The 144,179-nt window shown below is 42.0% G+C and overlaps 2 protein-coding genes across 4 annotated transcripts in view; one reads left to right on the top strand and one right to left on the bottom strand.

The window, feature by feature from the left end:
• The first annotated feature begins 49,469 nt into the window (after positions 1-49,469).
• On the top strand, positions 49,470-111,824 carry LOC148026657 (syntaxin-32-like). Its single transcript, XM_087691131.1, has 5 exons — positions 49,470-49,942; positions 89,399-89,649; positions 89,735-89,904; positions 111,263-111,460; positions 111,563-111,824. The coding sequence occupies exons 1-5, from the start codon at positions 49,702-49,704 to the stop codon at positions 111,720-111,722; spliced, it is 1,020 nt and encodes a 339-aa protein (XP_087547257.1). The 5' UTR covers positions 49,470-49,701; the 3' UTR covers positions 111,723-111,824.
• A 29,729-nt stretch (positions 111,825-141,553) lies between these two features.
• The window catches only part of LOC148026658 (uncharacterized), a 3,865-nt gene continuing 1,239 nt past the window's right edge, over positions 141,554-144,179 (bottom strand). Inside the window, exons 3-6 of one of the 3 annotated variants that reach the window (XM_087691134.1) lie at positions 143,264-143,624; positions 142,870-142,979; positions 142,736-142,777; positions 141,554-142,184 (exon numbers count right to left, since the gene is read on the bottom strand). In XM_087691134.1, the coding sequence (XP_087547260.1) occupies positions 142,751-142,777; positions 142,870-142,979; positions 143,264-143,624 (498 nt within the window). In that variant the 3' untranslated portion in view covers positions 141,554-142,184; positions 142,736-142,750. Of the gene's footprint in view, positions 142,778-142,869; positions 142,980-143,263; positions 143,625-144,179 lie in introns of all 3 variants that reach the window. The other 2 variants (XR_015692862.1, XM_087691132.1) reach the window with 2 other exon arrangements.

Below are 144,179 nucleotides of genomic sequence, written 5' to 3' on the forward strand. Positions count from 1 at the left end.
CCAAGGAAAACCCCCAAATCAATTTATATCATTGAGGATCTCAATGTAGAAATCGAACAAGACCTTATTGATCTACTAAAGGAGTATCATGATATGTTTGCTCTGAACTACTCGGACCTCAAGAGTATACCACCCTAAGTGATAACACACACAATCCCTCTAATGTAGACTCCAAGCCCATCCAACAACAACCCTGCCCCATGAATCCTTGCTACGTGCATCATGTTTGAGAAAAGATAAAAAAGTTGCAAAATTCATTTACAAGATTGAGCATATAGATTATTTCTTCCATTAACTTCTCTAACTTTTGAGACATGTGCACATTGTATATATGGGGATAAAGCCAAAGTGTCACATAAGAAAAATCTTAGTGTGAAGAAATTCAAACCATTGGAATTAGTTCAAAGTGATGTGTGTGGAACTATGCATACAATGTCATTGGGAGTAGCATCATACTTTTCTACTTTCATTGATCATAGTACATGAAACATATGGATTTATGCCATTCACAAATGAGTGGTACCCTTGATGCATTTCAAAAGTTATTGACATATGCAAAACAAAAAAAAGTCAAGCAAGTAACTTAAGTGCTTAATAATGGAGGGGAGTGTCGTTCTCATGTCTCTTTGAACTTTTGTTAAATGCAAGGTATCAAGAGGGAGTTAACTACTCTCGAAAACCCTACTTAAAATGGGGTTGCAGATAGATGAATAGGACCATACAAGAAAAGTTTGGAGCATGATATGTAATATAGGTCTTATGTAAGGTTTTAGGGCCGAATCTCTTAGAACAGTAGTTCATTTATTGATAGATCACCTAATAACCCATTGGAAGGAAAGTTTCCAAAAGAGATGTGATCTAGAAAGAAACCCTTGTATGAGCACTTATTTATATTTGGCTATGAGGCATATATGCAAATTTTCAATTACAAGAGGAACAAGCTTGGTCCTAAGTCACATAAATACATTTTTGTCGGATATGGAGATTTAAGAGAGATGGGATATTGATTGTGGGATTGAAATGCCAAAAAGATAATATACAATAATAATGTAATAGCCAATGAGGAGAAGATGCATAAACAACCCCTAAAGTTCATTGAGATAAGGAGGGTAGTATTTTAATACGATAGATAGCCACCATATGAGCAACATGCATACCTTGTTCCATGATACAAGGCTAGGACAACCAAGAAATGTTGAGTAGATGTGCCATAGCTATGTAGGCAACCTCACGTTCAATAGGATCAACAGTTGGGATAGAAAAATGCTCAAGTTGAGTGGGTATTGAGACTTTCTATGAGAGTTTCAAGACCTCTCAAGATACATTCCATCTCTAGATTATATCATGGTGACATCAAAGAGCTTGCATGTTATGAGGATGCTATATCCATGAATGATAGTCATAAGTCGAAGAAGAATATGCAATCGAATATGGATTCGTTGATTAAGGATGCCACTTGGGAGTTGGTTCCATTAATGATGTTAGATAAGAGATGATGTTAGATTAGAGTGCATATGCCAAAACAATGAAGTTAGGACATGAATGTTGTTAAGCCTCAAACAATAAGGTGGAAAAGCCGGAAAATCTAAAGTAGAAGATAAGGCCAAGGAAAAAGTGAAACAGAAGACGAAGGCACACCAAGAAGAATCTCGAAACACAAGAAGTGCAGAAAAGTCCTAAATCAAGAAAAAAGGCACACAAGAAAAAGTGCAAGTCTATATTTTTGTAAAAAAGCGCAAGGCACACCATGATTTATTTTAAGAGTGCCGGGCTCTCACCCACGCAATTTGTAAAGATGGTTGGGCAATAAGAAGGAAGCTAGGAAGATAGAAGAAGAATGGGACAAAGGTCCTAGGCAACGACCGGCCATGTAAAAAAGGGAATAAGGGGATGATCGCCCAAAAGGGATTTAGGGTTTTGTATATAAAGTTGAAAAGTGAATGAGAAGCTCATTCTTGTGTGTGGCAAAAAGCTTCTTCTTCTTCTTCTCTTCTTCTTGCCTTCTTGCTTGTGCTTGAGAGAAGGAGTGAGTGAGTGTGAGGGAGTGAGGGAGTGAGTGTGTGAGAGTGAGGGATCGAGGAGAAGAAGCTCTCCATCTTCTCTCTTCATCTTCTTCTCGTCTCTACTCTTCTCTTGTCTCGCACGGCTATGGAAGATGGAGCTTCTTGGAGAGGTTGCTTGAGCTTGCCTCAAGGATCGTGGAGCTGTCGGCGTGCATGAGAGAGGAGGGTACTCGATCGGGCATCAAGGTAAGCTCACTACACCCCATAGGTAGGGAGGGCACATCGGCCATGTGAGAAGTAGCCATGGCCGCTCGGCTTGAAACGCTTGACCAATAAGCGGTCCATAAGTCTCAGGGGTTGAGCTTGTAGCTTCCTTCATTTTGGTTCCATTGCCGAGACCAACGGAATCGAGTCTTGAGTGCCACACGCTTCAAATCGAGCATAGAGATAGGGTTTTCAGCCGGAACCAGTGCTTGAGATAGATAGGAGATTTAGGTGGTTTGATCTTCGGAACAAGTAAGTATTTTGGTTTGTTGTTGAGTAGACAAGTAGTTAAATCAACCTCAGCCCCACTGTTTTTTATTTTTGTTGCACTTGGATAGGATTAGGACCAAGGAAATAGGGAAAACATAAGGGTTTGCTGAAAACAAGCTGAAATTTGGGGGAAAGGGACATAAAATCTAAATCTTGAGTAGATGGGTACAAGAGGGGCAACCATAAGGTTGAAGGAGACTTGAGCAGGGCAATAAGAGGCTCAAAAGGTCAGAGGAGGCCTCATTTTGGATTCAGACATTGAGAGAGAGAGAGAGAGAGAGAGAGAGAGAGAGAGAGAGCTTGAAAGAGAGAGTGTGAGTGCAGGTACAAAAGGGATTCGATCCAGTTCTTTTGCTGTCACCCAGCCATTCCAGGTATTGCTTGACCTTCTCTAAGTTATGCTTGTTTGATCTGGAAGGTTGGAGCTTGTACCAAGACCCCCACGCATAGCATTCATCACTCGTGTCCTCCCAATTGCACCGCGGCAAACGCAGTTGGACCAAGCTGTAGGTATCCGAGTCCCAGAATCGGACACTTGGACCACCTGTGATCCGATCGGACCACTCGTCCAATCGAACACACCACCTTAGACTCAGACCGCTGTTGAGATATCGAGCTCCACTCGTGATATGCCAGGGTGACCATTGTGCATTTATGTCATCGACTTGTTAGCTGTAGATGCGGTTGGTACACCGCCCATGAATAATAGCTAGATGACAGCTATCCTTATCTACTCTAGTTCGTGGCTCAGTTAGTATGCCACCTTAGTTAGTTAAGTTTGGTTTTGAGACCCATATATAGGGTTCTTCTATTTCTATGTACTAGAGTTCTTTTTGGCTTACACAACTAAGAAGAGGAAAACTATTTTCAGCCTCCACCTGTGTGTGTATTCCCCCATTGTGCAAGCAAGAAAGCTACAAGTGAGACTCCTTCCTTCTCTCCCACAATCTTGACATGGTATCAGAGCCTTGTTTGTGGTAAGGAGCTCAAAAAAGCAAACCAAGTTCACGATGTTCTGGTAAGAGGACAAGTGTTGCTCTCATTTTTTTATTTTGGGAGCAAGTCTCTGTAGGTAGCACATTTATTTGAGGCCATTTCGGAGCCTGTTTTGGAGGCGAAATTTTTCTGCACGCACTCAGGAAAAGGCCCTGTTTTATGCTATGCGACCACTGTTCTACAGGTCGGTGAAAAGTTACTGTAGAAATTGCATCATATGCCTGTGCGCGGAGACATTGGGAGTTACAGAATCATCTTTGTTGTCTGTTGATGCAAAATCGTCACTAGGAAGTGACTGTGTGGTCAAATACCACTTTCTTTAGTTTTGCAGATTTGCCCTTGTGAGGCTGAAGCTGTGTTCTTTGCAGTGACAGAATTTTTTGCAGTGTTCTGTAATGGCGTCTGATTCTCTTTCATAGATTATCACTAAAAAGCTTGACAAGAACAACTTCCAAGCATGGAAGTTCAAAATGACGAATTTCCTTATGGAAAAAGGATATTGGGAATTCGTTGCAGGAAATGAAGAAGAACCAGTTCTTCCTGATGTTCCCAATCAGCAGCAAATGCAAGCATTTAAAGCATGGCATGAGAGAGCCAGGAAAGTTATGTACTGGCTGTCTATCAGCATTTCAGACTCTATGATTGTGCATATTCAAGATGCAAGTACGCCAAAGGAGGCATGGGATACTTTGTCAAAAATGTATAGCACAAATACACAAGCTAGGAAAATGCAACTCAAGCAAGAGTTGCACAATGTGCAAAGAGAAAGTGTGAGCATCAATGACTACCACATGAAGATGAAGAAGATTGCAGATGCACTTGCTTCCATTGGGTCGCCAGTGGAAGATGATGATTTAGTTTCTGTGACCTTGAATGGTCTAGGAAAGGATTATGCACAGTTCTAAACATCCATTTCCATCCGTGAAAGATTTCCTGATTTTGAGGAGTTGATTGCTCTTCTAATTTCTGAGGAACAGAGAAATGGTGGTGCATCTTCTTCAGGAGGAACTTCAAAAGAAGCTGTCTTCTACTCAAATGCTGGAAGAGGTAGAGGCAGAGGTAGAGGAGGCCGATCTGGAGGCCGTGGTAGAAATTAGAATATACAGCAAACTCAAGAAAACCAGTCCTATGGAGGAGGACGTGGTAACTCTAGAGGCAGGGGGAGCCAAAGAGGTCGTGGTGGATGGCAAAGAGGCCAAAATGCAAATATCAATGTTGAATGCTACTACTGTGGTAAAATGGGTCATATGGCTAAAGACTGCTATAAAAAGCAGAATGACATCATGAATGGAAAATTACAACAAGGGAATTATGTATCTTCTAGTAGACAGGGTGATGACAGAAATGAGCATTTGTTTATGGTGCAGCACATGAATAATTCTGTGATAAGAGCAGAAGAAAGCAACGATGTATGGTATGTTAACTCAGGTGCATCAAACCACATGACAGGTCATGCAGAATGGATGGAGGATGCAAGAAAAATGGAAAAACAGGATTTGTGGAGACTGGTGATGATACTGCACATCCTATTGTGCAGATTGGAAAAATTCCTTTGTCTATGCAGGATGGGAAAAAGAAATACCTGTCGGATGTATTTCATGTCCCGAATATCACCAAGAACCTAGTTTTTGTTGGTCAAATGGTTGAGCAGGGCTTGCAGGTCAGATTTAATCCTCATGGATGCTTTGTTGAGGATATGAAAAATAAAGGTCGCTTGATAGCAAAAGGAAATAAGAAGGGCAGAATGTTTACGTTGGATGCAGACATGCCTGAATTGAGTGCAGCAATGTTTGCACATGGGATATCTGGCATAAACGCATTGGTCATGTTAATGTATAGTGACTTAAATCAATGCAAGCCCAAAATATTGTTGCAGGATTTGCCTAAATTCAAGGTTGCAGAAATGCATAAGGTATGTGAAGCCTGTCAATTTGGAAAACAAGCAAGGAAACCATTTCCTAGACATGTTCAAGAGAGTAAGAAGCCATTGGAATTAATCCACTCTGATGTGTGGACTACTAAAGATGCATCTCTTGGAGGCTGTCATTATTTTGTAACTCTTATTGATGACTATAGCAGAAAAGTTTGGGTGTATTTTATGAAAAAGAAAAGTGAAGTTTTTGGGCATTTCAAAACTCTTAAAGCTATGGTTGAAAAAGAAACAGGCCTGCAAATACCTAAGGTCAGATTGAGGGGGAGAGTACCTCTCAAATGAGTTTGCAAGGTTCCTGCAGGAGCATGGCATAAAGCAGCAATATTCATGCAGTCATACCCCACAACAAAATGGAATTGCAAAAAGGAAAAACAGGCATATTGGAGAGGTATCTCGTGCCATGCTCAATGAAAAAGACCTGCCAGATTTTTATTGGGATGAGGCAATTGCTACAGCAGTCTACATAATGAACAAGACTCCCATTGCAGCAATACATGGGATGACTCCAGAGGAGAGGTATACTGGTAGGAAACCAGATATTTCTCATTTGAAAATTTTTGGTTGCATTGCCTATGTTCATGTGCCAGATGAGTTGAGATCCAAGTTGGATCCAAAAGCTGAGAAGTGCATCTTTATTGGTTACTCTTTGCAGCAGAAAGGGTATAGACGCTATAACCCTTCTACTCGTAAGTTTACAGTGAGCAGAGATGTTGTTTTTGATGAGATGAGTAGGTGGTATAAACCATAAATGTGATTGACAATGTAGATGCACAAAATGGTAATGCTACACAGAATTCACAGCAGCAGTCACAAGATATTAGTGGACCTAGAGCGTCCTCTAGCAATGGTTCACATTCTTCGCCATGGACAGGCAGATTGAGATCAGGAGAATCTTCTCAAAGCAATGCAGATAGTGGTATGCAGGTATCACGAAAAGGAAAAGAGAAGGTAGATCAGCCCATGTTTGATGTGAATGCAGGTCACTCTTATGTGGATGGTAAATCCAGTGGCTCAAAACAGAGCATTGATGATGAGTTGGGTATTCCTTCTATTGTTACACCTGGAGTAAGGAAGACCAGGGATGTTTTAAGAGCACCTGGGAGTGAACCTACTTTGCGCAGGTCTACCAGAGCTAGGTATCCTGTGGATAGGCTGAAATATGATGGATATGCATATATGGTCAAAGTGATACAGGAACAAGAACCCACTTCTTTTGAGCAAGCCATGGGAAAATAAAAATGGGAGAAAGCCACGGATGAAGAAATGGATGCCTTGGAAGCAAATGCTACATGGGAATTGGTACCTTTCCCTAAAGGTAAGAATGCAATTGGCTGTAAGTGGGTTTATAAGGTGAAGCACAATGCAGATGGTTCTGTGAACAGATACAAAGCAAGATTAGTAGTCAAGGGGTATGCACAAACATATGGCATTGACTATGAAGAAATATTCAGTCCGGTTGCAAGGATGGCAATCGTAAGAGCAGTCATTGCTATGGCTGCATCAAAGGGATGGTCTTTACATCAGATGGATGTAAAGAATGCCTTCTTGCATGGTGATTTGCAAGAAGAGGTCTATATGGAGCAGCCACCAAGTTATGTGCATGTTGTTCATCCTGAGTTTGTTTGCAGGTTGAAGAAAGCCTTGTATGGCTTGAAGCAAGCACCTAGAGCATGGTCTGACAAGATAGGGCAGTATCTTATCACTATTGGCTTTCAGATTTCCAAGGCAGATTTCTCACTTTATGTGAGAAAAACAGAGAAAGGTATTATGCTGCTTGTCATTTATGTTGATGATTTGATTATGACAGGTGACAGTGATGAAGATATCCTTCATGTGAAAATACTATTGAAGCAAAAGTTTGAGATGAAGGATTTGGGAGAGCTGCGTTATTTCTTGGGCATTGAGGTGATTAGATCACCAAGTGGGATACAGCTCTTGCAGAGGCAGTATGGATTGGACATGCTGTCCAAATATGGGATGACAGGCTGTAAGCCTATTTCAGTTCCTTTGGAGCAGAATGTGAAGCTGAGCGCAGATGCAGGTGAGCTTCTGGAAGACCCTACTATGTACAGACGCATAGTAGGAAGTTTGATTTATATGACTATTACCAGACCAAATTTGAGCTATGTTGTTGGATTGGTAAGTCAGTTTATGCAGGCTCCAAGGAAATCGCATTTGGATGCGGCTAGACGCATACTCAGGTATGTGAAGTCCACATTGCAGTATGGACTATTTTATGAGACTGGGGTTCAGATACAGCTGCATGGATACACTGATGCTGATTGGGCTGGTAGTATTTCTGATAGACGATCTACCAATGGATATGTGTTCTCTTTTGGGAGTGCTTCAGTCACTTGGAGCAGCAAGAAACAGCCTACAGTTGCCTTGTCGAGCACAGAGGCTGAGTACAGGGGTGCAACAATGGCTGCATGTGAGGTAGCTTGGTTGCATAAGCTACTTTATGATATGCATCAGCCTACAGATGGGCCAGTTGTCATTTATTGTGACAACATGAGCAGTATACACTTGGCAAATAACCCAGTCTATCATGCTAGAACAAAGCACATTGAGGTGCATTATCACTATGTGCGGGAGAGGGTTTTACTAGGTCTTATTGATCTAGTTTATGTTAGCACAGAGGATCAGGTAGCTGACATATTTACGAAGGCATTGGGTGCAGAGAAGCTGCGCAAGTTCAGAGACCTGCTTGGTGTGCAAGAATTGGGATTGAGCTTGAGGGGGAGTGTTGAGATATCGAGCTCCACTCGTGATATGCCAGGGTGACCGTTGTGCATTTATGTCACCGACTTGTTAACTGTAGATGCGGTTGGTACACCGCCCATGAATAATAGCTAGATGATAGCTATCCTTATCTACTCTAGTTTGTGGCTCAGTTAGTATGCCACCTTAGTTAGTTGAGTTTGGTTTTGAGACCCATATATAGGGTTCTTCTATTTCTATGTACTAGAGTTCTTTTTTGCTTACACAACTAAGAAGAGGAAAACTGTTTTCAGCCTCCACCTGTGTGTGTATTCCCCCATTGTGCAAGCAAGAAAGCTACAAGTGAGACTCCTTCCTTCTCTCCCACAATCTTGACAACCGCCTGGTCCAATCGGACCAACTACGCGATCGGACCGTCCGACTCTGCCAGTCAAACACTGCCATGTGACAGTATGACCCATTTTTAGACTTGAATGACCCACCCGTCAGATCAGACCGCCATCAAAAAGTTTGACCAACTCCAATCGGACCATGACTTGGATAGTCAGACCACCCAAAATCGAACCGCCAGGGTAGAATATTTTAAACTGGTAACTGAGCCACCTCCTCAGGCCAAGGCCACTATAAATGCATCCCCAAACACCCCTAAGTACTTGACTCAGCTCTCAAAAGCCAAAAATTGGAGAAATCACACCTGGGAAGCCTAGAGTCAACCTCTAGTAGCAAGCCATAGAACAAACGAGACTTAGAGTTGAAACTGACCCTCAGATTCCAATCTGGCTTTGACGGAGTGTAGAGCGTGCAGTATAGACCCTAGACAATACAAGAGGACAGCTAGGAAATGCGCTTAGAGCCACATTAGGCTACGAACAAAAGGGGAAAAATCGGGAACTACATTGTTCATTTTGCATTCGCACCCCACGTTGATTTCATCATTTAAAGTGCACTAAAAGGGAGAAAGGCTGATTTGGCACTGTGCACTGGAAAGCACTAAGTACTGAAAATCACTAAGCACAAGTGTGAATAAAATTGACAGCTACTTTCAATAACAAGAAACTCACATAGAATCATAATAATTCAAAGAACCCACTAGTAGAAGCAAACCCTGAGACGTAGCTAGGTGCCACAGAGCCCCGTTAGTAGAACCCTGAAGACCCCGAAGAGTTTGAAGATGATAGGATTGAGGGCAAGTCGTTGCCCAAGCTGATTGGACTAATCAACAACCTGGTGAAGCAAGAGACTGCAAAAATGTCAGGAGCATGCGCAAACCGAGAGGATGACCACCTGGACTTATGGTCAACCAATACGACCAGCTAACAAGGACCGTGATCCACGGCAAACCGATCGAGGAAGTAGTTACGAGCCTTGAGGAAGAGAGGAAGGCAGCTAGGAAAGCGCTGTGGAGCATCACAGTGTGTAATCATTAGCAAAGGATGAGGAAATTGCAACAAGTCTTAGAGGTGCACGAGACACAACACATTCTAGCCTTAGCTGGTAAGGCCACGACATGGCTGAATGTAGAGAGGGAGAGGGAGCTAGAGGCAGACCTAGCACTGAGCGAGCTTGTCACCAAGTGGCTCATAGACAACACAGCTGCAGAACAGAGTGCAACTGCGCTAGCCACCTCTTTGCTCACAGGCTTAGGAGTCACACAGGGGGCGAGGAGCCACAACAAGATCCCTGCAATGGCCAAGCAGCTGGACAAGTACCAACCTAGCAACAACCCCTATAGCTTTCTGGACTAGTTCGAGCAGGTTTGCGAAGCCAACAGTCTCACGGACCTCACCCAATGCTCACATGCTTTCGGGCTTTGCATGGGTGATAAGGGAAGGACGTGGTACACCAGCCTAGATGCAGAAGAGCAAACAAACTTCAATCGCCTGAAGGATCTCTTCATCAGGAGATTTTCAGAGACAGGGTATTCGAAGAACCTCATAGTTCGATTGATGAATGTCCATTAGAAGGACAAAGAGGACATTAGAGACTACGTCACTCATGTACATAGCCTATTTAAGTGAATCCCTACCAATGAATGACCAAACGAGAGAGCGGTCTCTACCATTTTTATAAACGGAATCCACAGTGAGAAACTTTACAAGGCACTAGCAAGCAACTTGAGCTTGTAGAGAGACGTGCTAGCTAGGGTTTTTGATGATGCAATAAGGGTAGATGACCAGCTTAGGGAGAAAAGTGCTAGAAGCTCAAATCGAGATGGCTCTAGTCAAAGAACCACAAAGAAAGCCACAACCTATAGCGAGAGATCAGCCCCTAACATGTAGGATAAGGGCAAGAGCATGGCACAAGACCAAGAGCTAGCCGAAGTCAGGATGGAGTTAGCATGGTTGCAAGAGTTGGTAAAGAGACCCACTAGACCGCATGTCCAATGTGTGCACTGTGGAGGCAACCACATCCCTACCAAGTGCTAGGATCCAAGATCCAGACCTTGTGTAAATTGCGGAAGGTTTGGCCACGATGCAATGTATTGTTGATTGCCAAGAAGGTTTACCTACGTACAGCGGTACAACTCGCCATACTACAGAAATAGGCCGCCTAACTTATTCGGAAGAGGAGCCCCATTGGCCCTTCTAGCACCTAATGATGCAAAATTGTCCATTCTCAGATTAGAGATTAATCCCACAGGCATTGTTAACCCCAAATTGAGATGGCCCCAAGTCGAGGATGCGAAAAAAGGAAGAAAAAAAAAGCAGAAAAAACATGTAAAAAGAGCAAAGACACACAGGCGACTTCCAAAAAGCGCAATTTTAAATGAAGGGCGCCTCAAAAAACTCGAAAAACTTGTAAAAGAGTGCCAGGCTCCCTCCTGTGCCATTTCTAAAATACTAGATGGGTGTAGGCTAGAGGCATAAGACTAGAAGAGGGAAATGGAAAAAAGACCTTGCCACAAGCGCCAATCATGTAAAAAAAGGGGATGGGTGCCCATGGGATTTTAGGGTTTGTATACATAAAGTTCAAAAAGTGAATGAGAGCTCATTCTTTGGTGTGTGGCAACAAGAGTCTTCTTCTTCTTCTCTTCTCCTCATCTTCTTGCTTGTGTGTGCTCTTGAGAGAGGGAGTGTGAGAGTGTGAGGAAGTGAGTGTGTGAGAGTGAGGGATCAAGAGGGTGAAGCTCTTCACCATCTCCTCTTCTCTTCTCTTCTCTTTACTTGCGTGCATGGCTATGGAGGATGGAGCTTGGAGATGGAGGAGGCTTGAGGATGCTTGAGCTCGCATCTAGGATCGTGGAGCTATCGGGGTGTGTGAGAGAGGAGGCAACTTGTATCGGCATCAAGGTAAGCTCACTACACTCATAGGATCGATATCACGTCGGCTAGGTGAGAGATAGCTATTAGAGCTTGCTTGAAACGCTTGAAGCAATAAGCGGTCCGTGGATCTTGGCGGTCGAGCGAAGGCTCCCACATTTTGGTTTCGTTGCCGGGACCAACGGATTCAAGCTTGAGCACTTGCGTGCCTCATATCGAGCATCGAAGTAAGGGATTCATCCCCGAACGGAGCTTGAGATAGTAGGAAGTTTGGGTGTTTTTGATCTTCAAAAAAAGTAAGTATTCTGGTATATTTTGTTTGTTGATGATTGGAAAACATGGAGAAAGTACTTCAGTTCTTTGGTTTCGATTCTTGTTGCATTTAGAGTAGGTTAGGATTAGGAAATCGCATCGGAAAAGGGTAGGGTTTACTGTTGCAAAGCAGGGCAAAACAGGGCAAAAATCGTGCAAAAATTGGCAAAAAGCTCGCTTGTGATGCCTAAGATCGGCAAGTGAGTGATGGAGGGCATCAACACCATACCCGGGAAGGGGCATAAGAGCCAAGAGGCCAAGATAGAGCTCATTTGTGACCATTTCAGTGAGAGAGAGAGAGAGAGCTACCGCCCGATTCGATCCGATCGCACCATTGACGAGCTCACCGCTCTATCCAGATATATGAATCCCTTCCCCTATCCCCCTAGATAGGATCTGGAGGTTTGTGCTTGATACGATTGAGTAAATCGCAAGAAACGATCGAAATCAAACTCTCGCTAAGTCGACGTGCGCCGCGCTCGGCCTGTCCGAATGGTCACTTCTAGGCCAAGTCCCAGAATCGACCGTCGGCCCTATTTTGCTCGGCCCACTCGGCCCAAAGCCCTAATCGGCCCTCGGACAGACCTACTCGGCCCATCCGAGTCGACCATTCGGACCATCGACCAATTCGGCCTTCTGCCACATGTCAAACTCAACCCTCGGCCCAATTGCCTCGGCCGTCCGAGTGACCCTATCCGAGCCAATCTGTCCGAGCACCTTCGTCCGAGTTTGCCCTGTCCAAGTCCCCAATTCGGCCCTCGGCCCATGCGCTTCGGCCCGTCCGAGTGAACCACTCAGACCTTGCAATTTGGACTAGCAGGGCCGAGTGAAAATTTCTATCAAATTCTCAAAAATTTGACCTGACTCGGCTGAAGCTCAACAGTGCAAACTATCTAAAGCCCTTCAGACACTCAAAAGTCAATTTTGGCACTTGGAATAGATGAAATCGTAGGGAGCAGCTGCTTGGCAGCTTGAAGTAGGCAGCAGTGAGGCCCAGAGACCTAGACGCAAAGCATTGAACAGTTAAAACCTGATTGGCCAAGAATAAACAAGGCAACATATTAGAGAAACCCTGAACCCTGTCAAGGCGGCCAGAAAATTGACCAACAAGCCTATCAAGCCCAGAACTAGCGAGAGTGCGTAAGACACTTCGAGATGCTTGCTGCACTCACCTTGAATTTCCGCACTTGAATGCACTAAAAGAAATTGAAAGCCTAGTTGAGCACAAGTGCACTAAGGGCGACACGCACGCTGAGTGACCATAAATTGAGGATTGTATTCAATAATAACTGAAAGAACTCACTGAAATAAACCACTCAAGGAACCCACCAGTAGGAGAGAACCCAAGATGTAGACAAACCATCAACACGCGAGGTAGGACCAAGCAGGTGGCATCAACAACGTGGGTCTGACAAATCCACTCACCCTAATCAACAGCTTGGCGGAACACGACAACGCGACTATGGTAGAAGAAGGCTCAGACCATAGGTCTAATGAGGAACTCGACTTGAACGTCTTCCCGAAGGCTATTCAGCAATTAGTCAGTGGCTACGATGCACTCGCCCGGTACGAGCACCACGGCAAGACCGCAGACGCTATTATTGCATACCTAGAAGAAGAGAGGAAACTAACCCGCAAGGCTTTGCAAAGCATAGTTGAATACAATAGGAACCAACAGGCTAGGAGCCAAAGGCAAAGCACGGAGCTGCGTGAGGTGCAGTGAGTGTTGAACCTAGCAGGAAGAAACCGAACAGATCACGAGAGAGCCCTAGAGGGAGACTTGACGTTGAGTGAGCTTCTCATGAAGCGGCTGCTAGATAACATGGCAGCAGAGTGCTGCAGCACTAGTGACATCTCTGCTCGCATGACTAGGAGCAAACCAAGGCTCAAAGAGCCAGTCTAAAATCCCTATCGTTGCCAAGCAGCTCGACAAATACCAACCCCACGATGATCCATACAGCTTTGTAGAGCAGTTTGAACAAGTCTGCGAAGCCAACGGCCTCAACAACCTGACTCAACACTGTCAAGCGTTCGGGCTCTGCTTAGGTGACAAGGGAAGGACTTGGTATACAAGCCTAGATGCCGCAGAACGAGCTAACTTCAGTGGCCTCAAGGATCTCTTCATTAAGAGATTTGTCGAGCCTGGATACTCCAACAACCTGCTAGTGCGCTTGATGAACGTCAAGCAGAAAGAGAAGGAGGACATTCGCAACTATGTAACCCATGTAAGGAGTCTCTTTAAGAGAATCCCTATGGGCGAGCGATCGACTGAGAGAGAAGTTTCGACTGTATTCATTAGCAAAATCCGAGATGAGGAGTTATACAAGGCTTTGGCAAGCAATTCGAGCTTGCAGCGAGACGCGCTAGCTAGAGTGTTTGAGGAAGCCATCAAAGTCGATGATTAGCTGAAGGAGCGGAGCTCCAGGAGCGCGAACCTAGAAGAGACTAACTCCCGAAGCTCAAAGAGAGCATCAGCCTCTAGTGAGCGATTGGTTCCATCATCCCAAGATAAGGGGAAGGCCACCGAGACGATTGGCTGATGTAAAGATGGAGTTAGCCAGGTTGCAAGACATGTTGAGATGACCAACGCGCCCACACGTCCAATGCGTGTATTGTGGCGGAAACCACTTGCCAGCTGAGTATCAAGACCCTAGGTCAAGACCTTGTGCTAATTGCGGTAGGTTCGGTCATAACATCGCGCATTGTAGATTACCAAGAAGACTTCCGTATTCGCAACCCTACGGCCAGCCTTACCTAGCAACCAGGCCGCAGCCATTCTTCGGAAGGGGAGCCCCATTAGCCCTTCCTGCGCCTAACGACGTTAAGCCAGCTGTTCCTAGGATGGACATAAACCCTACTGGCATACCTAGACCACCTGGTCCTTACATGACCCATCCACCAAGCGATGCTCAAGTCCACTATGTGGAGGAACCAAATGAGGAAGAAGCTTACATATGCCCTTACGTCTCGCATGATGATGAGGGCAATGCTGTCCTCATGGATTATCGCCCCGTGCTGGTGATGGCGTTAGGAAGAGGATGAGGTAGAGGCCTAGGAGGGCAGACGCAGGATCCAATCACCTATTGGACTTGTGGTCACCCTGGTCATGTCTCATCACGCTGCCTCGAAAGGGAGTAGCAGAACAAAGATAAGGCTGACCAAAGATGTGCTGAGTGCGGAATCACCCATCTCTTCATCGATTTCCCAAAGTGAAATCCGTCCTCTATCTCAGCCAACGTACCATCTGTTCCATTGGGGCTGTTTGGAGTCGAGGACCTCGATGGGGAGGCAACACCTATTCCGCTATGGGTCATGACACATGCCCAGACAAAGCAAGCCGGCATATCACTGCCAGGACTGAGCAACCTTGACGCAGCTTTAATAGGGAAGAAAATCGCACTATAAACGGAGGGTGCTACAACTCTGCCTACTGGAAAGAAAGTCTCTGATGCAGAGGCAGAGACTTCAGCCCCTAAGACGACCGAAAAGGAAAGTGATAAGGTAGGGGAATACCCGCATTCGAAGCGACAGTTAGAGGCCATAGAAAAAGTGAAGGAATGGGTGAAGGAGGCTCAAGAGCATCTAAAAGATGCTGAGCCCATCCTAGAGGACGAAATCGATGACCTCTCCAGCATAAGCACGCCAACCTCACCTCCTCAACCAAAATCGTGAGAAGCAACTGCACCACAAGCAGTGCCGCTAAGTCCAAGCCTTGGTACTATGGGGCCGCGGTTCAATCACGGCAACTGGTCAAGATGATCCAGGTTAGGAGAGAGACGAGCACCCAACGATCTCATGACCACATTGGTGACTACCCCAATAACACTTAGCCTGGGAGATCTGCTTAGGCAGCATCCCACCCTATGGCAAGATCTTAAGCAGTGGGTTGAAGGGTCAAGAGAGCAAGTCACGACAAACCCTCATGACCAGGATACAGAGACGCAAATACCGAGTTTGACGCTACACTCTATGCCTAAATCCTTACACGTCAATGCCTTCTGGGAAGGTTTCGAGATGCATGCAGTCTTACCGGTTTTAGCCCTAGGTGATACAACAAGAAAGGGAATCGTGGACACGGGAGCTAGGGTTAGTGTGCTTAGCCATGCGGTGCTTCAGACTTGGGGAAACCTGTCTGTCGAAACTGTTAGGTTTAATATCACATTAGCAAACGGTATGAGAGTCAAGCCATTCGGGGTACTTAAGAATTGGCCAGTGAAGATCGCAGGTGTCCAATTCTCTGTGGACTTTATAGTCATGAAGGGAGTGGACTACGATATCCTATTAGGCCGACCCTAGATGACAACGCTAGAGTCATCAAAGATTGGGATAACGGCTTGATCTTCCTTGGCAATAGAACGAATGCCATGAGAATAGAGATGGACACTTGGGAGACCTCACCAATCAACTTAGATGCCATCTCTGCTATGGGGTTAAGAAGCCCTATGGACCCTTGACCAAGTATATCCCATGCCCAGAGGACGAGCGGGATTGGATGCACGTTCTCACTACAATCGACCTGCCGTTCTCTGATCATGAGGCGTATGAGCAAGCCATCAAAACAATCGGCAAGCCTAACGACACACCCTCCACACCAGTCTGCATGATGGCAGGAGCCCTTCGGAGGAAACCTAAACCTGTCAGCTTCCAAATCCCAACCAACAAAAGGGAACTCCAAGAGATACTGGAACACTTAATGGACAAACTAGCTGGCAATCCAGCAGTCAACTTCAAACCACTCCAGGATCTCCTGGGTGAATCCAAGTGGCAATGGACCAGGGTGCCTGACTTAAACCTCATGTATAACTGGGCCCTAGTTCCTGACCAACGACAAGAGATATACCAAGCCCTAGGAGACAACGAGCAGTCTGACAGAGAGGACTCTCACAACGAATATGAAGACTGTCAATCCTTCAATGACGAAAGCGAGGGCGAGGTAGACACCATGGAATACAACACTGAGGGGTAGGAAATAGAGCAAATACGAGCAAACTCCAAGCCACAGAAAAAGAGCATCTTCAGGATAGAGCAAGGAGCCATGCGCATGGAATGCGACCGTGCCTGGTTGGAACATGTAGGGGCCATAGATCTTGAGCAAGCAGGCCTAGCCCAGCCAGGAACGATATCAGTGCTTAGGATAGAGTCGTCGTCCGAACTGCGCCCACCAGGGGAGACCACCTCTTCTAGCAACTGCGGGGAGTTCAACTCTGTGTTGGAGATTAGTTTGGATAGTAATCCAGAAATCCATAGGCCGCCTACGGCTAGACACACCAAGGGGGATCTACCCATCCACCTGAGGCGCAGACGATTAAGGCAAAAAAGGGCAAAACAACCCAGGGATACGCAAACGAAAGAACAACGAAAACCACAGGACCTCCCTAAATGATTTACAAAATTCAAAAAAGGGGATAGGGTAGTAGTTCTATTAGGTGCCAAGCATCAAGGGCAAACGAGCGAACCAATTGAGGGACTAGCCAAGGTCAAGGAGATGAATCTAGCCCAGGAAGGGGAGACACCCCAACCAATATTCATTGCCAATGACTTGACTGGGGAAGAAGAAATGAGTCTCGTCACTCTCTTGCAAGAGTACATAAACGTGCTCGCCTGGTCCTTAGACAAGCTTAAGGGGGTAGATCCGAGTGTCATGACTCACAACATACCTATGACGCCAGACGCAACGGCGATCAAGCAGCGACTGTACCCTATGAATCCAAAACACGCTCATGCTGTTAAAGAGGAGATTGATAAGCTAATGAAAGCGGGATTCATTTACGAAATTGAACACATAGACTGGGTGTCACCCATAGTCATTGTGATGAAGAAGAATGGAAAAATCCGAGTGTGCATTAATTACAAGAAGGTGAACACTACTACTAAGAGGGACAACTATCCATTGCCATACACCGAGCACATGCTTGAGAGAGTGGCGGGCAAGGAAGCCTACAGTTTTCTGGATGGCTTCTTAGGGTACAACCAGGTGCAAGTGCATCCTGCAAACAGGCACAAGACTGCCTTCGCCACTGAGTGGGGCGTCTTTGCTTACATAGTCATGCCCTTCAGCTTGATGAATGCTCCTACCACCTTCCAACGTCTCATGTGCACCATCTTTAAAGACATGCTCCGCAAGGAGTTGGAAGTCTTTGTCGATGACCTCTGTGTTCACTCGACCTGGACCGAACACTTAGATAAACTCCGGGCAGTCTTTGAGTGGTGTCACTTATATCATCTCTCCTTGAACCCTTAAAGTGCCAGTTTTGGGTAAAGCATGGATGCATCTTAGGGCATGTGGTGTCAAAGAATGGCATTGCCCCACTGACTTTTCAAAAGTCAGGGTTATTCTTGGTCTTCCACCCCCAATCAACTACAAGGGAGTTCAATGCTTCCTAGGCCATACGGGGTACTATCGGCGGTTTGTACTGAACTATGCATTGATCGCAAGACCCTTGTACAAGCTGCTGATCGTCTTCGAATGGACCGAGGCATGCCAGGCGAGCATATGAAGAATTGAAAAAGGCTCTAACCACAGCACCAATTCTACGAGCCCCAGATTGAACCATCACTTTCCATGTGCATATCGATGCTTCTAAATTTGCCGTGGGGGCAGTATTGTGCCAACCTTGCGAACACAACTTAGACTATCCCCGAGAGCTTTGCTAACAGACAACTCACTGAGACGGAGATGAACTACTCGACGACAGAAAGAGAAGGGTTAGCCATGGTGTTTGCTGTGAAGAAATTCCGACACTATCTATTGGCCACACCTTTTACCTTCTTTGTGGACCATCAAGCCCTGCTCTATTTAGTAATTAAACCTTGCGCTAAAGGATGCATAGCTCGGTGGCTCCTTCTGCTCTTGGAATTCGACTTCTCCGTGGTTGTACGAAAAGGAAAACAGCACTATATGACTGACCATATGTCGCGCATTTCCACACAGGGGAGGCCGTTGGACAAGGCATTATTGACGAATTACCCGACACCCATCTCTTTACCTTGTCCAGCGAGAGAGAATTATTCAAGGATGATCTAATGCTATATTGGGCGGATGATATAGTCCAAGTGCTGGAACACAGACTACCTGATCGATCGATAGAAAAAGCCCGACTTAGGCGATTAATCCTGAAGATCCAGCAATATCAACTGATCGCAGGCCAACTCTATAGGCTGGGACAAGACGGATTGCTGCGCAGATGCATATGTGAATATGAGATGCACAATGTGCTCCCAGAAGCACATGGCGACATTGCTGGAGGGCACTTTAGTGGAGACACGCCAGCATGAAAAGTGTTACAATCTCAACTATGGTGGCCCACGCTTTTCCATGATGCAGCCCGATTCGTCAAGCATTGCGACGAGTACCAATGGACAAAAGTCCTGATTCACAAGGACCAGATGGAATTGACCCCTGTTATCGCAAGACAATCCTTCGAAAAATGGGGAATCCGTCCTATTGCCCAGTATTCACAGGCCAAGTACATCATTGTGGCCATGGACTACCTCACAAAAGCAAAGGCAAGAGCGACACGAAAAAATGATGCTAGGACAACCGCCAAGTTCTTATGGGAGTAGGTGATCTCACAATTCGGCTGCCCCATCGAACTGGTCAATGGTTCAAGGCACGCACTTCATCAACGAAGTGATAGCGCATCTCCTGTCCAACTTTCTCATCATCCATCGCAAATCCTCGCCATACTACCCCCAGGCAAACGGCCAGGCAAAATCCATGAATAAGATTCTTATCAATGTCCTGACCAAGGTGGTCTCGGCCTCACACAGCGACTGGGACAACAAGTTGATGGCAGATCTGTGGGCTTACCTCACAGCTTATAAAACGGCTATCGGTCAAACCCCCTTCAGGCTGACCTATGGAACTGAAGCGGTTCTACCATTAGAATTCTTCGTTCCTAGCCTGAGGATAGCGCTTCAAGAATGATGGGAAGGGAAGGAGGCATGGACACAACGCCTGGTCGAACTCGAGCGCCTCTCAGAGACTCGCCTTCTAGCCACCCATGCGCTTATATGTGATAAGGCCCGACGCAAAATTTGGTTTGACAAGCATGTCAAGCAGCGCGACTTCGAACATGGCGACTTAGTGCTCCTCTACTCAGTTAAGGGGCACAAGCAGAAAATGAAATTTAGAGGTATTGGACCTTTCAAGGTTCATACGATTAGCCGCACAGGCAATGTCGAGCTAGAGACCTTAGATGGTGAGGGCATAGGCTTCTTCAAAGGCAGTCGTATCAAGAAGTACTACCCTCCCACCCATCCTTTGCACAAGCCCCCGTTGCTAGAACTGCCTGTCAAGATACGAGTGGCCACGATCACGGAGGTTGATGATGAGGATGAGGAAGCCGTAGAATCCGCATACCTCCATATTACGGTCAGGCAAAACAAACATGTGCTTTCAACGCCTTGATCGACGAGGGAGCAAACTTCAATGTCTTAACTCACGATCATTGGACTCAACTTGGCAGACCACAACTTCAACCCACTAATGCGAAATTAAGCTCATATGGCATCCATTCCTACACACTTCTTGGCAACTGCAGAGCCGCCGTTTCTATCGAGTCTAAGACTGTTCCAATGATTTTTTACGTGTTGCCAAATGCTAACAACGTAGGCACGAAGTCGCTGCTGGGGCGAACTTTCAAAAAGTAGACTCACTGCAATGTTGATTATGAGTCGCAGCGCATCCACCTCACAATAGGCAACGTTCTCATTGTCACAACTTTGAGCAAGGGCTATGCGACCTCATCACTGTCTGCCACATCACTGGTAGAAATATCCGTAACCAAGTCCAAGGAGGGGAGTAGTGCGCGGCCGCCAGCTCCCAGATTCCATGAATCACAGCCCACAACAGCAAAACCTAAGGCCCAACAGCCTAGATTTCAATGGCAACCTAAGCAGCCACAACCGCCGCCTAGGAGTCGATGCTCCTATCCTCATAAAACCAAAAACTCTAAACCTAGCAGGCCAAGATGCAGTCATAGAAAGCACCGCACGAGCAAGAAAAGATGGATCCCTAAAACCCTCTTGCACGCTCAAGGCTACTATATGGGCAACACCTGGCTGTGGATCCCTAAGGCCTACACGGCCAAAGGCGCTACTCGTATGCCGCCCTCAAGCTTGATCAATCGAAGTCCATTAAGCCCTCCAAACCATTCGCCGCGTGCCCTCCAAAACCACAGCCATCCGACCCATCCATGCCTAAACCCCAGGAAGTAACACAAGCCTATCGGCCCAAACAACAGACTCTGTCACATGAGTCATCACCCGACCAAGTCAACCCGACTCCTCCAATCCACCCTGAATGCAGCAGCCCGTCCATCGTGGTTGCCCCTAATCTACCCATAATCCGAGCAGCTCAATCCTAGACTCAAACACACACCCAACCGCAACTCATCGTTGCCCCACCAGCGCTAGTTCTAGCAAACCGCGACCACCCATTGGCCTTACGCCCTCCTATGAACGCAAATCCTTTTTAGCACTGGCCGCCGACCTCGTGGAGGACACCGGGGATGACATGGTGAAATGCATTAAATGACTAGATGCCACCTTCATGTCGTTAGCCCTAAGCTACGACCGCTTGGACTTAGGATTATTGGAGGAACCCTTTGCAACTGAAGTTAAAACCATGCCCTGCTCCTGGGAAACCTTTGAATTAGCATTCGCAAACGCTTCTCGCTCCGCCCTGCTGAATTGCTCAACAACGAGATACCCAAGGAGCAAGCCATCAAGCAGCGCCTCATCACGTCATACAATCAGCGAACCACTTTGACGATCAACTGAGCAAGAAACCATAGTGTTATCAAAGCTCGTTGATACCGACTCCCCATTCTTGAAGCATTGGTACACTCTTAGGCTGCAATGGAAAGTCGAAGGGTGCCGCGTAATGACCAACGCTGAACAGTGCCGCGCTATCAAAACGGTGGAATATGACCCCACATATGTCGCACCAACCTCATATCAAGTGTTAACCACTTTTCGGGGCCGTCCCATGGAAGAACACATCAAAGGACACCCCTACCTCGACCGCTTCTTGACCGAGGAAGAGTTACACATTGCTAGCCGAGTCAACTCAAGTGACTTCCTAACAGATGTTCTCACATACATCACACAAGTGGGGATTAAACCCTCTGATCTGGACCGCGACGCTCACTTAGAGTACAACCCCCAATTCTATGATTGGCTCCTTCACAAGTAAATCCTACGCCGCCATGCCAAACGCCCTCACCTTTCTGACTCTAAATCCTAGGAAGGATTCTTCTTAAGCTGGAAGGGGAGGGAAAATTAGTGAAACACATAAACATATATTATGAAAAATAGGCAAAAAGTTAAAGGCTGAAAAGGAAAATCTACAATGGTTCTTAATGAATTCATTCAAAAAGCATAGATTTTCTCTTTTTCAGTAGTCAGCAAATTACTGTGTGGAAAGTACTAATGAAAATTTTGATTTATGACAGGAACGAAAAATGTCGCAGCAAGACCGAGCCCACTGGCTCCCATTCACGGAAGAGGAGAGAACGCAGTACAGCATCACCTTGGAGAGCCATGCTTACAACCAATTGAAATTCCGAACTATTCATAATGTAGAAGGATTAGTGACCAAGGAAGAGGCGGCCAGGAGAGTCGTGGAAAGCTGCAACTTCAAGAAGTACCTGGAAAGATTCGCACAAGAACCCGACCACACGAGCTGTGTGGAATTTCTCAGGTCCTACGACCTCGACAATGAATGCGGCACCGTCACAGTGGGAAGAGGACAGAATGCCAAGCAAGTATTGGTTTGCCTAATCCCAGCCTTGGTGGAGAAGGCACTGGGGCTGGAACCAAATGTGGAAAAGAAGCAGAAGAGGGATGTATATGCCATGTTGGGGATGAGAAAGGAGGACGTGCTGGCAAATGACGGCATAAGCATCTAAGACATCCCCAATGCAGAGACCAGGTTGCAGGCGAAACTCATACATGCACTCTTTTCCAGCCAGCGCTACAACGCATTGATGCACCTGATCAGTGTGCCAATACTGGAGAATGTGGCAGCCCATACCCTGCACGAAGTCGACTGGAACGGCTACATGCGCAAGACCATCGATCAGGCAACTAGAGCGCTAGTCTTAGGAAGCATGCCCGCAGGAGGAGAATCCCCAGCATCGAAGGCCGCAGAAAGAAAAAAGGCCTCCTCCAAAGCCTCGTTCATTGCCTACGGGAGCATCTTAACGATGCTTATCCAGGAGGCCGTGAAAGAAACGCAGGAGGCAGAAGAGGGGGAGGGGAAACACTTGACAGGTCACCCCCTCACTAACACCAGGAGAGGTCCAGTGATAGGACTGAGACCGAGGAAGAAGGGGAAGAACAGAAAAGCAAAAAGCAGGTCAAGGAAACCAAGAAAAAGGCAGCGCAAAAGAAAAAAAAACAGGATGAAGGCCGTAGGAAGGAGAAGGAAGACTTGGAGAAAGCGAAAAGACAATCCCTCAGGGAGGCCGAGGAGAGAGAAAGGAAGAGGAAGCAGGAAGAAGAAGAAACAATAGAGCAAGTCAGGAGGGCTAAAGAGGTGTCAAAGCAAGAGGCTGAAAGGAGAAGAAGAGAAGAGCAGGAGGAAAAAGAGAAGCTAGAGGAAGAATACAAAAAGGCCGAAAAGGAAAGAAAAAGAAGAGTCGCAGAGGAGAAAGAGGAGTTAAGAAGGAAAGAAGAGGAGGACTTGGCCAAGGCTACACCCCTGTCCATCGAGTAGCAATGCAGGGCGGATGATCCAGAAGCCTGGAACCAGCCAAGGGAAGAAGGGCCTAGCTCCAGCACGCAGGCACCAAAACCCGCGCCACCCGCAGTTCCAGAAGGAAAAGGCAAAGCACCCCTCCATCCTATCCCCACCCTCATGGCACCCCCCCATCGAACCCATTACACTCACCGCTAGCATCCCCACCAGCTTGGAAGTGTCCAACCTGATGGCCTGGATGCAATACTTCATCAGTAAAGAAATGGCCCAAGGGAAGAGCACGGAAACCATGACCACGGGGCCAAAAAGGCCAACTGCAGATGTAGAACCAGAAGCGTCCACGTGTGGAGGCCTCAACCACCCCCACCCATGCAACAATGATGCCACCAGCTAGTTACGATGAATACTGAGGTGCTCTCCCAACTGGAGAGGGCGAAGGAGGAGAAAAGAATGGCGGTGGCTGAGTTGGTGACAGAGAAAGAGTCAGTGGCAACCTTCCAACTAGAGAAAACCCGCGTCATCGCCATGCAACAACGCCAAATATTTGAACTCAAGCAAGAATTGAAAGCAAAAGAGGACACGGAAGAAAGCTACAAGCAATGACTGGAGGACGAGAATTAAGAACTTGTGCAAATGCAGCGGGAATACAAGCTCCTCCTAATGCAATATAAGGAACTAGAGGTAAAAACCGCCACCATTGAGCAAATGATGGAGGAACTAAACGCCAAAGAAGAGGAGAGAAGATAAGAGAGGGAGCAACAACAAAAAGAGCAAGAGAACATGAGCAAAGAACTCAGAGCCCAGGAGCAGGAGCTCATAACCCTGGCATAAAAGCAGGGGGAGAGCATGGAAGGAATGCGCAAAAGGCCGAGGAATGGGCTACGCAGAATGAAAAACAGGTGAAGGCACTGGCGCGGCGCTTCGCCTTGGTGGAGAAAGAAAAAATCTTGGCAGAAAGCAAAGCGGACACCGCCCAGATAGCCTTCACTGGCCCAGCAAGAGGCCTTCCTCAACACACTACTTGACACAACCCAACCTGAGGGAAAGGAGTCGTTGGAGGTGATACAGAAAAAACTGAGCATCGCATGCAGAGCCCTGCATGCGGGGCTAAAAATGCCACCCCAACCTGCAGAGGTTAGGCTGGTCTTAGAAGAACAGTGAAAGTACCTGCTATTGGCCGACCTAACCCCCCAAGAGGCGGATGCACTCGGCTTCAAGAAAGGGGCGCGGCTAGATGACTGGCAGGGGGAGGACACTGACATGGAATTCGTCATAAGAAGAACCAGCGAAGAGATAATCCCACAACCCCCCTCGCCACGTGATCAAGAACAGTAACAACTCGACCCACCCATGGACAAACAAGCCACGCTCAAGGAGTGACGGAGAAAACTGGTGGAAGAGGCCAAAAGGCAGCTGCAAGCCAAGCCAGTCATGGGGCCATCCACATCCCTCCCACCATGCCCCGATGACCTCCCAACGCAATTCCACGAGGAGCTAGTAATCTGGGAATGTCAGAAAATCGAAAAGAACCCTTTTCCGTTCAGTTTCCTTATGCCTAACAGTCTGAGAAGGGTCATGCCGATTAAAGTAATGGAGGAGGTGATCGCAACTGGCAGCCAACTGGGCCAAAAATGGCTGGAAGACAGGGCAAAGACCCCCACTCTGTGGGGCATGGAGGAAGCAAAGTTTTGGCAAGACAAAGTGTTCGAGGTGCCACACACTGTAAGGGGCTACAACTGCCAACCCCTCTGGAGAAGGCGAATATGTGATATTAACATGCTCGCCTGGATGGCATTTTGCAACACTCTCCCTACAAGAGGAATGACCCCACATTCATGGCATATCCTCGTAGGGTAGGCATGGATTTTGTCGCCACCCTCCATGGGCGGCATGACTTCCCCATTATCTACAATTCCAACGCCACCTCCTTCGATAATTCCCTCCTTTTTTATTTAGGAAGCCTAACCGACTCCATGACGTGCTTTCTCGCAGAATTCTCCTCCTGTCCCAATCTCGCTCTTATAACCACATGTAATTACCTTAGGCTTCTTAAGCTATTACTCAAGCAAGATCCGGCACCGTAGGAGAAGGGTTTGCCTCCCCTCTTCTTCGACCCTAACGCCATTGATAGCTGCGCCATGGCTCGTCTTATGATGAAGGCTAGTCTCCTCCCCTCCTTTTGCCTAGCTCTCCTAGAGGACATGAGAGACAACCAATTTACTAGGTGTAATCACCCCTTCTTCTCCACCACTTCTCTCCACGTCCACATGAACCTGAAAGGGTACATGCAAAGCCACCAATTTTTGCGCAAAATCATCAGCCCTCCTTCCCCCCCTCATTTAGATGAAGAGGATTAGGCCTGGCTGTCATTCATTCCACTACCAAAAAAAAAAGCGACTGGTCAACATCACCCACTTGTAGAAGCACTTACCACCACATAAAGCACGATCACTGCACCTAGGGGTTCTTAAGTTAGGCGTGTCCGGTGGCTTCGGTCGGCCGGCTCCACTCCCAACCCCCTAGCCCTTTTTGCTCCCCCACTTCACGCTTAGGGCACATCAAGGGCAGGACACCTAGGGAGGTAACACTCACCTATGGTTAGACCTGTCACCCTAAGCCACTGGCACCGCACCCCCCTTGGCACAAATGGGGTCCTCAAGTGTGGGACATCGCCCAGGCTCATCGCCTGTGGTTCGACCCACCTCCCCATTCCACTAGCACGAGCACAATGCACTAACACGCTGAGATAAACACTTCCCTTAGGAACAACACCACACCTTCTCCTTTCAAACATCAGAGAGTAACAAACCACCAACTTCGGAGGCCCCGTCAACCACGCAATGCCCGTTTGGCTCCTCCGACAAACAATGTCATAGCTCCTACAAGCACCTAAATCTCCACGTTGCCCTCACCATTTTCCCACTTGGCCAATTGCCTGCCAACCTACAGCAACACAGAAGTGCCATGGGACTGGCACCCGTCTAGGAGGGGGGTAATGTTAACCCCAAATCGAGATGGCCCCAAGTCGAGATGGCAGAAAAAGGAAGAAAAAAAAAGCAGGAAAAACATGGAAAAAGAGCAAAGACACACAGGCGACTTCCAAAAAGCGCAATTTTAAATGAAGAGTGCCTCAAAAAACTCGAAAAACTTGTAAAAGAGCGCCAGGCTCCCTCCTGTGCCATTTGTAAAATACTAGATGGGTGTAGGCTAGAGGCATAAGATTAGAAGAGGAAAATGGAAAAAAAACCTTGCCACAAGGACCGGTCATGTAAAAAAAGGGGATGGGTACCTATGGGATTTTAGGGTTTGTATACATAAAGTTCAAAAAGTGAATGAGAGCTCATTCTTTGGTATGTGGCAACAAGAGTCTTCTTCTTCTTCTCTTCTCCTCATCTTCTTGCTTGCGTGTGCTCTTAAGAGAGGGAGTGTGAGTGTAAGGGAGTGAGTGTGTGAGAGTGAGGGATCAAGAGGGTAAAGCTCTTCACCATCTCCTCTTCTCTTCTCTTCTCTTTACTTGCGCGCGTGGCTATGGAGGATGGAGATTGGAGATGGAGGAGGCTTGAGGATGCTTGAGCTCGCATCTAGAATCGTGGAGCTACTGGGGTGTGTGAGAGAGGAGGCAACTCATATCGGCATCAAGGCAAGCTCACTACACTCATAGGATTGACGGCGCGTCGGCTAGGTAAGAGATAGCCATTAGAGCTCGCCTAAAACGCTTGAAGCAATAAGCGGTCCGTGGGTCTTGGCGGTCGAGCGAAGGCTCCCACAGGCATACCCAGACCACCTAGACCCTTCGCAACACATCCACTGAGTGATGCTCCCATCCACTACATGGAAGAGCCCAATGATAAGGAGTCATATGTGAACCCTTACATCTTGTATGATGAAGAGGGTAATCCAGTTCTCATGGACTATCGACCATTTCCGGTGATGGTGTTAGGAAGGGGAAGAGGTAGAGGTTTTTCAAGGCCAAAACAAGACAAAGTCACATGCTAGATTTGTAGTCACCCGGGTCACATATCGACATGATGCCCAGAAAAAGAGCAGGCTAATAGGAAGAGAGCTGATCTCAGGTGTGCCGAGTACGGCATCACCCATCTCTTCAGGGAACACCCTAGACAAAGGCAGTCCTCGACCTCAGCCAATGTACCATCAATACCTTTGGAGTTGTTTGGCATTGAGACATTCGACAGCGAGGATACACCCATCCCGCTACATGTCATGACATGTCCACAAATGCGACAAGCTGGCATATCACTGCCTGGGCCTAGCAACCTAGACACTGCCTCAATAGGAAAGAAGAGTCATAGGCAGAGAAAGAAGAAAATCGACTCTAAGATCACTCTCAAAACTAACAGAGAGACGATGCTAGTGAGTGACAGGAAGGTAATTGATGCTGAGGATGAAACTACCGCTCCGAAAACAGCTGAGAAAGGGAGTGCTAAGGTAGGGGAGTATCCCTGCCCGAAGTTAGAAGCGATTGAAAAGGTTGAGGAGTGGGTAAAGGAAGCCCAAGAGAACCTGAAGGATGATGAGGCCATCATTGAAGACAGAACTGAGGACTTCTCTAGTGTGAGCACCCCAGTCTCACCCTCTCGACCAAGGTTAAGAGATGTGCTAATGCCATGGGCAACACCACCTAGGAGAAGCTTAGGAGCCACGGGCCAATAAAACACCCAAGTCCAATAGCCTAGAGGTGTGGGATGGAGGAGAGACAAATGACGAGTAACCTCCTCACGGCATTAGTAACCATCCAGTAACCCTGAGCCTAGGAGACCTGCTTAGGCATCATCCGACGCTTTGGCTGGAATTGAAGCACTGGGTGGAGGAACCAACTGAGCATATTGCTGTTGACCTGCATGAGCATGATGCAGTCGCACAGATACCGAGTTTGACGTTGCACTGGATGCCTAAAACTCTACATGTAAATGCTTTTTGGGAGGGCACTGAGATGCACGCTATGCTACCTATCCTAGCCCTAGGAGACATGACGCGGAAAGGAATCATAGACATGGGCGTAGGGGTTAGTGTCTTGAGCCATATAGTCTTGCAAGCCTGGGGAAACCCTCCCGTCGAGACTGCTAGGTTCAATGTCACACTAGTAAATGAAATGAAGGTAAGGCCATTCGGAGTTTTAAAGAATTGTCCAGTGAAGATTGCGGGTGCCCAATTCTCTATACACTTCATTGTTATGAAGGGAGTGGACTACAACATCCTGCTAGGCCGGCCTTGGATGAGGAATGTACGAGTCATTGAGGACTGGGGCAATAGTCTAATCTTCTTAGGGAATCGGAAGGAAGTAGTAAGGGTGGAGATGGATACCTGGAAGACAACACCTGTTGATCTAGATGCCATCTCAGTCACATTAAGGGGTGACACGCAACCAACCACATCGTATGGGCCGCTGACCAAGTATATCCCCTACCCTAAGGAGGAGCGAGATTGGATGCATGTCCTTGCAACCGTCGATCTCCCATTCTCAGATGATGAGGAGGAGTGTAAGCAAGCCGCAGAAGCCATGTGCACGCCAGATGAGGAACACTCAGTACTACCACTTTGCATGATGGCAAGGAGTGTGTGTGGTCGGCCCAAAACTATCACTTTCCATGTCCCAAATAATAAGCTAGAACTCCAGAAGACCCTAGAGTATTTGACAGGCAGATTGGAGGGCAATCCTTCCGCTAATCTCTTGCCCCTCAAAGACCTCCTGAGTGAGCACAAGTGGAAGTGAACCAAAGTTCACGACCTGAACTTGCTATACAATTGGACTTTAGTCACCAATGAGAAAGAGGCTAGAAAGGACGACCCAGGAGACAACGAGCAGTTCAGGGAGTGATGGTTCTGACAATGAATATGAGGATTGTTCCTCCATCAATGAGAAGAGCGAGGAGGAAATGGATATCGTGGAGTACGATACTGATGGAAGGGTGATAGAGAAAATAAGAGCAGACTCCAGGCACCGAGAAAGGAATGCATATGAGATCAAGAGAGGAGTTATGAGATTGGATTGTGATCGCTCTTGGTTGGAACGCATAGGGGTAGTGGATTATGAGTAGGCTAGAATTTCCCAACCACCAGTGGTACTTATGTTTAGGACAGACACACCTACTAAACTACGACCACCCAGGGAGACTCCTTCGGCCAGTGAGGGCTGTGAGTTCAACCCACCCAGGGAGACTCCTTCCTCTAGTGAGGGCTGTGAGTTCAACTCAGAGTCTAAAGTCAGTACAGAGAGCGACCATGAAATACCCATGCCATCCAAAACCAAACGCACCAAGGGGACTTGCTGGTTCACCTAAGGCGCAATCGGCTAAAGGAGGAAAGAAAGAAAACAAACAAAAAAGTCAGATGCAGAATAACAGAAGAAACCGCATGACCTACCCAAACGCTTCACTAAGTTCAAGAAGGGTGACAGTGTGGTGGTCCTGCTAGGAGAAAAGAGGCAGGGCCAAACCAGCAAGCCTATTGAAGGACCCGCCAATGTCAAGGAAGTCATCTGGCAAGGGAAGGTGAGAAGCTCGACCTGTATTCATAGCAGACGACCTGACCAAGGATGAGGAGGCTAGCCTTGTACCTTTTAGAGTGTGTGCCATCAATAGGACGGGCAACATCAAACTTGAAACACTGGAAGGTGAGGGCATAGGATTTTTCAATAGCAATCGCATGAAGAAGTACTATCCTTCCACACATCCTTTACATGAGCCCCCTATGATAGATGCCCCTGTCAATTTTTACATCACAACCATCATCGAGATAGAGGATGATGAGGAATTTGTTGCTCCAGCTTATTTACGAATCATGGCCACACCCCAAAAGACACATTCTTTTGATTCTTTGATCGATGAGGGAGCTGACTTCAATATCCCAACCCATGCTCATTGGACCCTCATTAGTCAACCTCAGTTGCAGCCAATTAACGCAAAACTTAGTCCATTTGGGGGTGAATCCTATGCACTCCTTGGGAAGTGCAAAGTCGTTGTCTGTATTGAGTCTGAAAGTTTGCCAATCATCTTCTATGTGTTGCCCAACATGAAGGAGGCAGGCAAGGTGTCGCTCTGCTAGGGCACACTTTCAAAAAACAAACCCATTGTTGCCATAGGAAATGTGCACGTCATGACAAATTTCAGCAAGGGCAGTGCAGGTCCCTCCAAGACCACCACTCCACCAATAGAGAAGACCATGCCTAAGGCTAAGGAGGGGGGTCGTGATATGTCACACCCCACTCAGCCCACAAAACACCACCCCACCAAACCCACTCCTAAGGTTAAGCAACCTACATTTCAATGGGTACCTAAACATCAAGGCAAGCCTTCCCACAATAAGCAAACGCGACCCCACAGACCTAGGAACTCTCATGCAAAGCCTAGAAAGCAGCCTAGACGCCAAAGCCGTAAACGCACCCTTAAGCCGCGATGGGTCCCCATAACCCTATTACGTGCTCAAGGATATTATGAGGGCAACAGCTAGATCTGGGTGCCCAAGACATCAATCCTTAAGAACAAACCCCTTACATAGCTTGCGGCCACACCTGCTTCAAGCAGCGTATTCACTAAACAACCAGCCATACCTGAGACCCAAGCTGTCAAATCTATGACAACCACAAAGGCCGAAGCTCCAAAACCTAAGCCCATCTATCAGCCAAAGCCGCAACCCACTGGCTCTAAACCAGCCACGATTGATGTCAGAGCAAAGTCTCTAGAGACTCGACTAGTTAGTCCCGTGCAGCCTGAACCTACTATGTCTCTCGAGATCTCACAAACCTATCAACTTACGCAGTAGCTAGATGTCCCACAATCATCTAATGTGATTGACTCTTGCATGCTCAAAGCAGCTCACGATGAAGGTTGCACATCTTCCAAGCCACATGACACCCAACTAACCTTCCAAACAAATGCATCATCCCAAGGAGCAATCTAGCGGAACATCATCACTAATGCATCCATCTAGTTCTGTTTCACCGCAGCCACCAGTAAGTCTAGGCCTTCATATGAGCGATGCTCATTTCTTGCTATAGCCAAGGACCTTGCTGCCAATTCAAGTGATGACTTGGTTACTTGCATTAAAATGCTGGACAGCACATTCACGACCTTCGCTCGAAGTTATGAGTGGCTAGACCTTGGCCTTCTTGATGAGCCACTTGCTTCTAAAGTCTGTTGTCGTAGCGTGTAGGGTTGAAGGTCACCACAAGGGTTTGGCAAGAGAAGAATGTATGGGGGTTCAAGATCTTAGACTCCAAAGATGGTAGAGATAAGAGAAGGGTTGAAGGTTTCAAGCCAAGTTCTTGAAGATAAGTGATAGCAAGGTGAAGGTAGATTCAAGGAGAGGAGTAGACGGAACAGAAGGGGTTCGAAGAGATTGAAGATGTAGAAGAATACTTCCAAAAAAAGAATTCGAAAATATAGAAGAATACTAACAGAGATGAAGCTTGTTAGTTTCTTTCAGCATTATGAGAAAATATAACTCTAATAGACAAAAACGTGTACAAAATAATACCTTCCTCTATGCTGCTTAGATCGCCAATCTGATGCTTCCGATGGCTCCAAAAGGGGGGTTAAATACTAGGAAACCTGGCCAGAATCCTACCAGATCACTACTTCTTCATCTCCCACTTTTGGAGTGCTGTTTACTGCCTAAAAATAGCAATCGCGTGTCGTGCGATTTTGCTAATCTCTCTTTTTACATAAAATCCTCTCAAATTAGCTGAAAGCTATATGCTTTCTTTTATATGTCATCCTAATCTAGAAGTTGTCTATAGTTTTATGGATTTTTACAAGAGATAATATCTAGAATATCAAAATTTGACTAAAATCTAATATTTTTGAACCATGGACACTAACATTAATGTCTAAAATGACATTGGCTCTCTAAATCTAAAAGGAAGCTACACTCTAGATTTTTTTACACGGTGTGCACGTAGCGGCATGACATCCACCCCCTCCTAACCTGCACATCCTCTGGCATGTGCCAAAGTCTTACGAATTTGCAGTGTCAGAAGAAGTATCTTCTGCCATATCAATGTCTTCATCTTCTTCCTCTATGTCTTTATGCTCTTGAATTATATTCAAGTCTTCTAGCTCATATGTTGAACTTTCTCTTCGTTTGAAGAGCTTGATTCTTTTTCTAGCTATGGGTATCTTCATGCTTGTTCCATCCAATTCAGCCAATGAATATGTGGCATTGTCATGAACGACCTTTACCACATATGGACCAAACCAACACTTCACCATCTTCCTAGAAGCATTGTATTGATTGTCTAAGCTGCTATCATGGACAAGCACCCAGTCATTTTCTTGAATTGCTCTTGGCCGAAGTCGATGTCGCTTATCAAATCTTATTTTGTTCTTTAGTCTTGTTGTCTTTAGCTTCTCAATAGTTGCTTGAACATCTTTAAGCCTTCTTTCTAGCTGCCATATGTGCAAAGTCAGCAACTCTTCTCTACTGATGCCTTCCTCCCAAGATAGAAGAATCCATGTGAGAATAGATTTTTCAGTTGGCATAATTGGTTATTGTCCATGCATAAGTTCAGTTGGCATATAGCCAGTCTCACTGAACCGTAAGTAGTCCGGTCAGCCCATAATGCAAAAGGTAGCATTTTAGGCCATTCTTTGAACTTTCCTCTACAATACTTTGCTAGAGCTTTGAGAATAGGTTGATGACCTCTCTCACTCTTTCCATTGTCTTCAAGGTTGTAGGCTGATGTTAAAGCCAACTTAATACCCAATTGAGCAAAAAAGTTGCGTGCCTCATTAGCATTCAACTCTCCTCTATTTGCAGTTACTTTTCCCACACAACCATATCTACAAAACACTTCTTCAAGCAAAAAACGACAAATAGCTTGAGTGGATTTGGTTGTTAAGGCTTTGCCTTCAACTTGATTGGTTAGATCCTCTCTTGCAAGCACTAAATACTGCATATTCCATATTCCTGTAGGCATGGTTACAAGATCAATAACCCATCTGTAATGTATAGACAAGGGACAAGTCGGTTGTAAACCATCTCAATGCTTAACCATAGAATACATTTGACACATATAATAGGTTTCAACAAAATGTGCTATGTCCCGATACATGTTTTGCCACCAATGTTTTTCTTTGACTTTTCTAAAGGTTCCCCATATGCCTCTACGGCCAGCCCACAAGCTTTCATGAAATTCCTTCATTACCTGTTATGTTTCATATACCAATCTATAAGTAGAATCTTAATAACCTAAACAAATCCATTACTCTAGCGCAAGTATATATTACCATCTTTCTTGCACACAATGCCTACTTCAAAGTTAGCCGTCTAGATCATTGGGACATTAATAGCTCTTGCATGAAAACTAGTAGGCTAGGATCCTGCCATCCTAGAAGCAACATGAAAGATTAGTAAAAGGCTAACAATTCATCTTAACTTAAGGTTGCTTATCATCTACAATAGTCAATATCATGATGTTTACTTGGCTAGAGGAAATCCCAACTTTATGCAATGGAGTGACAACCACCAACAGATTACCATTATATATGTTGTGGGATTTCTACCTGTAACTTACCTAGAGGAAGAATCCCCTAGTTTATGTAATGGAGTAATGCAATTTCTAAAAAACCACCATTGTACCTGTTGTGGCTATCTATAGAACCACACCCCCCACTCCAAAAAAATTATACATAGCCAAGAATATAGAATTTAGGTGCAATCTTTTGTTACCTAAAACTCAGACAAGTGCTCCTTTCTTCTTCTTTGCATGCTTCCATAGATGTCCTTCTTTAAGAAAAAAGCCATAAGCTTTCCTCTTGATATGCTTGAACTCCTCACCAGTCCAAGTCTCCTTCTTCTTCATTGTGCTCAAATATTGGTCAATCTTCAGCCAATCTTCTCCATAATCTTCTTCAAGGAAATGAACTAGAACTTGATCAATGCAATGAGCATGCTGGCTTCTAGTTGACCATCCTGCTGTTTTCAGCTTTGGACCAGTATATGCAGTAACTGAAAAGGTATTTTTAGCAGCCATGGAATGAAATTCAGCAAGTATAGATTCTTCAGCTTCATCTTCTTCCATCATCTCTTCTTCATTGTCATATCTTGCACGTGATAGCATGTCAGCAACTGGATTTGCCTTTCCTGCAATATGCTTTAATTCGGGGTTGAGAGACTTAATACATGCAATCCATCTTAGCATAGCAATGTCGGGTATAGAGCAGTTGGCAATCATGCCCGAGAGTGGAAGACAATCAGTTTCAACCACTACGGAAGCACTTGTAAAGCATTTACGATCACACTTTAATACTATTACAACTCCCCACAATTCTCTTTTTACTTGTGCATACCTTCTTTGATGTTCATTGAGAACTTTTGCTCCAAAACGAATTGCATACATGTTACCTTCAAGATTCTCTTGGCCAACAACCCATCCTATCCCAATGGGACTTGTATCCATAGTAAGGATGATGGGTTGACCATTTGAATAGTCAGCCCTTTTGAGAGTGGGGGCTAAAATTAACAGCTTCTTTAATTTGCGCATAATGAGAGTATGCTCTTTATTCCAAGAGAATCTTTGGCCTTTTCTTAATAATTGATAAATATTATCAGCTACATGAGCAAAATGTGGTATCCATATGATATAGAATACACATACGCCAAGAAATCTTCTCACCTCTGAAACATTTGTGCATTTTTCTTGCATTCTGCTAATGGCATCTATCTTGATTGGAGAAGGTTTGCGTCCATAGGGGCCATATAGATGACCAACCACTAGGACTTCTTCTGCTCCAAAAATCGACTTAGCTCCAGAAAGGGTAAGATGTACCTCTTCTAGCCTTGTCAAAATCCTGTCACAATTATGAATATGGTTAACTAAAAATATCCTGTAGCCATCTTCGTCAAGCTCCTCATTCTTTTCATTGACTTCACATCCCTTGATAGGTACATCATCAAGAAATGGAAGAGTAAGTTGTGGAATAAAGTCCCTTAAGACTTTATGCATAGCATTCATCATATGGGCTACGAAGTTTGTTGCACCTTGTGTTAGAGTGCACATGCGGACCAATCCAAGAGGTGTCTTCATTGTGGTAATGTCTCGGCTTTCTAATGAAAGCTGAAATTGGTCATATCCTGAATATAGGTCACCCATAGAATAAATTGCTCTACCTGCAAAATCTTCAGCAAACTCATCAACAATTGGTCCCGAACCAACATTTCGGATTGTGACACGATTAACAGGTTGTAGATCTTGAATGAATCATAAAGATCCATTTTTCTTGGGCACGGTAAACCATCGGTTTGAGTAGGGTGCTGAAGAAGGTTCTAAAATCTTCATTCTGATCTTTTCATTTAGAAGTTCCAGTAATTTGGGCAAATGCGCCCTTGGAACAAGAATAGGCTTGAGGTTCCAAGGCACATGTGGGACCGTAAAAATGACCATAGGAGCCACAATATTTGGATCCACACAGCCTATTTCACTTGGTGAAATACAAAAGCTTTTCCATGTTTCATTAGCATTTGCATAAAAGAGTGTTTTCAGCCGGCGAAATGAAAGAATTTTCACCTATTTTGAGCTCTTTTATACTTTCAGATGTGAAGTTGTGACCAATGTTGGAAGGATCACGAAGACTTGGCTGATTTGTTGCCCTATCAACCAGCCCTTCACTTCCAGGAGGCAATGAGACTGCCACAAGTTTGACTTTCTTATCCACCATCTTGTATTTTGTCTCCACTTGCGCTTCAACCTTGTTGAGTAAACCAATGTCTTCCTGCTTAACAAATTCTTGAATTGTTTGATAAAAATCCAATGTACATACTGCTATGGACTGATTTTCTGCCTGGTTTTGTGCATGAGCAGCTGATATATTTCAGCCAATGTGTCAGTAGTAATCAGTCCAAAAAAAAAGCCCGAAATCTCTTCATTTTCAGCCATTATGTCACAAGCTTTCAGCTCCCTTTTTACATGACATAAATATTTTCTTTCAGCCTTAGTCATGGCCGGAAGAGACTTACACAGCCCATACTATTGGCTATACATACATATAATTTTCCAAAGATACCGTTTCTGTTGCATGAGGAGGTTCAATCTTTTTACATGACGCACTAACATAGCCTCCTTTTATAGTAGTGCAGCCCGAAAACCCTCGAATTCTCGGGCATTAGGAGGCACAGGATAATCACGCAGTTGATCTCTATTTCAATGATGGTTAACACACACAGTAAGAAATTAGATAGCTCATTCATTATCCTTGCTTCGGATTCGAGCATAGGAAGAACCATCATCAAGAGCTTTTTTCCAAGTGGGCTTCAGAAATGTAAGGTTCCCCAAGAATGATAGGGTAACTACAAGAGTCTTGAACAAAAAAGTAAAAATTGTCTTTTATGTCTCCAATAGTTACCTGCACATTAGGACGTGCAGCATATAACTCTCTAGAAGAGTTGTTTGCAGCTCTCATTCGCCATCTTGGATCAACATCTATGGGCCATCCGCCACTTTCATAGAGACTCCTTGCCATGACGTTTATCTCCAAGCCATGGTCTAAGAGTGTAATACATGGTGTTTCTTTTTCTCCAATTTTGACGACTGTCTCCGTTGTTGCTCTTGCCCAATGCATACAGGAGTAGTGACTGCTTGGAATGAACGGAGCCTCTTCCTCCTCATGCATGTGCTGTAGACGACCTTCTTTTTGAGAGGTAGGCTGCCCAACTAGTTTGGACCAGCCGACCATTACATTTTCAGCTTTCACTCCTTTAATTTTTGCATTCATGTTTTCTTTATCTTCAGCTTCAATTGCTACAATTAATTCTTTAACTGCTTCAAGATGAATTCCTTGTGAAGTCAGCTTCTCTTCATCCTGCACAAAAACTCGAAGAACTTGCAAAAAAGCATACACTGTTTCTTCAGCTTCATCACCAACACATTGTCTTTTCCTTTTGATTACATTAATGATTACATCATGGAATTCACATTTGGAAATTCCAAGAATTTTGCCTAAGGTGAATTTGATTTTGCTTCCTAGAATTTGTTTTTCTAGGACTCGTTTGAGATTGGTTGCAGATTTTATGTCAGACTGCAATTTGTAGCCTGGCTACTTGCATTTCTTCTTTCCTTCGGTCTTCTTTGTTTGTGGCGCATCTTCCATCTCTTGATCTGGGGTTATATTTTCAGCAAGCTTTGGTTGTTCATGTGTTCTTCTAGTTACTTGTTTTGGAGGGCTAGAAGAGGAAGGCCCTGGTTCATCTTCTCTTCTTCTCTTTTCTTCAATCAAGACTTCTTTATGATTGACGTCGGCTAAATGTGCAAAGGTGAAAAAAGAATCTACCAATTCTTTCCAACCAGTTATTCCTCGAATGTACTGACTAGCGTTAGACAAATCTTCTTTGGCTGCTTTACCACGTTCCATTCGATCTAGTGCTGCATCCATACTTTAGATTGCACATTAGCTTTACATGCTTTCAAACTTGATTTAGTTGGCTCAATTTGCAGCCCATAGGTAGCTGCATCAATTGCTGCATAGGCATTCTTTACAGCTAAATCTTCTAATCTTTTCTTCATTCCACCATTGTCAAAATTTGGCTCTAGTGGAAGACCAGTTTTAGCTGCATGGATTTATCCGTCTTTCCAAAAGACAAACTTCTGTGCTTTAGCCTCACGGAAGGCAGAACACTCCCTCTTGTCATGTTGTTGGTTGTCGCACCAAATACAGCGCTTCTTAAAGCCTTCTCTCATGGGTCATTGAGTTGATGATCGTCCTCGTTCTTCAACTTTGACATCCAACTTCTCTACTTTGGAACTAATTTCTGTAAGATTCAAATGAAGGTCACGCATGATTTTAATAAGTTCATCCATAACATCATTTTTAGAAGGAACAGAAGAAGAAAAAGTTGGTTGATTAGTCAAAGGAATAGGGGATTTTGAAGGTGGAACAAGCTCCATCAATGGAGTTGTTGAAGTTGAAGTAGAGCCCAATCTTAGTCGCATCCACTCTCTTCGAGCAATCATGTTAATTGCATCAGTAATATCTGTTCATGCAGTCTTGACTCCTAATTCGGAGGTAGCATCTTCTAGGCGATCGACAAGCTTTTCTTGCAGAATGGGATCTGCAGCCTTAAGGAATAATTCAATCTTCTAACCTTCCATACTTTGTTGGTCTTCAGCATCAAGTTGTCCAAATTTACTTTCAAATTCATGGTATAGAGCTGTTGTAGCTAAACCTTTGTTGGGTTTTTCAACCCATTCAGTGAAACTTTTCTTCGTCATTAGGCCAGAGTCTTCTAAGAAGAATTCTTCGCGTAGGGCTTTTTTGAATACAACTCAATCTGCATCTTGTTAAAAAAGACCATGGATTCTTTCTTGAAGACCATGCTTGGCTAGTCTGGTAAAATAACGGCTCCATGCATGTTGTAGTACACCAAAGAAGAGCATTTTCTCAACATACAAACGAATGAAAACAGAGACATTTTAGCCATTAAATTGTTTTAATTCACGCCCAACTTCCTCTAGGGCCTTGATAGTTGTGGAATCAATCTTCTCTTCGTCTTGCCTTTGTTGTTGTTGTTGTTGTAACATTTGGATTTGTTGTTGTTGAATCTGCTGCAGTATGCACACCAATTGTTGTAGAGTATCTCCTGAAGAATCCCCCATCTTGGAGTTCTCTTACACCGACCTTTATGTCGGGTTCACCAATGTCGCAACACATAGGGTCGAAGGTCACCACAGGGGTTTGGCAAGAGAAGAATGTATGGGGGTTCAAGATCTTAGACTCCAGAGATGGTAGAGATAAGAGAAAAGAGAAGGGTTGAAGGTTTCAAGCCAAGTTCTTGAAGATAAGTGATAGCAGGGTGAAGGTAGATTCAAGGAGAGGAGTAGATGGAAGAGAAGGGGCTCGAAGAGATTGAAGATGTAGAAGAATACTTCCAAAAAAAGAATTCGAAAATATAGAAGAATACTAACAGAGATGAAGCTTGTCAGTTTCTTTCAGCATTATGAGAAAATATAACTCTAATAGACAAAAACGTGTACAAAATAATACCTTCCTCTATGCTGCTCAGATCGCCAATCTCATGCTTTCGATGGCTCCGAAAGGGGGGTTAAATACCAGGACACCTGGCCAGAATCCTGCCAGATCACTCCTTCTTCATCTCCCACTTTTGGAGTGTTGTTCACTGCCTGAAAATAGTGATTTCGCTAATCTCTCTTTTTACATAAAATCCTCTCAAATTAGCTGAAAGCTACATGCTTTCTTTTACATGTCATCCTAATCTAGAAGTTGTCTATAGTTTTATGGATTTTTACAAGAGATAATATCTAGAATATCAAAATTTGACTAAAATCTAATATTTTTGAACCATGGACACTAACACTAATGTCTAAAATGGCATTGGCTCTCTAAATCTAAAAGGAAGCCACACTCTAGATTTTTTTTACACGGTATGCACGTAGCGGCACGACATCGTGCTTTACCATACACTTGGGAAGAGTACAAGCTCATGACCATCAAATTCCCTAAGGTTGTAATTGAGCTTATTGCTAGCGGTGAAGTCTCAAAGAAGCAAGCAATCATTGGCAGGATGCTAACCTCATACTGAAAGCTTGCCGGCTCTGCACGCCGGCCGTGTAGGCCCTCACTAGACGCTCGGGTACCAGGTGCTCGAAAGAGAAGAAGGCAGCTAGAAACAAGCGAGAATTTGATGAATTATTTAAAAGCATTCTTGAAACAGCTATGGCCAGGGACTACACCATTCGGGTCCCGGTTGATATCTTCCCTGCCTGACCTGATGGAAGCCCCTCACTGGCACAACCCCAATCGCCCGACCACCCGAACTCACCCTGCCTCATACAAATAGAATAGCCCCTATGATGTATAAGCTGCTTAACATAGGCCATCTTGCCATAACTTTTTGTTCTTAAGTGGTTAAAGGGGCAAGCTCCCCCTGACTGTACAAACCTCCCTTACTACTAATACATGGCATGCCTTTAACAAGCGCCGATGAGATGCATTGCAGGTCAACACCATAGGATTTAGATGAAGTAATATCTTCTTGCGTTGCATCTGTTCATCATAATTGACGCATGTGATTCGCATATACTCTCATGAAGCATCAAGTGGATGCAGGATGACACAGGTCTTCGTAACGAAAGTGTTTAAGGTCCAAGTCACCACAAGACCACCAACCCCACAAAGAACCACTACGGAGAAAGTGACAGAAATACCAAGAGCAAAGAGCCGTGACGAAAGCCCCGTTGGAAGAGAAAACCAACCATACAAAAAGCACGCAGTGCATTTGAGCATGGCCCAAAGCATAGTCATTGGCTACTCTTTCTTTCTTGGCCAAACTCAACAATCGGGTAGGAGCCATGCTCTCAACAATGACAAGGCAAACAGTTCATTGTCTACCAGGATGCCATTTGCCACCAGATGCTCTATCCCTTGTCCATGTATAACTCACTACAGTCGCCACCTCAATTGTATCGATGTCTCACATGTTACAAAGAGGTTTGCAAAATCTCAAGTGTATCTCTCTATCTCAACAAATGTTCCTCTAGCATCGAGGCTAGTAACACAATCATCTTTGTAATATCCGTTTTTCACAGCCTTTGGATCTCGACATTTCCCAATCCAAATGAAAGACTGATAGCCTCAACGTATTGCAATGGTTGTATTCATTTTATCCACAAAAAAATGAACAAGAAAAGAAAAGAAAGAAATAAAAAAGAAAAATAAAGAGAGAGAGAAAAAAAAAAGGGCACCCATGATCATAGCACCAGTACCTAGGGGTCCTCAAATTAGGTACGTCCAGTGACCTTAGTCGACTGGCTCCGTCCCTAATCCCCTAGCCCTTTTCCACATCTCGCACAATTGTTCAAGGTGCCACATTAAGGGCAGGACATACCTAGGGAGCTCGTCTCGCCTATGGTTGGGGACCTGTCACCCTAAACCATTTACACAATTCTTTTTTGCACTCCATCTCAGTGTCATTGCAATCAACAGTGGTGGTAAGCAAGGCATGGAAGCCCATGGAAAGTACATTATACTCTTCAACCACTATGAGTAGCCACCAACTACCAAAGCTAAGGCATCAATGAGCTCAATTATACTACCTCATGTTGTCAAAATCACAAATGATGTCTCAAGAAGCCTTCAAGTGTACTTCTCCTCAATATCGACAATGTTTCCCATCCCATCGAAACCTTCCTTCATCCAGCCATTGCTACGAGGAACTAGATCAGCGGTCTCCTAACTATGTAATATCTAAGTATGCACGTGCACTCACATAATATTTGCACCACCACAATATATATATAGTTTGGGTTCTCAAGTGCAGGACAATACTCTCAACTTGCTGAGAGTTTGACCTGTCTCCCAAAGTAATCGAACTATGTCTTATGCACGATAAGAAGACTAGCACTAACCCCAGGGAGAGACCGCATATAAAACTTTTCAATTGTAGGTATTGCAGACTCCAATGGAAGTAGCGTTAGCTCTTCATCAACACTCCACTCTGAATTCTTATCCTTCATCATCCTGCAAGCCCACCAACGGATTGTCACTCGCTCCAAAATCCCCCGAACATCAACACCTATCCCAACCCATGAATGCAACTCCCAACAAAAACCGGTCCTATCCCCAACTTCAACACCCCTATCACCAACCAAGCAGGCCAACAAAGTGCCACCAACCACCTTCATCCGCACCGCCACTAAAAATTCTCCAACACTCGCCATAGCAGTCCCTTCCACCCACATCTTTGGTGCATGCCAAAGCTTGCTACCTACGACGATGAGTGCCATGGGACTGGCACTTGTCTAGGAGGGGGGTAATGTTAACCCTCAAACAACAAGGTGGAAAAGTCAAAAATCTAAAGCAAAAGACAAGGCCAAGGAAAAAGTGAAATAAAAGACAAAGGCGCACCAAGAAGAATCTGGAAACACAAGAAGTGCAGAAAAGTCCTAAATCAAGGAAAAAGGCGCACGAGAAAAAGTGCGAGTCTATACTTTTGTAAAAAAGTGCAAGGCGCACCATGATTTATTTTAAGAGTGCTGGGCTCTCACCCGTGCAATTTATAAAGGTGCTTGGGCGGTAAGAAGGAAGCTAGCAAGATAGAAGAACAATGGGACAAAGGGCCTAGGCAATGACTAGACCATGTAAAAAAGGGGGATAAGGGGATCACCGCCCAAAAGGGATTTAGGGTTTTGTATATAAAGTTGAAAAGTGAACGAGAAGCTCATTCTTGTGTGTGGCAAAAAGCTTCTTCTTCTTCTTCTCTTCTTCTTGCCTTCTTGCTTGTGCTTGAGAGAGGGAGTGAGTGAGTGTGAGGGAGTGAGTGTGTGAGAGTAAGGGATCGAGGAGAAGAAGCTCCCCATCTTCTCTCTTCATCTTCTTCTCTTCTCTACTCTTCTCTTGTCTCACGTGGCTATGGAGGATGGAGCTTATTGGAGAGGGATTGAGGTTGCTTGAGCTTGCCTCAAGGATCGTGGAGCTATCGGCGTGCACGGGAGAGGAGGGTACTCGATTGGGCATCAAGGTAAGCTCACTGCACCCCATAGATAGGGAGGGCGCATCGACTATGTGAGAGGTAGCCATGGCCGCTCAGATTGAAACGCTTGACCAATAAGCGGTCCATAGGTCTCAAGGGTTGAGCTTGTAGCTCCCTTCAAATGTGTGCAAAAATAAAATAACAATATATTTAAATGCCTCTTAGATTGAGGCATTTGAAAATTTTAAATTTTAAAAGGCGATTTAAAAATATAGCTTTTTTTAAACATCACATAAAATGTGCTAAAACTAGAAAAAGGGAGTTTGAAATGTCATGTTAAGTACAAAGATTTTGCATACAAACACCTTGAGGGGATAAGTTCACCTTTTTGTTGGATACATTTGACTACACATGATATTGTCCTATCTATCCATTCTAAGATCTCGTCATTCACATCATGAAAGTAATCAAGCAACCCATTTTGAGCAGTTTTTGACTTGAATGCAAGAAAACTAAAAGCAAGGATCATCCTCTCCTCCAATGAAAACAATGAGTCAATCATCAAAGCCCCAAAAACCTAAGCAAAAGAAGAGGCCTACTCAAAGTGTAATACCTTGGAAGTAGGCAGTGACCTATAAACCTAAGCTGCCAACTCCAATCTCAATGCAAGCATCACCGTGAAAAACTACTCCTTTAGAAAAAGCTACAACTACCCAATCCTTAGAGACCTCAATATTTAAAGACAATGAACCATGATTAAAGCATGCACCCAAGAATAGCATCAAATCAAAGCTAGAAGTCAAGAGATCCAAGGAGAAACATGTTAAACTTCAAGAATCAACACATATTGGAACCAAAACAAGTAACAATCACTCTTGCATAAGGAACCCATTAAAAAGAAATACTTATGTTCTAGAAAAGCTAACCCTCTTATTGGCATTGAATCTACCTATAAAGAATGGTCCTTGCTTACAAATAGCCACTAGAATGGTAAATAACATAGTCCGAAATCAATTCAATGTCACATTTGTTATGATGGCCAAGGCCTATGAAGTCATAGATATTGGAGTGCATAATACAATGATGGTAGATATAACTAGTGCTATGTCATTATCTTGGAAAGAATTTGAGCAATCCTTGATAAGCACTCAATAGTCATACAAGATTTTCTCAAGACATTGTCTAAGGTAAATGTATGAAAACTTAAAGCCATGCCTTTTTGTTATATAGGCAAATATTATTAGATAGAAGAAGAGATGAATCAAGTCCTAGAGATGATATTAAAGTGAGTTTTGCTTTTGATAGCATATGTAATGTGTGACTAAGGTTGGAGTTAGTCCAAGTGGGGTGTCGTGCTTTTGCCAAATGCTAAGAAGTATAGGCCTTAGAAGTTCATGGCTTATGAACCTATGTACCAACCTTAGTCTACTTGATAGCCATAATATATTCAATCATGTCCTTGAAAATGGCCTCTTGCACCATCCTCTGATAGTCCTAACTGAAGAGGAATTGCACATGACAAGCCATTTTGCTAAGCATAACATGCTTAGATCACTAGTAATGTATATAACCCTATTAGTGGCAAGGGCGAGCAACTTAGATGTAGTGGTAAAACGTTGGCACAATTTAGACTTCTACAATTGGTATTTATATGACTCAAAAAGTAGTGTAGATGTGTGCTTACAAACACACAAAAACCCATTAAAAAGCAACAAAATAAATAAATAAATAAACCATTATTCACCTTGATGCACCCCGCATCATGATAAAGAGACTAAATCAAAAGATTCTATGTTGTCCTCTATTGGCTCTTGTATTAGGGGCACTTTTTCAACTATATGGCAAAGTTTTCAGTTCTTTTGGATAACCATAAGATGTCATTGCCTTCAAGAAGCTTTGAGCTTGCAACAATCTTTGGCCACCCATCTTGACCTTGTGGTTTGCTACATGTAGTATCACTTAGATTTATTTTTCATCCTCGACAGTTGGGTTTTTGTCTTTCTCATGTGGATTTCTCATTGGGGCTTTGTCCCTTCAAATGTTTCTTCTTCTCTTTGGGTCTTGTTTGGGTCATTAGGCTCATAGGTTTCTTAACCTTATCCGACAAGTCTTGTAGAGCCTTCATCAAATCTCTACACCCCTCACTAGTTGAAGCACTAGATTGAGTAATTGTAAGGGGTTTTCTTTGGTCTTTCATGACTTTTGTGGTTGAAGATTATAATGATTTTTGCTCTTGGCTAGATCAAAAGTATTTGTGTTGTTATATGGTCAACCATGTAACTTGTTTATTTTTAAGTACATTTCCTTTCTCACATCTTTTCTATTAAGGAGTACATAAAACAATTTTAGTATAGTTTTTGTTTTACATTATTTGACTATTTTGCATTTGCTTAGAAAACAATAAGTACATTCTAGGTCTCATAACTCGAGGTGTTGTGATCTACTCCATCAATGAGAGAGTTCATTGTACATTTGCTTTTTGCTACGAGCCTAATCTCAATGTAGAAAGGGGCATTATTAGTTTGTCTTTAGGATCTAGTTCTATTAATTGGACTAGTCTTACTCTAATCTCCCCATTTTTCTTGTGGAGACCTTCCTCATAATGGGAGATTGGATACATTATGTGATATACTAGACTCGGTGCATCTTTCATCTACCTTGTTGTCCTTGTTTGCTTCTTACTTGTTTGGGCACCATGAGAATATATGATTGGGTTGGCCATATTTCCAACAAAGTTATCTCCTCATAAGGTTGTCATGTGCCTCTCCCTCATCCTCTTCCAACCACAATGATGAGGATGGGTCAATAATACATGCATTCAAAAGAAAAGTATCAAATGAGATACCAAGGCCAAGGGCAGTGTTCCCTAGGATGAACCAAATGGTGCCTAATGCCATAAATCTTTAGAAACAAAGTAAGCAATTGACCTCAGGGTGAAAAGGATATTTGTGCCAATGCAAGAATAGAGTCAAGGTTAGGAGCATAGCTTGGAGCTTGTGAATACAAGTGTGAGTGCATGAGTTCAAATCCCAACTTCGATGAAAACTGGAATGTACTGGTCTCAAAACATGGTCACATTAAAAGTGGAAAGCGGTGGGAATAGAGTTAGTAATTTAGACCTTTAAGGCCCAACAACACTTCTCAAAATGGGAATGACCCTTAAGACGAACATAAGTTGCCAAATTTAGGGTGGGGTGCTTGGTTTGCTTTTATGAATGTTAAAATATGTTGCAACCATCAAAGGTAGATCTTGGGATACAAATCAAAGTTTTTATCAAAATTCAGTCCTTTCCAATGTTTTAATCAATATAATTTTCTTGGTATGCATTCCTATCTTACCTAATAAAAAAAAGATATAGCTATTACCAGAAATGAACCATTTAAACACTAATTGCTTATGTGCATGTGTGCCCAAGAAGGATTGGTAAACCAAAACTGAGTTGCTCAAGTTAAACTATTAGGGTAAACATGGTACGTGGAAGGTATATTAGAAGTGAGCATAAAGAGTTTATTGGTTTAACAAGTACATAACAAAGTGGTATCCTCTTTACACGTGTAGCTATTGGGCATTTTGAATTCATCTTTTTCTTATTTTTTGTTTTTTCATATTTTGGAAAAAATTCCCAACAAAAAACTCCAAATCACTCGCTTTTACGAACATTGAAAATCACTTTGGAAAAAGCAACAAACACTAGTGTTGTGCTGCTTTCGTCTCCCTTCTACTCTCATCTAACGTGCATGCTCTTTCCATCTTCTTACTATGCTATTTTCATCTCCCTTTTGCTCTCGTCCAATGCCTGCTACTCATCTAATGTGCATGGGTGTCAAAGGAGATAAATGATGAAACTGTCCTTGATGTGGAAAGGTCATAGGTTGTTGTTGTCTAACTCAAGATAGTAGCCAATAGAAGCAACCCATTACAACTAGTCCATGTTTTAGATAGGGGCTATAAAAAAGCACCATAACGTGCAGTTCGACGTATTCCCCTTAATCTTCTTCCTTAAGGAATGCCAGATGTGCCCATGTCTAATACCACACAATTTATAGTACACATAGCCTATCCGTTTGACTACAAAAAGAAACCATCATAATGGCCAAGTCAACCTTTGTGCTTCATTTGAAAAATTCAAAATTTTAGTAAGAAACAACAATAAAATCACACTATCACATCACATTATCGTAAAAAAAAGCAAATGCTAGAATGAGATGTTAAAAGTAAACAAGAATGAGAGGTAAAGCAAACTTGGAGAACGAGATACACGAGATGTGTTATAAGGATGAGAGTCAAGATGAAGAGGATGATTCAAAGACGAGCTAGGTAGTCTTCTCATGTGTGTTTTGTTCATGGCTTGCATTGTTGGGTAGTGTTGAGTAAGCATTGTCTTGACATTAACTTGGCAAATAGAGAACTCGATGACCTTGAACCATTTGATGGCTTAATGGTGGCTAGTCATGTGGTGACAACTTCTTGTGACTCTGTGACTACTTTTAGTTAACTTGTCATCTTGATTGCCTACTTTTGTCTCAAAACATTATTGACTCCTTCACTTCAATCCCAAGCGTTAGTGGCATTTATAGATTTGGCATCTAGCCTTGAGCATGTTGTGGCATTGTCATGTTAATGGCATTTGATGGTCTTAGTGGCATTGATGTGGGCATTGGCTTTGGCGGCAACTTGGTAGTTGTGGTGTTATTGGCGTTTGTGTGGCATCTTAGTATTTGGCATGTTCGCATTTGGTGTTTAATCAATTTAATAAATTAGTTAGTAGTTTGGTGTGTTAGTGTCACATTGATAGTTACTCGATGTATTAGTGTAACTAATTCTTAGTGTATTATATACTATAGTGTATTTAGTTAAGTAGTTAGTATCTTATGTTATAATTACTTAATGTATTAGTATAACTAACTCACTACTATATTCATACTTAGAATTAATGTATTTTTCTCATTCGATTGTATCTCATTAGTATAGGATTCACTTTAGCAAATGCAATTGCAATCTTAATATGTACAAATTTTCATAAGGTTAGAATCTACCTTATTCACTTTTTGTCACATGATGAATAGTAAAGAAAAGAAAAGAAAAGAAAAGAAAAGCAAAGTATATATCTTCTTGAAAGATGGGGGAATGACACATTCCTCCATAATTATAAGACAACGAAGAGATCTCTACTAGCTCTTCAACATGCTACTTATATAGTGTGTTTATATGTTTTTTGTATCATGGCTATACTTTTACAAAGTAATAGTTAACTCTTCACTAAAAAAAACTAATGAAATGTAAAAGCCACCACATCTCAGACTTGGATCAAGCAACTTTTTGGTTTTGGTCTTATGTTTTGCAAGCTACTTTCGTAAACATGATGGCTTAGGCTGTATGAGAAGTATTCAATCAAATTTGATTAGCTTGAAAAGGTCGTGAGTGTTATTCATTTACTTTGTACTTTAAAATATACGTTTCATTTTTCTTAGATATGGTTAAAAGTATATTCAATTCAACAATATTAACATCATAGATAAAAAGTGTTATCCTCAAGAGAGAATTGCATAACAAATAAGATAGAGAGGGTTCCCTATCAATAATTAAAAAACTATGGACTATTTGGCATGCTCACCAGTTGAAAGAGAAGCAGAGAGGAAGAGACGATAGTGAGAGGAGGAAGCCTTTTTTACCTCTATCCCTTGGTTAACATATAATAGGTTGGGTGAAGGCATATCCCTACTACTTTTGTCCGAACAATTGTAGAATGGGGGAATGACCCATTTTATCCTATTATTACTTTGCTACAAAGTGTATCTACAAGCCCCCTATCTTCCCTGACAACGGTATCCCCCATGAGGAGAACATCCAATGAGCTATGACCATTCACTTGACCTGTAGAATCACATAGTTTTATTAGTGAGCTTATAAATGTACTCTAAATCATCATTATCGGAGGAGCACTCCCATGAATCAACAGAGAAAAAGCATATGTGAACATGGTATTTTCTCATGTTTATAGGGCATGCATAGCCCTTGCTCTAGGCACTATTCAAAAGATATTTGAGAAGTGGAAAAATGTGAAGGTTTGTAGGCAGGGCAAGACAAAGGCGTATGGTTCTACCCAAGCGGGTCTCTTAGGAGCCATGTATCGCATTGCTACACAACTATTCTCCGCTCAAGTAGCATGGTATACCTGCCTTTTCCTCGTGATATATATATCGTCATCTACCTCTGGGTAGATAGATCGAGCAGGGGCATCGTGGATACCTGTAAGAAGAGGTTAAAGGAGAATCGAATAGTGGTCTATATACCCATGGAAAAATATTTGCAAGAGGTTACTAGATAGAGGGGGTGAGGTTGTTATTTCAGAGCTTCTTATCTCCTTTGCCATTGGCAAGGACCCCCAATTAGGCAGGTAGAATTACCAATGTCCACATGGAATTGAATTTTTTATTAAAAAAATCTCCAAACCTAATCACTGATGCACGTGCCAACCTAGTTGATGTATGGAGGAGGGCATATGCCCACCAACCTCGATATGGGTTAAACAACTAGCAAAGTGAGCGTTTCTCACCACGTGTGCGACCAAGCCTGAAGTTGGGCCAAAGGCCTATGGCTTTGTGAAAGAAACTCTTTTGGCTGGTGAGTCGGACCTCTGCTGTTTCTTCCTGACAGACATCCTCCCATCCATCCATACACCTTCCCGTCGCCTACATCGTACTGTCCTAATCTGCAAACCCATGCCATTGGAGCTCCCCCGTTCTCCCACATTCGCCTCGCGTCTATCCTCCGATCCCTCTCTGTGACTTGCCATTGGCATGGCCTCTTCATCCTACCGCGACCGCACTGCCGAGTTCCACACGATCGCAGATCGGCTGAGGAAGAGCAGCGCCCCAGCTTCGTCGTCTTCCTCGGCCAATGGCTCCTCCGACGAGACCGCGCGGCTTCTGCAGGGCCCCCGATCGTCAGCCTCTTTGCAGTCCGAATTCAACAAAAGAGCATCCAGAATTGGCCTCAGCATTCATCAGACGTCCCAGAAACTGTCTAAACTGGCCAAGCGTACGCTCCCTTGTCTCTTTATTTGGTTTTTGTTGCTCGAATGCGGGATCATTTTGACACCATTCTTGTTGGATCTATCGTAAAAATAGTGGGGATTTGAGGGGGAACTGCGTAATCAGATCCATACAGAATAGAGCAAATGGCGGCCTGAATGCCTTGTAAAGTTGAACTTGTTTTATCCACTGGACGTAGCTTTGCAACCTTGCTTCAAACGTGTGGTCAGTCTATGGGTGAGCCTGTTACGTAGGGTTTGTGGAGTTGAATTCATTGAATTGGTATAACGTCTGTTCCACCATCGGCTTTTGACAGCATACTCACCCTCAATGCTGCTTTGACCAAATTCAATGGAGATTTCCACGTACAAAGTTTCTGGTAGATCTATCTTGAAGCTCTTTGCAGTGCCTTGTAGATTCTCAAGCTTTTGGTAGATTCCTGTTGCATGAGGTCTTGCAAGGTGCCTCAGAAGTATTTCGTTTTTGTCTCAGTTTGCTTTGCCAACATGCACTAGAGTACAAAATGTAATTAGGTAGGCTTAAATGCCACACAAGCTGAAGGAAAGTACAAGGGGATGACAAGAATTGCAGCTTAAGATCATAAGGGAGCATTTGTAACTCACAGCAAATGCTGGAGACATGAACATGATTTTAATTAGGGTATGCTGGAGAACAGCAAAGAGATGTCTCGTTTCAGAACATATTGTAGAGCAAGGAAACTCCAATGTTGGGTCATCTTCATGTTGCTAGGGGTGTACTTCACCTTTTTGGATGATTTGGTGGAGAATTCAATTGCTTTCTGAGGAGCTATGTATAAGGCACCATAGTTGCTTGTGTTTGTGATTTCTAGAGATTTTAAAATAGGGGATTCTCATTTGGTGCATATGGTAATTGCAACATTGGATGCACTAAGGTGTTCAAAAGTTAAAATAATCCAGGTCTTTGGTGCTGTAGTTTTTGATGCTTTCAATGTGGAGGCAGATGTTGTGCAAGTGAGCAAGATGCTGCAACATCTCATGAAAATTCATCACATGTATGGTCAAGATTTGCTATTTAGACTGCTGTATTACTGCTGCAAATTAACAGCCCATGAATCATTGCAAGGTTTTTCTGTGATGGGTGAGGTCAACTTTTGTGTTGTAGCAGTCGTGATGTCATAGTCGTTTTTTCACTCAACAAGAAGCAAGGTGGCTGCAATATGTCAACTCTGTTAAAGCTGGTTAGCTGGTCATTCCCTGGACAGGAGCAGCAGGTACAGCAGCTGATTGGCAGGCGACAAGTGCAGGAGTGCCATGTGGCAGTCAGACAGCAGTCGGCTGCATTAAATGCAGCCAACCTGCATTATTTTTCGTGTTTTTCCGAGCCTATTTATAGGCCCTGGTTTCTGCAATCCTGATCACTTGTCTTCACAGATTTCAGGCTGCAAACCGTGGAGATTGCCCTTGGGGCTGATAGAGATTGAGATCTTCGAGGTGGAGACATATGCAGATATTCTCTCTACACCCGCATATATTTCTGCATTCCTATACAGCATTCTTCATTGCAGATTTTCTGCGTTTCTCTCTCTCTCTCTCTCTCTCTCTCTCTCTCTCCCTCTCTCTGCTCACCCTTTGTCTTAGTCATTTGCTTCCACGTTGCTTCACTTTGACATGGTATCAGAGCATTGAAGGACTGACCTAGGGTGTGGACCCATTTGAAGAGGAGATTTCAGCGTGACATAAGGCTGTGTTTTCAGCATTCCAGTGCGAGTAGGAGGGCTGTGCATCAGAACAAGGCTAAGGCGAGCATGGGTGTGTGAGAAAGGAGAAGATTTGCTGAAGTTGTTACTGTTTTTTTGCTGTTAGACAAGGAAGAAGGCTGCGTTTTGGGCCTTCAAGTGCAGTGTTTACCTTTTCAGAGCCTTCGGCGGGTGAAGAAGGAGCGGGACGAGACCAAGAGCCCTAGCAGGTTGTACTTCCACAATTAGAGGGGATTGCTTTTTGTGTTTTGTGCAGGCATTGTAGGCGAAGATGTCTTTTGAGGCCGAGACCGAGTTTCAGGCGATCATGGATTGGAAGGTGTCTATCTTACTGGCTCTTCCATTAGATCAAAAGCTCGATGGCGAGAATTACCGCATCTGGCGGATCATGATGCTTGCCATTTGGAGTCTTATGATTTGGCAGAGCTTGTTACGGAGGCTATTAATTGCCCTTCTTTGCGAGACGAGTCCAGACTTTCTTCCAATGATAAGTTGGAGTTGGCAAAGGCTCAGACACATTGGGATAAACTCAATGCTCGCATTCGCTCGTTTTTATTTCTCATGTACTACAATTGTTATCTCTCATATTGAGCATTTGACGGTGGCTCAGGAGATATGGCTGTTGGAGCTTGATCATATGTACAATTGGATGACTGTCATAAAGCGAGTGTCTTTGGAAGTGCAGATGTAGACCATGAGTGTCAATAAGTCATCTTCTATGCGGGAGCATATCAACAAGCTGAGGTAACTTCAGATGTAGGTTCAAAACGTAGGGAAGGTGATCTCTTTTGAAGACATGGCGATAACTCTTATTTCATAGTTACCACCCCGTTTCAGTGGTTTTTATTCCGCCTTGATTGGTTCAAGGCGGTCTAAGTCTCTTAGGTGGGAAGAGTTGGTTCCTATGGTCTTGGACCAAGAGGAGCAATTGAAAGGGACTAATGCTTCTAAATTTGAGGCCTTGGTTGGTTAGTCTTCTCAGAAGAAGGGGAAGGACCAAAAGAAGAAGAAGGAAGACAAATCTAAGAAACACAAAGAAAAGGAGTCTATTTGTCACATTTGTGGCAAAATAGGTCACTGCAAGAAGGATTGTCTTGACAAGGAGAAGGACGAGAAGGAGAAGAAAGAGAAATCTTCAAAGAATTCTGGAGCGGTGGCTGCTCTCTCATCAGTTGCTTTCTGCCACTTGGAGGTGGTTGAGGATTAGCCCCTGATAGCTTCTGATGCTGCATTGACAGCCCCATACACTCGGGAGTGGATTGTTGATAGTGGTGCCTCCCGGCACATGACGACTCCTTCAGCATGAGTCACTCATTTGTGGCCTTCGCATGGACAAATTTTTATTGGTGACAGTTCGTTTATTCTTATATAGGGACAGGGAAACATGCATCTTATTCCAGATGTACGTGGTGGTGTCTATACATCCAAGGTACTTTATGTGTTGGCCTTTGGATACTAGCTTCTTTTGGTGCACAAGTTTTGTGCCCTTCGCCTTTTGGTCGAATTTGATGAGGACTCTTTTCGGATTCTTGATCATGGATTGAGACAGGTTCTTTCTTCAGGTTATGAGGAGAATGGAGTCTATAAGTTACGGTCTTCTTCTGCCTTGACCTCTCTTCTTCGTACCTCCCAAACTCAGTTTGAGCTTTGGCATGCTCGGTTTGGTCACCTCAATTATGATTACCTTTGGAAGGCGTCCAAGGGATAGCTTGTTCAGGTTTGTTGGATATTGTGGTGAGCTAGGAGCCTTGTGTATCTTGCATCCGTGGGAAGCAAACTCGTGATGCTGTTCCTAGCAAGGCTTCAAGGCGGTCTTTAGTACACTTGGAGCTTGTTTCTACCGATCTTGTGGCCCGATGAGGATGGAGTCCCTTTGAGGAAGCTTATACTTCATGCTAATTGTGGATGATTACAACAGGATGACATGGGCTTATTTCTTGAAGTTGAATTCGGAGGCTTTCTCCAATTTTAAGGATTGGTTGTTCTTTAAGGAGAACTGACCAGGTCTGAAGTTGAAGAGCTTACGATTGGATAAGGGCGAAGAAATGCAATCCCATGTACCTGCATTTCTGGGTTGGCATGCCTTCACAAGCTACGTTTACCCTCTTGGTGGCTGCCCCTACACTTGGCAACCTCCATCTCATGAGGCCTCAACTCACACATGCCTCAAGGAACTACATTTGTAGCACAAACCATTTTCTTGGCATCTGAGGACTACCTTCACTCCCTCAACAGCTAGTGATCATCTTCCTCATCTCCAACGGCATCTAAGAACCATTATTCACTCCCTCAATAGCTATCCTTTACCTTCCAATGATTACTTCAATAGCCCACTGCTCGAAGGACTACATTTCACTCCCTTCACTATGTAGATTCCCACAAGTACTACCACCTGATTCAAACAAGACAATGCAGCCATCTTCTGAGTTTCAGTGCCACTGTATCAACTTTCCTTCAGCATGATCCAACGCATAATCATCATGTTCTTATGTTTTTTAGTTTCTCCTCTCTCAATGTTTGCCATATACACTGTGTTTCTCCACGCAAACCTTCATGTTTCTCTACACTATCGCATATCTTGATACCAGCAACACAAGCACATGATCTACTTTTTAAATACTAAAATTTTCATTGTTGTCCATCTAAATGGCACATTATTCTTCTACAAAGCATGCAATGGAGATGCAATTTCAACAAACCCGTATACATACTTCCTGTAGTAAGAACATAAACCCAAGAAGCTGCAGACCTCGTGTATATTTCTCAAAGGTGGCCATGATCGTATTATCTCAACCTTTGCAGGGTCCATGCGAATACCATCAGCCAATAGAATATGCCCCAAAAAGTGGATCTCATGCAAAAAGAATTCACTTATCTTGTCATTGATAACCAATCTATACTGACATAGTTCATTAAACACAATGTCTAAGTGCTTTCGATACTCCCGCTCATTCTTTGAGTAGACAATCATGTCATCAAAGAAAGTGCCCACAAATCCTCTATGGCCTGAAAAAGTGATCTATCATCCAATTGAAAGTGGTAGGAGCATTTGTAAGTCCAAAAGGCATAATAAGCAACTCATATAATCCAAAAGATGTCAAGAAAGCTTTCTTAGGCGCATCATCTAATCTAATGCATATCTAATAATACTCGCTTTTCAAATCTATACGGTTGAATATGACTACCCCCTACAATCTATTCATAACATCATCGATCCGAGGGATCTAAATCCAGTTCTTTATCGCAATCTTGTTCAAAGCACAATAATCAATGCACATACGCCATGAACTATCATTTTTCCATCCCAAAAGCACTAGAGAACAAAAAGAAGATAAGCATGGCTGAATTAGCCCTTTCTCTAATAGCTCATTTACTCGACTCATAATCTCCTCCTACCAAGCTGTATTGACTCTGTAGAGTGACTTATTAGGTGGGCTACTTCTGAGAATAAGATCTATGCCATGATCTTCAAGTCGTTCAGATAATAGATGCCCTCGAAGTAACTAAGAGAAACAATCAGTATACATTTTTAAAAATGATATGCGATCCTTCTCTAACTTGACATATTTCCAATATTTTCACTATCATCATTATCCTTAGTAAAAACCAAGTACGCTGAAAGATGATTTTTCATTAATTTAGAAATGGCAGCTGCAGATACAACAAAAATAGATTCTCCTTTCAGCTTTACATCAAGCATAAGTGTCTTTCACTTATGCTAAATAGTGATCTCTTTTGCACAAGAATCACTCACTGTATGCATACAATAACACCATGGTATACCAAGCAGTACGTCACAACCCTCAAGTAGAGCAAAAAGAACTCTTTTTGTCCACATATCCCTATATATCCAACCGAAGCTTTCCATTAAATGGTGAGACAAACTCTACATGACCTTTACATGCCATTTCAACTTCCCCCATGTGTCCCATCTCATCCTCTCTAATGTGTAGTGTTGGAATTGGAAGGACACAGTTGAGAGAGTTTGAGATCGAGCAAGAGTGAGCATATGAGTGTGACGGCTGGATGAGCAGAGTGAAAGTCCGAGACAATAAGAGTGTACCAACAATGTGTTGGTACACAAAGAATAAAATGTATTTATACTTAGGGCATGTAAAGGATGCGTTCACATGTACATACATGGAGGTCACCGGGCCTTTATATCCCAACAACCTCCCACTTAAAGGTTCGATATGAACCTCTAGCTAACCACCTCCCACTAGTCAAATGCAATGCTCGTGCTGAGCTTTGCTTAGACTTTTAGTGAGAACATCTGCAGGGTTATCTTGTGTTTTAATCTTGGTCAATGTGATTTGACCATCTTCCAGAATCTGTCTGATGAAGTGATATTGCACATCTATATGCTTTGTGCGTGAATGATACATGGCATTCTTAGCCAGATACACAACACTCTGGCTATCACATCCCAAAACTGCAGTACCCATAGACATGCCGAGATCATCTGCAAGTTTGCTCAACCATATAGCTTCCTTAGAATCTTCAATAGCTGATATGTATTCAGCTTCAGTGGTACTCAATGCAACAATGTTTTGCAACTTGGAACACCAAGAAACAGCCCCACCAACAATTGTAAAGACATACCCGTTGGTGGACCTACGAGTGTCCAAGTCACCTGCCATGTTTGCATCACAATAACCCTGCAAAGTAAGTGCACCCTGCCCATAGCAAATACTTTTTCTTTGTGTACCCTTAAGGTATCGAAAAATACACTTGACAGCCTCCCAATGTGCTTTGCCAGGATTTGACATAAACCTGCTAACAACTCCCACTGCATGAGCAATGTCTGGACGAGTAGCAACCATAGCATACATAAGAGAGCCACAAGTTGATGCATAAGGAACTCCCTTCATAGCATTTGCTTCCACGTCATCTTTCGGGCTGTTGGCTTTGCTAAGCTTGAGATAAGGAGGTAAGGGTACCCCAAAAGGCTTAGCTTCAGCCATGTTAAATCTGTCCAGTACCTTTCCAATGTACTTTTCTTGAGATAAAAACAGCAATTTCTGCATTCTATCTCTACAAATCCTCATGCCCAAAATATGCTCTGCATTCCCCAAATCTTTCATGGAGAAAGCTGATTTTAGCTGATTTGTGAGAGCATCCAAGCTAGTCTTTCTTTTCCCAGCTAGTAACATATCATCCACATACAAAACAAGTACTATGGGGCTGCCATTTGTATCCTTTTTCAGGTACAAGCAATGATCTGCATGGCTGCGTGTAAACTTATGAGATAGCATAAAAGTATCAAACTTTTTGTACCATTGCCGTGGTGCTTGCTTCAGTCCATACAGGCTGCGTTTTAACTTACACACCATCTGTTCTTTTCTAGGAACTACAAAGCCCTCAGATTGTTCCATGTAGATTTCCTCATCAATGTCACCATGCAAGAAAGCTGTTTTTACATCCATTTGATACAGCTCTAAATCCAAAACAACAGTAAGAGCAAAAAGCACACATAAAGTGGTCATCTTCACAACAGGTGAGAAGACCTCTTGGAATTCAATCCCTTCCTTTTGTGCATAGCCTTTGGCAACTAGCCTTGCCTTGTACTTGGGTTTCCCATCAACTGTCGTGACCTTGTGTCACAACTCTATAGAAACAGAATTTGTATCCTTTTTCATTAATTTGTCTATATAATGATTTATTAAATTTGTTTCCTTTGCACTAATTAGATATAAAGAAAAGTGCATTGGAGCTGGCCACTGATGAGTGGTCACAGGTTATGGTGGACCCACGCGGTGGGTTAGAGAAAAGATAGATCGCACTTCCATCTATATGGCCCGATTGGGCGCTTGTGACTAGAACTCACGCATATTAGGGTTAGACTCGCACACAGAAAGGATTGATGCCTTGAAGTGTGGGCTAGATCCGCCAGAACAGACAATTACAATCAACAAGATGACATGATCATGAAATGCTTGTACAAAGTGCATGTGTGGGTTGAAAGCTTGAAATACACATTTCTTTGTATAGGAAAGTCACATGAAGATTCTGATACCGTTTTTGCGATGTACACGGAAAAAGCTTTTATATATCACCGATATTGGAGGGTCCCTAAATTTTAGGAGCCTCGAATTAGCCTAAAAATACTAGTCCTAAAATATAGGGATGTCATTCTAAAAATAGTAAATTCTGTACTCTGACTGTGCTTACTAAATTTGGTTGTTTCTATTCTTGACAGTATTTAGCCCAAAAAGGAAGGCCATAGAGAAGAGACAAGTGTCAAGACACTTGTTACACAAGTTTCCAAGTGTCCCACCACTTGTCACATCTCATGACATGTGGCTGAACACTTGTCTTGTGCTACTCCACTTTCCCCTTTTGTACTAGCTCTTCCCTCTCCTATAAATAAGAGCTCGTTTTTCTTCATTCAACATAATTTTTCTTTGTTGTAAACTCATGTACAGCACCCACAGATAGCCAGAAACTGGGCCCATCCATCCCCATCATCATCCCCACTTCTCCATTATCAAATTCCTCCATATTTCCTCTTCTATCACTGCTGTTTTACAGGACAGCAAGCTTGTAAATTCATTACAGCACCTCCTTCTCGAGCTCTTTCTTCCATTTTAGCAACAAGAAGCAAGCCCTATCCATGTACTGCTGATCAACGATGGAGAAAGGCTGATTTCCCCTCTTTCTTCTCTCATACTATAAAGAAATCAGTTCTTATCATTGCATAATAGATAATGCATGTGTGTTTGTACATCTTTGCATGATCTTGTGAGAGTGAGAATTACTTCTCCTCACTCTCAGGTTGATTGTAACTGAGCTCTTCCCTAGGGGACTTGGGTTGAGCAGAAATACATTCCTTCGGGGGGGGGGGGGGGGAGGGTTGCCCATCTTCAACCCTCAATCTTGTCTCCATTACTTTTACATTTTCATGGCTGAAATTTTGTGAGTAATTTTCATTTTCAGCTTTAAGTGTTCATTCTCTTTTATATTAAGTCTCGAAAACAAGCGAATTTCATAATTGTTAAGCATACTACGTTGTTCGGGGCGTTTACACCTTGTACACCCATTTGTTTGGAAGTGGCTTTCTTCCCTTTGGTAATGACATAAGATCCCAAGTATCATTTGCATATAGAGATTTAATCTCTTCCTGCATGGCTAGCTCCCACTTACTGTTGAACTCACATGACTTGGCCTCTTTGTATGTAAGAGGCTCACCCTCATCTGTAAGCATCACATAATGCAAGGAGGGGTCAAACCTATGTGATTGCCTTCTTACGCGTGTAGACCTGCGTACCCAATGATCAACATTGTCAGGAATTGGGTCTACATCAGGAGGTATATTATTTTCAGCATTCATTTGCTGCTGTAAATCATTTTCAGCATGTTGTTCATGCTGTACAACACCTTCATTTTCATTTCCAGCATCTGCATTTTCATTATCAGCGAGCCTATCTTGCTGTCCATGACCTCCTTGTGCTTCTATTTGCTGTCCATCATCATCTGGCTCAAAAGTAACTTGTTGATCATCAGTTTCAGCCTGTGGTACAGCACCTTGAGGCTCATTTTCTGAAGTTATGGGTGGCTGCAAACTCTGTAATTTCACCTTTTTCAGATCTTCATTAGAGGCTAAAGAGCCTTTCAGTAATTTTGCCTCATTAAACATAACATTACGGCTGCGAATAATTTTCTTGGACTGAGGTAACCACACTCTATAGCCAAATTCACCCTCATCACCATAGCCCATGAAAATGCCTTTGGTGGATTTTGGGTCAAGTTTGTTCCTTAGCTCATCCCTAACATGTACAAAAGCATCACAACCAAATATACGTAAATGGTCATATGAGGCTGATTTGCCAGACCAAACCTCCTCAGGGATGCCATTATTTAAGGATCTATTTGGAGAGCGGTTGCAAATGTGAACCACAGTTTTGAATGCCTCTCCCCAAAATGCATGAGGGAGATTGGCAGTGGACAACACGCACCGCACTCTTTCACATAAAGTCATGTTATATCTTTCAGCCACCCCATTTGAAGAAGGACTGTAAGGGGCTGTAAGCTCCCTCTTAATACCATGTAAGTCACAAAATGACTTGAATTCAGTCGATGTGAACTCACCCCCATTATCAGTTCTCAAGCATTTCAGCTTTCTATCTATCTGAGTGGTCACAAATGCATGAAAAGTTTTAAAAACAGCAAACACTTCACTTTTCTTTTTCAGCAACACCCAAATCTTCTTGGAACAATCATCAATAAAGGAGACAAAATATACAGCACCACCCAATGATTTCACAGGCATACTACATACATCAGAATGCACTAAGTCCAAGACATTGGACTTACGAGAGTCACCAGAGTAAAAGGAAAGTTTTATTTGCTTTCCAAACTGACACTCATTACAAAAATCAAGTTTAGAGCCTTTTCCATCAACTCTCTTCAGAGAGGTAAGAACATCAAGTCCTTTTTGGCTCATATGGCCTAATCTCTTATGCCATAACTCCAAGTGGCTGCAAATTTCAGCAACTGCAAGAAACTTGCCATTCAAGGCTTTACAATGCGAACAATACAATGTGCCCTTCTTGGTTCCTTTTGCAATCAGCATGGAACCCTTTTTTACTTTCCACAAACCACCACCAAACAGTGTGGTTTAGCCATGCAAGTCAAGCTAACCAACAGATAGTAAACTCTTTTTAATGCCAGGCACATATCTGACATCTTTCAACACAAGCTCTTGACCATTGTCTAAAGACAAGTGTACAGTGCCAATCCCATCAATGCTGCAAGCATGGGTATTTCCAATGTACACCTTTCCATAACTACCTGCATTGAACATAGCAAAACACTCCAAGCAAGGAGTTACATGGAAAGAGGCACCAGATTCTACAATCCAAGTCTGAGTGACACCATCATCAACTGACAAGAGTGCATCAATCACATCAGCCTTGGTAATCTGCATATCCTGTATCTGAAATACAAGGGCATCATAATCAACTGCACATAATACATCAGCCTCTTTATCTGAAAGCTCCTCTATGACCACACTAGAGGCCACATTGGCCTTTTCTTTGCCTTTGGATGTCTCCAATGCATCTGTCTTTTCTTCCTTCTTATTTTTATCTCCTGCATTCTTCTTTCTCTCTTGTTCCTTCTTGTAGTACCTGCAATCAGGTTTCTTGTGGCCCTTCTGACCACAATGATAGCAAGTAATGTCACTCTTATCCTTTCCTTTGCTCTTGCTCCTGTTTCTCTGCCCTGCATATGCATTTTTCTTTTCAGCCCTACCTCTTACATTATAAGCTGAGTTGCTGCCTTCTCCACTAGACATACGTCTAATTCTTCATTTAAGATAGAACCCCTCACCCCATCATATGAGAGATTGGGGTTATTGCTAAGTGAAACCACCAAGGTCTCCCAAGAGCCAGGTCGTGTCATAATCAAAAAGATGGCTCTCAACTTATCATCAAAATCCAAATTTGCATCTTTAAGCTGATTTAGAATCCCTGTAAATGCGCTCAAGTGCTCAGCTGCAGGCTTTGACTCATCCAGTCGCATATTCACCAACTTGCGCATTAAATGCACTTGATTAACAAGTATGGCGATCTCATAAGTAGTCTTCAACTTCTCCCATATTGCATAACCTGTGTCTAAACCCTTAATGTCTGTCAGAATGTCATCAGTGACACCCATCTTTATGTAAGCCACAGCCTTTTTATTCACTCTGGCTCAATCTGCATCAGACATTAGTGCGGGTTTATCTTCTTGCAAAGCATCCTCACAATCCTTCAGGAACAAAATGCCCTGCATACGGTCTTTCCAAAGGTCAAAGCCATGACCATCAAACCGTTTGATCTCCACAAACTCTTGATGTCTGAACTGGAAGAAGTTGCAGCCATTTTATCAAGAACACAAGAGTAAATGCACTAATCTGTGGAAGCACAAGCTGAACCAGCAAAGTACCCTGCTGTTTTTCCTCAACGAGAAATAAATCTTTGCTGTTTATACATTAACCAGCCACTGCACGGGCAAAAGATGCAGAAATTTACCAAAATTCTGCACAAATTCCCAAAATTTCAAGTCCAAAATTGCATGAATGTCAGTCAATCTGACCTAGCTGAGTAAAGCTTTGCCACATGAAAAGCCCCAATTTTTTGGGATCCAATGTCAGGAAATTTTACCCAAAAATGCAAAATTTCGACAAAATTGGCAAAATCCCCAATTTAATTAAGGTCACCGCTCGCAATGTCTGCAATTTTTGACTCAAAAGTCACTGACATGTATGAATTATATCAAATCTGGGAAAAGCCCCAAATTTCTGGCTAGAATCCTCACAGATCTGTGATCTGTGCTTCTGGCGTGTGGACTCCCGTCAATGGCAAGTGGTAATGAGGGGATTAGAGAAAAAATTTGATTTGTTTTTGAAAAAACAAAGGAACTAACGGGGGAGGGGGGGGGGGGGCCGTTGACCCTCGTCGCGTCACGTCACCCTCAGACGTCGCCCGTCTGTCCAATTCCGAACCGTCACGCGACCCCGTCACGTCTTACGCTTACCCGTCGGCCGCCTGCCTGTCGCCCGTCACACGACCTTTGCGCTTGCCTTTTCATTGGTTCCGTCTGCCCGCGAGTCGTTGCACTGCACAGTTGTCAACTGCACTTCATCACGCTGGTCTGCTGGTTTCCTGCTACAATCGCCTGCTGACTGCTGCTACACGCCTGTTGCTGCAAGCCCAGCAACCGTCGCCTCAATCTTGGAAAGCGTGCAGAGTCTTGGCTCTGATACCAGTTGTTGGAACTGGAAGGACACAGCTGAGAGAGTTTGAGATTGAGCAAGAGTGAGCGTATGAGTGTGACGGCTAGAGAGAGTGTGAGCAGAGTGAAAGTCCAAGACGATAAGAGTGTACCAACAATGTGTTGGTACACAAAGAATAAAATGTATTTATACTTAAGGCACATAAAGGGTGTGTTCACATATACAATGTGCGTGTACTATATACACGGAGGTCACCGGGCCTTTATATCCCAACACGTAGATGAGCTACTATATCTACAAAGATGAAGTTGGCTCGTGCATCATTATCAAAGAATATCAATGCATATTGATCCCTAATTTTGCCCCATACTCGGCACAACTCAATAGCATCATCATTGGGCTGATCACTAACAACATCAGGCACCAATACCACCAATGTTTTGGGATTCTTTCCCTTAGGATCTCCCTGATTTTTTGATTTTGCAGCTTGCTATCTATTGGAACAATCCCTTGTAATGTGACTCTCCTATTCACAAATAAAGCATTTATTTGTAACTATCAATTTTCTACGATGTGCCAATGGTTTCGAGCCCTTTCTTTGCTGTTTTGGCCTCTTTTCAAGCTGATTTTCAAATCTGTCTCTTTTCTCAACCTTAAACAACTTTTTATTCGACTTCTCTCCACTCTCTAAGAAGCTTGAATCCTTTCCATGCAACAAAGCATATGTTGTAGCAGTAGTCTCTATGAGTTGAGACATGCTAGAGACCATGGATTTAATACAAAAATCCCTAATTCCTTTAGGCAGCCTCTCCACTCTCTAAGAAGCCCGAATCCTTTTCATGCAACAAAGCATCTATTGTAGCAGGAGTCTCTATGAGTTGAGAAATGCTAGAGATCGTGGATTAAATACAAAAATCCCTGATTTCTTTAGGCGGCCCACAAACATATTTTTCCACTTGCTCATGAAAGGATACGAGGCAATAAGTGACAGGCAGCAATGCATTCTAAAACTTCTTATTATACTACTCCAAATTCTTGCATTCCTTAGTATCCAGCTTATTCCAAGTGGTCATAATGTCCACCTCAAAGGTACTTGCCAACCAATTCAATGCAAACATTTGCTTGAATTATATCTATGTTGACAATGCTCTACCTTGCATCAAAAGAGTGGACCACCATTGCAATGCATTCCCCTTCAAGAAAGTGGCTGACTTTTGAAACTTGGAGGATTCAATGAAGTTTCCCCTCTAAATAGGCCACATCAAACAACTGAATGAAGGTCAAAGCTTTCAACCCAACTTGTGCACCACTGAGAACTCAAACTTCACTGCTTTTCCACCCTCATCACAGTCTTTTGCTACCCCTTTGTGTGTCAAGTTGTCATACACTGGCTACTATAAAAAGGGTGCTTTTGCTGAATTTACATCAAAACCAGCACCAAATGGAGCATTTGCATGACCAGCACTCATTCCTTGAGACCATAAGCATTCAAGGATGCAAATGCATTACCAAACATGCTACTTTGTGCCCCAAGCATCAAGCCAATGCTGCCATACATAGGGATAGGGTTTTGCACATTTCCAACCATAACCGAATACATTGGGCCTTGCGCACCATGCATTGGCTATGTTGCATACCACAAGGATTTGTGCCATACATTCCTATATCCGGTCCCTGTCCAACCATAGCATGAAAAATTGTGCTACCACCTAAGTATCTTAGTTGCACCGTCATAACATGCATGCCTAGCTATCCAAAATCCATTGGATTGGCACTTCCAAGGTGGCCTTGCATTAGCATTCCTTGCCCCATAGGTACCAACTATTTTGCTTCATTAGTATCTTTGGGAGCTTCAAATGAAGGCTTTGACATTACCTTCGCTAACACCTTGCTATCACGAAGGTGTAGAAAATGACTTCTTCTTCTTCTTCTTGCCCTTGTTCTCCTTCTTCAAAGTATTCAAAAATCAGGTGAACTGAGGATCCTTTGCCAATTCACCAAAGAGATTTGTTGTTATCCTCATCCGATTCTTGACCTGGTCGTCAAATTTCTCTTCACTTTGCTGGTCATCAGCCTCATTATGCCTTGAAGGCCCTGCATCTTGCCCAACAACAACATTTTTAGATTGTTGTCCATGGTTTGAGCCTTGTCCAAGATCAGACATTGCATTTCCTTCATTCCAATGTGAATGTTCATATTGAGAGGTATCATCACTGCTTGATTTCATCTCACTGTAGAAAGACATCTTGTTGTAATTTCTAAGCTGAGAGCAAAATTCAACACTAGCACAAAGCTTTGCTTGCAATCAGGTGCCTCGAGCCCACCAAATCAAGGGATTGAGTGGTGTCTCGGCAATGAAACCGGCCTTTCTTCTCAGAGAGGGTGGTAATTCCCTGATCAAGCACTTATTTACAACAACCAGTAAATAAACATAAACTGGAATGCACACTTTACCTTCAAAATTCTTAGACAATGGACACCTTGTTGACCCTAAAATTAACACCCCTTTTGGTATTTTTCTCTATCTTCAATTGCCAATGGATTTAGTACAAGCCGAGATTCCACAATCTCTTTGGTTGATCCAAAAGCCCTTTACTGTTTCAACATCAGCAAACTAATTGGGCAATTCGCCCCTTGATTTTTACCCAAGACTTGCTCTAATTGGACCCCAACATGACAAATGCTACCCCAAATCTACGATGGATGGCTAGGCATCTAAAATCCTTGATAATACAACAAATTAATGGCTGGGTCAAAACTAACACCAACTAACCACCAGAACCCAGGTGGCATAACTTATTACAACTTTTGCCTTTGACACCCACTACATTCTCGGAATCCTTGGCCTGTTACCATGAAATAACTACGATGTGCATTATATGTGCTAAATGATCTTGCATATTTGATTCATAATTTAATCAAATGTTATCAACAAGATTAAAGCATCTCAAAATTTCACATCCCCATGACATACAAACACACACACTCTCTCTCTCCCTTTCCTTTTTTTAATAATGAGTTGTTTATATTAATTACAAAAAAAAGTCCAAGATAACAAGATTACAAGGTTTAAGGTGGCTCTAGGCCATCACATGTAAACCAAATACAATGGATTCAACAAACACAAAAGAACGAGTGTGCAAGAGATACCCCGAGACTCAATAGACACATAGGATCAAGACTGTTTACGAGATTTTGCTTCATGGGTCTGGGCCTTCATTGCCAATGTCTCCAATACACCATCCTCAAAGAAGTCTCCAAGCACTACAAAAGGATTGGGCCTCTCTCAAGATCTTCTCGTAAGGAAGAAGGTCCATCTATAGGATGGGAGCTTACAATCCCATGAAGCAATCACTTGAAACTAACCTTCCTTTAGTGGATGGGTGGTAATTCCTTGATTACAACTTAATTACAGCATCAAGCATTTATTGCAAAACTGAAAATACTAATTACCTACTAATCTTTGGACAATCGATATCTGGTTAGCCCCAAAACTAGCGCCCCTTTCGATATTTCTTTAGCTTTATTGAAGCAAAAATTGATTTATAGTGGGATTCTTGCAATCCCCTTCGCAATCCAAACTCCCCTAAGTATCCAAAGTGACCGACAAGTTTTTAATCTAATTTGCTGTCATGAGGACATGTATTTTTGAAACCTCACTTAACATGTGGATTAATGTTGCACACATGAGGTGTAACTAGGGTAGAGTAAATTTACAAGCCTAAGGGTAGAGTAAATTTACAAGCCCAAGACCCAAGAAAATCACGGGATGTCAAAGGTAAAAGTTGTTGTAAGTTATGCCACGCAGGTACTTAGTGATATTAGGTGCTAGTTGTTGGCCTAGGTCATTCATTCGGCCATAAGTGTCAATTGGTGACACTAGAGAAGTGGCATTTAATTGTACCTAACACCAATCTAATGGTCAAAGATGGTGCAGACACACTCAGGAATGGAAGTTGCCTAGCCAATTTAATTATTGGCCAATCAAATTATTTTTCAGAACACCAAATAATTATTAGATTAATTTTCAGTATTTAAAGACTGAAAATTAATATTTAATTATGGATAATGTTGGAAAAACCATTAAGGAAGGCTGTCACTTGTCAAAAATGCCCATGCAAGACTGAAAATGTCTTTAGAGGCTGGAGAGAGGCATTTTTAGTGTATTCAGCCTACAAGAGAGAGGGAGGAGATGTTGCTGGTCTGATTTGCAGCCATTGGAGGATCTTTTCATGCAGCCAGGGGCAAGAGAAGACCAATCAACAACATGTGACAGTATCTACAAGCTATTGAGATAGGGCAGCAATACTAAATGATTGATTTTCTTCAGTTCTTCCTGAAGAAAGTCTGAATTTTCTCTCTCCTCAGTATTCTCTCTCATCTCCCAACCTTTCTACAACCACAGATTATAGCATTGAGATCACCAAAGACTGAGAAATTTCCGATTTTCTATTGTAAACCCTAATCTGCAACACACATTAGGATTTAGCAATAGCCTCATAAAGCGTGCCAAAAACTGGAAGCTCCAAGACTTGGATTCAACAAGGCTGACGCTGTTTTTAGCCTATTCAAGTGGAGGGACCAGCAAATCATTGAATTTGGGGCATTTCCCATCTCCATCAAAGTGGGTGAAGGCCAATTAATTGCCTGAATCAAGGGGCAAATCAAATTGAAGACTTGCTCGTCGTTTTGGACAGCAAGGGGAGTTGGAATACCAAAAGGGATTGGGAGAATCCCATGGTACATCAACTTCTTCTTCAATTAAGTTAAATAAATACCGAAAGGGGCGCAAGTTTTAGGGCCAACAGGGTGTCTAATGTCCAAGATTATATGGTAAAGTGTGCATTTTAGTATTATGAATATGTTAATTGCTGTAATTAGTGCTTAATCAAGTTATTTACCACCCTATCCGAGGAGGAAGGCTGGTTACATTTGCCCCTTAATTCGGGCAATTAATTGGTCTTCATCCACTTCGAGAAGAGTGGAAATTCCCCAAATTTGATGGTTGACTGGTCCTCCACTTGATTTGAGCTGAAAATCACCTTCAGTCCTAAATAATTCAGGTCTTGGAGTCTTCAATGTCTCGCACGCTTCCCAGGGCAACTGGTAAACCCTAATTTTTGCTATAAATTAGGGTTTACAATAAAGATTCACCCAAAATCTCCACTTCAATGGCTAGATTGCTGTAAAACTTGGAACAAAGCTGGGAAATGGCTAGAGAAAGAGAGAGAATGTTGTAAAGAGAGAAATCAAAGATTTGTCACAAGAATTTAGTGAAATTGGGTTGATGACCTAGTTTTCCAGCCCCAAATAGATTCACCAACAGCCAAGGGAGTATTAGAGGCTCTAATCTTTGGGAGAAAGTGCATCAACCACAACCACCAGCTTCCCCTAGTCAAGACCAAAATGATATCCACCTCAAAAGTAGGCAGCAATAGCAGTCCAACCTCTCTTCCCAACAGCTCCAAAATGCAAAAACAAGATTTCCTTCTCCCTTTAGCCCTAATTTAACTCTCCCAATAGCCTCAATTGCACCTCACATGTGCAACTTTTACTTAAACGTGTGATTAAAAAATAATTCACATGTTAAGTGAGGCTTACAAAAATGCATGTCCTCACGACATCACTCGACTAGCGACATTAAAAGCCAACAAGGTTGGTGGGTCACGAGAGCATTGGTGTCGTTGCGGCTCTTTGGGGGATTATGGATCCTTGGGAGTAGTTGAAACTAAAGCAGTCGGTGCATCTCAGCAATGAGGATAAGTGCAGAGAGGGTTCAGAGATAAAGAAGGGTCAACAGGTACTGCAAGGATGGAAGTCTCATTGGCTTTTCCTTTAGCGCAGCGGGCTTCCATCCCTCTATCTCCAAGTTAGAAGGAGGAGCTGGTTGCTTGTGTTTAGACTAGCTGGACTAAATAATATGTTGCCCAGCAAGGCGAGGGGTGTGTTTTAGTCTTTATCCACAAGCTAGTCCACCAAGGTAGACTTTCTATTTGGACATTTTATTAAGAAGTGACCCAATTGACCACAAGAGAAACAATGTCCAACAATAGTATCCCACTTCCGGCAAAACCAAAGAAACTGCATACCATTGCACTTGAGCCACAATCAATTGGGTCTCTTTCAGGCTGTATTCCATAGCATACACAACCTATTTCTATTGGTTGCCTTCAAACTGGGCGGGACCAACACATGACCCATTGCAACCATAGCATCCTTGAGTAGGGCCCCATAAATAGTTGGGAAACACTCCACTTCCACCCGTATCACACATGCTTCCTTGAGTAGACATTGAAAATCTGCCATCAAACGCCATGAGACAATGTGCACCAACTATTATAGAAAAAAAAGTAGTTGTTGATGGAGAAGAAAGTCCCAACCCAAGGGGGAGTGAATCACAACCTCATAGAAGCCGTGTTGACTAGCAAAAAAAATCTCCACACTGTCAGTTTGGAGAAGAGAAACCAACCTCTAATGGATCTTGGTGAGGAAAGGAATCCTGCCAATAAAGAAGAGAGACAAGAAAAGGTTAAGTCAATTTTATAGTTCCCAAGTAATTGTCAAATGCATTGACAAAGCCCACAATTTGCATATATCAATATTTCAAATATCTTCTATTCGGTATCTTGAACTCCGCAAATAGGGTAAAGACATGATTACCCCTCAACCAGCACATTCACCTATGCAACAACAAAATAACATCAGTAAATGGTTTTGCAACATTCTTTCTTTCTTCAATTGCTTCCCAATCAACACAATCAAGTTCAGAAAAGAAAAGGTTACCCCCCAATCAGCACATGCGTCTATGCAACAACAAAGTGACATCAACAAATGGCTTTTGCAAACAGCTTTCTTTCTTCATATGCCCTCCCTCAGTAAACAGCACCTTGCCCTTGGTGGCTTGGCCATCAAACATGCAACAGCAGCAATGCACCCACAGTGCTTGACATGGCCATCTTGCTATGATGACAGAATTCAGACATACATTGCTTTTTCTTACACCAGTGGCCTTGAGTTTGTCAGGGTGAAGCAATGCGGAAGCAAATGACCAAGACAAAGGGTGAACAAAGAGAAAAAAGAGAGAAAAAGACACAGTGAAACACAAAAAATCTGCAATGAAGAATGCTGTGTAGGAATGCAGAAATATACACGGGTGCAGAGAGAGTATCTACGTATGTCTCCACCTTGAAAATCTCATTCTCTATCAGCCCCAAGGGCAGTCTCCACGATCTGCAGCCTGAAATCTGTGAAAACAATTGATCAAGACTGCTGAAACCAGGGCCTACAAATAGGCTGGGAAAAACACGAAAAATAATGCAGGTCAGCTGCATTAAATGCAGCAAATGCAGCAGGCTACCACGTGGCACTCCTGCACCTGTCGCCTGCCAATCAGCTGTTGTACGTGCTGCTCCTGTCTAGGGAATGACCAGCTAGCTAGCTCTAACACCCCCTCTCAGATCTTGGACACGGCAGAAGGCTAAGGAATTTGGAGTGCTATCAAAGTAAAGCTTGGGGAAGTGCCTTTGTAAAGAAATCTACAAGATTGTCCTCCATCTTACAATAGACCAAGGAAATGGTCTTGTCCAAAATCTTCTCCTGAATGAAATGGTATTGGATCTCAATACGCTTCGTTCGAGCATGAAACACACGATTCCTGGCCAAGGCAATGCAACTCTCATTGTCACACTAAAGAGCAATAGGACCTATTTGCAGGCAGCAAAGGTCCTCCAAGAGTCTGCAAAGCTACACTGTCTCACATGTGGTAGAAGATGCTGCCCAATACTCCACCTCAATCGAAGAGAGGGCAACTGCGGGTTGCTTCTTGTTGCTCCATGAAACAGCACCAACACCCAAGGTAAAACAATAACTTGTCGTGGACCTCCAATGATCCACATCACCAACCCGATCTGAATCACTCCAACCTGTAAGTACCAAGTCTATAGCACCTATACCAATAGACTAATAGATTCCAAAATCAGGAGTCCCCCATAGGAACCGCAAAATCCTCTGAGCAACCTGCCAATGCACCATCTTGGGTTCACTCATGAACCTGGCCAACACACCTATAGCACAGCATAAGTCAACACGCGTATTAAGAAGCCAGATCAAGGAGCCAACCAATTGCCGATAATCGGTAGCTTCCGCCAAGGGAGAATTGGAATGAGCTGTAGCCTTCCGATTCGGATCCATAGGAGTTATAACAAACTTGCAACCCTCCATCTCACACATAGTCAAGAGCTCTTGTACATACCACTACTAGGAAATAAAGATCCCCCTCGGAGTTTGATATATCTCATAACCTAGAAAGAAGTGAAGAAGTCTCATATCCGTCATCTCAAACTTCTTATGAAGTGTTGTCTTCGTATGCTCAACCATCTGAGTATGGTCACTTGTCACAATCAAGTCGTCCACATAAAGAACAAAAAACACGTGACCTCCACCTAAGGTGTGGACATATAGCTAGGGACCGGCTTTGGAACGTCGATACCCTAATTTCTCTTGGAGAAACGAGTCAATCTTCTCGTTCCAAGCACAGGGAGCCTGCTTAAGGCCATAAAGAGCCTTCCGCAATCTGTACACCTTACATTAGAAAAAACAAAGTCGGGAGGCTGCTCAACATAGATCTTCTCCTTCAACTCCCCATTCAAGAAGGCAGACTTCACATCCAGTTCATAGACCAGCCATCTCCTATAGCTAGCCAAGGCAAGAACTACGTGAATAGTGGCCATCCGACCTGAAGGACCAAAAGAATCATGGAAATCAATGCTTGGGCACTTTGCAAAACCTTTAGCAACAAATCGGGCCTTGTGCTTGTCCAATGTGCCATCATTGCGGTACTTGGTCTTGAAGACCCATTTGACTCCAATAATCTTCTTATGAAGAGGCTTCGGCACAAGAAACTAAGTGCCATTCCTCTAAATTAACTCCAACTCCTGCTCCATTGCTTTCCGCCAATGATCATGCTATGAAGCCTCCTTTACAGAAGTCGACTCCTGATCCTACATGACGCGAGTCATCAAACAATGATTAGTATAAACAAGCTTAGTGTGGTGTGCTTGGTTCCTCCAAGAACGCCACAAGCCAACTTGTGACTATAACTCCTCAAGGACCCCCTCAATCCTTGCATCACGAAGAGTATCACGAGCCCAACGAAAAGGAGGCCAGATCTCGCCTCGTCGCTTTTCATCTATTGAAGTTTCGAGAGGGTCCACCGACAACAAGGGAGTAGTCGGTGAATCCAGTGGTGGCTGAGAACTAAGCTCCTCATCTGAAGAAGAGTCCGCAAGAGGCACAACCTCCAAAGATATAGTCATTGGAACCCAACTATCACCGAGATCGCCAAGAAGGGTGTTCCTCACTCCCCTCGGAAGCTGGATCTTCCATGAACTGAACATCGCGGCTCGTATAGACATCCCGCTCAACAGGATCATACAATCGGTAGCCTTGAAATTACGAGCTATAGCCCACAAATACCTGTCTTTTGGAAGCCGCTTCAAATTTGTCACACTGTGTCTTCAGGATGTGAACATAGGCATCACACCCAAAAACCCTAAAATAAGAAACATTTGGCTTAGACCCAAAGTATGCCTCATATGGAGCCAAATCAACAACAGCAGAAGTAGGGGAACGATTAAGGATGTGAACTGCAGTAGCCACAGCCTCAGCCCCAGCCCATAGACACTAAGGTGTCTAACGATGCTCCATCATGGTACGAGCCATCTCGATCATACTGTGATTCTTCCGCTCCAAGATGCCATTCTCCTGAGGAGTGTTTGTATTGGCAAACTCTGGGTGAATACCATGATCTGCAAAAAACGAGCAAACTCGTTGGGGAAGGCTGTGAGAGTGCGCAACGGAAGAAGAAACACGAACACAGAGGGAGAGAGCAGAAAATGAAGGAAGAAAATCTGCACTGACTGAAATGAATGCTGAATACACTGAAATGGACTGATCAGTCCCTGCACGCAGCCCGAAGCGTTAGTGAAGGCACCCGATCAGGCTGATGATGACGGCAGCATCGAAGACGGAGGAAGATGACGGAGTCGGAGTGTGCACCTGCCAAAGGAGGAGGGAAGATGATAATACAACTGACTGCCAAGTGGGAAATAGCTATAAATAGCCAAAAAACCTAAAAACTGGCCGACCTGAAATTTGAGGCCATAAATATGTCCGACCAGCATTTAATGCTGGTAAAAATGTCAAGAATGCTCAGAAAAATCCCGAAAAGGGTGGACAATGTCCGGCAAGTGAGGCAGGCTGAAGAATGCAGAAACTGCCATGGGAAATGCACATAAAATCCCGACTGGAGGAGAAAATGCACTGAAATGCAATAAATTGAGTGCTCTAGAATGAGCTACCTCCTCCGTCAAAACAAGTGATAGACAAGTCAGAGCTCCTAAAGTCCTCATCTGACTCAGATTGAGGCTCACAGGTAGGAGATGACAAGGCATGACAAACATGACTTCTAACACCCCCTCAGATCCTAGATGTGGCGGAAGGCCAAGGGAGAAATGGATCCTGGGGTGGCAAGAGGAATGCCAAGGTCGATGAAGTTCGTCGATGAAGATTGTCGATGAAGAAACTCCTCGCGATCCTGGGAAGCCCCCTCTAAAACAGTAGGGGCCAGGAAATCCCCAGCCGCATCACCGAGATCGTCCCCCTCTGAAGGGGATGGAGGGTACAAGGGAACCACTTGAGGAGAGGGTGGGGGATGGGAAGGAACCTGTGGAAAAGAGGGTGCACAAGTGGGAACGGGTGTAGCAATAGACAACTGCCTCGGAGGTCCCTGCATAAGAGAAGGGGAATGGAGCCTATAAAGCCCGCTCTCCTGCCAACCTGTCACAATAACAGCCCCTGTAGAAGAATCCTCAATACAAACGGCCTGCTCGATGAAGACAACCCGGGTACTGAGCCTAGTAAGGCCATAGACTGAGAGGTGTGGAAAGCCCAAGTCAGGAACATAAAGAGCTTGGGAAAGGGAGCTCGACGTGCGGTCGGGAAATAAAGGCAAAGTGCCAACTCCACAAATAGGCACCGAAACAATGTCACCAACAGTGACTAAACCCTCAGAAGGGCATAGATCCTGCAACAAATCACCTCGGGGAGTCATATGACTAGAAGCTCCACTATCAACTAGCCAAGGCCTCTCAGAAGATGAGGCAACCACTGAAGAAGGCTCCTCCAAGTCAACAATATGAAGGAACATTGACTCATGGGTAACCGCTGGAGTAGAGATAGAAGGCTTAGATGTTTTAGCTCCATGCTTCGCTCCTGGACGAAGGTGAGGGTACTTCTTTCAACATTTCTCCTCTGGATGTGTCCCCTTCCCATAGTATGGGCATTTAGTCTTCTCCGAGTAGGAGTCAGAACGTGAAGAACTCTCTTGTCTTTTAGCCTGTGACTTCCCTTTCTTTTGTGTCCCCCCTCTCGAACCTGCAACAAAAGCTTTGATGGAGGTGGATCCATTGGCTACCTCTTTGGCGCGCTCGTCATGCTCCAAAACAAGTGGGGCAAGCTCCTCCCATAGAAGCTTCTCACGGGTCCTCGATGTAAGAAGGCTGGTGTAGAAGACATCAAAACGGGGAGATGGCAGCTGAGTCAAAAGAATCATGGCCATATCCTCGGAAGAGATCATCCTGTCAAGGGACGTAAGCTCATCCCTCATGTTCTCCAACCTGTTGATATGATCCTTCATGGAAGAAGAATCATCAACAACGAGCATCCGTAATTTCTTCTTGAGAGTAATCCGATGGGCAAAAGTTTTCTGATGGTACAAAGAAGCAAGCTTTGTCCACACTTCCGCTGCTTTCCGCAACCTGCGCACATGCACTAGGACAGAATCCTGTAAGCTCATAAAGAGGAAAGATCGAGCTTGTGAGTTGAGCCGATCCCATAAGGCCGCACGATCCATCGATGATCCAACGGTGGGATCCTCCACTGGACGGGACATAGGGTGGGTAACAAACTCCCAAAGATCGAAGGTATCAAGGATACACTCCACCTTACACGACCAAAGTGAGTAGTTGGAACCATCAAGCCGGTCTTCTTTGGGCAAAGAAGGAAGTACGGGCACCTGTATAGAGGGTGCCATGGAAGGCATATGAAGGCTAGCAGAACGAGCCTTCTGTGAAACATGGAGAGAATGGGGAATAGAGGGATCTTGGTCAAATGGGCTAGGTGACCTCCGGTCGTCGCGTGAACTAGCACGAAAGTCTCTCCGTCTCTCAGAGGAAGGAATAGAGACCTCATCCTCTGAATCAACAAAGAACTGGTGATAAGACATCTTCGTATATATCTGCAATCACCAAACAATCTGCAACCAACAGACAATCAAGATGGAGCCGCCTATGTCAGAAAAGACCTAGAACATGCTATCGCCTGCAAGAGGAGAGAGAAAATGCTGCCGCTTGGAGAAAAAAACAGTCGCCTATCCTCCAGATGATGACGTCTTCTCCTCTGCTGATGTTGACCACCTCCTGTTGGCTGCGTTTGATGCAAACGCAGGCTGCGAACACCTAGAAAATTGTCGCCTTCAGCCTGGACAGCACCGCCAAGGAATGGAAAGGAGGGAAGAAAGGCTGCACTTGATGGTGTCCTCCTCTGCAATGGAAGCTCTCCTCTGTGCTCTCAGTTAGGCTCTGATACCATGTGAGAGTGCGCAACGGAAGAAGAAACACGAACACAGAGGGAGAGAGAGAGAGAAAGCAGAAAATGAAGGAAGAAAATCTGCACTGACTGAAATTAATGCTGAATACACTGAAATGGACTGATCAGTCCCTGCACGCAGCCCGAAGCGTCAGTGAGGGCACCGGATCAGGCTGATGACGGCAGCACCGAAGACGGAGGAAGATGACGGAGTCGGAGTGTGCATCTGCCAAAGGAGGAGGGAAGATGATAATACAACTGACTGCCAAGTGGGAAATGGCTATAAATAGCCAAAAAACCCAAAAACTGGCCGACTTGAAATTTGAGGCCATAAATATGTCCGACCAGCATTTAATGCTGATCTGACCAGCATTTAATGTTGGTAAAAATGCCAGGAATGCTCAGAAAAATCCCGGAAAGGGTGGACAATGTCCGGCAGGTGAGACAGGCTGAAGAATGCAGAAACTGCCACGGGAAATGCACATAAAATCCCGACTGGAGGAGAAAATGCATTGAAATGCAATAAACTGAGTGCTCTAGAATGAGCTACCTCCTTCGTCAAAACAAGTGATAGACAAGTCAGAGCTCCTAAAGTCCTTGTCTGACTCAGACTGAGGCTCACAGGTAGGAGATGACAAGGCATGACAAACATGACTTCTAACAAAGGCGATGCCAGATGTGAAGGAGGTCTCCAGGCAGCTAAACACAAATGTGACAAAGCTTGAAGGGAGTGGATGAGGTCGCTAGCTATGAAGGATTGACGCTAAGGTAGGAGTGTTGTTACCAATTGTAGGGAAGATGCGCTAGTTGAAGAGGTGGGCGATTGCCACCAAAATGCAGCCCAATAGATGGAGGCTGGCGCCTGATAGTAGGAGGGTGAAGATGGAGTAGAGAGCTACGAATCATGAACCGCAATGTCTGTTGGAAGGGGTGTGAGGGCAATGGAAGGGCTAGAGAGAGAAGGGAAGAATATCAGAGTGATGGAAGAAAAAGGGTAAAGAATGACTAAAGTGGTGAAGGATGAATGAAGTGATGGCCTATTTATAGGTATAAGTTGTCTAGGATGGCACACCACTGAGTAGACATCCATAGATGAAATGACCAAAATGCGGACACTAGCTCTTTTTGGGGCTGTTATTGCAAAACCACCCTAACTAAAGTGTGGAAATTAAAGAAGTTGTTTCTCAACAGCTCGACGTAAGGAAGTCATTTGTGATTTAGTGTGATGCATGTGGTAACAACATTGGGATTGCTCTCATACAGGATGGCCGAGTTGTGGCTTACAAGAGCCGTATTCTCCACGCTACAGAGAAGAATTTGTAGGTTTATGAGAAAGAGCTTGTCTGTAATTCATGCATAGTCTATGTGGAAACATTATTTGTTGGGGGTTGATTTTACAATGTAGACAAACCATTAGACTTTGAGGTACTTTTGAATGTAGACAAAGTTGTTAGAGAAGCATATGAGATGGACAAATTTTCTCTCTTTGTTTTATTTTCAGATTGTGCATATTAATGGTAAAAAGAATGTTGTGGTTGATGCACTCTCGTGTAAGCCACAAATTTCAGTTGTCAGTATGGTTTATCACACTGAGTCGAATGCCATGAAAGAGTAATATGACATCGATTCTGACTTCGCGAATGTTTATGATTAGCTTTGCAATGGCCAGAGACATGAGCACTTTGTGCTTAGAGATGGATTCTTGATGATACATGGAGAATAATGTATGGCAAAGTAGTTGAGGCTTGGAGTTATCGTTGAAAGTCATGCTCTTCCATATGTAGGGCTCAGAGTTATTGATGCCGCAGTCAAGGTAGTGGAGCGTTTCTTTTGTTGGCCAACTTTGAGGCATGATGTAGAGGAGTTTGCTAGGACATGCATGATATGTTAGAAGGTAAAGCATGATAGGCAAAAGATGTCGAGCTTATTGGAGCCCATGCAAAAGATGCCAACCCTTGCCTATTCTAGATAGGCCTTGGTAGAGCATTGCAATAAAATGGATGGAAGAAGATGACTTGGTAGACCATCCTCAGTTGCTACAACTTTGCCTAGATACCTTTCGAGTTGACTTCAGTTCAGGCTCAATCAAGTTCAGCAGAGCAAGGGTCCGGAGCATTACTTGATGCTCAAGTGGGAGGTAGCACTTCCACTCTTCCAGTTGTGGACAACTCTTGTATGTAGTGGATCTTCGATGGATTTAGCATACATCCAAGGTATTGTGCTAGTAGTATGTTCACTATGGGGTCACTACTCAATGTACTAGGCACTATGAGATGTAGATGAGTATAGTTGTTGTGAAGAAATGCATTAAACGTAGAAAACACAAAACCAATTGTACGACAAAGCACAAACTGATAAACATAGAACACAATTAGGGTTAGGGTTAGGGTAACTCAAAGACAATGAAACGAAAAATGAAATGAATGAATATTGAATATAAAATGCTAATGCAACAAATACACTATACAGTGAATACTGAACCTTGAACTCTTGTATCTTCGGGATCAAGGTAGAGATTATGAGTTATAGAGTGTGTCATACTTCGAATGGATCTCGAAACAGCAAGTCAGCCTTTTATGTGTCAAATGCTAGCAAATGTAGCCAGGGAAGGTTGGATCTGATGTAGATGGCAGTGTAGGATAGAGAAAGACTAAAAACGCAGGTACTTGAGGACAAAGGAAAACTGGGTGATAGTTGGATGCAAACACAGCAGATAGAGGAGAGAGAAAGTCAGGGCGGCAACCACAAATAGTAAACACGACTTGGGGAGGAGAGAGAATATCAGGGCGGCGACTCCAGACTATAAATTCAATCTCTGGAAGGGTGTGTGCAATTGGGTGATGGGTAGAATTAGTAGATTGACAGTGAAGAGCAGTTGTTAGCAGTAGATGAGCCTCTAGATGCAGTCACTAGCAATGGATGAAGGAGATGGAGGCTGAAATCAGGCGCTAGATGGTAGGACATGGTTGTGGGAAGCTTTGATTGTGATGTCCTTCGCGAACGAGATGTGGGCAATAGAGATACGGCACCTGAAACCTATTTTGGGAGGGATTCAAGTTAGTTTGTTCAAAAGATTTAGTATCAAATAGGGGTTTTAAATCAATGTTCATCCCATTGAGTCATTGTGCCTCGAAGTATGGGAAAATGAGGATGAATAGCCCCACTATCGTCATCCAACAAGCAAAACAATTCCACACACTACTAGGATAAGTGCTTATGGATTTCTAAGAGGGAGTGTGTGTGTGTGTGTGTGTGCCAATCATATGGAGAATATGGGGAGAAGAGAGGCTATACGACGGAAAGCAAGCAAGACAACCAAAGCTAGCATGTAAGCATAAGAAAAAAAAAGCCTTTGGAGACTGCTAGGTGCATGCCATAAGTATGGTGGATTCGGAGTCGACCACTCCAAGGGTGATTGAAAAGGGATAAATGCTCACAGCTGCATGTTTACATGAACAGAATGCCAATGCATGGGGTATTGCAAAGGAAGATGCAAGTTTTTATGCTCGTACAGAATGCGATGCAACGGTGCCTCTTGGATAGTGCCCTCACAGGGGAATTGTTCACTTGCCCAAGGGCACTTTTACAATCGTGTGATCTTGACAGTGCGGATGAAGTTACATTGGTATGCAATATCGTGCCATGATACCATGTGAAAAAATGCTCTAATGTAGAAAACACAAAACCAATGGTACGACAAAGCTCAGATTGATGAAGTTAGAAAACAATTAGGGTTAGGGTAACTCAAAGACTGTGAACACAATGAATAATGAAATGAATGAATACTGAATATACAATGCTCATGTAGCAAACACACTATGTAGTGAATACTAAACGTTGAACTCTTGTATCTTTGGTACCAAGGCATAGGTTATGAGCTGTAGAGTGTGTCATACTCTGAATGGATCCTGAAACGCATCAAATAGAGGAGAGAGAAAGTCAAGGCAGCAACCACAAATAGTAAATGCAGCCTAGGGACGATAGAGAATGTCAGGGCGGCAAATTCAAATTGTAAACAACCTTTAGAAGGGTGTGTGTAGTTGGGCGACAAGTGAACTCAACAAATCGACAATGAAGAGCAATCCCGAGTAGTAGATGAGCCTTCAGATGTGGTCACTAGCAATGGATGAAGGAGATGGAGGCTGAAATTAGGTGCGGGATGGTAGCAAATGAATGTGGGAAGCTCTGATTGTGATGTCTTTTGCGAACGGGGTGTGGGCAACAGAGACACGCTTAGTTAATGAAGAAACCTTGTTATTTTAAAAAGAAATGTGATCTTAGAGAGTTACTGTGATCACCCAAGAGAGGCGAGGGCATTGGACTAAGGGTGCGCGTCAATTGTCCTAGGGGCCTACCAAGTCTTGCAAAGGTGAATGGAATCAACAATGGATTTTTTAAATTTTTGGGCAGGGCTTTGGGTTAATTTGTTTAAAAGATTTAGCATTAAATGAGAGTTGTAAATCATTATTTGTCCCATTGCGACACCATGACTCGAAGTACGGGAAAATAAGAATGGATAGCCCCACTACCTTCATACAACAAGCAAAACAATCCCATACACTAGTAGGATAAGTGTCTATGGATTCTTAAGAGGGAGAGTGTGTGTGCCAATCATATGGAGAATATGGGGAGAAGAAAGGCAATATGATGGGAAGCAAGCAAGGCAAGCAAAGCCAGCTTGCAAACATAGGAAAGAAAACGCCTTTGGAGACTACGAGGTGCAATGCCATGAGTATGGTGGATCCGGAGTCGACCACTCCAAGGGTGACTAAAAAGAGATAAATGTGCACACATGCATGCTCACATAAACATGATGCCAATGAATGGAGTAATGCAAATGAAGATGTAATTTTTCATGCTTATGCAAAGTGCCATGCAATAGTGACACTTGGACAGTGTCCCTGCAAGGGAATTATTCACTTGCCCAAGCGTCCTTTTACAATCATGTAAACTTGACAATGCGGATGAAGTTACGATGGTATGCAATGCCATGCTCTGATAACACATAAGGAAATGCTCTAAATGTAGGAAGTACAAAACCAATGATATGTCAAAGCACGGATTGATAAACATAGAATACAACTAGAATTAGGGTAACTTAGAGATAGTGAACACAATGAATAACGAAATGAATGAATACTGAATATATAATACTCATGTATTAAACACATTATGCGGTGAATATTGAACCTTGAACTCTGGTATCTTTAGGATCAAGGTAGAGGTTGTGAGCTATAGAGTGTATTGTACTTCGAATGGATCCTGAAGTGCAGCAAATAGAGGAGAGAGAAAGTCGGGGCAGCAACCACAAATAGTAAATACAGCTTAGAGAGGACAAAGAATGTCAGGGCAGCAACTCCAAATTATAAATGCAGCCGCTGGAAGGTTGTGTGCAGTTGGGCGATAGCTAAAATCAATAGATCGATAGTGAAGAGTAGTTGCTAGTAGTAGATGAGCTTTTAGATGTAGTCGCCAACAGTAGATGAGTCCCCAGATGTAGTTACTAATAGTAGATGAGCCTCCAGATGCAGTTGTTAGCAATGGATGAAGGAGATGGAGGTTGAAGCTACGCGCCAGATGGTAGCAGATGGCTGTGCAAAGGTTTGACCGTGATGTCTTTTGCCAACGGGGTGTGGGCAGCAGAGACATGCTTAGTTAATGAAAAAATCTTGTTATTTTAAAGGGAAACACGATCTTAGAGAGTTACCGTGTCCCACATGCAAAACCCTAATTTGGGTGCCTCAAACTTTCTATAACTAGGTATGCAACCCACCACTCTCCCTCAATCTTGTTTTTGCAGGTTTTAGAAGTGGGAGGTAAACTTGCCTCTAGAATTACTCCTCATAGTATCCACACGATGAACAGTGTGGTTATGGACCAACAGTACCCAAGTACTAAAATAAGTAAAAGTATCCGACTTGTGCTTTAGGAAGTATACCACATGTATCTGGAGAAATCATCCACTATAAAAAAGAAGTACAGTGCGCTACTTAAGGTAGTAGTGAATGTGGGATCACAAAGATCTTCATGAATGAGCCTAAGGGGTTTAGCAGCATGAGTGATAGATTGCTTAGTAAAAGGTCTACGATGCTGCTTATCTAGTTGACATGCTTTATAGAGCTCTTGAGATAGTTTTAGACATGGAAGGCCATCAACCATCCCTTGATGCGACAGCTCATGAAGAGAGTCGTAGCCAAGATGTCCTAAGCGAAAATGTCAAAGATGCACATGGCTCTCGTGTGGTAACCAAGGCTTGGAAGCAATGGAACTCCAAATCATTGGCAATCAACCCGGGGAGAAAGTGTGTCATGTGGTAAAGGCTATCAGGCTGTGCCTTGCCTCGAGCAATCACTAAACTAGTTTGAGAGTCTAGGACTTCGATAGTGGTCGTGGTGAAAAAAACTGCTCGCCCCAACTCGCAATACTGCTGAACGGACAACAAATTCATCCTAAGTAGGGGAACATGATAGACATCACCTAGCGAAGCAAGATTTGGACCCAAGTGTAGTGACAGAGACCGCGATGATCGAGACACACAGTGCTTGCTAGCAGGGGGAAGAGAGAGAGAGAGAGAGAGAGAGAGAGAGAGAGAGAGAGAGAGAGAGAGTTGATAAAAAAAGAGAGAGAGAGAGAGAGTGTGTGTGTGTGTGTGCAGAGTAGTGACGAGAGTGAACACGACTTGTGGTAGAATGACGAATGTACCTCTTTAGGTTTTTAGATAGATATATATATGAAAGTACAAGTGTGCTAAGGGTGTGTTCACACCCAAGCACATATAAAAGGCACGAGGGCCTTTTATTCCCAACAACCTCCCACCTAAAGACAATGTGCCTTAAGAGGAGAAAATAATCAGCTAAGTCAAGATATGTACAAAGCTGAAATACATATATCTATCCAAATCCCATCATTTGTCGGCAATGAGCAAACCACTCTGCTGCAAGACCCTTTGTGAGAAGGTTTGTAGGATTATCATTTGTATGCACTTTGATAAGCTCAATACTCTTGTTGTCAAGTATATTTCTAATGAAGTGGTATTTCACGTGTATGTGCTTTGTCTTTGCATGAAAGATCGGATTCCGTGCTAGCATGATAATACTTTGACTATCACAATAAAGAACATGTAACTTTGTAATGCCAAGCTCTCCCACCAAACGTGAAAGCCATAAAGCCTCCTTGCATGCCTCAGGGGTAGCCACATACTCTGCCTCTGTAGTAGACAATGCAACACACTTTTGTAGCTTGGAGACCTAAGAGATTGCTCCTTCTGTGAAGGTAAACACATATCTAGAAGTGGACTTTTTGTAATCCACATGACCAGCGTAGTCTGCATTCGTAAAGCCAACGACAGATGCCTTCTACTTTTCAAAGCAGATGCATAAATATGCAATGTCAGGATGTGTAGCAACCATAGCATACATCAAACTGCCAACAGTTGAAGCATATGGTATCTTGGCCATTTCAGCCTTCTCATCATCTGATGTAGGGCTGTCCTCTGCACTGAGTTTCGCATATGGAGGCAATGGAACCCCAATTGTTTCCCTCCCCCCCCCCATATTGAAATGCTGCAAAACCTTAGAGAGAGAGATAGAGTAATCCTTTTGACCTATCTCTGCGTATTCGCATGCCAAGAATGCGATTTGCATCACCAAGATCCTTCATGTCAAAGTTGCCATGAAGACTTTGCTTCAGTGAGTCCAAGGCATGAGTATCCTTGCTAGCAATCAGCATGTCATTTACATACAGAACCAAGGTAATCAGGCTATTATCTGCAGTCTTTTTGGACAAGTAGTGATCCACTTGACTTCTATGAAAACCTTGAGACTGCATAAATGTATCAAACTTATGATACCATTCTCTTGGTGCTTGTTTCAGCCCATACAAACTCTTTTTGAGTTTACATACCATCTTCTCTTTCCCTTTTGCCACAAACCCTTCAGGCTACTGCATATATATGTCTTCATGCAGATCACCATGTAAGAATGCAGTCTTTACATCCATTTGTATGAGCTCCATATCTTCAGCTGCAACCAAGCCCAAAATGGTTCTCAATGTAGTCATCTTGACTACAGGAGAGAAGATCTCATCAAAGTCAACTCCATGTTTTGCTTATACCCCTTTGCAACCATTCTTGCTTTGTACTTTGGTGAGGAACCATAAGTGACCATCTTGTAAACCCATTTGTATGGAAGTGTTTTTTGCCCTTTAGGCAACTGCACGAAGTCCCAAGTGCCATTTTTCTCTAGAGATTCCATTTCTGACAACATGGCTTTATACCATTTCTTGTTGTCTTGCCTGTCTATTGCTTCCTTGAAGCAAGACGGTTCACCATAGTCTGTCAACATGACATAATTAGCCACATTGTTTGCACCAGGAATAAATCTATCAGGTTGTCTAGTAGCCCTAAACGATCTCCTAACCCAATGATCATTGTTTGCTGGTTGTCACGAGGACGTGAAAATTTGATGCTTTGCTTATGTTTAATTGACATTTGATTAAAGGATTAATCAAAAGTGCAATTAAAGGATGCACATGTGTTGCACATGTGAGGTGTAAGCTACTTTTTCACAGTTGAAGGCCGAAGGACCTTGTGAAAAAGATGGGTGTCAAAGGAAAAAGTTGTAATAAGTTACACTTGTTAGATTCTAGGTGAATTTTGGTGTCAGTTTGCCCCTAGGACCATTAATTGGCCATTAAGTGTCAGTGGTGACACTAGGGACTAAGCATTAATTAATGGATTAATGCTTGTCCAAGGGTCAATTAATGCATGGGACCATTTTGGGTTGCAAATGGCCTGGCCAATTAATTTTTGGATGGGCAAGGCCAATTTTCTTGGCATGGATTAAGGATTGAATTAATTTTCAGAATTAATTAATTCTGAAAATTAATTAAATGGCTGAAAATTGCTGAAAATGGATTAAGAAAGCTGCCACTTGGCAAAACTTTCCCATGCAAGTGGGGGAAAGGCTAAATAGGGCTAAAGGGAGAGGGAAATCTCGTTTTTTCATTTTGGAGCTGTTGGGAAGAGGTGTTGGATTGTTGCTGCCAGCTTTTGGGGCCATTTCCCAGCCATTGGAGACCATTTTGGTGATGGAGATTGCATATTCTTGACCTTGGGAAGCTGGCAATTGCTGCTGATGCACTTTCTCCTAAAGATCACAGTTTCTGATGCTCCTATTGTTGTTGGTGCATCCATTTGGGACTGGTACAGCAGGGCAGCAGCTGATTTTGATCAGTTATTCGCGACAAATCTCAGAATTTTCTCTCTCTACAGCATTCTCTCATCTCCTTCAGCCTATGCTCAGCCATTCTCAGCAATTCTTAGCCATTGGGAGGAGATTTCAGCCATTTTTGGTGGACTGATCTGTAATTTCTGTAGTAAACCCTAATTTACAGCAGAAATTAGGGTTTAGCAGCCACCTTGGGATTCGTGCCAGAGATTGAGGGCTCAAGGGATTGAAATCAGCAGTTGATAATTGAAGATTATCAAGGGATTTTAGGAGCTAGCCCATCCCGAATTGATTTGGGGCAGCATTTGGCCAGCCAAGGGTCAAATTGGAGAAGAAGTCCTGGGTGAATCAAGGAGCAAATGACCCAAAAGGCTTGCTGGTCATTTATGACAGCAAGAGCAATTGGTTAGCAGGAGGAGATTGAAGAATCTCGAGTTGTACTCCTTCCAATTGAATGAAAGCTAAAGAAATACCACAAGGGGCGCCAATTTTGGGGCCAATAGGGTGTCTACAGTCCAAGAATGTTATGGTAAAGTGTGTATTTCATTTTATGTGCATTTATTTATTGCTGTAATTAACTCTTAAATCAGGTTATCACCACCAATTCCGAGAAGGAAGGCTGGTTTTACTGGCTGTTGAGCATTTTCAGCTTACTGTCCTGGCATTTCAACTTGCAAATCAGCATTAACAGCTTGCTGTCCTGGTTGTTTCTGCACATTTAGTGGCTCATTATTATGGGTAATAGCTAGCTGATCATTTCTAGCATTATTTTCTGCATTGGAGCTTAACCTAGGAGACTTTCATGAGGTTGTTTGGCAGTTAGTGAATAAATACGACGCTCAAACCCAGCTAGAACTCCGCGGTAGACTGGAAGAGGACATCATAGTAGACTTGGAAGAGTAAAGGAAGCTGGTTCGCTGTGCTCTGCAAGGTCTAGCTGCATATAACAAGGATAAACAAACTAATAACTTACGCCAGAGCTTAGAAATGCGAGAGATCCAGAGAGTGCTAGCCCTAGCAGGCAGTCCAGGGTTGTCTCTAGGAGAAAATAAATATTTTATCACATTTGTTGATGATTTACAGCAGGTATTTGCTGCTGTACAGCAGGCACATTTTGTTGTCCAAAAGGTATTTTTTCCCGGGATACAACCCTACGGACCTCCTCAGTTTTTTCGGCTGATTATGCATGTGATGTTCCCGGAAGATAACATCATATTTGCATACTACTTTCATTTTCTCAGGATCCCATAATCTATACCTTATTTCACCCTCATCACCATATCCTAGGAAAATGCATTTACAGGACTTTGGCTCAACTTTGTTGCGTTTTTCTTTACGAATGTGCACAAATGCTTCACAGCCAAACACTTTCAAGTGTACATACGAAGGTGGCTTGCCCGACCACGTTTCTTGGGGAACTCCCCTCTCCCCCTTCCCCAAAGACCTGTTTGGTGACCGATTAATAAGTGTATGGTTGTCATAACAGCCTTTGCCCAAAAACCATGGGGTAATGCAGCATGAGACAGCATTGTACGGACCTTATCTTGTATGGTCCGATTCATATGCTCTGCAACTCCATTTTGGGGTGGATTATGAGGGGTAGTGAGCTCCCTCTTTATCCCTTTGCTGTCACAAAATGCCTGAAACACCTTGGACACGTAGTCCCCACCATTGTTAGAGCGAAGACACTTAAGTGTCTTATTAGTCTGATTTTCAATCAATGCCAATAAATTTTTAAACTTGTCAAGCACTTTATCCGTGCTACGAATAGGGTAAACCCATACCTTCCGTGTAGCATCATCGACAAAGGTGACAAAATATTTCTTTTCCCCTAAAGATAACCATGGCATCTAATATACATTGGAATGGACTAACTCTAGAGAAGAAGATTTTAGCGAAAGAGACTTCTTATGAAACGTCTGTGCATGTTTACCATAAATACAATGATCACAATGCTCAAAATCAGCATAACGAAGACAAGGCAAGTAACCCAAACGAGAAAGCACTTTCATTCTAGTTTGACTCATGTGTCCCAAACGGCCATGCCACAAAGAAACACTTGGTTGCTCGGTCATGGGAACAATATGATCATTCACACTAGATACATGGAGAGGATACAAGGTATCACGTTTACAACCTCTGGCAATCACTCTAGATTCCTTACAGATCTTCCATTTCCCATCACCAAAGGTGGTATGTAATCCATTGTCATCTAGGTGCCCTGTGCTAATCAAGCTCTTCTTGAGCTGAGGTACGTGCCGTACATACTGAAGTGTGAAGACAGAACCATGTTGAAATTGCAACTGCACATTGCCAATACCTGCAATGTCACATGCATAGTTGTCCCCAAGATGAACGACACCATGCCGATCCTCTATATAGTCAAAAAACCACTCACGATGAGGGGTGACATGAAAAGAAGCACTTGAATCTAGAATCCAAGTATGTATGTCATCATCCGTATCTGCAAGTAAAGCATGTGTTCTAAAGTGTGAAGAGACCAAGAGTACGTCATTCCCACTGTCACTGTCATGAGTGACTACATTCACCTATTTAATTTTGACCCTGCTCTTCTGAGGCTAACTCTCTTTATTCTCTTCCTTGCTATCATCTATCTTCTTGCCCTTTACTTTTTCTTTCTTCCATTTGTAGCAGTCACGTTTAAAGTGACCCTTCTTGCCACAATGATGGCATTCAACATCCTTGCCACGTGATTTACTGCGTCCCTTGCTATCCGATTTGCCTTTTTGTGGGGATCTGCCCCTAGTATGCAAAGCACTGGAAGACTTATGGGATGCATTGTTCTGCCGATTCATTTTTTCCATGAGTAGAGCACTTTCTACATTAGCGTACAAAAGAATCGCATTAGAATTGCTTATAGCAGTCCTAAATGTATCCCAACTGTTTGGCAGAGTGCAAAGCAAGAATGTAACCTTAAATTCTTCATCAATCAAGAACTTCAAGGCATCTAGCTGGCTGAAAATGGAGTGAAACTCACTCAAGTGAGTAGACATTGCTGTACCCTCTTTCATACGCAAATCCATAAGCCTTTTCAGCCAATACACTTTGCTTGCAGCACTCTTTTGTGTATATAGTTCTTTCGGTCGAGTCCAAATAGCATAGGAAAAATCCAAACCTTCAATGTTAAACAGCAAGGCATCAGAGATCGATAGCTCAATGGTTGGGCGTGCAAGCTCATTTAACTCATCCCAATCTTCGTGTTCCATGCTTGCGGGCTTTTCCCCTTTGGTCTTAATTGGCTTTGCTTGCTTCTTCTGCAATAGGATATTATAGCATTGTTTTTGCCAGACTGCAAAGTTATGTGCTCCTTCAAGCTTCTTAATGTGCATGAGATTATTGCTGTCATTGCTGCCAGCCATGATTTTCAGCCCAAATGTAACCAAAAAATTCAGCAAATGCAGGCTCAAACTGTCACACAAGTGACCAAGGTACAAACAAGTAGCAACCATCAATAAATGACCACGTAGAAGCAGAAATTTCAGATCTGTAAGTAAATTTTCAGAAGCATTAAACCTTGTGCTGCATGCAACACTCCACAACTGATTACAGGTGTTTCAGGGAGAAATACATCACATTGCATGAGAAGTCCCAAATTTTAGCTGCAATTTCTGTTGTACATACACCCACGGGCACAAAATTTGACACGCACGGTCAAAAGCCCCAAAATTTTTGTGCTCAAAGCATCGACCATACATCTGCACTGTCTCTGACATGCATAGAACAGGCCAATTTTGCCAATATAGAGCAATTTCAGCAAAACCCCCAAAATTTTCCAAGTGCTAGGTGTCCAAATTGCATGGAATTAAACCTGCATGTACATAAAATGACCAAATGGCGCACAAATTTTGCCCAAACAGCAAAAGCCCCAAATTGCACGGGGTCCAATGTGCATCAATGTCGAGAAATTGGGTAAATTTCAACCCAATTCTTGCATGTACATGAAAAGCCCCAAATGTCAGAGGCAAAGTGTCACAAATTCCTACAATTTTTGAGACAAATGGTCTTGCTTTGCATCACAATCCCCAAGTCCGGGAAAAGCCTCAATTTTTCAGGCCAAGATTGCACAGATCTGGAAGCTGTGCCTTCACGCGTGAAACCCTGTCAGAGAGAAAAGGAGATAAAAGAGATTTAAAAAAAAAACCTGATTTTTGAAAGATGTGACGGGCCGGGGGGGGGGGGGGGGGGGAGGGGGGTCCCGTTGACCCCGTGCAGGTCACCGGCTGGTCGTTGCCCGTGACTGGTCCCGCCATCAGTGCCCCGCTGGTTGCCGTGAAGTCGTCAGCTCGTCTGACTTCGACGAGATGCTGTTTTCTGCCCGTCTGCCTTCGTCAAGTGTTTTCTGCCCGTTTGCCTTCATCACACTATTTTCTGTCCGTCTGCCTTCATCTGACAATCAACCCTCTTGTCAACTGTCAGTCTGCTACCTGCCGAGAGCTCGCCTGTCAGCTGCCCTGTCGCGCCTGCAGCAACTGTTGCCCACGACCTCACGACCTGCTTGCCTTCTGCAGCCCGGCACACTTCTGACGTCCCGAGAAGTGTGCACTCCTTGCCCGCTTTGATACCAGTTTGTAGTGTGACAGAGAGCGCAAGGATCGAGGCACGTAGTGCTAAGGATATATATATGAAAGTACAAGTGTGCTAAGGGTGTCACATATAAAAGGCACGAGGGCTCTTTATTCCCAACACCAGGTCAATAGGAAAAACTAATGCAACCTTGGGCGTGGATCTTGACCGAGAAGTTGTTTTCTAAGCGAACACTCCCGGTTGTAGGGGATTAGGAAATGCCAATGTCCCCTCTAGGGGTGTCAAGTGATGGGTAGCTCTATTGTCCACAGGCCAAACAAGTGCTGAAGTGCTTAACTGTGATGGGTTAGCCTTTGCAAGCATCTCATCAGGAGGTAACTTGCAGCCTCCACTAGTCAATTGTCTCTAAATAGTGTCAAGTTGTTCTCAAAACACAAATCAAAATTTCAGATCCCTTAACATATGAGTCTGAAGCCAGGACAGCCTTGTCTGATAAAATGAATGATGCAGCAAAAAGTGAAATTTGTCTGTTTGTATTGGCACAGAATAGTCTAAGCTTTTCAACTAACTTGAAACATAATTTGTTTGCAGTGGCAAAACAGAGGTCTATGTTTGCTGATCCTTCAGTGGAGATTCAAGATCTCACAGCTGTAATCAAGCAAGACATAACAGCATTAAATGCAGCAATTTCAGATCTTCAGTTGTTATGCAGCTCCCAAAGTGGGAGCGGCAGTCTATCTAAGCAAAGCAGTGAGCACTCTGTTACAGTTGTTGACAATCTCAAAAGCAGACTTATGAACACTACAAAAGAGTTCAAGGAGGTTTTGACCACGCGAACAGAGGTTATTTTGTTTTTCTGCAATTGGTTAATAAAGAAAGAGAAAAGTCTCGAAACTCTGTTATAAAAGTACCCTTTTATTTGGGCAGAACTTAAAGGTCCATGAGAATAGAAGGCAGTTATTTTCTCCAAATATACCGAAAGACAAGAATCCATTTGCTCGACAAAGACCTCTTGCCCTGCAGAATTTGGGCTCTTCAACAATAAGCTCACCTTGGGCCAATGGTTCAACAACTGGTTCGCAGGTTCCAACTTCAAGGTCGTGTCTTAATTTTTGCTAGAAAAGTATTGTGAGTGTCATGTTGATAGGTCAGGCTGATTTTTCTTCATGCAATTACAGTAGTGTGTTTGAAAGGTGTCCAGAAATTGGTCTAATCATATCTAATGAAGCTGTTGAAAAAAGGATTTTCATAGTGGTAGTTCTCCTTGAACATACCAAAGCATTCTCATTTTGACTTGAAAAAACTTTATCCCATGTCCATCCTTGATTTGCAAAAGACTTATGGGACCATTATTGTGTGAAAGAATTATTAAATTGAAAAGTGTTATATGGTCTTTATATAATGCATAGGTTTGTTATAATATCCCCACAATGGTGCAGTTGTATCAAGCATCCGCTGAGATATCTGTCGTGAATTTCCTTTAGAGCTCTGTTATACAAAGAACACAGTGAATAGGTTACTCTTACTCATGGGTGTGTGCCCCTTGTTAGGTTGTGAAAAATTCTTGTATGGGTTCACTCTGCTTGCTGTTTGTGTGTTCCCCTGGCTTTTAGCAATTTTTAGTGGAGTTATTTACCTTTCCAGCTTCTGTCACAGGTCTCATGAAGAGCAACATGAATAGGTGACTCTAAATTGCATATGATTTGTTTTGCAAGACTGTTTGCACTAGGCTTCATTATTGCTGAGCTCACCTAAATTTATGTACTGTTATCAGATATTTTACCTGTGTACTTGTAATCTTTCATATTTGTTGAGTCCACTGAGTGCTTTAGGATCTTATTGCATATGTCTGTTTATTATTGTGTCCACATCAACCTAAATTTATGAATTGGAACAGATGTTCTTCCCATGCATATAATAATCTCTCATGTTTGCTGAGTTCAGAGAATGCTTTAGGATCTTAGTGCATATGTCTGTTTAGTAACGTGACATATTCGCCTATGGTTGAATCCTGCATACCTTTTGGTCACAGACTGCTGAAATTTGAGAAATCCTGGGCTTCTTGTTGTTTTGTGGACATGGGCTTGATTAACCTTGCAAATAGATGTTAATGTAGTTGAAATATTGCACATTGGGCATGACATGGGGTTTCTATTCCTACTGCTAAACTTCATGCACAGCTGAAACTAGCAAGCCAGCATACTTATTCCAGGAAAAGTAACCAAATGTATTTGAGGTTGGCTTACTGTTTGAGCAAACTAAGTGTATGTTTCTCAACTCGCGTATTTGCAATGGAATGACCTTTTCCTAACTTGCATGCTTGCATTTAAATATCATACATCCCATACCCATATGATAATGCATTTTACTAGCAACACTCAAAATTTGAAATCGGAAATGCAACTATTTCTTATTGATTGATAAATTTTAAGAGTTTACTTGTGTATCTGATCATATAATATAAACGACTAATCCTAAAACACACAAATTAGGGCTATGTATATTCAGCCCCCAGGTTTGACTTGCACTTCAACAGTATGTGAATACTACTCCACATTTGCTATCTGGGAACTTACGATAAAAATTTGTGCTTCCAAGGTTGCAGACATAAATGATTAAATCCATTCTTTCTCCATCTTAGGACATAAGTATCTAATACTAGGATCAAAAGGAAACTCATAGTTTTGAAGGTTAGGCTTAACATTGCTGTATCAGTTAGTGGCTGGGTTAACTAGGTGAGTCATGAACCAGCAAAGGTCAAGGAAGCATATCGTTCTTATGTCTTATGAGAGTCATCTTAGATTGGTTAGGGCTTGATTTACTTTTAGATTGATTAGGGCTTGATTTGCAAGAATTCCTGTTTCATTCTGTTGCTTTGTGTCAACAATCACAGTATGATCTATATGCATGTATGCATAGTGAAAGCAGTAAAATGTCTTATGAGAGAGTCATCTTAGATTGGTTAGGGCTCGATTTGCTTTTAGATTGATTAGGGCTTGATTTGCAAGAATTCCTGTTTCATTCTGTTGCTTTGTGTCAACAATCACAGTATGATCTATATGCATGTATGCATAGTGAAAGCAGTAAAATGTATAGTAAACGAGCAGCATATCCTGAATGAGTTCTTAAATAATGGATAGATTCAAGTATACAGCAGCATTGTCCCAATGCTGCAAACAGTTTGTGGGCTTTTGACCTTAAATTGGCACTTAATAGGGTCAAATTAGGTTGAGCTACTTTGCTGTATATTGTGCATTAGACACATGTTTAAGAGAGGGCACTGCTTGTTGTAAGCTGTGAAATCAAACTCAAATCAACACTCTCTCACTTTCACTCAATGAACATGACAAACAAACGAAGGAACAATCACTGCTGATTTGAGGATATAATGAGCATACAATAATGTCCCATAAATAGACAAATCATGGGCAATGATGTCCTATAGATAGACAAGACATGGGACGCCACTCGAGGTGTGTTTTTGTGCCCAATAAGGGATGTCTAAAGACTAAAATGGGTGCCCCCAAAATGGAGCTGGACACAACATGTCAACACCACTTTCAGTGAAATTTTGACCAAAAAAAGTTAGTCAATCAAGGCCATGTTAACATGCAACTGAAATCATGCTGACAACTGCCAACTATACCACAATGGAAATGGCTACATACTTGGAGTTCGAAATGGCTAGAAAGTGACCAATAAGTGCTTAGCATGCATACTTTCTCATTTCAAAATGTGAAATGGAGAACTTTGAGAAGGGCACTAACATAATTCCCAAGGTAGTGAGAAATTGAAAAACAAGCACTAGATGAAAGAAGCCTTTGACTGATACTTGGCCAAACACTAGGAAATTGGTGAAATGAAAACGGCAATGGAAACTCATAGGAAATAAAGTTTTTTAGTAAAAAGGCTAGAAAATGGTTGTTTCAGACTTTCATATGATGAAGGCTGCTTTGAGATAAGCCTCGATGAAGGCACCGACCAGAGTCATGGGTAGGGAGAAATCAGCTATTCTATCTAATTAGGAAGCAAATTTGGTTGGTCAAGGCAACAACCACATTGTCTCGTTAAGGACCTACTTAATAAAAACTAGAAATCACTTGTTGCTCAATCTAATTAAGAAGCAAACGATAACGAAACCTTGTGTGCTTGGTTCTCTAGTGAAAGATTGGGTTCCATTCCAATCCATGACAATGTAATTATTAGTGTAGAGGATAGTAGGTTGCTGCTGTGAAGAATCACCCACTAGTAGTTGCAAGTAGAGTCTCTCCATAGTAGCGTTATATACTGAATTTGGCTGAGATCTCTTGAGGGAAGAATTGGCTGAAAGAATAGAGAGGAAGATGTGGAGATAGAAATTTCAGAGTTTCATTGCGAAAATTGGTTCAAATTCAATGCCTTGTTGCAATATGGCTAGTTGGCCTCTTGAAATTCTCTGAAATTCTGCCCTTGTGGGCCCCAAATTTGCTGTCACTTGCCTATAAATAGGCTATAGGGATTGACACTTGCCTCCAATGGCCGTTTAATTAGTTGGGGCTAGCTCTTTGATAGCCTCCAATGGCTAGGCTCATCACCAATGGCTGGAAAATTGCAGCACATCTCTCTCCTCCTCCTCTCCTAACCTCCACAACACTGGAATGCAACTCCACCAACCTCTAATAGCCTTTTTCTTGCATGGGCAAGTTTTGCCTAGTGTGTTGAGCTAAAACGCGCTTTACAGTTGATTAACATCTTTGAACAGCCCCAAAACATGCTTAATTAATGAAAAACACAAATTTAGTGCATAGTTCAAGAGAGTTTCAATGGTTCCCCAAAACCCTAAATTTTTTGGAGCACCCTTCAACATCTATAAATAGACATGCCACGCACCATTTAGCCTTATTCTTTCAGTGCAGATTTCAGCCATTGGTCTTCACCCATGTGGTGGTCTACCCTTCGTGATTGTTGCCACTCCTCCATGAGCCCTTGTAGTGCTTGGCACCTTTCTTCTTGGTTGCCGCCCATTGTTGGCACACTCTTTCCTTTTGCTTTTGGACTCTTCTGCCATTGCCAGCGCATAGTCTGTCTCCTCCAGTTTGTGTTTAGACACTTCTTCACTAGGCTACAGTTGGTAGTGATCTTCCACACCTTTCGACGACCTTCTGCTACTTGCATTTGACCTTCACCACTCCAGGTGGCAGCTAGCGACACTCCTCTTATCCAAGTGTCTCCTACTCAGTTGTGTTTGTAGCCTTCTGGTGTCTTTACCTTTCTCTTCCATCTTCCACAACTGTTGTGAGCATCTCTAACATTTGTTTGGATTTGTGTTTAATAGTCTTCCTCTCTCTGACGTTCTAACTAGTGGTCACAACACTTGGATACGTCTCTAGTGGGCGTCACTCTCCGACACTGCATTGCTCTACCCTTGGGTATTCTATACACTCTTGCATGCATTTACAACATTCATTCACTTTAGAGTTTCTTCTCTCTGTATTTGCATTTTGTGTTTAGGTTTTGAGTTTTACTCGTCTCTATTCGAGTCTTTGTGTTTTAGTCTTGGTATTACATTCTGAGTTTTCTCAATGCAAACCCTAGCATATCTTCACCTGGTATCAGAGTCGATGCTCTTCTAAAAAGTATCGTGCTGTGATTGTGGAGGCTAGTCTTTGTGTGAGACTCACACATGACTTGATTGTGACTCATAATGTCTCAGGTACCTTCTTTTAGGGATCCTATGACGCCCTAGCAAGGTTCTCCATCATTGGAGGCTATGAGAAGGCGTTATGGTCTTGAGAAGGACATAGACACACATTCACCTTTACCATCTCCTTCTTCACGTTTTGGCAATCTTACAGATGAGAAGTTTGATAAGTCCCTCCATGATTTGAGAAGTTTGGATTGTGAAGGGGATCGGGGGAATCCCATTGTAAATCAACTTTTTCTTCAATAAAGCTAAAGAAATACCAAAAGGGGAGCCAATTTTGGGGCCAATCGGGTGTGCATTGTCCAAGATTAGTAGGTAAATTTGTATTTTCATATTTGCATTATTTGTTTTTTGCTTTAATTAAGTTATAATCAGGGATTTACCACCCATCCACGGAAGGAAGGTTGGTTACATAGTTCCATTGCCGGGATACCATCAAATCCTTTGAATTGGTGGGTCCATGGTACTTGATTGCAACTTGGGACTGTTGCATTATTGCTGAAATTGTTCTCAGCAATGAATTACAGCAAGCATATCTTCACATGGTGATACGGGATCAAGTGGAGAGGATACATCACTCCTTGGTCAATCACGGGGTAAAGGGGGAAATGCAATGACTGATGTTGGGCATGGTTCTTAGCATGGACAGCATGCTGAAAATGTGGGAAATGACCCAAATGTTGTCACTTCAATACATAAAGATGCTGATGACCAGCAAGGGGCTGAAGAATTTGATGATAGCTTCAAGGATTGAATGCGTACATCAGCAAATTTTTTTGTTGAATTGGCAAAGGATCCTGAGTTTACTCAATTCTTGAATGCCCCAAAGAAGGACATTAGAAGAGCCCAAAATGCCTGATGAGCACAAACAATTGGTATCCGTGGGATAGCAAGTGCAAATGCATGGCCAACTTGGTAGTGCCAATCCATGGGAACAAGGACAACAAGGCAATTATGCACATGCAAGCATGGGACAACAAGGATACTTTGGTGGTGGTACCATTTTTCATGCTATGGTTGGACAGGCACCGCATACCGGAATGTATGGCACAAATCCCTATGGTATGCAGCAGCCAATGCATGGCTCACAATACCCAATGTATCTGGGTAATGCAAGTGGAATGCCGAATCCCATGTATGGCAGCATAGGCATGATGCTTGGGGCACAAAGCGGCCATATGGATATGTATCGACACCCCCATGGACTATTGGAGCACAAGGATTTGGTGCTGGTTTTTATGCAAATACAGCCAATACACCCTTTTTGCAGCAGCCCATTTATGATAACTTGACTCGCATAGGTCCGCCAAAGGACTTTGATGAAGGTGGCAAAGGTGTGAAGTATGAGCCTTCAGTAGTACAGAAGATAGGCTGAAAGCACTTGTTTTTATTCAGTAGTTTGATGTAGCCTTTTGGAGGCAACTTCACAGAGGCATCTAAGATACGCAAGGTAGCCACATTTTTGAAGGGAAATGCATTGTAGTGGTGGTCTACACTTCTTATTCAAGGGAAGTCACCTACCACTTGGATCTAGTTCAAGCAAATGTTTGCTTCAAATTGGTTGACAAGTACCTTTGCAGTAGACATTATGATAGCTTGTAATTAGTTGAATTCCAAAGATTGCAAGAACTGGGATCGGTACAATAAGAAGTTTTGGCAAAACCACTGTTGGTTTAGTGCTTGATGTATTGGCTCAGCCTAATCAAGATAGTACTGAACTTTGTAGGACATGGGGAAAAATTAGAGATCAGTATGCATTGATTTTTCTTGATTAAGGGCATGGTCAAATTTCATCTCTCTTGATATAGCAACCCATTTAGGCATCAGAGAGGATGAGATGGGGCCCATGGGTGAGATTGGTATGGCATGCAAGGGACATGCAGAGCTGGTCGCTCCTATCATTGGAAAGCTTCGTTTGCACATTCAAAGTTATGTGGACAGCAAAGAGTTCTTTATTGCTCCATTGGAAGGATGTGATGTCTTGCTTGGTATGCCTTGGTGTCATCGTGTACATGCAATGATTGATACTCATGATATGATTGCGACCCTCTTCCATAGAGGCAAACTTTGGATGTAAAATTGAAAGGGGAATCTGTCATTGTTGTATCTGCTTCTGCTATTTTAAAGTAATGAAAAAAATCATCTTTCAGCTTACTAAGAGAGCAGATGATTGTCATAGGCGTGCTTTGCACTTTGCAGAGGGCGATTATGTATTGCTGCGATTTGAAAAGGCACGGCTGAAAAAGATGAAGGACAAAGAGCGATTGTATCCAAAGCTGTCTATGAGATGCTATGGGCTATTCCAAGTGTTGGAGAGGATCAGTGATACATGCTATAGGCTGAAATTGCCTCCACACCGGTGGATACACAATGCCTTTCATGTGAGCTTGCTTAGACCTTTTCATGGAGATGTGCTAGAGGATGTCTCTGCTGAAATTCAGCCGGAGGTTTAAGAGCTCGATGAAATATTGGTACCAGAGCAGATTTTGGTACACAAAGAGAGGAAGATCAGGGGTAAAGGTTCCAGAAGGTACTTGGTGAAGTTTCAGAATTATTCACCAATGGATGCTAAATGGATGGAGGAGGATGACTTGGTAGACTATCCTCAGTTGTTGCAGCTTTACCTTGATGCTTTCCAATTAGAGCCAACTTTAGTTCGGGCTCAATCAGGTTCAATAGAGCAGAGGTCTAGGGTATTACCTGATGCTTGTGAGGGAGCTAGCACCTCCGCTCCTCCAGTTATGGGCAGCTCTCGTATGTAGTGGATCTCAGATAAATTCAGCATGTATCCAAGGTATTGCGCTGACAGTATGTTTGCCATGAGGTCACTACTTAGCGTACTAGTCACTGTGAGATGTATGTAGATGAGTATGAGTTTCACCCGGGCATTGGAACTATACTTTTGTATTAGCTTATGATAAATTTGGCATGAATTTTGCCTCAATTTTGAGACAAAAATTTTGATCAGTTTCAGCTCAGTTCTTGATCAGCTTGAGAATCTTTTATGGTCACTTTTTGGATCAGTTTTTGCATTGATTGCTGGTTAGTTTTTGCAATGAGTTTGTGATCAGTTTGGGGTTACATTTGCAGTAGTTTGTGATCAGTTCTTAGACTAGCAAGTGATCAGTTTATGATCAGATTATGCTTAGTTTTCAATGGTTTACATCTAGTTCCATGGACAAGAGCATATGTATTGATTCCATTGATGTTTTAGCCATGGTTTATACTTGGTTTTCGCAATACTATGGTTTGGTTTTGCTCGATGAGTTGAGCTCATGAGAAATGGACATGTCAGACGATAATCTGGCAATGTTTTTGGGATTCTTTGTGAGTCTTATGTTATGTTATCTTGGTTGGTAATTTTCAGCATATGTTGGGCATATGGAATGGTTGAACAACAATGCGCAATGTTGTTGACTATGATGCCTTATGGAAATTCCAGTGTAGTACTTTGCCTTTGATGCATTTGGCAGTGCAATTGAGGACGATTGTAAGGATTTCAAGGGGGAGGGCTGTCATGAGGACATGTATTTTTGGAACCTCACTTAACATGTGGATTAATTTTTAATCACATGGTTAAGTAAATGTTGCACATGTGAGCTGTAATTGGGATTAGAGTAAAATTTACGAGCCCAGGACCCGAGAAAATCACGAGATGTCAAAGGCAAAAGTTGCTATAAGTTAAGCCACACAAGTATTTGGTGGTATCTGGTGCTAGTTGTTGGTCTAAGTCATTCATTTGGCCATAAGTATCAGTTGGTGATACTAGAGAAGTGATATTTAATGGTACCTAACGCCAATTTGATGGTCAAAGATGACGCAGAGACACTCAGGAATGAAAGTTGCTTAGCCAAGTTAATTCTTGGCCAATCAGATTATTTTTCAGGGCATTGAAATAATTATTATATTAATTTTCAGTATTTAATATTTAATTATGGCTAATGTTGGAAAAACCATTTGGGAAGGTTGCCACTTGTCAAAAATGCCCATGCAAGATTGAAAAACGTCTTTAGAGGCTGGAGAGACATTTTTAATGTATTCAACCTGCAAGAGAGAGGGAGGAGATGTTGTTGGTCTGATTTGCAGCTATTGGAGGACCTTTTGAGATAGCCAAGGGTAGGAGAAGACCAATCAACAGCAAGTAATAGCATCTACAAGCCTTTGAGACATGGCAACAGCAGTAAATGACTGATTTTCCAGCTTGTTGCCTATTGGACAGTTCCTTGCAATCTGACCCTCCTGTTTACAAATAAAACATTTATTTTCAGCCATTAATTCCCTACGTTGTGCCAACATTTTCGAGCCCTTTCTTTGTTGTTTTGGCCTCTTTTCAGGTTGATTTTCAGATCTGTTCATTTTCTCAGCCTTAAACAACTTTTTATTCGGCTTCTCCCCACTCTCTAGGAAGCCTGAATCCTTCCCATGCAGCAAAGCATCAGCTGTAGTAGCAGTCTCTATAAGTTGAGACATGCTAGGCACAGTGGATTTAATGCAAAAATCCCTGATTCCTTTGGGCAGCCCATAAACATATTTTTCCACTTGCTCATGAAGGGGTACAGGGCGATAAGAAGTAATTGGTAGCAATGCATCCCAAAACTACTTATTATATTGCTCCAAATTCTTACATTCCTTAGCATCCAACTTATTCCAAGCTGTCATGGTGTCTACCTCAAAGGTACTTGTCAACCAATTCGATGCAAACATTTGCTTGAATTGTAGCTACGTTGACGGTGCTCTACCTTGCATCAAAAGAGTGGACCACCACTGTAATGCATTCCCTTTTAAGAAAGCGACTGCCTTTCGAATCTTTGAGGACTTCGTGAAGTTTCCCCCTGAATAGGCTGCATTAAACTACTGAGTGAAAGTCAAAGCTTTGAGCCTATCTTGTACACCGTTGAAGGACTCAAACTTCACTCCTTTTCCACCCTCATCATAGTCTTTTATTGCCCCTTTGGGTGTCAAGTTGTCATACACTGGCTGCTGCAAAAAGGGTGCATTTGCTGAATTTACATCAAAACCAATACCAAACGGAGCATTTGTATGATCAACATTCATTCCTTGAGCCCTGTAAGCATTCGGGGGTGCAGATGCAGTACCAAACATACTACTTTGGAAATGGCAGCCCCAGATACAACAGGGACAGATTCACCTTTCAACTTTTCAAATGCTGAAATTTCCACAACTGTCTATGTAAATGGCATATCCTTCTTTTGCAAGGCATGCAATGTAGATGCAGTTTCGACAAACTTGTGTACATACTTCCTGTAGTAAGAACATAAACCTAAGAAGCTGTGGATCTCATGCATATTCCTCAAAGGTGGCCATGATCGTATTGCTTCAACCTTTGCAAGGTCCATGCGAATACCATCAGCTGATACAATATGCCCCAAAAAGTGGATTTCATGCAAGAAGAATTCACTTTTCTTGTCAATGATAACCAGCCTATGGTCACATAGCTCATTGAACACAATGTCCAAGTGTTTTCTATGCTCTGTCTCGTTCTTTGAATAGACAATCGTGTCATCAAAGAAAGTGTCCACAAATCCTCTATGTGGCTTGAAGATACAATCCATCATCCGATTAAAAGTGGCAGAAGCATTTGTAAGTCCAAAAGGCATAACAAGAAACTCATACAATCTAAAAGATGTCCTAAAAGCTGTCTTAGACATATCTTCTGGTCTAATGCGTATTTGATGATACCCACTTTTCAAATCTATACGGATAAATATGGCTACCCCTTGCAATCTATCCATAACATCATCGATCCGAGGAATCGGAAAGCGATTCTTTATTGTGATCTTGTCCAAAGCACGATAATCAATGCACGTACGCCATGAACCATCCTTTTTCTGCACCAAAAGTACTAGAGAACAGAAAGGAGATGAGTTGGGCGGAAGGAGATGTTGCTGGTCTGATATGCAGCCATTGGAGGACCTTTTGAGGCAGCCAGCTATAGGAGAAGACCAATCAACTGTAGGTGACAGTATCTACAAGCTGTTGAGATAGGGCAGCAGTAGTAAATGACTGATTTTCTTCAGTTCTTTGCATCTACAAGCTATTGTGGCAAGGCAACCGCTGCATTTGACTGATTTTCAGTCATTCTTCACGACAAAACTCTGAATTTTCTATCTCTACAGTTTTCTCTCTCATCTCCCAGTCATTTTATAGCCTTGCTGTGAAGATCTCAACATTTGGACCCTTGGAGGATGAGAAATTGCAAATTTCTTTTCTGTAAACGCTAATTTACAACAAAAATTAGGGTTTAGCAGCAAGCCTTGGAAGTGTGCCAGAAATTGGAAGCTCCAAGACTTGGATTCAACAGGGTTGAAGGTGAATTTCAGCTAAATTCAAGTGGAGAACTAGCCATCCATTGAATTTGGGGCATTTCCATCGTCTATGAAGTGGGTGAACGCCAATTAAGTGCCCGAATCAAGGGGTAAAATAGATTGAAGACTTGCTGGTCAGTTTGGATAGCAAGGGGAGTTTGGATTGCGAAGGGGATTGGGAGAATCCCATTGTAAGTCAACTTTTTCTTCAATAAAGCTAAAGAAATACTGAAAGGGGCGCCAATTTTGGGTTCAATCTAGTGTGCATTGTCCAAGATTAGTAGGTAAATTTGTATTTTCAGATTTGCATTATTTGTTTTTTGTTGTAATTAAGTTGTAATCAGGGATTTACCACACATCCACAGAAGGAAGGTAGGTTACATCAGCCTATCTTTTTCACTTCTCTTGAAGGATTGGCTGATTGGTCTGCTAGTGGCTCGTCTATTGCACACTACGCATCCATTCCTAGGTTATCCATTGCATCTTCTAGGATCCTTTTCCTACCTTGCCATACACGATGATGGTCACACACTTAGTCTCTCCCTTTTTAGACTTCTGTTGTATACTTACATACTCATTGCATTGCACTTAGCTTTGCTTTATTTTATTTTCAGATTTATTTTCTAGAGTATCTCACTACTCACCTGTGTGCTTGTAGATTTTGATTCCTTTTGCAAGGTTTTGCATTTTTGTGAAGGGCTCATATACAGACTTGCACTAGTCCTTGCTAAGTTGGAGATAGGAGATGTGTGCTATTCCTTTCACGATTTCATCTTCTTAGAGTTTTATTCTTCTACTAGCATGGAGGCTTCTCCTCCCGCGACGGATTGTGTAGCATCTCTTGATGCTATCATAGCGGTGTTTTCTCTTCTTGCTCTTTTAGTCGGAATGCTTCATCATTTTCATCCACATGGTTCTTAGCGCCACTCGAAGGCTGATATTATCAAGCTCCTCTTCCTTCTTTGGCATCGATATCTAGGTTGAGAGGGGGTTCCTACCCTTTTTGGTATTCTATAGGTTTTGACACTAGTCTTCGACCGACGACATTGGCCCTTACCTCCTTCTTATAACTTCTCTTATGCATTGCATGATTTCATCATCTTTGTACTAGGGCGCTTAAGCAAGTGAACACTTTTTCCACGAGAGGCATTGTCTAAGTGGCACCTGCTGCATAAACGTTCTTCAACAAGTGACATACTATGTATCCCATGGTGCAGAATTGGGCGGATCCTAAGTTGTTTCCACCTGTGGATTTATACCACTATCCTTCATCACATGGTACTTTATCACCTTTCCCTCATCATCGACATCCTTGAGTGGTTGGATAAGCTTGTATTATTTGTGTTGGGTGTATCATTCCTATTCCTGTATTCTGAATCATTGTTACTTAATTGGCCGCCACCCCTAAAATTAACTTTTCAACCTTCCCCTCTCTCCCCCACAAAAAAAAAAGAAAGTTCAATGTGGTTCCATTTGCCTTTGTAGGGCTTGGTAGGCCACTGGGCATTCGATGAGAACCCTTTTTTTGATGCCTTGTCCTTTATGGGGTGACTATTTGGACTCCCTTGGTAAGATAACCATCGTCTATGTAGTTTTGGTAGGGGACTTGGCAGCCGACGTGCACCCTTTTGTTCGATGCTTTGGCTACTTTGGGATGGGATGCCTTGGGGTAAACATTGTTGGCCTTCGCTTTTAGGTTGAGTTTTGGATATGAGAGGGGGTGTTGAGCTAAAACACGCCTTACAACTTATTAGCATCTTTAAACAATCCCAAAACATGCTTAATCAATGGAAAACACAAATTTGGTGCGCAATTCAAGAGAGTTTCAGTTGTCCCTCCAAACCCTAAATTTTTGGGGTACCCTTTAACATCTATAAATGGATATGCTGCTCACCATTCAGCCTTATTCTTTCAGTGTAGATTTCAGCCATTAGCCTTCACCTATGTGGTGGTCTACCTTTAACGACTGCTGTCACTTCTCCATTAGCGCTTGCAGTGTTAGGCACCTTCCTTCCTGGCTGTTGCCCACTGTTGGTTTACTCTTTCCTATTATGTTTGGAATCTTCTGCTATCGCCAGTACACAGTTTGCCTACTCCAGCTTGCATTTGGGCGTTCCTCCACTAGGCTACAGTTGGCAATGATCTCCCACACCCTTTGGCGACCTGCTGCTTGCGTTTCGCCTTCACCACTCTAGGTGGCAACTGGCAACGCTTCTTGTCCAAGCATCTCCTACTCAACTACGTTTGCACCCTTTTGGTATCGCCACATTTCTCTTCCATCTTCCGTCATTGTTGCCAACATCTCTAGCATCTATCGGGATTTGTGTTTGATAGTCTTCCTCTCTCCGATACTCTAACTGGTGGTCACAACACTTGGGATCCATCTCAGGCGAAGGTCACAACACTTGGGATCTATCTCAGGTAAAGGTCACTCTTTGACACTACATTGCTTTGCTCGTGGACATTCTGTGCACTCTTACATTCATTTACAACATTCACTCACTTTAGAGTTTCTTTGCTTTGTGTTTGTTTTTTTGTTTGCGTTTTCCGTTTAGGGTCGCATCTCTACTTGAGTCTTTGTGTTTCAGTCTTGGTCATACATGTTGTGTTTCCTCAGTGCAAACCCTAGCATACCTTCACAAAGTGGTAGTGAAACCAACCTTTCTTCTTGGAATGGGTGGTGATAACTTGATTTAAGAGTTAATTACAGCAATAAATAAATGCACATAAAATGAAATACACACTTTACCATAACATTCTTGGACAGTAGACACCCTGTTGGCCCCAAAATTGTTGCCCCTTGCAGTATTTCTTTAGCTTTCATTCAATTGGAAGGAGTACAACTCGAGATTCTTCAATCTCCTCCTGCTAACCAATTGCTCTTGCTGTCATAAATGACCAGAAAGCCTTTTGGGTCATTTGCCCCTTGATTCACCCAAGACTTCTTCTCCAATTTGACCCTTGGCTAGCCAAATGCTGCCCCAAATCAATTCGGGATGGGCTGGCTCCTGAAATCCCTTGATAATCTTCAATTATCAGCTGCTGATTTCAGTTCCTTGAGCCTTCAATCTCTAGCACAAATCCCAAGGTGGCTGCTAAACCCTAATTTTTGCTGTAAATTAGGGTTTACTGCAGAAATTACAGATCAGCCCACCAAAAATGGCTGAGATCTCCTCCGAATGGCTGAGAATGGCTGAGCATAGGTCGAAGGAGATTAGAGAATGCTGTAGAGAGAGAAAATTCTGAGATTTGTCGCGAAGAACTGATCAAAATCAGCTGTTGCCCCGCTGTACCAGCCCCAAATGGATGCACCAACAATAATAGGAGCATCAGAGACTGTGATCTTCAGGAGAAAGTGCATCAGCAGCAATTGCTAGCTTCCCAAGGTCAAGAATATGCAATCTCCATCACCAAAATGGTCTCCAATGGCTGGGAAATGGCCCCAAAAGTTGGCAGCAACAGTCCAACACCTCTTCCCAATAGCTCCAAAATGAAAAAACGAGATTTCCCTCTCCCTTCAGCCCTATTTAGCCTTTTCCCCACTTGCATGGAAAAGTTTTGCCAAGTGGCAGCTTTCTTAACCCATATTCAACAATTTCGAGCCATTCAATTAATTTTCAGAATTAATTAATTCTGAAAATTAATTCAGCCCTTAATCCATGCTGAGAAAATTGACCTTGCCCATCCAAAAATTAATTGGCTAGGCCATTTGCAACCCAAAGTGGTCCCATGCATTAATTGACCCTTGGACAAGCATTAATCCATTAATTAATGCCTAGTCCCTAGTGTCACCACTGACACTTAATGGCCAATTAATGGTCCTAGGGGCAAATTGACACCAAAATTCACCTAGAATCTAATAAGTGTAACTTGTTACAACTTTTGCATTTGACACCCATCTTTTTCATAGGGTTCTTCGGCCTTTAACTGTGAAAAAATAGCTTGCACCTCACATGTGCAACACATGTGCTTCTTTTAATTGCACATTTGATTAATCCTTTAATCAAATGTCAATTAAACATAAGCAAAGCATCAAATTTTCACGTCCTCGTGACAGGTAGTCTCTTAATGTATTTTTTTTTTGGCAAATTTTAGTTAAATTAAATTAATTTTTAAAATATTAATTTGAAAATTTATTTAATTATTAATTTTGGCTCAAAAAAATAAATTTACTAACCACCAAGTAAATTGGCTAGGCCAATTAGGTAAAAAACTAACATTAGGTACCACCTAGTACTTGCCAAGGATAACTTATTCCAACTTTTGGCTTGAACACCCATTGACTTCTTAGGATTTTTGGCTCGTCATTGTGAAATAACTAACTTGCACATTGCATGTGTATGCCATGTTTGCATATTTGATTCACACTTAATCAAATGCTAAGCAAAGCATTAAAATTTCATGTCCTTGTGACACGCACTCAATCTTGGGAGATGACTCCAATTCGACCAAGTGACATAGGCACACTTAAAACTCGACCTTGGGGAGTAACTCTTGTGCTAGTCAAGAGTGGTGTAGTAAATGATATCAAATGAGAAAAATACCTTAGCTGAAAGAAAAGAAAAACGGATACCAAGATAAGAAAAGGAATGCTCGATCTTGGGAGAGAAGATTCTGTCTGAAACCAACCTTCCTTTCTCGGATAGGGTGGTAAATAACATGATTAAGTACTATTTACAGCAATTAACAAATTCTCAAAACTAAAATGCACACTTTACCATATAATCTTGGACAATGGACACCTTGTTGGCCCCAAAATTGACGCCCCTTTAGTATTTATTTAACTTAATTGAAGAAGAGGTCTCTTTCGGTATTTCAACTTCCCTTGCTGTCCAAAATGACCGGCAAGTGTTCAATTTGATTTGCCCCTTGATTTGGGCAGTCAATTGGCCTTCATCCGCTTTGATGGAGATGGAAAATGCCCCAAATTCATTTGATTTGCTTATCTCTTCACTTGAATTTGACTAAAAACCAGCTTTAGCCTTGTTGAATCCAAGTCTTGAAGCTTCCAATTTTTGGCATGCTTTCCTAGGCTGCTGCCAAACCCTAATTTCTGCTTCAGATTAGGGTTTATAGCAGAGAAATTTGAAATTTCTCAGTCTCTGGTGATCTCAATGCTATAATCTTCGGAGAAAGGTTGTAGGAAGGGTGGGAGATGAGAGAGAATACTGAGGAGAGAGAAAATTCGGACTTTCTTCGCAAAGAACTAAAGAAAATATGTCATTTAGTGTTGTGCCTTGTCTCAACAACTTCTAGATGTAAAGGACTGAAGAAAATCAGGCATTTACTGTTGCTGCCCTATCTCAACAGCGTGTAGATGCTGTCACTTGTTGTTGATTGGTCTCCTCTTGCCCCTAGCTGTCTCAAAAGGTCCTCAAATGGCTGCAAATTAGACCAGCAACATCTCCTTCCTCTCTCTTGCAAGCTAAAATACACTAAAATGCCTCTCTCCAGTCTCTAAAGACGTTTTTCAGTCTTGTATGGGCATTTTTGACAAGTGGTAGCCTTTCCAAATGGTTTTTTTAGAATTATTCATAATTAAATATTAATTTTCAGTCTTTAAATACTGAAAGTTAATCTAATAATTATTTCGGTGCCTTGAAAAATAATTTGACTTACCAATAATTAAATTGGCTAGGCAACTTCCATTCTTGAGTGTCTTTGTGCCATCTTTGACCATCAGATTGGCATTAGGTACCATTAAATGCCACTTCTTTAGTGTCACCATATGACACTTATGGCTAAATGAGTGACCTAGGCCAACAATTGGCACCAGATACCACCAAGTACCTATGCGGCATAACTTACAGTAACTTTTGCCTTTGACATCCCATGATTTCCTCAGGTCTCGGGCTCGTAAATTTACTCTAACCCTAGTTACACCTCACATATGTAATATTTACTAAACCATGTGATTAAAAATTAATCCATATGTTAAGTAAGGTTTCAAAAATACATGTCCTCATGATACTCACTATCTCCATGTTGATGAAGACAATATTTAACAAGGCAAGAACCAAAATATCAAAAGTTTAACCTAGTTAGGACTAGTGCATGCCTATAATGCTAGACTTGAATTGATATATAATACCCAACATTAAAGGATTATTTAAAAAAACTTTCATACCAGATGTTTATTATTGAGATGCTTTGGATATTGTGCTAAAGTTAAAACTTAAAATTGAGTGTAGAATGAAGCAAAAATAATTGAAAAAGTGACTAACTATGCAATGGAAGGCTTGACAAAAATATGAAAGTATGACTAAGCCTATGGTAGGCTAAAATAAATGGATTAGCCTAAGGTGCCTAAGAATGACGTTGGACTTCTAAGAAACTGGCTCAATGGGAGGTAATGACTAAACCGGGTAGATATGCCATAATACACTTTGAGGGGGAGATTCAAAATCCATTACACCAGTGGCTAGCTACTAAGAAACATGCATGCCAGGGGTTGGAGAAATTGTGTTACCTCCTTGGGGAGACTCTTTCTCAATCACCTTGGAGTGGTACTATCACTTCGGAAAGGGGCCGAGATTGGTTTAAGAATTGGAATTGGATTTGGCTTTGGTATGGTAGAATACCCGTAGTTGTGAATGGTATGATTTTAGGTGTGGATTTAATACCCTTAGCCTTTGAGTGACAATTGTCATCTACATGGTCTGACTTTTGGCCAAAGGTACAAAACCTATTCTTTTTAGGCAAGTAATGCTAGAAGGGCCTTTGAGATGTTTTGACTTGATCACTTCCTTTTGCCTTCAATGGAGAAGATTGATCTTTGATAGTAGATCATAGTTCGTATTTGGGATCAATTGGGGAAGATGGGATTGGGTCTAAATGTGTAGGTGGGTAACTTATTAGCATAAGAAGAGGATCCATGTTTTTGAGGAACTAGGGAGGGTGGTGAAAATTGGCCTTTGGAAATAATCTAAAGTACAGTGATCATAGAATCACTCGCCCGTTTGAAATAAATCAGTAAATAAATAGAACACTTGATGAAGAGGAGAGCTAGAATAACCTTGCATGGTAGATAATATACATAAACCAACTCTCTCTCAATAATGGTGATTCCCATATGCTTTGCTCTTAAATAAGCATAGACTTATCTCTAGCGCAGTGTCCTTAATTGCTCTCACCAATCTTGACCAAATGCACAACAGATTTGTCCATTCACACTCTAACAAGTGTAATGCATAAGAATACATGCTGTCTGTAGTCCAATGACTTGTAAAAGTGACATCATGCTATTCGTAGTCCAATGACTTGTGAAAATGACATTTAAGTTGAAAGCTAGTCTCACACTATTGCACACTGTAAACAATATATAAGAGCACACAAATATTAGTTTCAAACTGATGTAATCTATTGTATGAGACCTTAGCCCTGTTCATGCATCAATCTCAGTGTTTCACCCTTACCTTTGCATACCTAATTCATCATCAAATTGAGTAAATTTAGACTTACACTTCAGATTTTAGTTGCTACCATTGCAAATTGGCATTCAATTCACGACCAAAGACAAAGGCAAATTGCGTTGATCCCTATAATATACATTCCATTCGATAGTGCATTGCATTCCGGTAAATTTGCCATAGATTTCCCATGATAGAATGGCAATGTTTCAACAATTTCATACACATCACAACTGATCCAAAGGTGCACAATGATCTTGTTATCTTCGAGGTTGGCGTCCAACCATTTGTAGAGTGTGCAAAAATGCATACGAACACTCATGCTAATGAAATCCTAAAGACGACAGCCAACACTTGAGCCCCAATTTTATGGAGCATTTGCCTAGAAAATTCTCCTACATCTATGCAATCCCACATTCTTCTCCTCACAAATAGAGGGATTTCTCATGGTGAAATGTGAGAAAATCACTGTCTGTGGCAAAGCTGTCCAAAAAGCACACTAGGCTTGAGATCCTAGGGGAGAAGAGAGGATTTTAGGCCAATGTGTTGCAATAACTTCTTGTGGTGAGAATTAGGCAAAAGAAAAAGACAGCATGTCTTGTTGTAATTGGAGTTATAGAGACACCCAATGGATTCCCAATGCCACGAGAAGAGAAGTTTTGCTATTGTCCCGAATCCATACACGCTGTCAACCCATGTTCCATGGCTGAAAACTGCAATTTCTGCAGCAAAGAAGAGAAGAATGGCTGTCTCCAAACTTGTGCTTCTTAAAGAGAGAGAAGAAAGCCCCAAAGAGCCAAGATCAAGTTTTTGAATGAATAATCAGCTATTTCTTAATCCAATCTCATTTTTCATTAATGGTTAATCAATGATTCGGTAAGTAAGCTACTCACTAGACCAAATCTTAAGCACAAGGCCTACTTTATAACTTACGTGAGGTGCTTATTAGGCAAAATTTTCAAATGATTGGTAAACCTAAGGTGCAAACTTTCAATTAATGAAAGTTTTGCATTGCACCTTGTTTCTTTTGCTCTATCATTGAGTCACATCATTTGTACTCTTGTCCATTGTATGCTTCGTTGTCAAATCCTTCAATTTTGGTGCAATGGTCACCATGCCAAGAGCCATGGCTACCATAATTAGAGTCCATTTTAATTAAATTTATTGGTATGCAGGTTTTGCTTTCTTGTCTGGTACTTACACATGCTAGGTTTTGTAATTTGGTTAAGAACTAAGAGAGATAGGGGGGAGGGAAGAAAGGAGGGGAGAAAATGGCAGTTTGTATCATAGAGGATGTGCGATTACGGTGCAACTGCTATAAGGTGCTTTGCATCTATGCTACAGTACTGGGGAAGGTGGGGAGGGCAGTATCTGCAACTGATACGTGGTTTTCTTGCATTTTTGAGCCTGAGCTATGTAATTAACTGGGATCGAAACTGCTGCAGATCTCTATAAACTCCTACAGTCATTCTCTGTCTGATCAGCATATTTGTTTTTGCTCATGGATGGTCAATCACCTACATGGCTAGAGAAATGAACTTGAACTGTAATTACGGTGACTCGTGTAGTCTCTTTCTGTCACTCAATGACAAGCAAAGTAACAAACACCAATGATGCAGAAAATGAGTGTTCATTGATCTCCTCTAAAGAGAGCAAACATGGAATACCACTCGAGGTGTGTCAGTGTAACAAAATAGGGGTGCCCAATGACTAAAATAGGCATACTTAAATGGAGCTGGACACTTCTCAATAGGCTGCATGGACAGGTTGACGGAGGCAGCTGGGCAGGCAGGTGGGGAGGGAGGGAGTGTATGTGGTGTGTGCATCAACATATGTGATTATTCTGTGACTGCTATAAGCGGCCTCATGACTCTGCTGATCAGTACTGGTGAAAGTGTAAGGACCACACCTGCAACTGTATGTGGTTCTTGAATTTTGAGTCTTGATTATGCATTCAAATTTGACCCAAATTGATGCAGATTAATGTAAGGATTCACAATCTGTCATTTTCTGTCTGAGCTGTTCATAATTTTTTGCTCACAGATATTCAGCGACCTACTTGACTGCAGAAATGAACTTTAAACTGTAATTGCTGTGACTTCTGTAGTCTCTCTCTCTCTCTCTCTCTCTCTCTCTCTCTCAATGAACACAATGGAAAGGGAAGAAAAAACAAGGGATCCTACTCAAGGTTTGTCAGTGTGCCAAAAATAGGTACGCCCAAGGTCTAAATAGCTGTGCTAATGCGTTTACTTGGATCGGTGGAGACCCACTTATGTTTAAGCTCGTACTGTGTAAAATTTTCTTTTGGGCTAAGATTTTAATAGTGAAAACAAGACAACACTCAAGATCTCTAGCCCAATTAGGTTGTAACAAGGCCCAACTTCTATTGTTTCAAGTATTGGAGCTAACTCATGGTGACCCTAGCTGTTGTCTACCGCAACTCTAGTTCTCTCTCTATTTCTGCCTAATTTGTGGCATGATACTTGTGAGACCTTGGGCACATCTTCTTTTGCAGTACGTTACATGGCTCGAGGGCTAGGGACTGCACTTGATGTCCCAAATATTGGAAACTCAATCAAGAAGAAAGTTTTGAATATACACGAATCGTGTGCTGTAGCTCGAGAGATTTGATTATATCTAAAGGAATGACTTTGCCTTGTTGAATATACCATCTCTGCCCCTTGAACCTGAACCTGTAAGCAATGCCAGTGGTGTATGGGATTGCAAACTAGAGGCAGAGTCATGGTCAGATTATGTTGAAAATGGAAGAATGTGGAACTAGAAGTGGAATGTGTAGTAGTTTACAGAAACAAGAACATCACATCAGCCTGTGCGATGCACAACTACCATCTATTCTTGGTATTGTATTTTAAAGTCAAGAACTACTGTGGCAATTTATTGCGTAGAATTTGGTTTATTCTGTAGGTGGCTTTTCTTACTTCACGAGAACACATTTGATTAATATTGTCACTGAAGTAGATGATCAGAGCTAAGTACAGAGTGAACATTAGAAATAAACATTGATGCAAATGTGCAGGCTTGGTAATCATGAGGAGAGTACAACGGCTTTTACTCCGCAGCAAGTTGCACAACAGCAGATGGTTCCACTACAAGATAGTTATATGCAAAGTAGGGCGGAAGCACTACAAAATGTCGAATCTACGATCACAGAATTGGGCAACATTTTTACGCAGCTTGCAACAATGGTTGCTCAGCAGGGAGAAATGGCTATCAGGTATATCCTAGCAGCACCTCTTTTGTTACACCATAGTGATTAGATTATGTAATCAGACAGCAGGTTTTAACTGTGGTAACATTGTCCGACTTAATTGTACAGGATTGATGAGAATATTGATGAGACATTGACCAATGTGGAGGGAGCTCAGGGGGCGTTGTTAAAATACTTGAATAACATCTCTTCCAATCGATGGCTTATCATAAAGATTTTTCTTGTCTTAATTGTGTTTCTGTTGATATTTGTTGTTTTTGTAGCCTAACTTACGAGGACTGTCTTTTACAGTACATCATCCTTTCTGTAGTCCAACTCTCAAATATGCACAGTCAAAAATAACAGTTTTGGCAGCACCAATTTTTTCTCTCATCTTATGTTAATGCTGTACAGTTATGCCCAAGTAAGATTGTCAAGTTTTAACCATTTATGCATGTCATGAAAACATCAAGCTGTATAGTGTTTCTATAAGCATCCTGGTGAGGACGAATGCTTCCATAAATGATCCTGCTTCCCGTACATTCTTATGCATGAGAATTTGTGATCCCCTTTATAATATGTATGCGACTTATCTGAATGAATCGTAAATAGATAAACTTATTTCAATGATTGTTTTTCATTTTTAACAGTTGAATCCCTGCAACATATCTTAATCAACAAAGCTGCATTAGTAATAATCTCAAAGATAGAATGTAGGGTCTCAGATGGCCTATCCTTAAAGTTCAGTTTGCTTTACCATCCTAGTCACAAGGAAAGTAGGTAGGTTGAGACAATCCGGGGTTTATATTGTTTTAAGGATGGGAAAGTCTATTGTGTTCAATAAGCTGCTTCAATGCAGAGAATGTGTCTCGTCACAAGTTAGAAAATGGATTTTTGTCTGTCTGCAAATTTGATAGTGTATCAAATTTTACTTGCTGAGCTACTAAAACAACTCCTGACTTCAAAATATTTTGAGCAATTAAGTGTGCATGGGCTGATGGATGCAATTTTTTGGCGTGTTAAGGATGTATCACTTTAATTTGGCAGACTTCAATCCAATATGAAAGGTGAAAGATGCGAAGTTTGAAAAGGGTGCAGCAATTTCATAATACTTTAATTCAATATCAAAAGTGAGAGAGGCAGGCTTGTGAAGTGAGGTACCCATGGTTGATTGGAAAAGCTTAGTATCATGATAACAATGATGGTTGCAGAAGGGGATATGATCATATTTTGAATAGGCCAGCTCAATTGGCTTCGTGCTAACACAAAATTATGCATTGGGTTTTTGTTTGCTCAAGGAAAATTGCAAAAAGTGTGCGAAAAAGACTATAGAGAGATTAAAAGCTTTCCGAAGGCCAAGTGGTCTATGAGACAAGTATTGATACATCCAAAACTTAGAGAATCTAATATCTTGACAAGAAAATGAAAAACACAAATTATACTAGAAAAGTGACTACGTTGGGGCTAAAGTAAAAGACAATGGAGTGATACAAAAGCCAAGTTGGAATCGATGGAAATGTTTAAGCATTTGAGCCTCATCCCATTATGCTATGAGTTAATCCAACTTATACAAAGAGAAGCGTGTAGGTGTTGTTGCACGTTGGCATGCCAAAACACATGGGTCCTATGATGGTGTGTTGACTAGTGTCTTTGATTGGCTCCCTATCTCTATTGTAGAATGTGGTCTTTGATTATCTATGCAACCCAATAGGGAACAGCCCAAGGCAATGTTTGCTTGAGAAGTTCATCACTTCGATCAAGTGGCTACATCCATCTTGGAAGTGGCAACAAAAGCGTTTCCAAATTTCACTGTATGTTTGCTAGTGATGTAGATAGTGCTTCATCTTTTGGTTCTAGCGTACATGATCAGTAGATCCAATCCTCAAAAGCAAGAGGGACACCTTTGGTCTAACCTCTATCCTTAGCTATTGTGATGATATATGAATTTGGGTAATGTCTAATTTGACTTCATGGGAGATGGTTTTCCTTAATAGATGGATGACAAAACCATGCAAAGATAGTTGGAGAAGAAGCTTTCAATAGAAAGCCAACTTGGTCCCTCCTGGCTCGATTAGTTATGTGTAATTGAATTCTATCCCACTTGATCATCTTGTTGAGCTTACTTTAACTCAACTCTAGGAAAGGGGAGTCTAAGCTTTATTGTGAATGTAGGAGATGATTCATATGCATGCAATGTAGTTGTAACTATGTGCTAGATGAGATGTACCAAAACTCTGATCATGGAGGACATATGACATTTGGGATGATTGGCAATCCATCTTTATCATCATAGGCATACCATACATTATTTATGATGTGCTTTTTTGCTCTATACGGTCTCTGGGTTGGTTTCAGGGGTTAGATGTTAAAAATTTGAAAAGATCTGTACACACATACGCGCATGCTCAACAAGGCAAAGGGTAGAATTGTCTAATAGCCACGAGCAAATCTTTTAGCCAGTGCAAAGTCCACCTAGGAGTCCCAAGTCTCCTATCCTCGTATATTGTAAGATATCTAAATGGCTCTAGTATAAGTACATGATATTTATGGTTGGGGAACTTGGAATATTTTTTCTTGGAAAGGCTTCATAACCTATGTATGAAGGTAATTGCATGAAGGTGGGTCTCGATTATAATCAATGGTTTTCTCATCTCTGCTTGAAGTGCTTGATGTTTTAATGACGATCTACTCTTATCGTGAGAGATTATCATTACTAATAATATCTCAATGTGCTTCCATCTATCATAGAGCTCACATGTGCTTGATGTAAACTACTTTGCCATGGTTTTACTTTTTGGTCCTAGTGGCTCATGAAGTTGGACTTCTCTTATATGCATGTATAACCAACATGTAGAACTTTTATATATTCGTGGATGCTATGTCATTGCTTGGAGTTGATTTTGGACTGATTTAACCACTTCATTTACTCTATTTTGGTTGAGGTTTGTTGATTGGAAATACAAGGCAACACTCTATTTGATGCTTCTACGGTCAACTTTGTTGATCTTATGATGCTCGGTTATGTTAGGGTGATGTCTACATATATAGGAATGCTATGCTTGTGTTATGGGTTGGATTCGGAGTTGATTTTGGTACGGAAATAACTTGGTTTGATAGTGTATTCACTACTGTATATAGCAGGGATGAACCTCTTTTAACATGGATTTTATATGCCTATTGCTTCTGGCCATGATTCGGGTGTTCTATTTGCACTGCTGATGTGTACCATTGATGCTACTACATTGGTATATCATATGCCCATAATTTGAGGTGGCTTTGAGCTTGATTTTAGGATTGATCTACTCAGTTTTGATAGTGAATTTATTGTTGTAATAACTAGGGTTGAAGCCTATTTGGTTAGTGTATGCTCTACCTATTGGTCACGGGTGCTTCTCCTAGGTGAATCATATGACTACACGGATGTATATGGAGGTTGGTGTTAAAAGATAAGCATAGGAACTCTCTCTACATTAGAGAGGATAAGGGTAGATAGGTGTAAAAGGGCTGGAGAATAGGGGAAACCCTAATCCTAACTTCTTTAGTGGCTATATAAACAGCCTAAAGTACACACTCATGTAGAGAGGAGAGTGTACTAGTACTTTGAGCAACTAATTAAACAAGATCTTGTCTTGTACTTGAGCTCTCTCTCTCCCTCTTGTGCACACTCTCTCAAGCCTTCAACTCTGATTTGCAACATGGTATCAGAGCCTTCTTTGATCCCTTCAGCTTCCTACACCCTTAACTTCACTAAGTGCACATGATTTTCCATCATCTTCATCATTTATCTCTTGCCACCATAGCCAAACCAGACCCACCTCTCATGGAGGACTTGGGGAGAACAAAGGAGGAGGTTTCAGCTCAAGGCCCCTTCTAAGGAACTCTTCCCAGCTCAGGGCGCAGCAGCCCAACACCATAAACCTCCACATAAGCCACGCAGAAGGACAACATTGCATCAACTGAGAATCGACGCAGTTCAAGTACACTGGTCAATGAAATCAGAGGGATGAGTGTCATTATACTCGGAATCATCAGCTAGAAGTCTAGCCTAAGTTCACATCATTGAAGCCTAAAAGACCATCAAACCTTGGAAGAAGACTGTACATAAGAAAGGACCACCCAAGTCATATTTTGAAATATTACATATGTATGATTTTCAACATTTTTCCTCATTACAACTTTGATATCAATTGTTTGATTTGCTTTCGCATTTAGTGGCAAGGTTGTAAGGGACTAGACACTGCCCTTGTTCTAACAAATGGTAAGACCTTCCCAGTGGCCATAACATATGCTGATGTTTGTCCTCAAATTCAGAAATTTAATGGAAAAGATTTCCATCCTTGGCAGCTTTTGATCAAATACAAAATGATGGAAAGAGGATATTGGCCCTTCATACGAGGAACCAAAGTAATTGGCCCTTCTAATCCCCTTGATGTAGAAGATGATGAATGGGCCCAAGCCATCATCATGCTTCATTTAGATGAATCCATAATTCATCATATTGACCAGTTCTTAACTGCAAAAGAAAAATGGTATGAGCTCGAAAGGCTCTACGGTACTATAGGGAAGAACGCCAAGATATTTCTCAAGATTGAGTTTTTTAGCTTGGAATACAAACATGGAGAAGATCTAAGCAAGTTCATTTCACATATAAAGGGGCTTATGGCACAGCTTGCCTCCGTTCAGGCACCTATCCATGATGAAGATGCCATTGCCATCCTACTAAAGTCTATGAAGAAGGTATTTCCAACCCTTGTGACTACCCTAACTAATATCCCGAACCCAACTTTAGCAAGTACCATCCAGTCATGCTTGGATGAAGAGAAGAGAAACCATACTGAAGGGTCTTTAGCATTTACTTTGCGTGAGCAAGTGTTAGTTCATACAACTTCTACTAAGTGCTCTTTTTGTCACAAAAAGGGGCATATTATGAGTAATTGTTGGAAGAAATATCCTAACAAAATGAAGCGCAATAAATGCAAAAAGATCGGGCATATCACCAGTAAGTGTCCTAGTGTTCCAGAAGTACCTAAGGAATTGGAGGTAAACTTTGCCTCCCAATTCATAGGTGACCGACTTTTTTGAGTCTTGTAACACTCTCTACCTATAACCTTTTCTTGTAGCTTGATTTATAAAGTCATCTCATTGAGACTTAAGGGGAGGCATCCTATTATGTTTGTATCCAATGCCACCTAGCATTGGGGGGGGGGGGAGGGGGCGGGGGGATGTTGAAAGATAAGCATAGGAACTCTCCCTACATTAGAGAGGATAAGGGTAGATAGGTGTAAAAGGGTTGGAGAACAGGGGAAACCCTAACCCTAACTCCTCCTGTGGCTATATAAACAGTCTAAAGTACACGTTCATGTAGAGAGGAGAGTGTATTAGTTGTATTTTGAGCAACTAATTAAACAAGATCTTGTCTTGTACTTAAGCTCTCTCTCTCTCCCTCTTGTGCACACTCTCTTTAGCCTTCAACTCTGATTTGCAATAGTTGGCACATGTCTTATATTGCTCCGGAATGCCATTTGAGCTTTGATCGAGCTCTGTCTTAGTTGGTATTTGATTGACATTGGTCTACAATGGCATGCTTTGTGACTATCATTAAGCCTATGGTCTATGCTTAACCCTTCAGTGCATGCTTTGACACATATATAAAAAATGCATGCTCTTTACATTGTCTGTGTTTGATTGCCACTTGGAGCTTCAATTGGGTGTTGATTTGCATACTTTGGAGCTCTTGGATGCTTATTTGGGTTGTCAGAGATTTGACATGGACCGTTACATGATGTATTGGATGTTATAGGTGATGCTTGATCGATCCCTTGCTCTAGATACTCCATTGATATACAGTCATGGATCCATGATGCCTTATGTATTCACATGCTATCTTTGATCTTGGTTGTTCGATTGACATTGATCTTTCTTCCAATGGAAGCTTCATGCTATCTCTGGCTACTATTGTAGAGCTTATGGTTTATGCAGTTGATCTTCTTTAGCTGGTGAGACTGGGATATCTCTTAAATGTCAATGCTCTTGATAGATACTTGTCTACATTGGATGCTTTTGGACTGATTTGATCTATTTTCTCTTTGAGCATACATTGATCTTTGTTAAGTCCTATCAATTAGGCATACACCTAGGTTGGCCTACTCTCTGAGTTCTTTATGCCAGGGCTTGTATCCTCCTACTGACATTGATTGCTTTGACACATTTGGGAGTTTGGCTCATGGTTCTTGGCTACTACAATGTTTGTTATATACCCACTTTATGTAGGACCTGGCTTGACAGTCATTCTTGACTTTGGATCACTGTTAGCTCTTTTCTCACTACTATGATTTATTACATCAAGCTGTTTTATGCAAACTGTGGTGTATTTATTGAGGTTAATCATGTCAATTTGATGTACTTTTGGTACTATTTGGTGGACAGCCGGTCATTTTAACAAATTCTCTTATTCTTAGCTTGTTTTGGCAATTGTTTTGGCTTGCTTACTACTAATTACAATAGGCTCTTTTTTGCATAGTCTGCCTTTGTTTCACTCATTATGACTGGTCGTCTCAAAGATACAGCTTTGTTTAACATTGCTAAGTTGGATGGCACCAACTATGGCTACTGGAAGTCTCAAATATGGCAGATCTTGGTGCAAAAATTGCATATTAAGCCACTAAGAAACAAATTTGTTAAACTCGAGAACATGGATGATGATGGTTGGGTTGATTTAGATGCACTATGCACGTTTACTATCATTTTATTACTCTATGAAGAGGTCCATAATAATGTTGTTGAAGATGAAGATCAGAGTGCATGGAATCTATGGGAAAATGTTCAGGAACTTTATGCTAAGTAGAGCCCTGCTTCGCAAATGTATTGGCATAAACAATTGATGGATCTCTACACGAAGGAGGGGACGCCATTCTCTGCTTACTTTAGCCAATTTCATTCTATCATGAAGAATATGCTTCAATAGGGTATGAAGTTTCAACATAATTTGCATCCTTTTTTTCTGCTTCGCACTTTACCTGAGTCATGGAATGTATTTCACATTGCAATCTATACTAACAAAGTTGATGGACTGAAAATTGAAAGATCTAGAGAGTGCTCTTTTGACTAAAGAAATTAACATGAAAAACTATGATGCTTCCTGTAGTTCACATGCTTTATCTGTTAGAGGTGGCAGAAGTGGCAAGAAAGTTAATGATCGTCATGGGAAGGACTCTTAGAAGTCCCGGTCTAAGTTACATGGATGCAGCAAGTCCCGTGGATGTAAGCCTGATCTTACATGCCATTATTTGGGAAAGCAGGACACATACGACCGCAGTGCCATAAGATGCACGATGACAAAGAAAAGGGGAAAGAAAAAGTGTAGTGATTGCAGCATTACACTTGCAAAGTCAAGCATAAAGATTGAGGAGATAAATGTCATGCAGCTTGAAGAGTTCGATGGTGACTACATCTTAGCAGCCTCTTCATGTCATGCCTCTCAGCTTACAGAGGCTCAATCTATGCATGCACAGTGTTGGCTCTTGGATTCGCGTGCTTCTTTTCATGTGACCCCATACCGTGAGTGGTTTCATACCTATCACAGTGTATCTAGTACTGTGCACTTATGTGATGATTGGTCTCTTGCTATTGTTGGCATTGGTGATGTCACTCTATAGTTTTCCTTTGGTAGCACTTTTGTTTTGCATAATGCACGTCATATACCTGTGTTGACTAAAAGCCCTATGTCTGCTAGGCAACTTGATGATGCACGTTATCATATATACTTTAGTAATTTTGTATGGAAGATAACTCGTGGCAGGCTTGCTCTTACAAGAGGTGCTAAGTCTGGCAGCCTCTACCCCTTGGTTATATCTAGTACTATTGACCATGTTTTGTCAGTGGGTTCTATCCCACATCTATCTCTCTAGCATGCTCGTCTTGGGAATATGTCGCTTAAGGGAATGAAAATGCTTAGTGCTTTGTAGTATCTTTCACCTTTTGACTACTCGCATTTTGAGTCATGTGATCATTGTTTATATGGCAGACAGACTAGGAATTCGCATAAAAAGTCTAGTATTCCACGCATGGGTGAGCCTTTGGCTATTGTGCATTCAAATATATGTGGCCCCATGCCCTGTTAGTCATTTGAGGGTGTGACGTACTTTGTCACATTTATTGTCAATTATTCACGTAAGGTTTGGGCTTATTCCATAAAGCAAAAATTTGATGCCTTGGCAGTCTTTCAGCGTTGGCTTGCATTAGCAGAGAACCAATCTGGGCATAGGCTGAAATACTTAAGGATTGATAACAAGGGTGAGTACGTCTCATGTGCCTTTGAGCATTTTTGTGACGAGTAGGGTATTAAGCGTTAGTTGACCGCTCCTTACACCCCTCCCCAAAATGGTATGGTGGTTGAGTGTATGAATAGGACTATCTAGGATAGGGTCCACATGATACTTAACCAAGCAGGCTTACTACAATATTTTTGGGCTGAGGCAGTCTCTACTACTATGCATCTCATTAACACGTCACCTTGCAATGGTATTGACTTCCAAGTTGCCGAGGAGGTATGCATAGGATAGCCTCCCTCATATGCTGATTTGTGTATCTTTGGATATGAGGCCTTCTGCCATGTGCCCAAGGACAAATGCAATAAGCTGGATCCTAAAAGTGTGAAATGCATTTTCCTTGGCTATGGAGATGCATGTGAGATGGGATATTGTCTTTGGGATCTGCAAGTGCGCGAAAAGTGATCTACAACCATGATGTTATGTTCAATGAGGATAAAACGCATATGCAGTTTGAGAAAGTTGTCAAGATACGTAGGGTTATCTTTTAGGAGAAGTCCCTTGCTCCCGCACAACCAGTTAGACAATATGCACTAGAGTAGACGATCCTCATGACCAGGATGTTAGATATGATGTTAGATAGGATGTTGGGAAGGCAGCACATCCTCCTGCATTGAGACATTCTACTAGAGATAGATGACCTCCTGACCATTAAGAGCTCTACATAAATTATACCTGGGTCATAGATGTAGGAGAGCTTCTCACCTATGATGAGGCTATGCATAGGGGACGACAGTCACTCCTGGGAGAGGGCTATGCAGTCTAAGATTGACTCATTGCATAAGAATCGCATGTGGGATTTGGTTTCCTTGCCTAGTGGTGGCAAGTGGGCTTTGCCTTGCAAGTGGATGTACAAGTTGAAAAGTACCCCTAGACACCCCAAGCCAGCATACAAGGCCAAATTGGTAGCAAAGGGTTTTAAGCAGAGCATGGTGTTGACTTTGATGAGGTCTTCTCTCTTGTGGTTAAGATGACCACCCTACACTTAGTCTTGGCTTTGGCTACACACCTTGACTTAGACTTATATTAGTTGGATGTAAAGATGGCTTTCTTACATAGGGACTTGCATGATGAGATATACATGGAGCAACCTAAGGGATTTGCAGAGCTTGCTAGGGAACACCTAGTGTGCAAATTGAGGAAGAGTCTTTATGGCTTGAAGAAAGCACCCAGGGAATGGTACCACAAATTTGATGTATTCATGCAATCATAGGGCTACAGCCGTAGTGCTATGGACCTGTGCTTGTACATGAAGAAAGCCTAGTATGGTTCATTACTGATTTTGGTACTCTATGTGGATGACATGATTTTAGCAGGGAAAGCTCATGATGAGCTAGATGCTCTGAAGGCTCAGCTTAAGAAGAGCTTTGAGATGAAAGATTTGGGACATGCCTCTCATATACTTGGTATGCACATTATGCATGATAGGTCTCAGGGACTACTCTATTTGTCGTCATAGAAGGAGTATATCCATAAATTCCTTGAGCGCTTCCGTATGTAGGATGTGAAGTCTATTGGTAGATGTCCATTGCCTTCTCATGTGAAGGTATAGGACGATTGTCCACAAACAGATGAGCAGAGGACTGAGATAACCAAGATTCCCTATGCATCCGCAATGGGTAGTCTTATGTATGCCATGATAGCCACCCGTCCAGATATTGCATTTGTAGTTGGTATTGTGGCATATTATATGGCTACACCTAGCAAGAGGGATTGGGATGTCGTGAAGGGTATCATGAGGTACCTAAAGGAAACTGCTGATATGTGCATATGTTATGGTAGCCAGGATATAGGAGTTATGGGATACACTAACTACTATGACTATACAGGATATGCGAATAAGTAGGAAATCCACTTTGGCTATGTGTTCACTTTTGCTGGGGGTGCTGTTTCATGGATGCCTAGGGTGTAGAAATGCATGGCCCTTTCTACTACTACTATAGAGGCCGAGTATGTTGCAGCCCACAAAGGCTTACAAGGAGGCCATTTGGTTGCTGACCTTAGTATTGCAAATGCTATCCCTACATTGCATTCGCGTTCTATGAGTGCTATCCAGTTAGCCAAGAATTCGGTCTTCTATGCAAAGACAAAACACATTGAGGAGAGGTATCACTTCATTCATGAGGTCATTGAGGTCATGCCTGTTGACCATGTCAAAATCTCAACTGACCAAAATCTTGTAGACTTGGTCACGAAAAGCCTCTCTATAGATTGCTTTGCCTTCCTTAGGAGGTTGATGGGCGTCGGATGAGATGACTTCTTTCCTCATCCTATTGTCTCTATGTATATGTTGTACTGCCTTTTACTTTTTCTTTTCACTCCTCATTGAGGTAGATTTGCCTTTAAGTGGGAGGTTGCCTACCTAGCCACTCGTGTATTACTACAATGATAGTATCTACGCTTACATACTGCAGGCGACGGGCGTCCATCACTATCACTTCATTCTTTATTCTTTCAGTGACATTTGAATAAAGAGAAGGCTAGTCACACATTGTGGACTGTTGGAGTTCCCACATTGTGTGTGTGTCTCTCTCTTGCTTTTGCTCATTCCACCATAGTTCTTGCTCCCACTTATGCTTCCACTTCAGGGCTCACCTCCCACGGAGAGAGAGAGAGAGAGAGAGAGAGAGAGAGAGAGAGAGAGAGAGAGAGAGAGAGAGAGAGAGAGAGAGAGAGAGAGAGAGAGAGAGAGAGAGAGAGAGAGAGAGAGAGAGAGAGGTACGTGCTATCTTGTCTTTGTATGCAAAATGAGCATTTACCTAATTATTGTCAAAGTACAAACTGAAAATGTGTGTGTGTGTGTGTTTTTTTTTTTCCTTTTGGGAGTGATAATCTATTCAATGAAATTTTGAAGCATATAGAATAATTGAAATTTTAATAAACAATCTAAAACTCAAAATCAACTTCAACAAAAAAAAGCACTAAGATACAACATAAGAAATACTTGAATTCAATATCTTTTTACAATATTAAATCCATTGAGAAGAATTAAAAAATAAAGTTTATGCCGTAAGAATGTTTTGCAAACCAAAATTCTATTGAGATAGAAATGAGTATACAAAATAGTGAAAAAGTTAATTTTGTTTGACAATAAGCTTGAGATGTAGTTTTTCTAGGCCTAAGTAGGGATAGGGTCCAACTTGGTATCTATATCTATACAAAAACACAATGCGAGAATTATTTTTGTCGTATATTGTAGTTGTCGATGCTAGAACCTAGTTTGATTATCCTAGTCACATCTATTAAGATGCTCAAAAAACCCCAACTCTCCATGAAGGATCTGTGCGTGTGATAATAAAATATTACTTCAAGTTGCTTCCTATTTTATTATTAAAAAATGTGGGGCGGTATAATTGATAATTAACTCAGGACCCATGAGAGGCACTGCATTAGCCAATATGCACACTGATCATACATTAGAGTAAGTGTACCCCACCAAAGTAATAAGCAATGATACAAGAACATATCAAAGTCAAGTCACACCCATTAGTGTGAAGCATGCAATGTATAAATTTTCTTCCTAAAAGCAATAGCATAATATGTGCCCAAATGGCCCATTTAATTAAGTTGCTTCCTTATCTTTGAAATTTCAATACCAAGCTTGAATGCTGCAAGCAATGTGTGATAATGCATGGGCTGATTTGTATAACAATAGAAAATGTAGGTCAATCAATTGATGCTCTCCATGTCAAATATCCTATAAGAGAGATTCATGGACACACACACACACACACACACACACACACACACACACACACACACACACACACACACACACACACACACACACACACACACACACACACACACACACACACACACACACACACACACACACACACACACACACACACACACACACACACACACACACACACACACACACACACACACACACACACACACACACACACACACTCTCTCTCTCTCTCTCTCTCTCTCTCTCTCTCTCTCTCTCTCTCTCTCTCTCTCTACAAAAGGACAAATTAACCTATGAGACCAAAATGGTACATTTGAAAAGTCAGGGAATTTTTCCAAGTCCCAAAATAGCTATCAACTAACGCTATGAACTAACTAAATGTAGAATAAACAATAAATATTATATTCTCTATATCTATAAATGATGTCTCCTATAGGGGAGTGGATCGATTGGGCATGGGTGATGGGCTTTGCATCTCTCTGTGGTGGTTGTGTCTAGGGTGGTTCCCCGTGGTGGGGGTGCCGGTCTATTTGTCTAATGAGGGCTCTATAATGGAGGGAGTAGTGGATGCTCTGTAGTGGAGGGAGTAGTCAATGTTGTATAGAACTCTATGAGTGTACATTGGTATGCAACTCCATGTCTTTCTCTTGGATCCATAAGAGGTTCCCTTGTGACGATGTAGCTCGATTGAGAAGATCTCGAGGCATCCCTAATATGTGAAATCCATCACTTTTGATAGTGGCCCAAATCCCTCTATAAATAGGTAATGGAAGTGTCCTCTAATCTCTTAATACACTGTACATCTGCATAAGTATTGCTCCTATGTCTTTGGCTTGAACTGATAGAGATGGCAAATTTTATCCTCATAGGGGAGGGAGTCTATGCCGTATCAACATGTCTTAATCCATAATTGATGTGAGGATGTACCAAGCTATCCAATGGCGCATTGTACACCATGAGACATGTGTGCATTTGTGTATCTTGGGTAGATAACAAAGCCATCAAGGCATATGTGAAGAAGATGCTTTTGGTAGAATGCCATCTTTGTTTCCAGATCCTTTGTACATATCACTCATGTCTTGGCTATGTGTATTTGAATAATATCCACTCAAATGATGCAGTTTAGCTCCTCTCAGCTAAGCTCCAAGTGAGGCAATCCAAGCCATACCATTTTGGTGGGAGGTGATTCTTTTTTAATCCATGTATTTGTAACCATGCCTCTATTCAAGCATACTAGCACTCATCTCAGTATTCACCTCTCATGCTAGCTATCTAGATGATTGTAGTGTGAGCCAAGAGTATCTTTGTCTTGGAAAGTTCCAAAGCCTATGTAAGAAAGCCATTGTTTATAAAAGGGCCTCTACCACTATGGGTGGTGCTTCCATCTCTGCTCTGATAATCTCATGTGGTACAAAGGGCTTACTATGAATCATCCATGAAACCATTAATACTAGGGGTCTCTTCATTTGCTCCCATCCCTCATATATCTCATCCCCCTTAGGTAGTGGTTGGTCATGCGTGGCTCTCCTCATGTGGTAGAGGCTCGATCCCCATATGGGGACCCCATATAGAAGTGTTGGTGTGACCAAAGTGTTGAAGAGCCGAAGCTTTGTTTGAGGCTCTTGAAACTATGTGTGTGCACACTAGCTCTCCATCAACCCAAAAGTTGCATAGCCTCGTGTTAGTCTATCATGTGCTTCCTGTTGAGAAATGGACAAATGATGAATACAATATCATGATGCTTTCCTCTTTTAGTTAGTGTCATTGTCAGTCCAATACACAAGGTTGTCTTTATGAGTCCAAGCTTCCATCTTGGAACCTAATTCACTTGTGTAACAATTGTCTACTCATTGTCTATGTCAACATGAATTTAGTCTTCATCTTCCAACCTCCATAGCTTTTGCTGTGCTCTAGATTCGACATTTTAACATGGTATCAGAGCTCAGCTGAGCATGGTCAGCTTCTCACTCTACTTCTCCAGCTCCCTTTCACTTCTACCTAGCTTGGTATCAACTCAAGACTTCATTCCCTACTCTAGCTTCACCTTCACCTTCACTAGAGCTTTCATAGCTGCCATGGACAACATTACCATGTCTACTTGCAGTACCTAGATCTCTCTCCACAATCAATATCTCCCCATGATTTCTTATGGAGATCTTTCCCTCTACTCAGGAGGGTGCACCATCCTATCAGTTCACACATTGACATTGAGTACTACAGAAGCTGACATTGTCAAAATTCTTCCTCGCTGTCCTAAATTGCACCCCTGTTGGTTGTATGATTGTCATCATCTCCATGCTGTGCAATCTGTGCTGCCACCATCGGGCATTGGTAGCTCCTCAAGTGGGCTAACCACACCCAAGAGGGTTCCCCAAAATACTCTCTCTCTTGATCACAATCTCAGAAACCATAACTGTCACCTTTGTGGGCATCCATAGCCATTGACCTTCAAGGTCATAGAACCTTTCATTTTCTTACTCCTCTTAGTCCACTGAGACTCTATCACTTTGGTCTTACTAAGCACCTAATTTCTAGCAAAGCATCACACTAAATCAGCAAGAAGAAAATCAAGCATCGACATCCAACATTGAGCTCCAAGATAGTATCTTTTTAATACTCATGTAGTGTTGTTAAACACTAATCATCTTGTGTCTCTTGGCACATTGAAGTGCAACTCTTTTGCTGGCTAATTTGCTACTGATAAAAAATGGCAAAGCTCGAACAAATAGAAAAGTTCAATGGAGAAGGCTTCCATGCCTGGAAGGAAAAGACCATGTACCACCTCATGAGGAAAGACCTCTAGGATCTCTTTGAAGATGATGAAGGTGATGCAGATGGCGGGAAAGAAGATTCAGAAAGTGGGATCCTTGTAGTAGCTCCACCAAAAACCAAAGAATGGAAGAAGAAGAACAACAAGGCACTAGGCATCATTGCCTGGGGACTAAGTGATGATGTGCTGTAATGTCATATCTCTGGCATTAAATATGCTAGAACTACTTGGGAGGAACTTGAAAGGATCTTTGGTACCCAAGCAAAGAATTCAAAGGTAAAATTACTCATGCAGTTTTATTGTTGGAGGTAAAGGCGCCTCTGCCTAGCCGCCCGTGTATTACTACACTGATAGTACTCGCCACTACACATTGCAAGTGCCGGGCGCTCGTCATTGTCACTTTATTCTTTATTCTTTTAGTGACAGTTTGAATAAAGGAACGCCCAGTCACACATTGTGACTGTTAGAGTTCCCATTTGTATCTCTCTCTCTTCTTGCTCTTGCTCTCCGCCATAGCTCACTTCCAAGCAAGCTTCGATAGTTCTCACCTTTTAACTAGTATCAGAGCTTTGGATTAGAGCTTGATCATGGAGCTTGGCCCGGCATTACTTCAGCCTGGATTGAAGACTTAGAGCTTGGAGCTTCAATGCCAGTCATGGCTTCTTCCCCCTGAGGTAAGATTTCAACTCTCGCCTCTCTCATAGGCTCTTTGCAGGTGTTCCTTGGCTTCATTGGGCACCTTGTATGCCCCCATTTGCCCCCTTATCCTTAGATTAACTAGTAAGCTCCACAGTCAGCTCACGTTTTTTTTTTTGCGCCTGTTCAAAATCTGGCTCAAAAATCCCATTTTTTCTCATATCTCGGGCATTCGGAACCCAATTTAGGCAAGCTAAGAGTTTAATTTGGGGTTTTGGCACGCTCAGGACGCGATGGCGATGTTAGATCTGCCAAATTATGATCATATCATTTTTTGCAACAAATATGAGTTGATTTACAACAAGAAAATGTCATGCTCTTAGCTTATGTGATGCTCTCGAGGCTTGGTATTTGATGCCCAAATACTTTGGGGATGTTTGCCCAATGTTTTGAGATGCTTTGGGACTTGGTTTGAGCTTCCATAGCTCGATTTATGCAGGGATTTACTATTGTACATTGTTTGGGCAGCAAGGTTTTATCAGGGACGGCTTATGCATAATGCTCTTTGTTGACATTTGGGTGTCCTGTTGGATGTATTTATGCTTGGTCATCACGATTTATGCTTGGATATGCTATTTGAGAGCTATTGAGCCTTGATTTGGATGCAAACACTTCGTTGTTGGTTGGGATTTATGCTACCTTGGTTGTTAGGTTATTTTACCTCCAGTTTGGTTATGCCTATTGGTTTCGGGCTATGTCTTTGGGATATGCAATGAAGTATTGACCTTCGAGGTACGACATCAGGCTTGTCTTTGGTTTCAGATCTTCATTTGAGCTTAAGCTTGGCTTTGGAATGCATTTGATGCTCCATCTTGGATGTACATATGGCATGTATGTTACCTATGTCTGAATGGTCTTGACATGCTTGGCCTATGCTACTACTATATGCTACTTACATTGTTTGGAGCCGATTGCTACTAGTGCCTTGTCTTGGCTTGCATCTAGCTTCCAGGAACTTACTTGGGATATTTCTTGGCTTGCCAGAGTTGTATTTGGGATACAGTTGATGTCTATGGATGCTCTAATTGGGGGTGACATAGCCTATATGCTCATGATGTCTTATTGATGTCTGGTCTTGAATCTTTTATCACTATGATTTCATATGCCTTTCTTGAGCTTCTTGGCTTGATCCTTTCGGCTTTTGTGCCAGTGGGAGCATCATTGGATGTTTGAAAGACATTAAGCAGGTGGTTTATGCTATTGATCTTTGAGTCTTCTAAGACTGGGATCTTCTTCACTTGGATGCTGCATGGTTGATATGTTGTGGTCCGTATACGTGTACTTGGGCTAATTTGGGCTTCACACTCCCTGAGCATACATCTCTTTGTGTCAGGTCTTGCCAGTGTTGTGTACACTTTGCCCTATTACACAGGGGGTGTGCCGGCTTACTGACGGATTCGTTTGACATGCTTGGGTGTTTGCTCAGTGTCCATATGACTGTCATATGTTGATTTATGCCCGCTTGATGCTGGTTATGCTTTGACAATGCGTGGTTGACTTGGTGCATTGATTTTGCCTACAATTTGCTCTCACTGTACCTGACTGTAATTTATTACAACAAGCAGTTATGTATAGATTGATGTGGAATTTTCATGTTGAATCATCATGATTTTCTGTATTTTTGATGGTACTTGGTGGGCAACATCATTAGCTATGAGTTCGTGGTCACTTTGCCTTGGTTTTGGTGGTATTTTGGCTATTTATAGCAGAAAACAACAAGCAATTTTGAATTGTCTAAATTGTTTTGGACTGCATTATGGGTTCTTCTTCCCCACTGACAGTGCTATCTTCAACATCACTAAGCTTGATGGTACGAATTACACTTATTGGAAGAGCCAAGTTTGGCAGGTATTTGTGCAAAAATCGCAAATAAATCCACTAAGGATGCATGGCGAGCAACCTAAAACTATGACTGATGACGAATGGGATGAGCTTGATGAGTTATGCAAGTCCACCCTCATCTCGTCTCTCACTGAACAGGTGCATTACAATGTGGTTGAGGAAGCACAGAGTGCTTGGAAGCTTTGGGATAAAATTAAAAACCTCTATGACAAGAAAAGTCCAACAAGCCAGATCTATTGGCTGAAGTAGCTTATGGACCTGCGCATGAAGGAGAATATGACAATGTCTGCTCATTTGAGCTAGTTTCATGCTATTCTCAAGAACTTGACTTTGTAGGGTATTACCTTTAATGATGAGGTTACTCCATTTTTTTTGCTTGGGACTTTAAGTGAGTCATGCAATGTGTTCCGCACTGCCTTATGTGCTCCTACTACTATTTTGAACTTGCCTGATGTAGAGAGTGCTCTTTTGCAGGATCAACTATAAGAACTTGGATGCCTCTCATGTGTCTCATGCTTTGACTATTAGAGGCAGAGATGGTAATGGCAAGAATGACTGTGGAAATGGACGTGGCAGAGACTCGCAGAAGTCGAGGTCTAAGTCATGTGGTATGTCGCGCAGCAAGTCTCATGGGAGAAATGCTAATGTGACATGTCATCATTGCGGCAAAAAGGGTCATATACACCCACAGTGTCATGAGTTGCGCAATGAGAAGTGCAAAGAGAAGGGGAAAGACAAAGTACAGGAAAAACCCTCTGATCGTAGCATTATGCATGTGAAATCTAGTGTGAAAATCGAGGAGATAAATTTCATGCAAAGATTGATTACTCTGATGAGGAGTACATACTTGTAGCTAGTTCTTGTGATGCTACGTCATTGATCGATGTTCACTATATGTATGCGCAGTACTGGCTTTTGGATTCTGGTGCTTCATTTCATGTTACACCATGCCGTGAGTGGTTCCACTCCTACCGAACTGTCTCTGGTTCAGTTCGCTTAGGTGATGACAAGTTACTTGCTATTGTTGGCATTGGGGATGTACGACTGCAGTTCTCTACTAGTAGTACTTTTCTGTTACAGGATGTACGTCATGTACCTGCACTTACACGCAGTCTTATGTTTGCAGGGTTAGGGCAGCTTGATGATGCTAGGTTTCATGTTTCATTTGAAGATTCTGCATGGAAGATCACTCGTGGCAGACTTGCGAGAGGTGCCAAAGGTGGCAGCCTCTATCCTATTGTAGTTGATGGGTCCTATGTTGACCATGTTTTGTCAGTGGGTTCCATCCCACATGTATCTCTTTGGCATGTCCATTTGGGCCATATGTCCTTGAAGGGAATGAAAATGCTTTCTAGTTTGTAGTACTTACCGCCCCTTGACTACACATGTTTTGATTCATGTTAGCATTGTCTTTATGGTGCATGCGGACTAGGAATACACATAAGAAGTCTGGTAGGACACGCATGAGTTTGCAGAAATTGGCGTGAAGCACCTAGTGTGCAAGTTGAAGAAAAGTCTTTATGGCTTGAAGCACACCTAGAAGGTGGTATCATAAGTTTGATGCCTTTATGCAGTCACAGGGCTACAATAGAAGTGCTCTGGATCTGTGTCTTTACACGAAGAAAGCCCGTGATGGCTCATTGCTTATTTTGGTACTTTATGTGGATGATATGCTGATAGCAGGGAAAGCTCATGATGAGCTAGATGATCTTAAATCTCACTTGAAGAAGAGCTTTGAGATGAAGGATTTGGGATAGGCCTCTCACATTCTAGGTATGCGCATTAAGCGCGACAGACATCAGGGACTATACCTCTCATAGAGGGAGTACATTCATAAAGTCCTTGAGCTTTTCCGCATGCAGGACGTAAAGCCTATTGGTTGTCCATTACCTTCTTATGTGAAGGTTTCACAGACCGATTGTCTGCAGAGGATGAGCAGAGGGCCGAGATGGTCAAGATCCCTTATGCATCAGCCTTGGGCAGTTTGATGTATGCCATGATAGCCACTCGTCTAGATATTGTCTTTGTAGTTGGTGTTGTGGCATATATGCTACACCTGGTAAAAAGCATTGGGATGCCATAAAGGGTATCATGAGATACCTGAAGGACACAACAGATATGTGTATTTGCTATGGTAGCCATGATACAGGAGTTGTGGGCTACACAGACTCCGATTATGCAGGACATGCAGATAGTAGGAAGTCCACTTCCCGACTATGTCTTTACCTTTGTTGGAGGTGCTATTTCATGGATGTCCAGGGTTCAGAAGTGTATGGCTCTCTCTATCACTGAGGTCGAGTATGTTGCGGCCACTGATGTTTGCAAGGAGGCCATATGGTTGGGCTGTTTGGTTCATGACCTTGGGATTGATACTATCCCTGCGCTGCATTCAGATTCTATGAGTGCTATTCAGCTAGCCAAGAATCCAGTCTTTCATGCGAAGACGAAACACATTGAGGTGAGGTATTACTTCATACGTGGGGCCGTGGAGGACAAGTTTGTTGACCTTGTCAAGATCTCAAGAGATTGATGGACGTTGGATGAGATGACGATTTTCCTCATCCTGTTGTACATGTGTACATTTTACTGTCTTTTCTTTTTCTTTTCCCTCCTCACTGGGGCAGATTCACCTTTAAGTGGGAGGTTGTTGGGGATAAAGGCGCCCCTGCCTAGCCGCCAGTGTATTACTACACTGATAGTACCCGCCACTGCACACTGCAGGTGGCGACTGCATGTGGCGGGTACCCATTCACCGTCACTTTATTCTTTATTCTTTTAGTATAGTTTGAATAAAGGAAGGCCCGGTCACACATTGTGACTGTTGGAGTTCCCATTTGTATCTCTCTCTCTTCTTGCTCTTGCTCTCTGCCATAGCTCACTTCCAAGCAAGCTTCGATCCTTCTCACCTTTCATTTATAAACTGGATATAAAATATAGTGCTTCCATGACCATACACATTAACAAGTTCAAGATCCTAAAGACCCACCTTGCAACTCTTAAGAAGAATATTGATGAAGATGAGGCAATAGTCGTACTGCTTGCAAGTGTAAATAAGGATCCATATGAGAATCTTGTGTCCACCCTAAGTAATGTTCCAAGTCTCTCACTTAAAGATATTGAGCACTCACTACTTGATGGAGAAAGAAAAGTTAAAAGCAAGGATGCAAAGGAACACACCACCAACAACAGTCTCTTGTACACGAAGGGCAATTATGGAGCAAGAGGCCGGAGCTGAGGACTTAGCACCAACAACAAGGATCGGATTATGTGTCATTACTATGGCAAGACTGGCCATACAACTAGTGAATGTTTCCACAAGAAAAGAGCACAACAGATGCAAAATGATCGCCACCAAAGCCCGTTCATGAAAGAAGAAGAAGAAGAAGAAGAAGATGCTTCTGCTACCATCAACAACTCTGACAGATTGTTCTAAAGAATTTTCATTGTATCTTTCATATGTTTTTCCCATAGTGGATCTCTATTTTTCCCTTAGTGGATTTGTTGTGTAAAAACCCTTTCCAAAGATGTAAAGTTTCAAGCTTTGACTTGACTAGGCTGCCTATGAGCTAGTCTCTTAGGCCATGTCACCATGTTGGGGGGGCAAAAGCCAGCAAGTGTAGGGACTTATCATTTGAGGGGGGTGTTGAGAAATAGACAAATGATGAATACAATATCATGATGCTTTCCTCTTTCAGTTAGTGTCATTGTCAGTCCAATACACAAGATTGTATTTATTAGTCCAAGCTTCCATCTTGGAACCTAGTTCACTTGTGTAACAATTGTCTACTCATTGTCTATGTCAACATGAATTTAGTCTTCATCTTCCAACCTCCATAGCTCTTGCCATGCTCTAGATCGAACGTTTTAACACTTCCCTCCTAAAAGTGAATCCCAACCCTAAAAATGTAATCCCCAAGTAAATATATCTCTAGACCACCTTGATTGTCTCCTCTCCATATATGGAATGGGGTACTAATTGCCAAATCCACCAAGAGGGAAGTATTAAACACCATAACCTTGGCTTTCCCAAGGTTCATTGTGAGATCATTATCCTAACAAAATTTCTTTGTAGTGCATTTAGGTGGCATTGCAATCCCTTCAATGTGTTGGAGATGAGGACTGTGTCAGATGCATACAATAATATGGGTATTAGTGCCCCCCTCCATGCCACTTTCTATGCATTGCACATTGTAGAAATGAGCCATGGTGCATTGCAATTTAATTAGGTCAATAAAAATATTATTAAGCTCATCATATTCATGATATAATATATCATATTCATGATATATTCTCTCTTTTGCTTCCATTTTCTCTTTAATAAAAGAATATTGTCATATTGAATCAACAATGAATATACTTGACATATAGCTCTAAGTTAAAATGAACAAGAAAAGTATGTATGCTTTAGTTTGCTACGAGCCAATGTATTTGTTGTTATACTATATATGGCCTTGTACCCTTGTCAACTACCCCTAATTGTATCACATGCTATTTGAACTTGTTCCATGGATAATGATTAAGAACATCTAGAAGGAGATCATTTAATGCAACAGGATGGAGTGTTTGATGTTGAATGCATTCAAAAGCTTGAATTGCAAGCCTTAGGTGCCTTGGCCTCTAACATCATAAAAGAAGTTCTTGAAAAAGAAACGTAGGTAATATCAAGGGATATAGTAAATCAAAATAGCTTACTAATTGGATTTTACTAACATCAATGCTTATGTGCATCTCTTTGGTGCTCTACCGTTCATCATTTTGATAGCAACAACATTAGTAGTAGTCAATGTTTTATTTTCTTATAGCTCATGAGAGTTTTCTTGTAACTTTGTTATTTTGATTCTAGAATGTCCTTGTCCTTCTCCATTTGCTCCAAGCCACTTTCAGTGACACATTCTCCTCCTCCAAGGATGCTTTTCTTTGCACCTCCTCTGCTATTGCTTGTTTATTTTGTTAAGACTTTCTTTATACTACAATTCTTCATCTTACTTAAGTATGTTATTTTCATGGTCTCATGAAAGGCTTCTTTAAGTTCATTCAAAGAACCTTGTGACTACAAGAAAGATTGGTGAGTATTACATAACATTGATTGAGGATATAGATGAATGTGAATATTGTCACCTAAATGATTGTAATAACCTAATAGACTTGAGCATTATATAACATTGATTGATAATATCGACGCATGTGAAATTTTTGACCTAAATGTTTGTAAATACATAATAGACCCTATTCACCATTCCCAACATAAGTGAGAAATGAAGATACCAAATTAAAAGGAGGATTTAGGCTAGTACTAGACTTATTTGGAATCAAGGAACCCTTAGCCAAAGATCAATATTTTTCTTTCCCTCTAAATAATATTGGAAAGTTGTTGTTGCATCTAGCCTGTGCTTATTATTTCATAGCATACTCCTCATCCACATAAATATGCAAACCCGCTTTTCTCTTATGGTTCCTTATGTTCCTAAGCACTTCCATTGGGTAATGTATGGTAGGAGAGGAACTTGTGTAGATTGATTTTCTTAGTATAACAGTAATGTAGAAGGATTAGAGGGAAAATTACAATATGAAAAGTACTTAGGTGAACATAAAATATGGTCATTTACCTTTAGAGATGGAAAGGACTACTTTTTGAGGGTGAGAGTCTATTTTTGGGGCCAAAATTAGCCTAGCTTTCTAATGTGGCACTTGGGAGAAGTAGTGGGGTATAAAGTGGCTATGTAACCATCTTTGGAGGGTCCTAGGTACTAGATAAGTGGAGTTTGGAGATATTTTAATGCATATCTTTTTTGTGAAAAAAAAATCATTTTGGGCAAAAAGATCCCATCTCGAGGAATGAAATTGGGTACTCATGAAGAGAAAGGGAGAAACCCTTATTTTTAGGTTGTATTCACTAGAAAATGTAAGGTGGAGCCTAGGATTGTAAGGGGTCCAAGGTAAAAAAGGCTTGCAATGATGACCATGCCTAAGGAATTAATCCAAGTTTATGATTTCCTAATGCATTTCTTATAAGGCCCTTTTAGTGTCCATTGTTTTCCTAATGCATTTAAGGCCATAATCTCTCTTGCAGTAAAAATTAGTACCCCTTAAAGACCTAATGGCATGCAAAACTGGATTTCAGTGTTGGCAAAGGGTCATTTGTGCATTGTTGGGTTCATCTAATAAAGTAAACTACTAAGAAGCTTTTCAAAGTCTGTGGGTTAGACCCCTCCAAAGCTAAGCATAACCAATGCAACTTCAAAACAAGCTATAAACCACCAAAAAGGGAAGCATAGTAATTTTCTCATGCCTAGAGTAAATACAAATTAAAACCCCCTTGTGTGTGCTACAACCACAAGTCCACAAAAGGCTAGAAGATTTGGTAAAGGAAAGCAAGGTTTTGTTGCCAAGGCCAAAATTAAGTCCTAGCAAGAATAAGGAGGCCTAATGTTAGGAGAAAACATATAAAAACCACAAAAGGATGTCAATTTTGGAAAGACAAAGTAGGGTGCTTTAGTTTGTCAAGAGAAGGATTAATCAACAACTAGTATACTTAGAGAAATAAGGAGGGCACATAAAGTTGTCCATGTGCTCATACCTAAGGTACTATTCTTGAGATTTCTATGGCACACTTGCAACAAATAGAAGCTCAACATAAGATGGCAATGTAAAACTTTCAAATTTTCATAGTCATTCCAATAGAAGTGGTGGTGGAGATTAGGAGTCTTCATAAAATTTCAAGAAGATCAATGACACAACCATCTTGGTCCTCAGGAGGTAGTGTTTCTTAGGTTGCCACAAATTGATAGTATCTTAATGATCTTGCTATTGTTAGGGATTTTATACAATCGAAACCCATGGTACATAAAATGCCCCTCTAATTTTATTGGAAGTATCATTCACACAAGGTGAGTTATGACACCCAAACATCTTTCTTTTATGCATGGCATTGCTTATTTAAGTGATTTTATGATGCTTGAGTCTTGTTTGACGTTTTGACTCTCCAACAACTCTCTTGAGGAAGGAAATTCGAACTTCAAAGAGATCAAAAAGGCCTTGGAGGCTTTGAAGGGGTTAGGCCAAGAAGACTACAAAGGGTGTGACACCCAATGAAAAATAAAAGATAGATGAATGAGAGAAACCTCCAAGCATGAGGCATCTATTGAAGAAAAGGGCAAACAAAAAGGGAAGGGAAAAAATATTTGAAAGGGGAGCTCAAGATTAGGTGCGAAACAAACTACTAAAGAAACACTCTCAACAAGATCTCTCTCATAAGAAAGTTCAAGATTTAGGGGAGGAGCAAATAGGAAGAAAGAGTTCAAAAAACACTTCCAAGCAGAGTTCTTTGAAGGAGGCATAGAGTCAAATAGAAGGATCCCTAAAAAAAGGCACTAACCAAGGAGAAAGAAAGTTACACATCCCCAAGAAGGACCCTTAAAAAGACCCTAGCAAAGAAGCTTCATAATAGTTGTCAAGTAAACATGTACTTATTGAAAAGTTTTATATGAAATTTTGTGTCATGATTATGCAAACTAAAATATGTACTATTTGAGTACTATGAGCTACATTGGTTCATATGCACTGTTTGAATCCTTAAGCTAAACTAAATGAGGCAATGGAAAGATCTATTTAATATCTATATGTTTTGTCTACTCTTTCTCAAGAAATTTACTATTGATGGAAAATCAAGACCACATCTATGGTTGTAGACAATTTCAAGAGCTTCTCTTACATTTACCAATGCCCACTTCTTGTGGAGACTAATAAACACCTCGAATATTCATGACTCAAAAGTGATCCTCTTTTTCCTTAGAGTCCAAACCTACTCACATACTTTTAGTTCTTTTTCCATCTTTTGTATTGCAAACTAAGATGAATCATTATACTATAAATGTGGAAAGTAAAATTATACTATATGATAATCAAAGATAATAAATGAAATGTTGAGGAGCAACTAAAAGAATCCCAATTGGGAGGATAAATTTCAAAATAAATCATTGTTACAATAGGACTTGAAAACCTAAAGGAGCTAGTAAGTGAACTTTTGAAACTTCTCATTAGGGAAGACCAAAACCCATGGTGGAAGTCTAAATACCACATGATTTCTAACTTCCAAAATAGTAGTCAAAGTGTAGCCTCTAGGGACATTCCATCTAGACCAAAGTGTAGGACTCATTCTTCCCCTACAACCTAGCAAGTCTTTTTTCCACGTAATGTTATCATGAAGGTTTTCCACCTCTAACCATTCCTATAGTTTCATCCACATTGGTTTAGATCTCCTACGGTGCTAAAGTAATTGGAAGACAAACTCTTCCTCCAAGTGGCAAAAGAGGCAAATATAAGGAACGACTATTTTCTTAATTTGTCTTTGATAGATAGCTTCCTTAAAGGAACTTTCTAAAGCATTCGATTCACCTTTTTGAAAGGAGTGGAATTTCACATCTAGACCACAATTAATTGTAAGGGTTCTTCTAGAATGTACTTGCCAAACTTGCATCAATATAGGAGAGCTTTTGGAATCCAACTAGGTTGGAATTCAAGCATCATGAGTCTTAATCTACTGAGTGGGACTTTCTGTAGATCCTCTTTCCAAGATCTAACAATAAGATTAGTTGAGAATGATTAATTTATGATGATTTTTAACAAGCATGTTTGAGGTTTCCCAGACATCCCAATTCTATAGGTGACATGATTAATGATCAATTGATTGCATGCCACTTGATTTTTCTTATTCTTTCATATAAAATCCATACATATCTTTTGAAGTTCTTACCTAACCCTATATAAATCTTTGAGTGCTTTAAATCTTTTGATGAAGTGGATGTGTGGAGCTTGAGGGGTGGTTTTTGTGAAATGGATTTTGGAGTCAAGAGAAGGTGAATTGAAAAAGTCAAGGTAGGCAAGTTATTTTTCACATTTTCTTTGAGCATCACATTCTAAAGATTTGGTACACTAGTTAGGTAATCTCAAAGAATTGATATTGTGGCATCAAGCATGTGAAAGGGCAAGTTGTTATGGTAGCAATGTGTACATTTAAAGAGCATGTTTGTTCCCATTGATGGACTAGCTCTCAGATGACTCACCCATACGGGGCTTAAAAACTATATTTCATATAAAAAAGGATTTATGTGTGGCTCAATATTTGTGGCTCTCATGAGAAACATTTTTGGATCTTATAGCATATTGCTTATGCTTGCTATCAATAAACATTTAGTTATTTCTTCTCAAGTATTTCAATATCCTAACCACTATGCTTCAAACCATCACCTTGAAGCAATAGTTGTATGTTTAATCTAAATAAGCTTGAAACTTCACACTAGATTGCAAGCATCCACATAAAAGGTATTGAGGTTTTCATTCTGAATTAAATGTTTTCAAACATTGTGATTGAAATCCTTGAAATTGTGTGACAAGGTGACACTAAGAGGTTTTAGAAAGCTTGCAAAAGTAGCCAAAACTTTTATTTCGTATGCTATCTGATATTACAAATAGATTTCACAACACAAAGACATTAAAAAATGGCCCTATTTTATCCTACCCTTGCCATCTACATCAACTAAGTACTTCATAAAATGGGAATTCATAGGTAAATTCTATGGAAAGAAGCATAAGAAACACAACAATTGACCTCATAAACCATGAGCATGGACCATGAGGCATCTATATCTAAGCCCCAAGCTCATAAACAAGAATAAAAATCCATATTTAGTTGTTTGAAGTTGATTTAGGATAAAAATTAAGAATGTGCCACCCTATCTAAATGTGAAAGTAGAGTCCACAACATAATACATAATGTCATCCACATATATCCACATATCCTACAAAAGGGAGGTTCCTTGATGTTGACATCTTTTACTTCATGCATCTAGGGATCTTTAGGATCGAATTGCGCCAAATAATCCCTAACACAAATTCTAAAATTCAAAGCATCACAGGGTTCAAAAGGGCTTATCTAATTATCAAGCTTGCAAATGTAAGATCAAAAGAGCAAATTGTCCTGATGACAAACATACTTCAAATGTTTTCCGTATCTAAGCATGAGAGGCCTAGAAAAACCCAAAATCATACTTATTACCCTCCAATAAGGAAGACTTACTGGCCATCTTCTTCAAGATTAGAGGTAGAGTACAATATCAATGCTTCAATGAAAACAAACAATACAATTATTCAATCTTGGTTGGATGTGAAAACTTCTAAAATGTTTGCATTATAAGAACAGAATGGCATTTTGGGTGTGAGCCACTAAGAGGCTACTATGACAACCAAATTTACATCTAGTCAATTGAATGCAATAGAGATAGGTCAACTTGGATAAAAATACATTCACTAGTAATGACCTTGGAATAAAATTGAATATGCATGATGAAATTTACCATACATAGAAGTCACACATGAAAGCATGCAAGAATTCTATGCTTTAATTGATGAAGGATCAAATGGTAACCTCATGGACTATATACTATGGAACTAATTGAAACTCTATTCTAACAAAATGCATGTTGCACACAAATAATAACCACCAAATGCAAAGGAGAGTCTCACATGGTAAGATTATGCATGTTACATTATAGAATTTACTCAACCACTCGATTCATTCACATGTTCTAAAACTACATCTATTAAGACATTGCAATATGTGTAGCCAACAATGTAATAATAGTACAACAAATGGCAATATCTTGGAGCAAACAAACCTAATAGTTAGATATAATCCTCACCTTCAAAAGAAATCTCTCTTTTTACATAAGAAGTTACAAGCTCACAAGATGACAATTGCCAAGATTTTGACATTGTAAAAATACATTATTTGTAATATAGTATGGAGTAGGGTATAGAATTTGACATTGTACCTAATCATATTTTCTACCTTATTTGTACCATTGCACCTAACCTTTCTTGAGATTTTGACATTGTAAAATATACCTTATTTGCAATATAGTATATACCAAATTACAAATACTATGAATATTATGGTGAATCACTTTTGAAAAAATAGAATTCTTTATTAGCTTAGGATGATAGGGCTTAGGAGTACTAAAGACATTGGCTCAAGCAAAGTATTTGGGTTGCCTAAATTGGATTATGCCTAGCTTGAAGGCAAAGCTTTCAATGCCTTTTGGATAAGTTGAAGTTGACAATAGAAAACTAAAGTGACCTCCAACTTTCACTTCTTGGTAAAGTGATTGTGGTTAAGCATCTCAATTAATGATTGCCTTTGTAGCTTCCCGATTTCAACCTGAAGATGTTGGTCCAAGAAAAGTATTTGGGTTGCCCAAATTGAATCAGGCCAAGAAAAGTATTTATGTTGCCCAAATTGGATTAGGCCCCAACTTGAATTCAATGGCTTCTGGATCAATCGAAGTTGACAGTAGAAAATTAAGTGACCTCCAACTTTCAATTCTTGGTACAATGATTGTGATTAAGCATCTCAAATAATTTTTGTCTTTGTAGGTTCCCTATTTCCCTTTCCTTGATGACCCACCATTGGCACAAAAAGGAACCCATACCAAGGCACCATTAGCACCAACAAGAAGATCAAGTACTAAAGCTATCAAAGTTTCTTACACTTCATGACCCAAAAGAAAAGTGCTTAAACTTTATGAGCTCCTCTATGATGTCTTTTTGAGAGAGAGAGAAAGAGAGAGAGAGAGAATTTCAAAGCAAGTGGGTAATGGAATATGTAGATTTAGAGCCACAAACACCAATGCACTTGTGGATTGATGTTTGGAAAGACCCATTGGCTTTTGAAGCAAAGAATAGACTCTTGCAATACAACATTTCATAAAGTCCTAGCTACTATCACATGATTTTTTTGTACTTTTTGTGTGAGGAACTAATTGTGCCTTTTAGTTTAAATTTTCTTGCATAGAAGTAGAGTTGCACAGTGCTAATAAGGAAGAGTTTGAAAATAGAAAAGAGAACTAGCTAGAGTAGTGGAGTTCTTTAGATAACACAAATCCAACTTCAATCACCTTACTCCAAACATAGAACATAACAACTCATTAACATAATTCTCATAAATTTGGGTCATCACAAAAGTGTTATTAGTAGCATATGTCACATACATTTTGATTGTACTTAACAAAATAAGCTACTAAAAAAGCTTTATGAGATTAGACATGAGAAGTGTCGCTAATTGTTGTGCTAGTGGCCAAGGAGAAGGAACCAAGGTTGGCCATCAATCTATGCCTTCGATTTTAACAAGTAAAACATGCTGCATCAAAGAACTTAACATTAAGGCCCCAAGACAAATGAACAAAGGCTACCTTGTTGCATTTGTGGCCTTGAGATTACCATAACTTTCCTCTTACACAATCTATTTATCTTACAAACAAGCTAATATCAATAGTAAGGCTTTTTCTCCATCACTACCAAGCTCAAGGTCTTAAAAAGTGATCCGTATGTTCATCCATTATAAGAGGCTAGGTCTAACCTATCTTTTATCATTACCGTTCATGATATCATATATTGATCCCCATTTGAGAAGCATCATACATATATATATTTAGTTGACTTTTCTAAGGCTTTTGAAAAGAGTTTCACAAAGCACACTTGTAGGAACAATCCTTATGAGGGAATCCTTGTGAGGCACTTTCATATTGCAAAAAAATTGCTCTAATGCATTGCTACTTTGAAAAGTGGCACAACCATCAACATGGAATCTTCAAGCTTTTTGTAGGATATAAAATGGTGCAACCAATTCTAAGACTCAAACAAATGGCCTTCAACCATGAAACTAATCACAAAATGCATATTGGTGTCACCTTATGCACCTAGCAACAACTAAAAATTCCAGTAAATTGGATCAATTAACAAGTTTGGTGTAAAATAGGTTAAGCTCATCACAAATATAGAGTTCTTCATAGCTATCAATGGAGAACTAAGTGCTAAATCACTCAAAAGAGGCACATACAATAGAATCTATTATTAATATGATAGCTCAGCAAAGGGCTCTTCCCAATTATGAGGTGTTGAAGCACAATTACATTTTAAATTAATCACCATGTATTTTGCTCAAGGGACTTGGAACTCTGAAACTCATGGTTATGATTATAAGATGTACCCTCGAGCAAACATTTGACTCATAGTGGCAAATGCTTTAAGCATAAGAAAGTACAAAAGAATACCAGCCAACTCTTGTATTTGCAGCCTAGCCACCTTGTGCAAGGTTCTATCAAGCAAACCAACTGGAGGTATCTTCTAATAACATGCAGGAAATTTAACCAACCAATGCAATCACTCTGCCTGTTGGCTAAACTGCACGCGTTGAAAGTCGGCATTGTCAAGGTTGTAGCTCCCTCTATTGCACGACAATCCAGGGCATCGCATGCAAATGGTTGACCTCATGCCAGAGCAAGAATTAGACAATATATCTAACCCTGCGTACTTGGTTACAGCTATACATATTTACATAAACCAAACCAAGCATCTGCAACCCTGTTTCCAAGCATGCAAGCAATGACGTGAATTATACACTGTCATGGAAAACTGTAAATTTATGTTGCACATACATCAAGGAATCTTTTGACAGATGATTTACTGTTGGGAAAAATGCGACACATAACTTAGGACACAGCAGTTGCTAGCAGAACAGAGGGTGATGACTTACATGTCAAAACTCCATCCACATGAGGCATGTCAGGACTTTCAGGCAAAACAAGCACAAGATGTAGAAGTAACCACTGTACAAAGCATGATGACATCCACAAAATGGTGAAGTAATGTCGAACTCCTTCCACAGCACACAGGAAGGCACATCAAAGCTTCCGGGCAAAACAAGCACACTTTGGCTTTCTTTACATGCCGTAGATCCATAAACAAAACCGCATAATGACTTAATAGCACTTCACCCTTCAAAAGGAGGCACCCTGATGCAAGTTCAACTTGTATAATTGTCTTTCCTGAATGGTGAACATATACACACGCTAACCCAAGCTATAATTTCCAATAAGAAAAGATGTGATAACCAGGCCACAAAGATGCCATACCATTCTGATCAGCTTTTAAGGACTCTCATTAAAGACCATTTCCTGTAGCAAGTAACAAAAGGGCAGCCATTTCTCAGCTCAACAGCCATAATAATAAGTGAGTTCACAGGGATGACAGAGTACAAAGAAGCAACCTCATAGCATACAGGGCAGTGGCTGCTTCTTTCCATCCACTCCAGGATGCATGAGAGATGGAAATGGTGGCCACATTTTGTGTCTATCTTTGGATTTTCATTGTCATAGCCTGTGCAACACAGATACAGAATCAGATAACGTATTGCATACCTTTAGCACACTAAAAAGAGCAAGAATCTAAGAAGGAAAAGGGCAAGAAAAACATAAAACGGGTATAGTAATTTTCACTGGGTTTGTATTGCCATACACAGACACAAAAATATGATCAGTTGATTTTTACTTTGTGCTGTTGACATATTTGACAAGTCTAGACTCTAGTAAAGTGTCAAATTACACAAAATTAGCAATAAATCAGCTGTGCGGGGCAGGGGGTTGGAAAGAAAAGATTCACACCTTCAAGGCAAGTGGGGCAGATGTCCTCATCATCCACCAAAACCGCAAGTGGGTCTACTTTCCCATTCCTTTTATGTTGCTGGGACTTGCTCAAGTCCTCAATGGACTTTTTGTCTTCATCCCAGCTAGAAACATCCTTCGAATGACGGATTACAAGGGGCCTTTCACTATCTGATTGCATACACCTATCTGCGCTTTTCTCTGCTCTCTGATAAGACTGTGAGTACCTTGACTCGCATGTACTGTGCACAATCGCCACCGAGCTCCCCGAGGCATTGCCATCCAAAAGTGCTGTAGATTGTGAGGGAGTTGAACTGTGTGTTGATAGGGCAGTGTCTGGAGCTGGGAATAAGACTGCATACTGCATACATCAGATTATTGTCAAAATTTTTACAAATTGATAGCTGTATACAAGTGAACACATTGGAAGACTTGGATCAGCCCTACTTTTTGCACAAGATGAGAAACAGATAAAAGAAACATCTAGGAAAGCAGTCTCTTTTGAAGAAAAATCATGTGCATATATTGAAACTTCCAAGTGTGGACAGAAGGTGGTGCTTCAAAACTACAATTCCTTTTGAAGGAAATTTACGCATGTATGACTAAAACTTGTAAGTGTGGACAGCAAGTGCTTGAAAACTGCAAAGGATTCAAAACACATGAAACACCTTGACATTCTTGCATAAGATGGATATCAGAGACAACAAATTCATGGAAGACCACCTATTTCCAAACTATGACAGTTCTTAAAACTGCTGATATGTATCAGCTCTACAGTCACATCAAAACATGCTCTTGTCTAAAAGATACGCTTATCTAGCATAACCTTCTTCAACTAATTCATGGAAGACCACCTATTTCCAAACTATGACAGTTCTTAAAACTGCTGATATGTATCAGCTCTACAGTCACATCA

This window comes from Lygodium microphyllum, chromosome 13 (assembly GCF_053477565.2).
Source record: "Lygodium microphyllum isolate KBCC chromosome 13, Lygodium_microphyllum_v1.1.10, whole genome shotgun sequence".
Classification (NCBI taxonomy): Eukaryota; Viridiplantae; Streptophyta; class Polypodiopsida; order Schizaeales; family Lygodiaceae; genus Lygodium; species Lygodium microphyllum.

Excerpts from the sequence above, each read along its gene's own strand:
- LOC148026657 (XM_087691131.1), top strand. The coding sequence starts at position 49,702 with ATGGCCTCTTCATCCTACCGCGACCGCACTGCCGAGTTCCACACGATC. Across the intron at positions 89,650-89,734 it reads TTTTGACCACGCGAACAGAG|AACTTAAAGGTCCATGAGAA; the intron begins GTTATTTTGTTT and ends TTATTTGGGCAG. Across the intron at positions 111,461-111,562 it reads CAGGGAGAAATGGCTATCAG|GATTGATGAGAATATTGATG; the intron begins GTATATCCTAGC and ends TTAATTGTACAG.